The sequence below is a fragment of the Diadema antillarum genome, unplaced genomic scaffold (genome assembly GCF_040938485.1).
Source record: "Diadema antillarum isolate AM-2024a unplaced genomic scaffold, OU_Dant_1.0 seq00001465_RagTag, whole genome shotgun sequence".
Classification (NCBI taxonomy): domain Eukaryota; kingdom Metazoa; phylum Echinodermata; class Echinoidea; order Diadematoida; family Diadematidae; genus Diadema; species Diadema antillarum.
In genome coordinates, this window is record NW_027272205.1 from 160,093 (window position 1) to 283,308 (window position 123,216).

At 39.8% G+C, this 123,216-nt stretch overlaps 6 protein-coding genes across 6 annotated transcripts; 2 read left to right on the top strand and 4 right to left on the bottom strand.

The window, feature by feature from the left end:
- Positions 1-1,980: 1,980 nt before the first annotated feature.
- On the bottom strand, positions 1,981-10,324 carry LOC139709731 (lysophospholipid acyltransferase 7-like). Its single transcript, XM_071621687.1, has 7 exons — positions 10,055-10,324; positions 6,372-6,498; positions 5,784-5,961; positions 4,476-4,671; positions 4,058-4,219; positions 3,022-3,192; positions 1,981-2,375 (listed from the first exon to the last, which is right to left on the bottom strand). The coding sequence occupies exons 1-7, from the start codon at positions 10,264-10,266 to the stop codon at positions 1,991-1,993; spliced, it is 1,431 nt and encodes a 476-aa protein (XP_071477788.1). The 5' UTR covers positions 10,267-10,324; the 3' UTR covers positions 1,981-1,990.
- A 12,373-nt stretch (positions 10,325-22,697) lies between these two features.
- LOC139709722 (cerebellar degeneration-related protein 2-like) lies at positions 22,698-48,757 on the bottom strand. Its single transcript, XM_071621677.1, has 4 exons — positions 48,375-48,757; positions 29,180-29,292; positions 24,274-24,422; positions 22,698-23,697 (listed from the first exon to the last, which is right to left on the bottom strand). The coding sequence occupies exons 1-4, from the start codon at positions 48,460-48,462 to the stop codon at positions 22,698-22,700; spliced, it is 1,350 nt and encodes a 449-aa protein (XP_071477778.1). The 5' UTR covers positions 48,463-48,757.
- Positions 35,176-39,874, bottom strand: LOC139709718 (uncharacterized). Its single transcript, XM_071621673.1, has one exon. The coding sequence runs from the start codon at positions 39,841-39,843 to the stop codon at positions 35,176-35,178; it is 4,668 nt and encodes a 1,555-aa protein (XP_071477774.1). The 5' UTR covers positions 39,844-39,874.
- A 6,068-nt stretch (positions 48,758-54,825) lies between the features above and the next one.
- LOC139709732 (uncharacterized) lies at positions 54,826-63,453 on the top strand. The gene is made up of 5 exons (XM_071621688.1): positions 54,826-54,913; positions 56,339-56,546; positions 57,249-57,396; positions 58,164-58,275; positions 60,243-63,453. Exons 2-5 carry the CDS (start codon positions 56,384-56,386, stop codon positions 60,477-60,479), a joined length of 660 nt encoding a protein of 219 aa, XP_071477789.1. The 5' UTR covers positions 54,826-54,913; positions 56,339-56,383; the 3' UTR covers positions 60,480-63,453.
- A 4,267-nt stretch (positions 63,454-67,720) lies between these two features.
- On the bottom strand, positions 67,721-88,613 carry LOC139709723 (uncharacterized). Its single transcript, XM_071621678.1, has 17 exons — positions 88,547-88,613; positions 86,116-87,942; positions 85,526-85,865; positions 84,770-85,060; positions 83,828-83,970; positions 80,063-80,222; positions 79,153-79,473; positions 78,317-78,511; positions 77,372-77,547; positions 76,357-76,625; positions 75,741-75,909; positions 75,008-75,101; positions 74,030-74,094; positions 72,663-73,247; positions 71,791-72,407; positions 71,141-71,281; positions 67,721-68,271 (listed from the first exon to the last, which is right to left on the bottom strand). Exons 1-17 carry the CDS (start codon positions 88,592-88,594, stop codon positions 68,169-68,171), a joined length of 5,544 nt encoding a protein of 1,847 aa, XP_071477779.1. The 5' UTR covers positions 88,595-88,613; the 3' UTR covers positions 67,721-68,168.
- Positions 88,614-104,411: 15,798 nt separating this feature from the next.
- Positions 104,412-110,337, top strand: LOC139709725 (uncharacterized). The gene is made up of 3 exons (XM_071621679.1): positions 104,412-104,916; positions 106,152-107,970; positions 110,232-110,337. Exons 1-3 carry the CDS (start codon positions 104,412-104,414, stop codon positions 110,335-110,337), a joined length of 2,430 nt encoding a protein of 809 aa, XP_071477780.1.
- The last annotated feature ends 12,879 nt before the right edge of the window (positions 110,338-123,216 follow it).

Consider the following 123,216-nt stretch of genomic DNA (forward strand, 5'->3'; position numbering starts at 1 on the left):
TATTTCATCGCTCAGTAGAAACAGCTCGAGGAGTCATAAGATACGAGGTGATGGGGGGGGGGCAAAATTTGCGGTGATGCGAGGAGATGCGAGGTGCCCTCTGTAGAAACACGCTCAGTGAAGCAGGGGAGGAGACAGAGACAGAAGGCTGCTGCTGGTGCAGAAGAGAGGGCTCCATCTCCCACCCCTCCCCCTCAAGCGCCGCCTTGGGCTGTTGCCAGGTCTCCCACCCCACCTCCTAAAGCTACTGCTGTTGATGAGGTCCTGGAAGTCCTTTCTGGTCCTAATTGTGCCAGAGACACATCTGATGCACTTCCAACTGTTGGCAAGGGGAAGGGCAGGGGAAAGAAGAACAAGGGGAAAGCAACAGACCAGCAGCTAGAGAGCAAGCTAAGGAAGAACTTCACCCTCCCAGCAGGAACAAGAGGAGGCTGTGCTTAAGTGGCTGGAGGAAAATGAGCTACTGTGGAGAAGGGCACACAGGCTGTTCAAGGACAAGAACAGAAAGAAGGCCTTAAGGGAAATGGAAGAGGAAGAGAGGGAGCTGGATGTGCCCTCTGAACATCTGCAGGGCTAGTGGAGGGGGATGCATACCTGGTGCATGGGTATCATGCTATCAATCGTATCATTCCTGTAGCGGCACAAGAAGTATAAATAATGACAACACTGTATCCCTCAACAAGATAGAGTACAGCAACTCCCCCAAAATATTTGGCCTAACCCTGAATCCCCCAAATATTGTCTATCTGTCCGGTGGTTTAATTTGCATAGAGCACCCTCACCCCAAGAGAGTGTATCATATTGTATGTAGAGTGATTTGGAAGTGGGAAAGACAAGCAGTGTCTTCCAAGAGCCATGACGAATTTGATTGATTGGGACACGTAACAGTTGTGAACCATGTTAGCCACACACGTGAGCCATACTTGTGAGCCATACACTAAGCCATACATTTTCAACGAGAAACAATATAAGCATCGACTAGACATAGCATGAATGACGCTACCTGAATAAAGTCACTATCCAGTATAGAACACAAAGAACTGTGTCTGGTGTAAATGATTCAGACTGCGTGTGTATGGACATGTGCGTTTACGACGTTAGATTCTCAAATGTAGGAAAGGTCCTTCGGACAAAGCTATATTCCATCATGATAAAATTATCCAAAAAAAAAGAAAAAAAAATTCAACATAATTGCAATATACTGTACAAAGTCAGTCAATTTAATTATGACGAAACATTAGGAAAGGTAATATCATGATCACCTCAAGTTGTTTTTGGAGCACACATTTTTTGGTCATTTGCAATTTGGTAGCTGAGATTTTCTCTAGGCACAGAGGCACAACATATCCCTTAGTGCCCCTACCATCACCACCATCTATGGTAAAAATCAGCTCTCTTTCTTTGGGGATATAGCTCGAAGTTGAATCAGATTTATTCTTGGGTTTCCTTGAATTTTTGGAGACATGTTGATGCTTTCAAACATCTATTTATAAAATGATATTTTATTCTTTCCTTGTTTTTTGTTGTTGTTGTTGTTGTTTGTTTGTTTTTTTTTTTGGGGGGGGGGGGGGTTACTACCATACCATTTAAGTCACAGGGGAGATAGCACAAATTCACAAGAAGACACATAGTGCTTATTAAATCTTGAGCAATTTTTGGTATAAAGTCTTAAAACAAGGTGTGTTTGAAATTTGTCTTCCTCAGCCACAGAAGAATGTAGTACTTCACTGGCTGCAGATACATTTTGATACATAGAACTGATTCAATCGAAGAGTTTTATTACATACATTTACAAGTATAGAGATTTTTATTTTAACAAAAGACATCAAAGGTGTACCCAAATAAATACCAAAATATTTTGTCTCATAACTGATAGGGATACTGGATACACTGACTGTTGGTGGGATGGGCAAGCCCCAGGCATGTGTCGAGAACATCATAGCACCCTTGCTGGTGATGTATCTAACTAGCCAAGTACCATGGTAGTCCATCATTTGTTCTTGTCCTCAGTGGGACGATCGCTGGACACGACGGGCTGACTGTCTGCGTCCGTTTTCCTCTTCTTCTTTGGTTGAAATGCGAGACCTATACCAATGAATGCAAACGTTACCACATGAACGATGAAGAACGTCGACGCCCAGTAACGTGTGACCGCCTCCCAGCTGAGGAGAAGAAACCCGCAGGCGAGGTAGTCAAAGGCGCGCATGCGGAGGAACCAGTTGAGCCAGTCAAAAGCGGTCTTGTTCTGCTCGGTGCGGAAGGCTCGGATGAGGAGATCCTCGGCGTAGAGGATCATTGGTACTGTCATGAAGCTGAGGTAGTAACCAGGGTGGATTCCGTGCCAGAATGCACTGACAAGCATCGTGGCTGAAGTACTGTCAGCATGCAGAGATTAAGAAAGTGTCTTTACCATCAAATTTCATTGTAATGATTATCCTTAAGATGGATACAAGCACCTCAAAAATTAATAAAAAAAGACACCTACAAACTTGTCATGTAATGTAAAGTCAAGATTTTCATAGAATGTGTGGTTTCTCATAGCGATTACATTTCAACAATGTTACAGGTTTTCCATTGCTATTGTCATTTTTCTCAAAAACTATGAAGAAATAATTAAAAACTATAATGAATGTTACAGGTTTAGATTTGTGTGTATGTGTCTGTGCGTGCAGTACACAGCAACTTAACAAAACAATTTATTGCATGAAATGGAAAAATATTTTGTTTGCACTGGTCTTACAGACATAATGTTGCTCCTATAATAACGACACTTTGGCACAACACATCATACATAAAACCACATCACATCTTATTTGCACCACATATGAAGGCAAAATAAAAACAGTTGTCAGTTGTAAAATCTGGCACAAAATGGTGGCTGAATTTGAGCTCAATGTGATGCAAAAGAAATGGAGGAAAATTTTAAAGAAATCACTACAATTAGTCAATTTTGTAAGAGTATTTTTATTTTCATACCGCAACAAGTTTTCTCTGGACATTTCAAGGTCAAGCTAATCTCACCTCCATGCCCTGACTGGACACCTAAAATAGATGAAATTCTTGAGCCACCACTGGACAGACATGTTCCACCATCTCATCCCATCTCTGAATGTGGTGGTCATGTCACACATGTACCCACTGATGTTGTGCACAGCCTCGTAGTCATAATCTGAAGGATCGATATCTTTACCACTGTAGACAGTCAAGAGATAATTAATATTCTCTGAGTAATGTCATACACTAGGGGTATTGTGTTAGGTAAATCTGGAAGGACTGCGCACAAATCCAGAATGATTACAAAATGGATATATGAGCGTGAATTTAAGGCAGAAACAATCAATGAGGCCCTTATACCATACAGGAGAAAAATTCATTTTAGAAAAAAAGCAATGCAGCAAAAACTGTTTCACTCATTATTTAATCACAAGTGGCAGTCTATTTCAAGAGTTGAAAATTATAATTGATGCCTTAATACATCAGGTACTGTATACGCTATATATTCAGTGAGTCTAATTTTTCATGAATCAGGACTTCCCAACAATTTCTCAAGTGGTTGAATTCGCAACTGTGGAGTACAGTGTACTGAACGGAAAAATGTATGCGTGCACATCAGACTCATGTCGGGATCAGAATGACTATTTTTGTGTGTTTTTAAATTTGCGAACAGCACCCGACTTGCGAAATTCACAAATATAAAAACCTTGCAAAATATTCTGCGTATACAGTACCTCTTTCAATCATCCTTCCTTCAGAAATAGATGATCAGCATGGAATTTGTAAGTTATTTGTACACAAATATTCTGTAAATTCAGACCTGAAAAATGAAAACTCTGCAGAACTGAAATGTTCCCAGATGGAAAATTCCCTGGCAAAGTCACAACAGTTGTATGCACATGGATGATTGCAAAAAGTAACACTTAATCTCATGCACAACTTGTCATTTTCAAAGTGAAATTGAACCAGTCATTTAATAGGCCAGTTCAAATCTATGGGTATGCTTCTACTAGGAAACTAATAACACGTTCACTTCATTCAGATGTGCACCCATGGCACCCACCTGATTTCCTGTGGATCAATAGAAGGACCTTGGCCACACTTTGGTTTCAGAGCCTTCGGGTAAGCTCCCAGCGCTGCACTCATGCACACGCACTCAGACAGAAGCCAGGCCGAATACATCCGTGTCCGGAAGACAACAAAGATCGGGACCATGTAGAATGTCCTGCAGGGTTAAGGAGAAATTCATGTACTGAGCTACATTTATTTTTCTGCTAGATACAACAAAATTTCAACATGTCTGTTCAACTTGCCCAGAAATATCAAGTTTCATTATCTGGTGGACACAGTAGCAGAGAGTCTTTAGCAACAAACTAAATGTAGTGATGTATTAGATTTAGTATTACTGGCTGATCTGTTCATCTATTCCAATAAATCAAAAGAATGAATGAATAGGTGATAGCCCACTTAATAAAACTCACCTATACCAATAGCTGTTTTCATAGAATTCATCGGTCTTCATGTAGTCCACTGTAAAATAGTGTGAAAAGAGGAGGAAAGCGCCCCCTACTGGTATCAGCACCTTAATACGGTTCAGCAGCGGCTCTATGCTTGGCAGTGAGGCAGAGTGTGGGTGGTGAAGCATGTCATAGTAGGTCTTGTACTTGAAATAGGGTCCTACAGCGGAAGAGAACAAGGTAATTTCAAATCAAAAAGTGTTGAAGTAAAATAAAAAGTGAGAAGATAAATCATTGGAATACAGTTATTCAGTTGTTCAGTATTTGAAATGATTCAGTACCAGACCTTCAAATGAGATATTCGTAAGAATCTATTGACAGCAACTGCATTTCATTCTTTTTGATCATGAACTGATTCAAAGCAAGCTACATAGAGTTTAAGGCACATGGCAAAAATACAAGGTTAGTAGAAAGTATCTACATCTACTAATATATACCAAAATTATTTACTACATTTAAATATGCACTTACAGCTGAACTTTCTTTCATGTTAAATGTAAGCTTCACAGCTGAACTTTTCTTTCATTTCAAATGTAAGCTTTAACCCCAACACAAAATTAACAATATTGATCAAATATTGGTTCAAGCTAAATCAATAAATACAGCAGGGCTGCAAACTACCCCATTTTTTCTACTGGTCCAACAAGTTCCGTGGGAACAGTAGGCCCCCAGTTTTTACCATTTTGACTAGTCTGAACCTAAAACTTACAAGTCCGAAAAAAGAGGGAAACAAAATTTGTAAGCGTATGGTTTCCTTTTCCCTGTTCCCTGGGATGGGGCCTCATGCAATTTACAGGCGGTTTACGACCTGCTGGGGAGTGAAGGAATGCATATAAGCATTCCTTTTTCTGGCTGACAACACTTAATGATCGACTCTGCTTTCATGGAAATCTCCACAAGTTTGACCTTGGCTGGCATGGCATGGGTGTCAAGTTTCCCTCTCATCCAGCAGGATGCACTAAAAATGTGGAGTTAGATGCCGACGGGCCATATATGATTGCTACTGTATTCCAACAAAACCTGATACGATCACTTGTGTAAAACTTTGTGAACAATGTGATTGTCTTTGAATTTTATCTCCCCTTCATTACACTTGTTCTTCTTTTGACTGGCCCTAATAAAGATACTTTTTTTTTTTTCACTGGTCATGTCAGACCAGCATTGCTAAAAAGTGACTTGCCCGACAGTGATTTTTACTGGTCTGGACTGGCAGATCGTCACCAGTGTGCAGCCTTGAATAAAGTACTCTCATCATTTCTATTGAAGGTTTACCTGTTAAGATACCGATGAAACAGAATCCGTAGTGAAAGTGTTCAAGGATGGATGGATCTTCTATGGTTGGAACGTATCGTTGGACCTTCTTGTCCTTCTCCTCTCCCTCTGGAGAATTTGTTGATGCTGCCTGCTTGATTTTATGAGAGTCATGAACCTCAAAGGATACCCCAATAATCTGTTGATAGGATAGAAAAAAAAAAGTATGATCAGAGTCAGTGAGACTGGCGAGGATGGTGAGATCAATGAGATGCAGGTAACCTACACACTGACAGATTCATTCCAGATCAGACTTGGTACTTTAGTGCACCTCTGGGGTAAGGAGAAGCTACACAACATCAGAGGAAGAAGTCAGATGTTCAAAGCCAAAGTACCGGGTACTGTCAATACTGATACTGTCTCATCACTCAAGGGTGAATGCACAATTTTACACTCTTAAATGTTCTGATCATCTCTTACTTTGCTATCTTGTCATAAAGACATAATCTTTGAAGCTCTTTATCAACACTAAGCCTATGCAGGGGATCAGCTACAATCTTTAAGATTTCTCCAAAGCTACAGCTGTATATGATTGATGTGTTAATGTACCTTTAAAGTAAGGAGAAGCTGCACAACATTGGAGAAAGATGTTGGAGGATCAAAGCCGAAGTAACCTGCTGCCCGGAAGAAGGCAAGGTAGGAGAAACAGAAGATGAAGCTCCAGACATGACACTTCCTGTGAGAAAGAAAACATAAAGCTGCACATCACAAAAACTATGCCTAGAATAATGAAATTCACTTATTTCTCAATTCATTTCAATGATGGTTCACCAGTGCTGTTCAGCTTCATCTATACAGAATACAGTGTTGGTGGTAGGGCCTATAGATCATGGATGTAGCTATGGATGAGACATATCAACAGCCACATCAAGGTTCAACCTCCTGTGCCAAGGTTGGACCATGCGCAAAAGTCTATATAGGTTTCTACACGTAGCAGGTGGTTGAATTTTGGATGGTGTTGTGGTCGAATTATGGGCCAGGCACTTGCATTACACGCAAATTTTAATCTAACTACAGATCTACATCTAGACTGTCTACTTTCTCAACCCAAACGTAGAAACAGTCAGTAGGCCCAAATATTTACAAAATGCACTGATCTCATCTATAATGTACAGTATGGCCTAATTCTAATTGATTGGTGATGTCAATCCTGGGTTTTAGGGGGCCAAATCATTTTAGGCTTCCAACTTCAGCACAGCCATATGTAATTTACCTCTGCTAAAATTGGGGGAAAAAATTAAGTGATACCGTATGCATCAAAGTAATACGACTAACCTGTTCCTCCTGCAATTCTCCGAGTCCCTTCAATGCCCCAAAACAAGATTCTTTTTGCGGGGTGACAGAGAACGGACAGGTTGGTGATCCACAGTGGCGGATCCAGAGGGGGGCACACGGGGCGTGCACCCTCTCTTTGTTTTTTGTTAAAACAAAAGAAATAACAAGAAAAAAATGGGGGCGCATGCACCCCCATTTAATTTTGTAAAGACGCCTCCCCTTTATGGAATTCCTGGATCCGCCCCTGATCCACCTCTGCAAAAGCAGCCAAGTTGTACTTGTACTCCCTTTCCGACGTCAACTACATATGTGTCATTGAACAATAGAAATATTGATCGGGCGCAAGATGAATAGAGCATACACTGGAATGCCCACACAAACTCTTTTGTCATTTTTTTTTAAACTCTTTTGTTATACACAAAAGATGCACCTAAATCATAAAATGGGGTCAACAAAGTCAAATATCTACTGAGCTCAACCTTCATCGCTATGTACATTTTTAAACGAGTTAAACAGGAAAACAAGTACATGCTGCATTGAAAAAAAAGCAAATAATACTGTGATATACGAAATTTTCATACAGAGAGAAAACAGATATTGATAGAAGAAACTCTTATCTTTCTATTAGAACACTACATTACAGGCATTTTTGTGAGCAGCATTTATAATACTAAATAACATACGGATTTAGGACATGAAGAGTTGATATGATACAGATTTTTAAGATTGTGAATGGGATCGATGATATGAAGTCTTTGGAGTCTTTTGAGTTCTCATCTGGAGTAAGGACGTGTGGTCATAAATTCAAGATACTGAAGAAACATGTTAAGTCTAAAGTGAGACAGTGCTCTTTATCTCAAAGAGTTATTAGCAAGTGGAATAAGTTGCCACCATTTGTAGTTGACAGCCCATCTGTAAACAGTTTCAAGTCTAACCTAGAGAGGTTCTGGAGTCAAAACAAGAACAAATACAGCCCCAAAGGGATATTCCTTTGTCAACGTAATACAATTTCTGCACAGCGCCCAACAAAAAGTTATTAATGTCATATAATGACGACACAGAGGGGCAAATAAGTTGTGTTTTACTTTACGCCCACATCCAAGGACTAAGGTACCTTAGGTATGTTATCCAAGGTATGTTATGAATGCAGGCACTCCTGTATTTCCATAAAGGAACAGGTTAAATATAGGTGGCCTTAGCTTAATTTAGGGTTTAACAGGATTAAAGTTAAAGGGAAGATAAACCCCAAGAGCAATGTGGATTGAGTGAAAGCAGCAACATTAGTAGAACACATCAGTGAAAGTTTGAAGAAAATCGGACAATCGATGCAAAAGTTATGAATTTTTAAAGTTTTGGTGTTGGAACCGCTGGATGAGGAGACTACTAGAGGTTATGACGTATGAGTGGACAACAATACCAAGAAAATATAAAGAAAATTCTACAAAAATCCATTTTTCATGAAAATTACAAATTCCATCAACTTGATATTGACATATGTTAAGGGTAGCAATTATTCCCCCTGCTTTCTGAAAGAGGTTGGTCCATTGCTCTTTCATAACTCTAGAAAAGTGAACTTTTGTTGAATTTCCTTTATATTTTCTTTGTATTGTTGTCCACTCATACGTCATATCCTCTAGTAGTCTCCTCATCTAGCGGTTCCAACACCAAAACTTTAAAAATTCATAACTTTTGCATCGATTGTCCGATTTTCCTCAAACTTTCACTGATGTGTTCTACTAATGTTTCTGCTTTCACTCAATCCACATTGCTCTTTGGGTTTACCTTCCCTTTAATCATTTCTTTTTTTCACTGAAAGGGCTATCTGTGAAAACAATTGATGGACATGTTTATGCCAGTTGTATCACTAAACATTAGGCTACCATACAAACATTTTGCAATAAAGTCATAGATATATACTGTAAGGGGATATCACTACTCTACCCATGTGCCAAATATGAAAGCGATACATCAAATGATGAAGAAATTACAGAGGGGGCACATTGCTCCCCCCCCCCCCCCCCCTGGTCTAGATCTAAGTAATATTAGCTCCTAAAATCCAGGATAGCCTATTCAATTCAACATTCAATCCTGCCACGTACAATAGTCAATACTGCTACTGGTCATTCATGCATTAGACGAGCAAATGCATATATTATTATATTTTATAAAATGGGTTCAAGAATGTAGCCAATTGGAAGCGCTGAAATGAGTCACGTGTGCGTGCATTATTTTCTTACTAACATGCACGGTCGTGCAAAAAGCGTAAAGTCACTGACATCACAATGTTTACACTAGCTAGTGCACACTCAATCAGTTGTTACAAGTGCGACGCGCGCTACCATACGTGCCGTTAATCCTGTAAACAACTTCTAGTTCGGGCTGCCAGCCGGCCTTTCTTGTGCATAACATGTGGCGTATACCGCGTACGTATACTCTTATACGTACAGTACATGTACTTATATGTGCGGGATTTCCGAGTGCGACATGCGTAAATGTTTGGGACGAACATCTTCGGACATCTTGACTTTTGAGCGAGTGCTACATATAGCTGACTGATATTGACCCACAAAGGTACATGAAAAATGCTGTTAGTTTTCGACCCATTTTATAAATCAAATGATACACAGGTTTGAGTTCGTGACGTTAGTGGAGATGCAGCTCACTCTCAGGTATTTACAATGTAGTGGCTAGTGCAACATCTCGAGTGCGCTAAATTTACATCTCCACTAATGCACTCTCACCTGTGTATTATTTGTATAAAATCATGGTAAATCATTGCGATCAGTATCATTATTTCTATTTCTTCTTCTTCTTTCCTCCTCCTCCTCCTCCTCCTCCTCCTTCTTCTTCTTCTTCGTTAAGTTTATTGCACATTTCTTATCAGTGATATACTACAAAAATTCTTGTATATTTGTTTGTTTTTATTTGTTTTTCGATTGTTTGTCCTGTAATATTACCTTGGTCCAACAGCTTTGATGATGACTGCATTGACCAGCGTGGTAAACACAGAATGGAAGCTCTGCCATCGGCACAGGATGAGAACAAACGAGAGGCCCACTCCGGTACATAAAAGTTGTTTATTTCGAGCACCTTTGGTATGCTTCACAACATGACCAAGTGATATGGATAAAAGGAGCATGAAGAGGTAAATTAGCTCGTCTCGAGACATGACTAGACTCTGCTTTGATCTGCCACAAATCCAGAAGCTGAACAGTTCTTTGAGCTGATGTCCGATGAGCGCGGTGTTTTGGCCTTCGAATCGCTAGCTCGGGCTGCGCGAGTGTGACGAAGAAACTGTCCGTCGTATGTTATGTTCTGTTTCTGCTCGCCGCACTGCCCGCTACGCGGCCCCCGACGATGCAAGGCACAGAGGGCCCTACTAGGGATGCGGAGTCTCGGTTTTACGCTGTGGCAGCGATTTTCTCATAAGTATGCACAGCACAAAACTCAAGAGTTCTGTGATTACAGCATGCATGTGAGCAGCATGCCTTTGTTGACCTTTGACCTGAACTTTACAACGAACGGCAACACTGCTGGCTTCCAACCAATGATGAATAGCCTCGCATCTGTGACATTTACTATAAAATAGATGGAATTCGCATTTTTGTAAATAAAGATTGCAATTTTAGACAAGACGATGTCTGTATATTTCAGAGTATGTAAATGTTTTTAAAGGTAAAAAAAATTAGTCTAATTGCTTTCTTTTCCGCCTATATTTCCTCTTATTCATAATCTACTCATTATATTCATTTGTTTATTGTTATTGTATGAGTATGTCACAATTTCTTATAAAACAAAAGAGCTGAAATTCTCACTCTCTTAACTTTTTTTTTTTAGATTGTAACATGCTCTTTATCATAAGCAAAAGAATGTTGACAGAATGAGTGAATTGATTAGTGACTCTCTTAAAGGGATCATTTAGTTTTGGTTGAGACCTAACTACTGGTTTCTAACATTTTTTTTTGTGAGATACTGAGAAATCTCTTATGAAATGTGAAAAAGCAGAGACTCCAACTCTCCCGTTTTCGACGGGAGATCTCCCGCCGAAAACCCATTTTTGCAATATCTCCCGTTCTCCCGTTTGAGATTTAATTTCTCCCACCCTGGCTCTGTGTCTCCCGTTTTAAAGGATTTCTTACTTATTGCTATTGTATTTGAAAAAAATAAGCCGTAGATAGCACCAGAGAGCATCTAGAACCCTAGGAACTTCGCGCTTCGCACACATCAACTTGGAGTCTCCCGTTTGCTCAGGGTTTCAGGCGGGAGAATCTCCAGATCAGAAGGTGCTTTGGGTTGGAGTCTCTGAAAAAGCATGTAACTCCAAGAGGAACTCAATGTTTATTTGATGAAAAATTGGTTTTGAAATGGCTGAGACATCCAAAACAGAGTGCCTGATCCTAATGAAAGGTGGGACCCACCTTTCACTACAATATATCACTTTTTTTTTACATGTTTGTTTTTGGATCTCTCAGCCATTCCCAAACCAATTTTCATCAAATGAACTTTACATTCCTCTTAGAATGTGGTATACTTTATACTATTTCATAAGAGGTTTCTTGGTATCTTGCAAAATGTTAAAAGCCCAATCCTCACCTCCACCAATACTATCCAAATATCCCTTTAATAACTTTAAATTGGAAGATTCAATCAGGCTCCATCAACAGTATGAGCACAGCAATTATCCAAATCTATTGACATCCCTGGCCTAATTATTTTGGGATTATAGCTGTTCACTGTGCTTGTTTTTCTCTAGCTTGGGTAAATATGACTGGATTCTTAACTGGAATACCTCAGTCATTGCCAGCCCATGTGGTATGCCTTAGGATTGCTGTGGATATTATGAAGATGTAAACAAAATCAAAACATCATATCAATAAACTAATGTACATGCATGCTTACATTGGGCCAACTTAAATTGTTGACATAATTATATTGATATCGATTTTGTGAGTAATTTCCTCATTACTGCAATTAACTTTCGGCCAAGATTGAAATATCATGCCAATTTAAGATCATGGGAGCAGTGGTGAAGTGGAAGAGAGTATTTTTTTTATTTCTGTTTTTATTGAAAACTATAACATTTGCCATGAAACAAAGGACATATCATAACTTATTTGTTTATTGAGTAGTACTGTGACTATGACTCATGTCATATACTGTCTCTCAAACTGTACCTTCTTCTTCTTTCTCTCTTTTCTTTCCTCTTCTTCCCTTTCTATTGTTTTCCCCGTAGCGCTTAGAGACATTTTATGTGATAACGCACTATATAAATGTTGTGAATTACTATTATTACCTATGAAAGTATAATGCTCAATGGAGCATAAATGAACACACAACCAAGACAACACAATGCAATACAATACAATACAACACAACACAACTCAACACAACACAACGAAAATGTCTCCCTGCATATGCAGTGGAGCCCCACCATAACAAGAGCTATGGAAATAAATTACGTTCTATAAAATAATAATTACATGTATTGAAATCACACAATAACTGGGAAAAGCATTCACAAAAATTTGAGAAAACGGCCGGGTGCCACTTTTGATGGAAAAAAGAATCAAGTACAGATTTGTCGACTAAGGTAAGCTCCCCACCAATCTCTCTAACATAATAACTCCAAAAACACTAAAACGACTCTGCCTAGGTGGGGCTCCACTGCATATTACCCATGTCTGCACAAAATTAGAATAAAGTAACATTAGAATAAATTACAGTAGGTGTCTATTATATCTTTAATCTTTGAGCTGGGAATTCACATGGACTAAGTTTATCTAAATTAAATTCTATTTATTTTATCAATTTATTACAGCCCTTGAAGGTCTGATTATTTACTTACATTTAGGCCTATCATCCATCTTGAGACATAATAGAGCACAAATGAATGCATATATGTATGCCTATTTGTGTGTGCGTGTGTGTGTGTGGGGGAGTATGATACTTTCAATCATCAAAATTTATATTCTTATATAATTCTAATCTGAAGTGTCTGTTCTTTTTTCTCATGTAACTGCATAACATACTCATATATATTTTTTTTTTTTGCATTTCTCACACAAGCTAGGGACATTACCTCTGGTAAAACATCACTGTAAATGATAACAGCACTGAGCTATAATAGGGTCATCCCTCCATTGAAGTGTCACTTTTTTATGTAATACATCTTTGTTTGTATATCTTTTTATGACACAAGATACAATACAATACAATACAATACAATACAATACAATACAATACAATACAATACAATACAATACAATACAATACAATACAATACAATACAATACAATACAATACAATACAATACAATACAATACAATACAATACAATACAATACAATACAATACAATACAATACAATACAACACAACACAACACAACACAATACAATACAATACAATACAATACAATAACCTTTCCCAACCAGGCCATTGCAGTGCCAGTCTCACATGCACTGAATCTATCTTATTCAATTCCGTTATGTTATTATTAAGGCTGTGTGTGTAGACTTGAAAACATGGTTTTTCCAGTATCAATTTTGCTTTGTTTTCATTCATGTCATTGTTTTGTTTAAAGAATCTTAAAAAGCCCCTTACTTGCTGAATTCAGATCTGACCATTAGTTCCTGGGCCCTTCTCAAATTGGCAAATCTTTTCAAATTTCTCTCTGATTTTGTACAGATTAATTATAACCATAGCCAGTTCCATTTAATCTCTGTCCAATATACGATTTGCTACAAAACTGAATAGAGCCGATTATAATTAATGATAAGATAATATTTGTGGCAAATTTTCCAAGTACGACGTAATGCATGGTTCGAGAGAAATGGACTCATACATTGTAAATGCACAAACATACCATACAGACACAAACAGAAACACACACACACACACACACACACACACACACACACACACACACACACACACACACACACACACACACACACACACACACACACACACACACACACACACACACATACACATACACAAACACTGCATTGTATTTACTTATTCCACACACAATTGCCATACACTTTCTCTCACTCTACTTATTTTCTTCCCCATAATTTACAGGGGAATTCATCCCAAATACATAAGAGGATTCAAGAAAGGCAAAATATCAACAGCACATGAGTTAAGTTTAATTTTTCTGGCACAATAAAAAAGCACTTGAGTTACCTCAGGCAGGGGTAGTGATTTTACCAATAAAATATGCCAGAAACAAGTTGAAAGAATATATGTAATTTTCATGAAAAATTAAATTAGATTTGGTACAATTCTCTTCACCATGGTGGTATTTTTTTTCTTTTCTGGATTGTGTGATATTTCTCAGAGTTCACTGAAGTGTACTACAAGTACAACTATATCTGCGTTCAATGAAACCAAATGTATGGTTGGAAAAATTACCCTTGATGTAAGAGCAACACAAATGAATGCATCTCTCTGGAATTTTGTTTACTTTTCTCCTCAGCAGCAAATTTAATAGAGAAGCCACCATGCAAAAGGATGTAAGTCATACATTTTGTATTCTGCATGCATATGTTAATGCAAAATGCAACATATGTCATAAAACAATTAAATGTCATACACTAATCCAGTATAACGATAGATATAAAATGTATGATGAATTTCAATAAATTAATTATTAACTTTGTATAACTTTTATAACATAATATTATGAAATGAGTGATGGCTGCAAGGCCATGTAATTGCATGAAGATTATCACAAAACAAGAGATTAACTGACAATGGTACACATTTTATCACATTACATTAAAAGTACAAATAAATTTTCAGCACCAATAAGAGAGGAACAATAGTCATTACCTGAACTAATCATATATGGCTACATCATTGCACTTACAATTTTACATTCTTGTATGTGCAGGGACTATATCATTATACAAAACTGCACAAATAATACAATGATTGGTGAGGTACACTGGAAGAGACCTTAGATAATCTGAAAGGAGAATTTATCCTCCAAGACGAAAAAAAATAACAATATTTGAATAAAAACACTGACAACATAGCAGCATACCATTTAAAGAACTGAGTGTAACATCTCGAAGGCAAAAAAAAAAATAAAATAAATAGAAATAGGAGAAATACTGTGAAAGTGGCAATTTTCATACATTTTGTGATACAAGAAACTAGTGCAAAAAATACATACCGGTACATGTATTTTTGCCTGTTACATACTGTATATATGTAACACTATTTAATGTTTGGATTCCATGGAATTGAAAACAAACGAAATTCATCTTACCCTGCTGAGTGCGAAAAATTACTCATGAGAAAATTTCCACTTTTACAGTATGGCTATTTGATTGGATGTAAAATTGGGTAGCATGGCAGCCCCATGTGTGATCTATGAAAGCAAAATGACAGTTATGTAAACGAAATCAATCTATCATGACTTCCGATAGACACAATATGTAAAATGCCTCCTTGACATTCAAACGGCCATAACTCCATATTCTTTAAATTCTTACTCAAACCACATTGATTATTCATCTTTCTTTCATTGTTATTTTCTTCTGAGGGATAAATTCTCCTTTGACAAGACACTTTCAATGACAATGAAAAAACACAATGATCACTAAATGGATATTGCTAAGATGACTTCACAAATCAAACATTTTCTATCCTATTTTCTTTTTACAATTACATCGGCATTACATAATATTTCATACTACAACCATCATAATTACTCTTCAGCTCAAAGTTTCAGGCATCCTTAAGATCAGTAATGTTACCATAAAATTGAACTTAAAAATAAGAATGTGACAGATTCAGTCTGCTTAAAATCACTGCTTGGTTTCAATTTTCTAAAAGGGCATTGGTGTTGGTGAACTTTCCAACATGAATCATCACCTGTTCAGATTCCAATATTCACCTGCACTACTCAAAGTATAATCATCCACCAACACTATATTCCCTTCCTCAGTCAATAAATTTTCCATCTACTGTTAAACATTTAAGTTCAGTCTCTCCATAATGCTATTGATCAAATCACTTTTCAGATTTCTGCTGGAGGTTATGCAAATGTACATAACTATTACTAAGTGACCTTCAGACAAATATATCTAATCAGTGTGAGCATAAAACATACCTATCAATTTTTGCTTTCTTTTCTGGAATTACATTTCAATTAGAATTTCTAACAATCTTACTTTACTATTCATCTTTGGTCAGTATTTCATACCATACAATTCTCTTTCCCTTTTATACTACCATGCAAAACACAAATATAAATCAAGTACAATTGTACAAAACTCATTCTTATGAAGTACAATTAAGTGTATGTGCCATGTGAAATACCACAGTTTCGGAGAGCAGTTGAATAGAATCTTATCATTGAAGTATATGCAGTATGCTACTACAGAACTTCATAATTTTGATGGTTCGTTATTCCTGAAGGTCCATTAATTTGAAAATGAAATAGGGTTCATTATTCCAAAGGTCCACACATGGAATATGAAAAAACAGAAGATTTGTTATTCCAGAGGGTTGTTAACCTCACAACAAGATAAGGTCTGTAATCCTGCAGATTTGATAGTATGCACCCTCAGTTCATTTTCGGAATTACAAACCTTCAGAATAATGAACCTCATTTCATTTTTGCAGTAACAAGCCTTCGGAATCATCCCATGATATTGCAAAGAAAGGAATCAATAGGATATTGTGTGGGAGACAAGTAAAGCATTATTTGGCAGGGAGGGAAATATCCCTTTCAAAAAAGAGAATTTCTGTCTGTTTCTCCTTTTTTTTTCTCACATTTTTGTCAGCCAGTTCAAGCTGATTCAAAACAGCCCTCGGCTACATGAAAACGAGACACCACACACACAAATAAATGGATATGACTGTCCTAAGCCCTGAAACCATCTTAATGGGAGCTTTCATGGTTACCTTTCAACAACCTGATATCATCATTTCTCAGTCTAGCACTAGGAGGGTGTCTTTTGTGCAAAAAGAATGTGTTGCTCCTTTGTCAGCAGTAAAAAAGAAATTGTTTCCCATGAATAAGACACAGGAAGTATCAAATCTATGTGATATTCAACACAGATTGTAGAGTTTCTAGTTTTCTTCTGAATCACTGCCCACTGCATGACCTGTCTTCGATTGTGGATGGATGTATACAGCAATATCAGACTAGTTTGAACAGCATATGAAGATCCTTTCCATGTTTTGGACATAGATTGAATTTTGTATTTATCAGTTTGGACATGATACAATATGCAAACAAGAGCATATAAGAGGTTCATGATAGAGTCCAAGAGAAAAATTCTGTTTGGTAGTCAGCAAACACTCGATGTGGTCTCTTTGTATTTTCCCCTCTTTTCGTCTAGGAGTTTAGAAAAAAAAATGGTTGTACATCTTTCCTTCCAAGCACAGCATGTCCTACACAATACAGTACGGTGCATGACAATTCTGAGCCCCATTTCATATAAAGTTGATAAGATGGCAACTCTTGCTGGAATGTTAATTGTCATGGTAATGACAAGAATCCAGCTTCCTGATTGGCTGTTGCTATGGAAAGTTGTCATTCCAGCAAGAGTTGCTATCCTAACATCTCTTTATGAAATGGGGCCCTAGGTGTTGCCCCTGTCTGTATAATCACTCGATGCATAGACCCTTTTTTAGATATGGATACACACTGGCCTATCACACTTGTCATCTTTGACACCCTATGCAATAATCACACAGTGACATTTGCTTCCTCCATTGTATAACTTCATACATGTTATCACACTGTATATAATATTGTTCATCGTTGTCTTACACATGCTTATTTATGTTCACTCTTGCAGGAAATGAACTGGGAGCCCAATTTCCATGTTTCCACGTGGACACAAAATTGCATCCAATCACATTCACGTCACTCCTGTTACAATACCTTCACTTCATTCTAATTAAATACACACCAGTCTCAAATCTGTTTCACAATACAAAACTCTGTTCATTTCTTTCTTGATTACACGAATCAGACCTTTCTAATATCCACCTATCATTATAATTTGGCCAGGTAACATTCTTATGCACATTATGGCAAGATAGCTTAAATAAAATATCTTCTTTAATGAAATAATACTAACAAAATATGACGAAATTATTTCAATCGTGTCCAACAATCAGCTTTTGGTAAAGTGAGAAAAATGTATACGGCAGTCATCCTACTATTATAGTGACAGAGAATGTATCAAAATCAAGGAAATAATAATGACAGAGAAAAATCAAACAACCAAACAGCACTATTGAGGACCAATTCAATGTTAGTAATCACCTGACAACACATGTCTCAGTCACATGGTTTGTATGTGTGCCTAATCTTTTGCCACTATGTTTCTCTCAGGGGCAAATCATCCTTTAAAAGGAAAGTTGTTACGAAATCGAGTTGCTACACATCACAAACAAGTATTACAGTTGTACTTTAATACTGTCACATTGTTTTCTTCATTAAGATAATGACTCTAAGACATGATTGTAATATATCTAAACATTAGAACTCACAGATAAATATCTATAAACGTGGTTTATTGCCATTAATTAAGATACTGCTGCCTTTACTTGGTGAGTCTTACTGTCAATCAGTCTAATGAGTTTACAACATCATCAAAAGATTAAGTAGAATTGAAATAAGAATAAGAATGTGAATGCCACAGTTACATATAACCATAGGCAAGTCTTTCTACACAAAATCCATCCAATTTTCCTCACTTCACTTACACAGCAAATTATTTCAGCACAGCCACTGTGCTTCTTCTCATTTGGGGAAAAATTGCCTGCAAGTTACTCACGTGAGCAAACAGTTCCACAGTGGTAAATCTTGAGGAAACACATCTCTCAATAGGTCAGAGACCTATCTCAAATGAGCTAAAAAGGGGGAATTACGTCTGCTGCATGTTGAATGCTCTGTGGTTTTCCGGAGGTCTGTACTGCCTGGAGGGTACATGTATTTATGAAAACTTCCGACCAATGATTGGTGCAGATGAACGAAAACATTAAGGGAAACTCCACACATTCTTGCACAGGGTTCTTTTCAACACTCTCAAAACTCCCCTTATCTTTCTCTTTCTTTTTCTCTCTCCTCGCCTTCTACCTTCTCTGCAGCTTCTAAATCACATTGGCACTAATTGCTTGGAACATATTTGATCACTACAATATAGCTGAGGATGAGAGGTTTGCAGTGTTATTTGCAGTCAGTGTTGTTTTCAAACAGCACATAGAATATTTTTTTCCTCTCGGTCTGTTTTTCCTAAGTATCTGTTCTCTTCCCTCCCAAAATATCTTTGAAGGACAACTTCAACATGGTGCAGACGACATGGTGAAAATTTTACAACATTATGAACATACCACAGACAGCTTAAGCACTCCTGTGAAAAGCAGCAGCAAGAACAAGATGATTCAAAACATGAAGTGAGATGTTCATTTTTTAAATGCAAAATTAATTGATGTTACAAATGAAGAGCATCCAACTTCCCCAATATACATTAACCTTTCACCTCTCGGAATTCATCGAGGCCTCTCCAAAGTACAGTCTATGGATGTTTAAGAATCTCAGAAAGAACAGGTTAGTAAAATGGGCTGTAAATGCAATTGTATGAAAATAATTTTTTATGATTGTATTTTTTACCAGTTGACCTGTTTGTCATTGAGAATGTTGTGAAATCTTCATACAAATGTAAATGCAATTGTATGAGAATATTTTTTTCTTCATTATTGTATTTTTCATCAGTTGACCTGTTTGTCATTGAGAATTTTGAGAAATCCTCACAGAGCATGATGATTCAATTGCATAAATGCAAATGAGGATACATATAAACCTAACCCGTGCTTTACAGTCAGTCAGTGTTGGAAGGCAGACCCAGTATAAAGACTGGTGGATCAACTTCACCATCCCCATAATGCAACACTGCATGGAAGAGCATTAATACTGAACAACATATGATGTTACAACTGTGTCCTGAACCTGTAGGAAAGCTGCATAATGCAAGAAAGTGTTTTAAGGGTTTCATTGTAGTACTCACAGAATATGCTCAAATATTGGATTGCTGTTGCTCTAGTGAATTTCTGAGCAAATTCATAGGAAGATATAAAATCCTCCATTTTTGACCACCTGCCTTTCCCTAAAAGTGTATTTATTTTTTCACCAGCATTACACTAACTTAGCTGGGCATTGCCACATAATAGTGCAGACACTAATGATGGCTACAATACAACCTTTCAGCCACACAAACCTCATCAGTGATGTCTAAAAAACATCAGGAAATAAGGTATAAAATCTGATCATCATCCTATTACCTTGAACAATTGACACGTGGATTATGCAAGAATTTCCTGAATTACCCCCTCATTGGTTGGCATTTCCTGTTTAACATGCTCAGACAAAGTCTTTATCTGCCAGTGTATGAGTTGTACATTGCATAGTTGTTGGGTTGGTTTTTTGTTTTTTGTTTTTTTTGTTAAATGAGAAACTGACCCTGTTTCAGACAAGAGTTGAAAATACACTCAATGCATGTGTCCTGAAGTATATTGTTTTCCATTCTTATCAGACGTTGCATTGTGACAAACCGGGTAGGACTGAAGCTGGGCAAATTTAGCTTGAATGAACATTCTGCCATCCCTGGTATGTCTCCTAGAGGGTGTATGATGCTAGAGCTTTAAACAGTGTCTTCCTTCAATATTTAATGATGAATCTACAAAGAAATGGTGACCACAATTGGCTTTAAATCATTATGCTTTCTGTCTCACTCACTTCAAGGAGGAGTATTAAAGCTTAAAGTCTTTCATCAAAATGTAGTAAAATGCAGTCACCTTAGGGGTCGTTCACATTTATCAACATTTTCACAAGTGTACAAACCAAAGACGCTTAACTAATAAGACGCGAAAGTGCGCGTTAATCCTGTACAAAACAAATGGACAGCGCGCCGTCTTCAAGCGTATTACGCACATCACCTGAGACCACAGTACCTAACTTCAAAGATAGCACGTCTCAGGTGATGTGCGTCTATGTCTTTGCCTGAGACGCGCTGTGTATGAAGATGTTGTTGTTTATCAAGCGTATTTGATTGTGAGATCATATTGTTGCCAAATTTTTACCTCTACGAAATAATCCTTATTACCGTACTTTAAAATCTCGTTCTTCAAAATATTCCCCTTAATCGATAAAAAGCTACGACTATAATTTTTAAATCTTTTTAAGATAATAAAGATACCACGACCTTTGGAAATGACTGATGTTCCTAGGTGTACTGAGTTTGTACTTAGCTCTCTTTTGCATCGTCATGTAGGGTAGCCATTTTGTGTCCATTTTTATCGTGCGCCTTCGTATCTTGTTATCTCTACTATCTTTTGTACAAACCATACACTTTTCAAGACCCCTCCCCCATTAAAGTGTACGAAAAAAAATGTTGATTTTTTTGTTCGCATTATTTCCACTGTGTTCAGTTCTTGCTTGGTCTGCCTTTTTTCAGTTTGTGTCCCTCCTCATCCTGGTGCTTCAGCAGTCGATACCGAGTGGGATAATTCTGGTCACACACTGGGCGTTTCCACGTGCATATTTGTGTTCTACTTCTTGCATTGTGGGCGCGCGGGCATACTTGCGCGCGCGAGCGAGACGAGAGGCTGTGATCAGACGGGATGGGTGTGAGAATATAGATCAACATTTTTCGAAATTGGAAAGCATACGCCGGGTGTTGACCCTCTTCCCCCCAGCGTGCGGTTTGCACGCTTGTGAAAATGTTGATAATTGTGAACGGCCACCTTACTTTACTTCATTTTCTTGTTTGTGCTATAAGTACTTGTGCTCTTTTTACTCTATGAAAAAAAGAATATGAAAAAAATAATACACAACAAAGCACATTGTGGTTTGCACAGAAATAATACAAACTTAGCTGAGCAAAATTCAAGTGCTCTGGCATCACTCTTTAGGAGTAACAAGGACAAAAATAAAAGGAGTAACACCATGTAAGAGTGACCAAGACCAAGACCACAGAAACACATAAAAGAACACCAAACTCACTGTGAACTCTTAAAACTTTTTCACTATTCAAGATGAAACACAGATCCACTTCAGAAGAAAGAAATAATACCATGTGTTGCAGTGATAAGTGAGAAGTGGAAACAAGCGCATTCCTTTCCCATAACTGTGGATATATAACCACAGCTGAGCTGCAATTGGTAGGTAATGTCTTGATCACACTTGAAAAATAAAGCAAAGTAACAAAAAATATTATCCTCTTATTCACAGTAGTAATCAAAAAGATGAAATATAAGTTCTTAAAGAAACAGCTGACATTCTATTCCTTTGAAAATGAAAACGGGAATGCAATTCTTGTTCTTTTTCAGCACACACCTAAAACTCATGCAATAAATCAACACAGAAATAACATTTCTGAATGGAAAAAGAGACACATACAGTGTAGATAGTGGTATTTACATCAACGTACCTTCAACCCTTCTAAACTTGCACATATTACAACTTTTTGCTTCCTTTTTGTTTTTTTCTCCTTATTCTTGGCAAGATAACTTAAACGAGATACAAGTTCAGTCAGCACTGTTTAAAATGTGGAAGAAAGTTCATCAAATCATTGATTCTTGTCATCCCCTGGGGGCTTTTTGTTCTTCTGATGGAGTTTGAGTGGTCTATGAAGCACCTCATAGATCTTCTTGAAGAGGATCTTGTACTCCGGTGGTCCCGACTCAAAGTGGACATCGACAGGACATGCCGACTCCTGATTTGAGGCACTCGACGTGACGGGGGAGGTGCTGAGTTTCCCCATGCTAGAAGACTTACTGAGACCGGGCGTGGCATCTTGGCCATCTGCCGTCTTGCGCCGGAGGCTGTTGGTCCTGGACCGGCCCCCAGATTCGTGGAAGGAAGTGCTGCGACTGCGCGTGAGCAACGTGTTGTACTTGTCCATGAGGTTGTGGTACTGAGCATCGATCTCGCCCAGGAGGGACACCCCATCCGATTTGGGGTTGATCAGGTCGTGATTCGGAAGAGGGCACTTCGTTTCCGGGTGGAGCTCCTCGGCAATGGGCTTGAGTTCCAAACTACCATGACGCCTCAGTTCACCATCCTGTTTGGGTGAAGCTTTCTCCTGCTCGGATACTTTGTCTTCATCTGCTAGATTGATCATGCTATCACAGTACTTACACACCGCTTCGTTCACGTTGTCCAGGGAGTGGAAGTCCCGCTTTATCTCCTCCATTCTTGACTTCACCTGAAGTTCTCGATTGTGATTTTCCAGAGCCTTGTTCTCCCGCACCAACACCGCCATTTCTGACTCCAGTTCGTTCTCCCTCTGCTCCTTCAGCGTGATGTCATGTTTCAGGTTCCGAATGCTCAGCTGGAGGTTGGTGATTTCGTCCTCGTAGAGGCTCTCCGCTGAGGGCTTGCCGAGGTCAAAGCTGTGGGCCCTCCTCAGAGGGAGCCCACCCCAGTTGTTGAGGTTCAGGGCCTCATGGGCTCGCTGCTGACGCCTGCCCTCTCTCAGACGCTCCTTTTCTGCTGCCCTCAGCTGGTCTATGACAGACTGCTGTTCATGGACTTGCGACTCTAGGTGATCTATGGATTCATTTATCCTGGGAACAGAAAATAAGGAAGTATATTTACAAAACATACAGCCTGCTTAACAAGTATGCTAGCACAATCTTGAAGTGTAGATCACAACACAAAAAACTGCGCTTTGTATTTTCATTCAAAGGAAATGTTTGGGATTAGCACAAACAGGTCTCTAGGTTTCTTAATAAAGTGTAAACATTTACATATTTTCTGTCAATTGACACTTCAAATTTGCACAATAACAATGAGTAAAACCCTGAGAGCTGGTAAATCCATGCAGCATGACACATTGCACTTTTCCCCAAAAACTAAGTCAATTCAAGGCCTGGACCTCAAAGCAAGATTTTTCTTTTGCTTTCTTCCTTTTTTTTTTTAAATTTGTTTACCAGTAAGTTTACTTCCTATACTAATTAATGAAAGCAAAAAAAAACAAAACAAAACACCAGGAAAGTAATGAGAAAGATCAGTATTGTACTGCTTGGTGGACGCTTTATTCAGCATGTCAACTAAAACCAAACTTTGGGAAACAAATAATTTTCGGACAATACATTTCACTGTTACTGAGACAAGTTTAGATTTACGCAACTGGCACTTACTTGAGGATCCTCTGCTGAGCTGTCTTGAGGTCATGTTTTAGTTGGGTATTTTCCTTTTCCAACTCCTGGGAGTTTAAGTCTAGCTGCTCATAGATCTGAGCCTTTGACTCAGTGACATCACGAAGCACATGAAGCTGTTTCTCCAGGTACTAAATATAGAAAAATATCAAATAAAACCTTGAAAGTATAAACAAGTAAAAAAGTTAACACCAATGTCAATTTATTAATCATTAAAAACTTCCTTTAGATAATTACTCATCTCCTGCTTATCTCTGGACATTTTCATTCCAAAGGCATCTTTATCTGGGGAAAACTTTGCATTATGGAAAAGTTTACTAGCACGTGATAGATTTCATGAGAGTATTACATTTCAAATCATGAAATGACCTAAAACTATGATTGCACATACCGGTAATAAGAATGAGCAAAATGTCATCATAGGTTTATTTGTTTGTATTTGTTTGTCATTTTGATTCATAAAAAGCACAATGTCACTATCTAGAGTAATATATTTGTATCCTAGAGATGATAGCTAGCCAAAGGAATGTCACAATGGGGCATGAGCAAATACTGTGACTGCTCGTTAAAGCGCCTGCCTGTATGTGGTTAGTTGTAATATGTAGCAAGCTTATCAGCATGTCTTCCATGAGTAGATTTGTAATCTATCCTGAATGCCATTGAATGTAATATACTTGCAAGGAAAAGAAGGAGTGGAAACTCCTTGTACTCTATGCAAACACCCATATGGGTTCCAAAGCAATATGGGATTTCAAACATTTCTCTACATTCTGATCCCATGCTCTGTTCCAATCTACCTCCAGGATAGAATTTAAAGACAGGGAAAAAGTTTCACATTTCATTACATTACAAGAGCATTATTCTTTTAACATAACATTTTGAATGTGCTGAAATATGTTGAGAACCATTTAGGAAAAAATCTGAAGTTAGCATCTGTTCTCATTATGCACTATCAAAATGATGAAAATCACACCCTCCTAAAAAATCCTCCCACTTGTCCATGGTCAGCACATTTGCACATATTAAAGATAATATAAAGTTTTGGTACCTCAAAAGTTTCCCTGAGTTTCCTTGTCTTAGTTTGTGTTTCAGGTTAAAGTACCTTTCATATAACTAACACTGTGAGACTTACTCGCCCCAAAGTGCTCTCATGTCTTAGTAATCATGCAATAATGGTTTCGTACAACTACCAGAGCAGAGCGGGCTCTGAAAAATTCGAACGAGCCGTTAGTTTGACTCGACGCGGTACCGCAACAATCAATATACACGTATTGTATGAAACCATTATTGCATGATTACTAAGACATGAGAGCACTTTGGGGCGAGTAAGTCTTACAGTGTTAGTTATATGAAAGGTACTTTAACCTGAAACACAAACTAAGACAAGGAAACTCAGGAAAACTTTTGAGGTACCAAAACTTTATATTATCTTTAATGTTACAATCTGCCATGTACATTCTTATCTGATCTTTCAAACAAAGTACACTCACTGTTGCTAGCACATTGAAAGAGAGAAAGAACTGCAGCAGAGAAGGTCTTTTCTGTGAGAGCGCAAGTACTTGATTAATACTGATGTGCTCTTTAATCAAAGCACCTGGGTACCACTTGTAGTTAGCCGTATTTCTCAGTGATGTCCAGCATGACATCGGTGCAGAGCAATTAGTTTCTCCTCCATTTATAACACTTTCCTGGATCTGGTACATTGAGGGCTTTGTGTACATCAACAGCAGATCTTCCCCCACGCAGAGACCATAATTTATATCCCAGAATCTGCAAGGACACTGCTTTCTACAAGGTTTAACTTACATCATATTTTTTATGAATTTCAATATTACAAACTTCCATCTTCTCTAAAACAATAGATTGTTTACCTGTAACAGGTATTTACATTAAATTATCATTCTTCTCCTAATATGCAAAAGAAGGCAGAGCTGCAATTTGCTGTGTATTTTCCGCTGGTTCATTCAGGAGTGACCTTTGCCATGTACACAAGCATGTTCCATTACAACCTGTGCAAAACGGCATGATATGTCCTGCCGTGTTTGCTTAGTGAGGATACCTTATCTCATGTGTGCTGGGCTTATACTGTCCAGAGGATAACATCTGACAAATGGAACCAAAGTGCATATGGTAATCTAGTAACAGATGACAGGCACTATTCAAGACATCCGTCCTATCAAGTTTCAAGAACCTTAATCCTATAAGATGTATAAATTGTGTAGCAAGATGAGAGCAAGTTGGCAAGCATACTTCTATGCAACTTTGATATAGCCCTAGTATATTCATCACTACAGCTAACATACTATTTGGGATGACTATTGAATGTGATTACACAACAGGGCAAACACTATTGAATGTGATTGTATCATGAATGGCAATCAAATGTTATCATATCTACACAATAAAAATAAAGAAAATATGTCAAGCAAATCTAGATTTTAAAAGTTTTTATATATACCATTAAAAGTCATAAAAAGTCTAACAATTCTATACTTTCAGTGGGCTTTTTTTTTTAATGCACAAATTTGACGCAGGTGTTATATGCAAGGTAAGACATTTGTAGCATTATGCATCTCATGAGTCAGTGATCTCTAAAACAGCAAGTACTGGCTGTCACAGAAAACTGGTCACTCCCTTCAGTCTGCTGATTGAAATTGAGGAAGATGTCCAAAATTTGGACAGTAACCTGTCAATTATCATTGTCTCAACTTAAGTTGTTTTGAATGTGATATGAGAACTTTCAATGTACAAACATTGTTGTACCAGAAATTGATTGCCTGCTCAGACACCCAAACATTTGATTGTTCTACAGCTTTAATCTGTTCATCAAGATGCACTATACCGGTACTATTTAAAAATGTACAGAATTTTATTACACGGCATTACAGCTGGGCAGATTTGAGGTTTCACTATTATATCCCTTTCGTGCCTTCTGCCACAGACTGCTGTTGCTTTATGACAGATTTGGCTTTGGATGTGAATAGAGTTAAACTGCAAGGTGTTATTGCCATCATGTATGGTAACAGCTGGGATTGGAGTATTCCAGGGTATTTGATAGCAGCTCCTGTCTACACAAATCCCAATAGGTATGACCTTTGACACTATGGGGACCGTGACCTTAGCTCTGATCTAGGGGCTAGACTTGTCATCTCCTTGTCTGGAACAAAACCCTGGTTCTTACATTACAGTTTGCCATAATTCCATGCTTCTGTGTTTGTGTGTGTGTGTGTGTGTGTGTGCATGTGCACATGTAAGATCATAGAAAAGGGTTAAATTTTGGTTTAGGAGTAAAATACCTTCAGATTGTAGGCAGTTGTTGTTTGTTTCATTGTTTGCATCTGCTTGCATTTTTTTTTAGTTGTATTTTTTTTTATTTCAAGGGAGCTATTATAACCTACAGCTCGATCATGTAGTCCACGTGGCTAAATTTCCATTATCAGCACTTCTTGCAAAATGCTATATGTTCTAAGTTGCAGAGTCAGAATGTACTATCAATCTCTCAATTCATTTAGACCCCAACAAAATTATCTTATGAATGACAACATTAAAAGACAAATATCAAGACATAAAAACAAACTCATGATAAAGTAAGTTACAACTTAACCATCTGTGTCCTTTGAGTGTCAATTGGCACAGAAAACTTATAGCACTGTACACATTCTCCAAAGTCTCAAAGGGTTGAGGAAAACAATATTCCTCTGATTGAAGGTTTTACTTCTACTTCTTTTTTTGTACTAGTATTGAATTAACAGATGTGCTTTGCCTATATGACAGGTCTTCATGAGACTATCTAAAAAGATGTAATGCCAGAAAGCATAGCAGAGAAAAATAACACTATTAAATCAGCTAAGAGTAAAGACTATGGTACGGAAACTGAAATGAACCCTGGTCAGGATCTATTTACAGAGAACATCTTGAGTGGCCTCTTGGAATGTTTGACAGCACTCGAGTATATCTTGCTCTTTGAATTGGAACCCCACACTATACACTGCATGTACGATGTGGATTTGCTATTACTAATGAGGGAATCGCAGAAGGCCCACAGTATAAACTGAATGGAAAAGATTACTGAACAAGTAAATAAACCAATTGCTAAAATATCATTTGGGGAAATGTGGACTGCTGAGGGAGATGATATTTACATTGCGTCAGTGAGGGGGGAGGGGATATATTGACAGATCTCTTGATGAATGAAGTAGGGATGGACGAATGACTAGGGCATGTGAAAATAAAGCACAGAGGCAAATGCTACATATGCTTCATAGCAGGGATGTACACAAACCCATTATTCATACCAAATGGAGGCTGTCATGACGTCTAACGTTGGACAGCTTCTCATATTCTTTTTTTCCTCTTTTGAGTACAGTTGCACGCTCTACCTAAGAGCCAGCCTTCATACATCTATAAAGTACTGTAAAAGTGGAAATTGCAGTGTTGAAATTTTCGTGCATTTCGCGCAACGAGAAACTAGCGCGAAAATATTTTTGCTTGCACTGTGTTCCAGTAGTTGATGTCTTGACTCTGTGCAATTAAAAACACGCGAAACTCTTCTTTACAGGCCGAGCACGAAAAATTAGTCATGCGAAGATATCCACTTTTACAGTACTAGACAATGAGCTTTTAAACCATATCACAAGTTTTGAAGAGAATAAGAGAGGAGCTCTGAATTGAGGTGGGGTTTCCTTTTTTACCACAGAGCTTTATGTTGATCTACGTTATAATGATGCACACTGACACCTATTCCATCTTAAGATTCTTACAGACTTCTACAGCAACTTATTTACCTTGCCTTTTAAAAAGCAAGAAGAGTTCAAATTCACATCAAGATAGAATGTGCACAAGTCATACTACAGACTTACGACAATGATTTTTTAAAAAGACACCATACCACAATCTGCATGGCTTGCTCCTCATTGTGCTGTTGAGACTCCAAGAGACTTGCTTCCAGCTCCTTGTTCCGCTCTAGGAGGGTCTTGCCTAGCTCCGCTGCCAGGTGCAGGTCTGTGGGGATGCACAATGGACAGAAGCAAAAAAAATCATCATCCTCTTGATCATTTTCATCATTATCATAATTATCATCATCACCATCATCACATAATTACCACAATTATAAGAACCAACAACATTACAACCACAATACTTATTCTCCTCCAACTCCTCCACCTCATTAATGGTCATAAATCATCACTAACACCATTGTTATCACTACCGTCATTGCTGCTATCAATTTTGTCATCATCATTGCTATCAGTATAACAACCATTCTCATCATTGCCATCATTTTTACCATGAAAAACATTTCATCAGCATCAGCATTGTCAACATCAACATCATAATCAACATCAAAATACCATCTGACCATCACTATCACTACCATCAGGCATCAAAACATCTTATCATTGCCATCATCATTATCACCACCAAACATCTAACAACATGGTCATCACCATTGAAACATCATCTCGCAATCATCCATCACCATCAACACATCATTTCACCATCAATCATTATCAAAACATCATCTCATCAGCAACAGCATCATCAGCATCATCAAACCTCATCTCATAATCATCAAAACCATCATCATCACCAAAACATCATCTAATCATCACCATCATAATCCCCATCAAAACATAATCTGATCATCACCATCACCATCAAAACAAGAATTCATTATCATCATCGTCATAATCACCATCAAAACATCATCTCATCACCATCAACATATCCTCATCACCATCAAAACGATCATTATCGTTATCATCATCACTGTATATCACTAACACCAGTTACCATCATCACCATCAAATATCTCATCACCAAATCATCATCACTAACCCATCATTTCATCATCATAATATCATCTAACCCTTGCCGTCATCATCACTTCTATCATCATTACTGTCAAAATTACACGATGACCACTGTAAATCCTTTTAGCTTCTATTCAACCACACCTCCCAGCCAGTAATAACCTCAAATCCGTATGAGCCAGTTGCATCTGGCAAGTCTGGACCGCATTTCAGAGACCAGTTTCATTACCCAGCTGTTGTCAGTCTAGACATGTATGACAAAGGCTTTATGTATAATAAAAATGTCATTAATTAATATGGTTTCATGCCATAGCAAAGACTGCCAAAGGTGTATTAAACATGATTCAAAATGGTCTTAACCAGATCCCTTAATAGTCCATTCTTTTCCACGCATATAGGTCAACATTTATTCCCTATTCTAAAAGCAAAAGTCGAGTCAAGATAATTTGCTTACTCACTGTGTACAAAATCCATTCTTTATGCACAAACTCTGCATCTATCCCCACAAACAGTTTGACCTTCCCTCCCTGGTTTTGCAAGGAAATACTGTTCCCAATAAACAGCAAAATGACCTTTCAAAAAGCTACAAACAAACAAATTGATGTTTCACTGAAACATCAACAGGAAAACTACATCAGGGGGTACAACATAGTTCACTCTACAAATAATCTTTGTTCATTGCCGTCATTTATTTCCTAAGCCTTGCACATTAACTAATCCAAAGTTATGGTAAATAAACAACTCATAACTTTTATATGACCCATCTACATGCATGATATGCTTTGTCAAAATGATACAGGTACATGAAAAGCATTTTAAGCTATAAGACTTGAGAACAAAAAATATGTCAGAAATGAAAATTGAAAGACAAGGCATAGCATTTGAGCTAAGGTCTGAAAATACAGAATAGCCTAGATACTATAGTTAGAAGGTTTGCAAAATTAATATTGAGAGAGAGAAAAAAGTATTATTTAGAACTGTTATGTCAATACACCCCACATGAATAATAAAAAAAAAGAATTGACTTGCATGCCATCTGTGTTTGCAATGCAATCAATATCAAGTATGGAAGAGCAAAGCACTGTTGTATCGATATCACACAGTAGTTTCAACGAAACATATCATAGTCAACATATGGGCAAGAGCATGTAGTACTGTCATACTGTGACTATTAAGTATTTTAGTAACATTGGTAGCCATTGATTTGCTCATATAATCACTGAACTTTTTTTTTTTTTTTTTGTAGCTAGCCAATGGCAAATGAAATGTGATTCACTCTCAATAATAATTTTGGATAATAATTTTGATTCATTCGGTAATGAAAGTATCTGAAATGTAGCACAGCCTATATCTGCACATTGGGGGACTGAGTGGATGATCAATTTGATATTTGAAAAGTACACATGTATTTCAGGTTCTGTGAGATGTACGTTGTAGGGCTCCTTCTTTGTAATGCATACGAGCTAGTGGACTTTGTCTATTTTTTCATATTGGTATCCATTAAAGCAGTGTGGACAAATTATTTTTTTAATACTTTTTTTAAATCTCAGTAGCTAGTTTCTACTCTCCCTTTTTCCCTATGCACTAGGTTGGTTGCAGGCCAAATGAATCTCATTAGACAACACACTTTACAGTACAAGGACAGTACACAGAATGGAATGTAGGTTGTACAAACAATACTTTTAAGTTCATGTTTAGAAGGTGGGAAAGGTGCTTTAACCGCAAACCAATGTGAATTTCACAGCTCATCAAATACAAAAAGATTACTGTAAGTAGTTATCAGAAAATTTTGACAATGAGTCTGTTTGCCCAGGATTTAAGACAAATAATCAAAATCTTTCTTGCATGAATAGCTAGGACCTTTTTCACTTCTTCGAGCTCACTCATCTCCATGAAACATCAATCCCACACAACGGAGTAATGCTCTGCCCACAAATCTTTGCAAATTTACACAGTGAAATAGAAAAATCCAAATCTGTAAAACATATTTGCTGAGATTCGAGGCCATGACCATATTTTCCATTGCATATTGTTCCTGATCACTTCCTTGAATAAAGACGAGGCTATGAACATTTTCAAACTTAAACTTGTGACCTCCTTCGAAGAACCTTGTCATCTACCAATTTCTTAAAAATTTGCATAACGTCAGGTTCTCATACCACTATAGAGGTGAAACTCTTTCAACAGCCACATTATATTTGATAGTATCTCCTACAAAGGAAATGTTGATGCAAAGTGCAAATTTTTTTCTTTAAAAAATTGCCTTGGATCAAATGAACACCGAGGTTTGTGCAACCTTGTGCTCAGTGCTGAAGAAACAGTGAGATTTGTAGTCCAGCTATGGGAACTACAGTGCAGACAATTTGTTAGTTTGCTAGTCAAGTAAGTACTAAAAGGCGAAATCATCAAGACATTTGATGTCATTTCGAATTCGATGTCATTTCGAATGTCTGCAATTTAGAACAAATTGCAGACATGCATTCCTCATCGCCTTTAGCACACAATGATGCACAACTTCCTTGAACTGGACAGTGTTTCCCTAGTCAGGCCACATGGTAACTTCCTGGAGAATTAAGAATGCCGACGGATTTCACTGGAATGCAGGATGTCCCAATTCAAATCGGACACTTTCAATTTCTGTAATTTCTATCTTAGATGCACAAAGTGAGCAGCACGAACTGATGACCAGTCAGAGTTGCAGCCACACTTACAGTGGGGCTTTTCACGTCATGGCTTTACCACGTAACAGCGTTTAACCCACACATAACACATGTTTCACTCACAACTGTCACTAATTATCATGCTGCGCCAAGAGATAATTGAAAATTTCCCTGAACATTCTAGTTAGGTAACCTCAGTAGACAATTACTAGCAACAAATTACCCAGATCATATTTCATACTTCATCATCATAATACAAATTACCTATCGATGCAAATGGACATGAATTGCCATACACGTACATAAAGTATGCCATCACAGATTTGGATAAATTTCTGTAAAGCATATTTTGAGTTGTCAAATTTCCAAATGAGAACCAAAGTGTGGGAGTGAGTAGTGAGAATGATGATAGGTATCATCCCTTTTCGTGAGAAAACTTAGTGTGTGGCTGCCTCAGCTCACGAAGACCTCGTTTGCTGAGGAGTTTCGTTCTCTGTTATACGCCCTGTATTATTATTCGCCATAAGATTCAACAGACGACACTGGAAACACAGATATACGACTAAATCCTGTTTAATCCTTGATTCCAACTTGTCATCGACCTTGAGTGGAGATAATAATCTGAAATAGATGTGATACAGACTCGCATATTCATACTTGTTTACCCTCTTGTAACAAGGTAATAAAACTGTAATACTAAAATCTGCACATATCAGTCTATATTAAATGTTAACTTCATCATGTGTGAACGTACACTGATAATTCAAATTTAACTCTATATTTCCATGAAATAATAACCAAAATAAACTATCAAATAATTTCTCTTATTTATGTCACAGCTTTCTGGCTTTGTTATCATAAACAGCATTATTACCATGAATTTAACTTCACTGTACTTATTGAACATTATAACAACATGTGGATATATGCTATCAAATAACCATCTGAATGCACCCTAATCAAAATAACTCTGACTCTCCCAACTAATTTACTGAGATATAATATAATCATCCAAACTGTTTTGATTTCCCATTGGGATTTGAATACCCACTAATGCTGATGTATTATACATATATGTATATATTCCTCTCATTTCTTGAACTAACTTCCTTCATCTGTTTGTGAGATTAATGTGTTTATTTGTATATCAAATAATATCATTATATCACTTGTAAATACAGAATGTTACACCTTTCATCACATTAGGTTTGTCACTCTCATTAACTAATAACCTGACTACACAGAGTGCATGTAACTATAATTACTCTCTCACATGCCACAAAAGATGAGTAAACTCTATTATTACAGGCATGAAAGTGACTGAGGATATTGAACATCACCTGTTTATCCCAGTGTTATTTCACTCTAAAATCTGTGATTATAAACGATGCTAAATCATGTGCATAATAATCACTGACATCTATGCTAATTACTGACAGAAAGTTTGAGCACTACAATTAACACAGCAACAGCACTCACCTGATCTCGCCACCCATTACTCATATGCATGCACTACTCATATACAAACAAAGACAAGCACTCATGGGAGCATATACATCCACCTGAATCACAACTCCTTTGTCTACCAATATCTTACATAGTTTGCATCATCTAACTAACTTTCTTACAACATAGAAAGCACACATGGAGTATACAGTGACTACAAAGTGCATGTACTGTGTAACAATAAAGGCATTAAATGTCAGTTCTTACCGAATTCGGGCTTTGAAACACAGAGATCATCAAGTGAATGCTGTATAGAACTTTCTTATACGGTTTCCTCTGCTGCAATGCCTTTCTCTATACAGAAGTGCACAGAAAAGGGGCTCCTCCCCATTATACCAACCACCTTCACTGAGTTAAAACAAGGGGGTTATTATGGAATGTTTACATTAGCTGGGGACGGAGGGCTTTATCTCCTCCTTGGGTTTGCCTAGACTGACCATTTCAGACCTGTTTACGATAGTTAGTCTTGGCCTGTAACTTCACACAAAAACAATAAAATTGCTAAGACCTCACTACACATAGCTGTAGTGACATGGCTCCTTTAAATGATGTTGTCATTTACTAGCACTCTTGATTTGCAACATGACATTCTACATCACTTATGATATTGTACAAGGCTACTTCGAAAAACCATAGGACAGCAAACATGCCAATATTTCTAATTCTAACACATGTATAACTTTTATCAAGTGCAATTAGCGATATAAACTCTTTGTTTGGTCACAGTAGAAGGTCTTCTCTTTTACTCAAACAAACATCTGTCATACATTGATACTATCGTTTTCAATCTGTGGCTTAATATTGAGGCTGTGTTGGCTCCTTGATGGGGATTCTTTTGTGTCTTTCGCATGACACTTACACCATGTACTACCAAGGAAGTGAAGACCACAGAGCAAATTGTTCGACTAGAGGGGGGCAGAGAGAAGTCGCACTAGCTTATTTACAGGTCTATCGAGTTCTGTAGCAGGACTTGTGCGTCTACCTTTGTGATCTAACAGTCCATCAGACATCAGAAGCTTCACCTTTCTCACTCTCCCATCGGCACTTGGGTAGACACTGATGACTCGAGCCAAGGGCCACTGGTAGCGGTGTCCATCATTCTCCTTGGAGATGACGATGTCGCCGATCTGAAGATCTTCGCCAGAGCGTTGCCACTTCTGCCGCATCTGCAGCCCTTGGAGATACTCCTTCCTCCATCGCATCCAGAATTCATTGGAGATGTGTTGCACACGTCTCCACCACTTCCGTGAGTAGATGTCCTCCCGCTGGAAGACTCCTGGGGGTGGGAGAATTATTTTTGGCTTGGCTGTCAGCAGATGGTGTGGCGTTAACGGCTCTGGAGCTTCGCTGTCGCACAAGTTACTGGTTGTCAAAGGCCGAGAGTTGATGATAGCTTCAGCTTCCGTCATGAAGGTCCTGAATGCTTCGTCATCCAGTTGACTACCAGCTGACTTCAGCAAGGGTTCAAGTGCTCTACGTACTGACTGAATCTGTCTTTCCCATACTCCTCCCATATTGGAAGCATGGGGCACATTCATCTTAAATGGTACCCAGTCACATCCGTTTTCCAACAGATACTCTCGCACCCTCTCCTGGTCCATCTCTGACAAGGCTTCCCTCAGCTCGTTACGTGCCCCAACAAAGGTTGTAGCCTGGTCAGACCGCAACACCCTCACAGATCCACGCCTGTTCATAAAGCGTCGCAACGCGTTGATGAAGGCACTGCTGCTGAGGCTATTTGCTGTCTCCAGGTGGACACTCCTGGACGACATGCATGTGAACAGCACCCCATACCTCTTTACTTCACTGCGTCGTTCCTTGATCAGGAATGGCCCAAAGTAATCAACTGCACAGTAGGAGAATGGTGGTGAGGGTTCTACCCTTTCCTCTGGCAGCTCTGCCATCTTCTGCTGGGACAGCTGACCTCGAAGCCTTCTACAGATCACACAAGAGGAAATGCATTGTGACACTGCTGATGTGCCTCCTATCACCCAATATCCCTTCTGGCGCAGCTCATTGTGGGTGATTCCTCTGCCCATGTGCTGGGTTCTCTGGTGACAGTCACGAATCAACAGCGTGCTAATGTGACACTTACGAGGAAGGATGATGGGATGTCTGACGTCCTTGGACATGTTGGCGCGATCTATCCGACCACCAACTCTGATGATTCCCTCACTGTCTAGGAATGGGTCTAGCCTGAACAAGGCACTGGTTTTCTTGATTGCTGCATTTCTTGTGCGGACTTGGCCTCTGTCCACCACTTCACCAGTGTTCTCTAGACCTCTCAGTACCTGCAGTTCTTCATGGAAGTGCTCATGCTGTACACTCCTTAGGATAACTCTTTCCGCTTCTTGCATCTCAGCCACTGTTATGGGTGGAATTCTCGTTTCCCTTGTTCCAGTGGTCATCTTTCGATCGTGTCTCCCTTTCAACTTCTCCTTCAACTGCAGGCAGTGTCCGATTGCTCGCTTGGCTGAGTGCCAAGTAGAGAAGCACTCAAGGCGACTTGACTCCAAGTGGCCCATCCTCTCTTCCAGCTGTGTTTTCAGGGCAGTTGCACGTTTCACTTCGGGGTCATCATCATCGATGGTGCAGGAATCTTCTGCGGTCGGCTGGAACACTCCATCCTTCCACAAGAAGTCGGGCCCTTTGAACCAGATGTCGTTGGAAGTGAGTTGCTGAGCTGTCATGCCTCGAGATGCCTTGTCTGCAGGATTCTGAGTAGTGTCTACGTAGAACCATGAGTCAGGATTGGTATGGTCCCTGATGAGCTGTACCCTGTTGGCCACGTAAACGTGAAACCGCCTGGCTTCATTCTTGATATAGCCGAGTACAACCTGGCTGTCTGTCCAGAAGAATTCCTTCATGTCAACATATTTCAACTCGGATCTTAGGAATGAGCTTGTCTTTGCAGAAACTGTTGCTGCTGCCAACTCCAGCCTTGGAATTGTAATGGGTCTCAAAGGGGTCACTCTGGACTTGCCAAGCACTAGTGTACAGTGTGTCTTTTCATGATTGTCCACAAGACGGATGTATGAGCACTGCCCATATCCTGTTTGACTCGCATCGGAGAAATGATGAAGTTCCACAGCCTGGATCTCCCCGAAACCGCTTGGTTTGAAACACCTGGGTATCCTGAGCTTCTCTAGCTCATGTACATCGGTCAGCCACCTTTCCCAGCACGGTTGAAGGTCATCTGGCATCGGGCAATCCCAGTCTAGATTCCTTCGGCAGAGCTCTTGTAGAATCTGCTTCCCCTTCAACATGACAGGGCTCAGGAAGCCACACGGGTCATAAATTGAGCTGACCACTGAAAGAACGCCACGCCTGGTGAAGGGGCGTTCCTTGAGCTCAATCTTGAAGCCAAAGATGTCATTCGCGATGCACCATACAATTCCAAGGACTCTCTCTATTGTCTGGGGGCCTTTGTCAAGGTTAAGGCTCTCAGTGTCGATGGCTCTGTCCTCTAGTGGAAAGCTCTCCAACACTTCCTGGCTGTTTGAGGCTATCTTGTGAAGACGTAACCCTGCCTTCTCACAAAGTCCCTGGCTGCTTTTCAGGAGCTGGATCGCTGAAGGAACATCTGGCTCAGATCTAAGGCCATCGTCTACATAGAAGTCTGTCCTGATGTAGTCGGCTGCTGAGAATCCGAATTCTCCTTCACCATCATCTGCCGCACGTCGCAACCCAAATGTCGCTACTCCTGGGGAACTTGCTGCGCCAAAAAGATGAACTTTCATGCGGTACTCTACCACAGGCCGCTCTGGGTTCCCATCTTCCCACCAGAGAAATCGCAACAGGTCTCTGTCTTCAGGAGTGACGTAGAACTGGTGAAACATGCTTTTCACGTCTGCAGTCACAGCGATGTAGTCTTTGCGGAACCTGCAAAGCACACCCAGAAGGCTATTCATCATATTTGGTCCCTGCAGCAAATTGTCGTTCAAGGACACACCTTGATATTTCGCAGAGCAGTCGAAAACCACACGGATTTTGTTCTTTCTAGGATGATACACACCTGTGTGTGGTATGTAGTTCACTCTCTTCTGGACTCCTAGACCCTCTGTCGGCACTCTCTCTGCATAGTTTTGGATGACATCATCCATGAATGCTCGGTAATCATCGCAGAACTGTTGGTTCTTCCTCAGTCTGGCTGACAACTGGTTCCATCTCTTGATTGCGAGGGGCTTGTTGACTGGGAGATTTGGCTCCTGAGCCTTGAGTGGCAATGGCATTTCGTAGTGCCCGTCCTCACATCTTTGAACACCCTTCTCCAGGATCTCCATGAACTTGGTCTCTTCCACTGAGTAGGGCTCTCCCTTAGAGTCTGTCTCCTTGAAGTCTTGTTCAAGGACCTGGAGGACCTTCTCAGCACTGAAAACCTCTTTTACCTTGCTGGAAAAGGTGAACCTAGGATGTTTCTCTGTCACTGTCATCCTATTACAGACTCCTTCATCACTGGTTGCTGTCAGACAGACACTCCCAACAACTCCCCAGCCAAGGAGAGATCTCTGCGCATAGGGGTCGTCCTCTCCACCACAGATGATCTCCCTTGGCCTGATGGCTCTGGGACAATTGTTTCCAATGAGTAGAGACACCTCCACTGCAGGGTTATATGGCATCAGGTGGTTTGCTATGGGTGCAAGATGAGTCCAACGTCTCAGCACTTGGCCCTTTGGGATCTGGGAGCGCCTTGCAGGGACTTCGTCCCTGGTGAAGCAGTCTGGTAGCTTGATGGTGTGCTCTTTATTGAAGTCCAGGACCTCGAGACCATTGATTTTCTTACTTCTCACTTGTGCACTGTGGTGCATAGTGGTCAGTTGGAGTGTTGTGTCTGGTCCTTCAATGTCGAGCTTTTGCCGCAGTCCCTCAGAAATGAACCCGATATTTGATTGATCGTCCAAGATGGCGTACTGTAGCACTTCCCTTCCAGGATTACTTCTGTGCCTCACCCAGACCGGAACTATCATACAGTGCTCCCGACCATCCTGGTCTGGCAAGGAACACACAGTTGTGCAATTGGTTGAGCCCTGTGGTTTCACATCCCGATGGAGACAGGCTAGGTGGGTTCCCTCACACACCTTGCATTTCCTTCTCTCTGTGCAATCTTTCACTCGATGGGCATCTGTTTTTGCACATCCCATGCACAATCCCTTTTGAAAGAAGAAGGCCTTCTTGGACTTGTATGAAACCTTCTGAAATTCTTGACATTCATCCAAGTGATGTGCCTGTTCGCAGTATGGGCATGAGGAATATTGCCCGTGCTTTGTGTTTGGTCGGCTTGTTGTTCCAGATGTGGAGAATGTTCGCCCAGAGTTGCTGCTTGTGGTTCTACCAGATGCAGGTTTTGCCTGCACATCATGTCTCGGGCTCTCTAGCTCAGGCATGTTGGCCTTCTCAGCTGCCTCTCTCACAAAATTTGCAAACTCTGTGAATGTTGGATAGCAGCATTTTCCACCTTGTGATTTTTTCTTCAGCACTACGTCCCGCCACTTCGAATCCAAATAGTGCGGCAACTTAGCCAAGAGCTTGGCGTTCTCTTGTGGGTAGTCCAGAATGCCTAGGTTGGGTACCATGACCTTGGCTGCAGTGACCTTGTCCAGAAAATCAGAGAACTCTCTCAAAGCTCTACCATCCCTGGCATTAAGTTTGGGCCACTTCTCCAGACGGTTCATGTACGAACAGCTTACTAGTGTGCTATCTCCATACCGCTCCTTCAGCACAGATCTGGCCCTCTGGTATGCATCATCAGTTCCAAGGAGAAGGTAATGGTCGACCACATCCTTTGGTTCTCCCCTCACATATTGTCCAAGGTAATTTAACTTCGTTGTGGGATCTACCGGTTTCGAATCGATCAGCGCATCAAATGCATTATTCCACATCGGAAATTGGAGAGGATCTCCCGCAAAAACTGGAACTGTTATTTTTGGCAATTGACCAGATGCAGCCAGCTGAAGACTGATGGCACCTTGTTGCCTGCTTGCATCAGCCATGTGCAACATACATCTTTCCATTGTACTGGAGATTCGATCCAACGCAGTCGCTGTTTGCTCTGATTCGGGTTGCTTCTCTGCGTAAATATGCGCTGTTTCCACTCGAACATGTGAAGGCGGGTTCTGCTGAGATGGCGCTTGATTCTGTTCTGACTGTGCATGATCCAAGAACTTTCTCAGATCATTTTCTTTCCCAGATTGCTGCTCTCCTGGCAACTCAGGCTGATCCATCCCAAGCATATCACCCATCTCATTAACCACTCTCTGCACTGCTTCATTTTCTGCAATTTCTCTCTCCAATTGCAACTTCTGCAGCATTTCCTCCCCTTTCAGTCTCAGCATTTCTGCCTGCATTTCCTCATTCATTTTCCTCCTTTTTTCTTCCAATTGTTGAAGCTTGACTTGTCTTTCCTTTTCTGCAAAAGCCAACCTGGCCTTCAGGGCTGCTTCTTTCTTTTTGAGCTCAAACTTTTCGCTCTTGATTGAAGCTTTCGAAACGGAACTGACGCAGCTAATGTCACTCATCGCTGCTTCACTTCTATCTGAGGGTGATGCAGACATTTTGTTGCAATGGATAGCAACACAAGTTTGACACGAACAGAGGAAGTGCAGACTTCTGCACTGTATTGCAATTACTGTTCTTGCTTCGATAGATCGCCTTTCGATTATTATTGTGGCTGCCTCAGCTCACGAAGACCTCGTTTGCTGAGGAGTTTCGTTCTCTGTTATACGCCCTGTATTATTATTCGCCATAAGATTCAACAGACGACACTGGAAACACAGATATACGACTAAATCCTGTTTAATCCTTGATTCCAACTTGTCATCGACCTTGAGTGGAGATAATAATCTGAAATAGATGTGATACAGACTCGCATATTCATACTTGTTTACCCTCTTGTAACAAGGTAATAAAACTGTAATACTAAAATCTGCACATATCAGTCTATATTAAATGTTAACTTCATCATGTGTGAACGTACACTGATAATTCAAATTTAACTCTATATTTCCATGAAATAATAACCAAAATAAACTATCAAATAATTTCTCTTATTTATGTCACAGCTTTCTGGCTTTGTTATCATAAACAGCATTATTACCATGAATTTAACTTCACTGTACTTATTGAACATTATAACAACATGTGGATATATGCTATCAAATAACCATCTGAATGCACCCTAATCAAAATAACTCTGACTCTCCCAACTAATTTACTGAGATATAATATAATCATCCAAACTGTTTTGATTTCCCATTGGGATTTGAATACCCACTAATGCTGATGTATTATACATATATGTATATATTCCTCTCATTTCTTGAACTAACTTCCTTCATCTGTTTGTGAGATTAATGTGTTTATTTGTATATCAAATAATATCATTATATCACTTGTAAATACAGAATGTTACACCTTTCATCACATTAGGTTTGTCACTCTCATTAACTAATAACCTGACTACACAGAGTGCATGTAACTATAATTACTCTCTCACATGCCACAAAAGATGAGTAAACTCTATTATTACAGGCATGAAAGTGACTGAGGATATTGAACATCACCTGTTTATCCCAGTGTTATTTCACTCTAAAATCTGTGATTATAAACGATGCTAAATCATGTGCATAATAATCACTGACATCTATGCTAATTACTGACAGAAAGTTTGAGCACTACAATTAACACAGCAACAGCACTCACCTGATCTCGCCACCCATTACTCATATGCATGCACTACTCATATACAAACAAAGACAAGCACTCATGGGAGCATATACATCCACCTGAATCACAACTCCTTTGTCTACCAATATCTTACATAGTTTGCATCATCTAACTAACTTTCTTACAACATAGAAAGCACACATGGAGTATACAGTGACTACAAAGTGCATGTACTGTGTAACAATAAAGGCATTAAATGTCAGTTCTTACCGAATTCGGGCTTTGAAACACAGAGATCATCAAGTGAATGCTGTATAGAACTTTCTTATACGGTTTCCTCTGCTGCAATGCCTTTCTCTATACAGAAGTGCACAGAAAAGGGGCTCCTCCCCATTATACCAACCACCTTCACTGAGTTAAAACAAGGGGGTTATTATGGAATGTTTACATTAGCTGGGGACGGAGGGCTTTATCTCCTCCTTGGGTTTGCCTAGACTGACCATTTCAGACCTGTTTACGATAGTTAGTCTTGGCCTGTAACTTCACACAAAAACAATAAAATTGCTAAGACCTCACTACACATAGCTGTAGTGACATAGTGAGTTCCCATTCTGGAGACAATGTACAGCGCATTGTGTTGTGGGAGGCAATAATTAAAATAAATATCAATCTTGCTGATACCAGTCCACTAAAAATTTGCAGAAACAGAGAAGCACTGCAAAATATAGAGCATAATAAAACAGAAATTTTGAATAACATTGAATGGTAATAATATATGTGATATTCTAAATAAAGAATCAATATTCTGTCTCTGTACAATATACATTGCAGGATATAATATCCCACATTGTTTTAAAGATGTGCTACACATTAGAATTAACAAACCATACATCTAGCCATCTTATGCTCATTTTTGTTACAAATTGTATGGCAAATACACTACATTTGCAATTTAATAACGAGTCAAGAGATCTTGTGCTATGCTGTTTGTACCTAAGCGACATGTAGAGAGAGTACACATTTGGGAGACCAAAGACTTCATATTCTCAGCTAATTTTTCCCTTCAAAGATCTCAAATTCCCCCTTTCCAGGATTCATTTGACTATAAAAATGAGCAAACATAATGTATGAATCATCGTTCAGCTGGTTTTCACAAACACCACAGGAGTCATTCCCACAAGTGTGACTGGATTAGCACTAGACTTGGTGAAACAGAAGGAACCCTTCATTAATTCCATCAACATGTCTCAGATCCTCCTTAGGAAAGATAAATGTGCTATAGTATTTGGCTCAAGAGCAACTCAGTGCAAGCCCACCATTGGTTTAATGATCAATATCCAAAGAATGCCATTCACTATAATAGCACCTTACACAGTACCGGTATAACATCTTGCTCTTATAATTCAAGTCTCAATACAGTGTTACAGTATTTCTTCAGCTCTAAATACAAGTGTACATAACACTCTGATAATCATAATAAAGAAACTATTAATCATTTGTTTAATGACACTTTCTCTACACTTCCAAACAAGCTATTAAGAAGCATCTTTCACTTTCTACAGATCTTTTAGTGTCATCATCTATCAGATTTCAAGTTTACTTGTTTCAATTTCATTTCCACGGATGAAATACAGCCCATGTATCTAAGTCTCGGTACATAACAGAATTTATACAACTGAAACACTATGCTTCACCTTTCCAGTGAGTGTAAGACAGGATAATATTATCATGAACCCTACACTTGTGACATTTGATATGTATGTAGTTCATGTGGTTTAGCTGTGTGGAGACATAATGCCCCCATGCATGTACCAGTTGATTTCGGCCATATCTAAATATCTGGGTTTGTTTTTAATCAGGTTTTAAGGTTATATGATCGAAAACTGGATAGTACAGACTTTTACTTATTTATTTACTTTTATTTGCTCCCAACATACACTGTAAGTGGGTTACAGAGGGACAGTGTCAACTGAGATATCATGCAAGAAGCAATAGAATTACGGAGATTATACTGTTCAAGCTATGTGTTCTGGCACACAAACTCTCACAATTTGGGGGGGGGGGGATGAGAATGATTTTCAAGGATCTGGATTCAAGGTACATGTACTTTATTGTCTGTTATCAAAAATAAATATGCAGAAATTTGCCTTACACTGCACAATTTAATGTGCAATGTACAGTGTAGCTGTTGCTCTATACATCACTTCAGCCACTAAAACAGTGTGTCATAGATGTACACTGTAACCATTGAAGTCTGAACACTCGGCCGATAGTGGGAAGAGGGATGACGCAAACCTCTACGGCTAGAATGGTTCTACGTAGCAGGTGGATGCCTTCAAAGTGGTCATCGAACAGTGTGGAACAGGTGCGATAGAAATGCAATCATATGCTCCAATTCTTTCTGCAAACAATATTTCCTACCATGAATAAATTCATACACACACACACACACACATACAAGTGTACAGTGTATGAGTGCAATAAAGATATAAGATATCTGAGGCAAGCAGTCTGCAAACACATTATGCGATGACTCAGTACATAAAGTTCAAGTGGCTGGGTGCTTTTATGGTATTCTTGCAGGATGGATAATGAATGATTGATTGCAGCATTTATAAGATTGTCCCCAAATGACATCGTCATCAATGTGAAGCTATGTGGAAGGCTCCTCAAGACGATTCGCTGCCGAGAAAATGAACAAACTGGTGGCTATATTGATAGTTCAGCGGCTTTTTTACAGTGATCAGTTTGGGGCACTGACTGTGGGGAATTGATGGAAAAGAAAGAGTTTTTTCAATCATTCATACACATCTTACAGCTTATGAACATCTTGATTGAAAAACCTAGCATTACTGACATTCAAGCTCAGTGAAGTCAATTTACCAGATGAGTCACACTTTAGTTGATAGAAGAACAAAAGGAGTAACAACAAATTGTCAATTTATTAATTTTTAACACTTAATCTACATACACCTCAACATAAATTTTGCAGGTGCCTGCTTATATTTCTTGAAGTGAACTCATCATCTGACAAAGCTCAGCACAAGACCAAGTCAAATGTAGCAATATGTAACTTTGAGAAAGAAACTCTGGCTTGAAAATCATTCTTTCTTTATAACTCAACAGCTCACAATAGTATACCATCATGATATCTAACAATCAAGTTCCATAACTCCGCTCTGCCACTGTGGTTGTTTTACTTCGGGCTCTCATTACGTGAGAGCTCTACATTTTTTGGATACCAATATTACTAAGAAAAGTACACGCAAGGGGAATACCTACATGCATCACAGCATGTGTACCTCCATCAATGGATGTGCTTGCTGACATGGTGTGACAACCATCTCCATAATAAAATTCCATTAAATACCAGCAAAGGATTGCTATAAATCACAGCATCATCATGATAAAGGGGCCCCTTCCTGAAATGCAATGATAACTCTCCGCCTAGGGGCCTTTAACGGGATGCCATGACTAGAATGCCTTCCTGTCCTCAACCTTTAACAGGATGTATTCTAAAACTGTTCACAAAGATGGTTTAGATGGACCTTAAAGCTACGGTTGTACTACATAGTACTCGGACAGGCTCAAAATTCACCTTCCACCATTTGGAATTTGCTTGCAATATATCAGAAAGCTTTACCAAGAAACTTGTCAGGCTAATGTGATTTGCCAGGATAATGAATTGTTTTGTAGTATTTTGAGATTAAAGGTGACAGATGCAATACTGATTTCATAGCAATGAATGTTGGTGTAAGATACAAAACAGGCTAAAACTCATGTCTTTAAAAACAAAATGAACGTCAACCCCACAGCAAAACCTTGATTTCCTCATACATGTACAAGCCAAACTTCAAGGACACTGTCAAAACAGCATCATAAACAGTTCATATAAAACACGAATTTTCTTTTACCACTCATTCTTTATCAATCCTGACACTCTACAAAATGTGTTGAAGTTATGTTTGAATCATAAGGAGTTGGGAATACATGTATGTGTTAAAGGTACCGGTACTGTTTACCATTGGGAGCAGTGATTTTAAAAAATGTTTGAGATATCACATTTGAATTGATGCACATGTGACATGTCAGTTGTATCACAAAACATCCTACCATATAAAAAAAAAATCATAATAAAGCCTAAAGTATAACAAGATATCATTGTTTTTCCCACTAAACCATAAATGTAGATGGTTTTGTCTATAACCATTTTTACTATAACTATTGTTAACACTTTGCATTTTTATCAATATTTAACATTGATTATCAAATTTTTAGATCATTGGTTGTTTCTATTCCTAACTCACATTTTAGAACTATTCTGAAGCACTAAAGCTGGGTTTTTGTTTCATCTGCAAATGGTAAATAATGCCTTTAAACAATATGTGAGTTGCCAGTGTGGATCCATGGACACAAAACTGACTACATCACATGTAGGATTTTAATTCATGAGTCAGTGCAGTGTACAGCTGTTAGATGGCTCATGCGAGACGTAAATCCCTCGACATGATGTGCAAATTCAGCAACCTTCTCCAGTACAGTTGTGCGGTGTCAACATCCCGTCTCACACACACTCTCTCTCTCTCTCTCTCTCATCCTAAAAACCTATCATTGGTATCGTCCTCAAAATCCCTCCACAGTTTTGATCTTGGCAACTCATAAATAAACAAAAAAATGATTTTTTTTTTCTCTAAAATCAGTACAACAGCAAGGAGTAAATGCACCCTGGCCATCACCAACAACTGGAGGAAATTCTATTTTGGTCAGACAAGTCAAAGTCTTTATAGCTTCAATCATGTAGGCCTACAGCTGTACGTGTACATGTATAAATCTCAGATTAGATACATTGTATAATCCTTGAATAAGATCAAAATGAAGTTCTAACTGCAGAAGGCCCTGCAAAAAAATATATATATTACCCAAAAATCATGATGTCAATCTTTTCACAGGTGTTGCACTTACAATGAATCTGATTAATTGTAGTTTGGCTACCTAATTATTTGTATTGGAAATTTCAATTCAATACATTAAACTGTTTTAGAAATCTGAAGAAAAGCATTTTGAAGTAAAATTCTGAACAACCATTCATAACTCATCTCACGTGGCAACTTAAATTGAAAATCTCAAAATATAAATCATGATCTGTTAAAGGGGCATTCCAGACAATTTTCATAATTTCACATCAAGTAGTACATAAACCGACAGCTCCATGTACAGATTCGTGGAATTTATTGTCGTCCTTGAGCAGATAAACCAATAAATTGAAAATCTCAAACAAATTACACTGAACAGTGTTGATGACATCAGAGCCTCACATATTTCAGAAATGTCAGTGTAATTCCATTACAATACCGCCTGCTCAACAAGTTCACCTGTGAAGAATCTATGCATGCCTTCTTCTTTTGTTCTGCTTCCTTGAGCCCCAACTCATGCATTCTTATGGCAAGGCTGCCATGTCATCATCCTTATTCATTGCAATTTATTATAAATTTTGAAAACACTCTCATTCCTCATCCCATTCACTATAAATTCTGAAACTCCATACTCAGTTTAACTAATTTACAGTGGTTCAAATGTAAAAGTCTGAAAATCATGCGGAGGTCCCTTTAACCACTAGATATCATTCATAAGGACTACCCCCTTTTCTTCACGGCAAAAATAATAATTAAAAAAAATAACTGTATGATATATGTAGATCCTTCTTACACATCTACTATACTGTGACATATTCAGAATACCCTGGTATCAAAATGTTTATGTTTTATAATTGTTTTGTGGATTTTATATTGTTTTCCTGTTGGAACTATGATAGTGCTTAAATTAAATGAATTAAAATGAAATGTACGTCTGTTGAAGGATCAATCAATGGAGTTAGATAATACACTTTAACGGCAACATCAACATCAATTCCATTGTAAAACGTTGCACTTCAAAATACCGCAACTAAACTTGAAAAATAAAAACTCGAAACAGTGAAATTCATAGATCATGCATATCTGAAAGACTGAATTGAAGTAAACACAGAGAAGTTTGTACCATCATATCATTAGAATCTGCATTATCAAATCCCAGTCAAGTGTATCCCCTATTTTATGGACTGCAAGGCCGTCCAACGGGTTGGTACAGGGCCAGGGAACACGATATTGTCGTAAACATGTGAAGACAATAGCATAGTCTCGGCCGTATTTACAAATCTTTAGTCTATCTCTGTCGGAAGCATATACCCCCCCCCCCCCCCCCCCCCATCATACATGTGATATACAGACGCCTATTCAAACAGTGACACTCCTCTGCCTGGCCTCTTTGGAGTATACATACTACGCTGTATGCAGCCAGCAGGATCATAGAGTCATTTCACGGCCTTCTTGGCCACGATACACGCATAATATCTTACCAGTATTACTGCCTATTATGCTACTTACACTATATGGTGTTGTCTTACCGTTTTCATACCAGCCGTCCGGTGCGTCCTCCTCCTCTACCATCGTATAGTCGTCCATCCCAAAAGGCATCTTGGATCTTGCAAACATTGCCTTGCCAAATACATCCACAGCAGAACCTAGTTACTGGACACCAGTCACCCTCTTTCTTCGACGTTGTCTGCGTTGCGTCAGTTCTGTATTCGATTTCACTTTATACGCCGCAAAATTGTGTCTGCATCATCATCACCTTGTCCTTAGCTTCATGTCTTTTTTTACAGCCAACACTACTTACGGGCAACACTACAACTAGCGATAGCAAATTCTCTCTTGCCGCATTTGCGATCACTGTTGTCGGGCCCATACGGTAACATCCTCCGGAGCGGCCAGGGGAACTCCGTGTCACAACAACGTCCTTCTCCAACCCGACCCACACATCACACTCACCGGATTGTCGGCGCGTAGAGAGTGGATCCTGATGTACACACACACACACACAGCATACAATCCTGTATCAAGTTATTCTCGACGATAAACGTCGTAAGCACTCATTCATTCCACGGCCACGTTGGATGACGCATACCGTCTTTAGTTGTTGTTGTTGTTTTTTTTTCTGCGCCACGCACAGGAGGGGGCGTGGTCCATCCAGTTTTTAGTGAGGCGTTGGAGTGTTGTATGAGCAGGGAGCGGAGGTGGAAAGCGTCTCCCTGGTATGAGAAAAATCTCTACCAACGTGTTCGTATACTAGTAACGAGGTTTAGTAAATGTTGTAGTGATTAGTGATTTACCATTTTGCCGGGGGGGGGGGGGGGGGGGAATAGTCTGAAATTGGTACTTTTCGCGGAAATCAACTGTACAAAGAATAAACTAGAACCAAGCTTACACAATTGGTCTAGCTAGCATGACCGTCATTTCATTCCGAGACCCAAACGAAAGTAGAAGAAATTTTGAGAGGTAAAGTTAGAGGGAGAGTTATACTTAGTAGTTGGGGAGCGCATCAAAGAATTAGAGCACGTATGTGTGTGTGTGTGTGTGTGTGTGTGTGTGTGTGTGTGTGTGTGTGTGTGTGTGTGTGTGTGTGTGTGTGATTTTATACATACATTTTCTTTGTATGTTAAAAATGTGATTCAGCAGCACAAGTGAGAAGAATACAGATGTGTAAAATTGTTCATACTTATTCTGTTGTGAAAATGATGCTAATATTGAATGGAGAATATTATTAAATAGTTTGTGTCTTTATGTGATTGAAGGTGAAAGATGCTCATCAAGAGATGAATGTAAATCATGAGAAGCAAGGATATTTTTCTTGAATTAAAAGAAGATAAATAAAAGATCGTTATTGTACACTTTATAGCTATCAAGAGTATACCATCATAAAATCCCCAAGCTTCAAATTTCTCACACTGATGAAATGCTCCTACCAGTAATTCAAAGTAAGTGGAGCTACATTTAAAGTATGTATAGTCAGTGAGTTGCAGGATTATATCATTCGATATACTCTGCACATATTTAAGCCATGAATAATGATTCTCTAGCAACATGATAATAGATATTGTTGTGGCTTTGAAGGGAAAAGACTGCACGGACAAGCAATGCGTTCAACTCACGCTGTCTTAATGAGTTTCACAACGGACTTGTTCCTTTCCTTTGTCTTGATAAATCAGCGTCTTTACCATAAAACACGATGACAAACAACAGAATGAATTAGATCCATATGCAGAATAATATCTCAACAGGACTACATTAGGCTCTACAAATTAGTCAATCATTGAAATTTCTGGCAAGTGGTCAGATATTGCAGTAGATTTTAGTTTCAGGAAATTGTGCTCAATATGGCTTGCAACTACTACCAGTTTTCCCATTTCCCACATGTTGCTTAACTTATGGCCACAATGCAGTCCAAGTGCAGAGCTACCAAGTCTCACGCAGAATGCGTGAGACTCAAGCATTTAGGGGCCATCTCACGATCTCACGCATGACACCCATTTTTCTCACGCATCGGGCGAAGTCTGCAACTTGGGCCTATTATAATGAGCATATATGGATAGCTCAAAAGATTAAAGTGATAGTTGCAATTGAAGGTATATTTCCCTTTTGTCTTTCAAAATATCAAGAGCTAAAAATATTAAGAGCTAAAAATATTAAGAGCTAAAAATATTAAGAGCTAAAAATTGAAAAAGCTCCCTACCGTGGGAGGCCACGGGGGAGGGGGGGGGGGGGGGGGTGGGGGGGGGACCCCTCCCACACCCTCGCTCGCGTCACTGGCGTAGCCAGGGGGGGGGCGATGGGGGCGATCGCCCCCCCTAAGATTTGGACCGGGGATTTGGGAGGCGGAAAAAAAAATGCGTGTATACTGTATGCATGCACATGAAGCGGGTCTCCTTTGCAACCTTTCATCAAATAAGATATTTTTTGAATATTTCACTCAAAGTGTGCACCAGATCGTTGAATTTCAATTCAAAATATGCAAAATCTCTCGTGCTTGGGAGGGGGTATCCCCCTCCCAAACCCTCCCCCTCTGTGCCTCTTTCCCTAGCTTAGTACACTTTTTAGATTTACAAAAAAATTATGAATAAGTCTGAGTGCACAAGACTTATCACATACCTTCAAAAAACTCAAGGTTCCCTCATGTATAAGGGGAATTTCCCCTTTTAATCGACCCTTTCCTCCCTCAGTCCCCTCCCCCATCAGTTTTTTTTTTTTTTTTTTTTTTGATTTCCCAAATGTTGATTCCATCAAATATGCGTATACGAGATATCTCAATTTCAACCTTAAAAAGGCAAAAGCTCCATCGGAAGGGAAAGGTGGAGATAACACTCGTCCACGCCTTCTCCCTGCTCACCCGCCCCTCCCCCCCCCCCCCCCCCCCCCCCCCTCCGCCATGCATAGAAGTAGACTGTGGCTATACACAGATCGCTTTATTTCAATTCTAAAAACGCAAAAGCTCCGCGAGCGGGAGGCGGAATTCCCCTTCCCCTAAGCTCTACCTCACTAGACTTTATACACTGACACACAGATGGTGCACATTCGGAATAAGAGCTAAATTCCGTGATTTTAACACTTCGATGAAAAAGTATTGCACCAAAAATTTGCACCAGATCGCTGAATTTCAGGTCTGAAAACGCAAAATCCCCTTCGTGTGGGAGGGGATATGCCCCTATCTACAACCTCGTGTGCATGCTTTTTCTGTTTGATTGCTGAACAGACAGCGTTCATGATATTCAGTGTAAGAATTAATACAAGAAGTGTATTTAAATATAGGCAAATTGTTCAATGATAATCTACATCAAAATATACTGCAACCTTAAACAAGTGGGACTGTTTCAACTCGTTAAAACACGCAAAAGCATGCATCAAGTTGCACCATTTGCAACATCAAAATGCAAAAAGTTCTCACCGTGGGAGGGGGTACACCCCCTCCCACACCCTCCCCCTCCTCCTTCGCTCGCTCCGCTCGCTCGGGTTCAGTCGCGTTCATGATATTCAGTGAAAAGAATTAATACAAGAAGATTATTTTAATGATACCATTTTATAGGCAAATTGTTCAATGATAATCTACATCAAAATAAACTGCTACCTTACACTAATGTTACTGTTTCACGTCGATAAAACGCGCAAAAACATGCATCAAACTGCATCATTTGCAACATCAAAATGCAAAAAGTTCTCACCGTGGGAGGGGGGACACCCCCTCCCACACCCTCCCCTCTCCCTTCGCTCGCTCCGCTTGCTCGGGTTCAGTCGCGTTCATGATTTTCAGTGAAAAGAATTAATACAAGAAGTGTATTTAAATCATACCATATTATAGGCAAATTGTTCAATGATAATCTACATCAAAATATACTGCTGCCTTACACTAATGTTACTGTTTCACGTCGATAAAACGCGAAAAAACATGCATCAAATTGCACCATTGCAACATCAAAATGCAAAAAGTTCTCACCGTGGGAGGGGGGACACCCCCTCCCACACCCTCCCCCTCCCCCTTCGCTCGCTCCGCTCGCTCGGGTTCAGTCGCGTTCATGATATTCAGTGAAAAGAATTAATACAAGAAGATTATTCAAATTGATACCATTTTATATGCAAATTGTTCAATAATAATCTACATCAAAATATACTGCTACCTTACACTAATGTTACTGTTTCACGTCGATAAAACGCGCAAAAACATGCATCAAACTGCATCATTTGCAACATCAAAATGCAAAAAGTTCTCACCGTGGGAGGGGGGGACACCCCTCCCACACCCTCCCCTCTCCCTTCGCTCACTCCGCTTGCTCGGGTTCAGTCGCGTTCATGATATTCAGTGAAAAGAATTAATACAAGAAGTGTATTTAAATCATACCATACTATAGGCAAATTGTTCAATGATAATCTACATCAAAATATACTGCTGCCTTACACTAATGTTACTGTTTCACGTCGATAAAACGCGCAAAAACATGCATCAAATTGCATCATTTGCAACATCAAAATGCTAAAAGTTCTCACCGTGGGAGGGGGGACACCCCCTCCCACACCCTCCCCTCTCCCTTCGCTCGCTCCGCTTGCTCGGGTTCAGTCGCGTTCATGATATTCAGTGAAAAGAATTAATACAAGAAGTGTATTTAAATCATACCATATTATAGGCAAATTGTTCAATGATAATCTACATCAAAATATACTGCAACCTTAAACAAGTGGGACTGTTTCAACTCGTTAAAACACGCAAAAACATGCATCAAGTTGCACCATTTGCAACATCAAAATGCAAAAAGTTCTCACCGTGGGAGGGGGTACACCCCCTCCCACACCCTCCCCCTCCTCCTTCGCTCGCTCCGCTCGCTCGGGTTCAGTCGCGTTCATGATATTCAGTGAAAAGAATTAATACAAGAAGATTATTTTAATGATACCATTGTATAGGCAAATTGTTCAATAATAATCTACATCAAAATAAACTGCTACCTTACACTAATGTTACTGTTTCACGTCGATAAAACGCGCAAAAACATGCATCAAACTGCATCATTTGCAACATCAAAATGCAAAAAGTTCTCACCGTGGGAGGGGGACACCCCCTCCCACACCCTCCCCTCCCCCCCTCGCTCGCTCCGCTTGCTCGGGTTCAGTCGCGTTCATGATATTCAGTGAAAAGAATTAATACAAAAAGTGTATTTGAATTATACCATTTTATAGGCAAATTGTTCAATAATAATCTACATCAAAATAAACTGCTACCTTAAACAAGTGGGACTGTTTCACGTCGATAAAACGCGCAAAAGCATGCATCAAATTGCACCATTTACAACATCAAAATGCAAAAAGTTCTCACCGTGGGAGGGGGGGACACCCCCCTCCCACACCCTCCCCCCCTCGCTCGCTCCGCTCGCTCGGGCTCGGTCGCTTCGCTCCCTCGCAGACTAACCGCCCCCCCTAAGATGAAATCCTGGCTACGCCGTTGGCTCGCGTGCACATATGCATGCCGAGATGCCGAGTCATGAAAATCTCACTCATAATTTTTTTTTTGAACTTGGCATCCCTGCAAGTGCAGTAAGAAAAAGATGTGGAAATGCATCGATTTTGTATACTCTGTGCAATTCTTTAACAAAAGATTGAACTATGATGGCAGATTTAATGAAACTTTATGCTGTGCTTTGCTTCACTACAAAATAATTATAAAGACAGCATAGATCATGGTCTATGAACACAGCACACATCATGGTCTAAGATAGTGTATGTGACAACATTTTAAACATGTGAAGAGTTTGTTTGCAAAAACCGATAAGTCCATTTTTGAAGATTTTGAAGTACGGTCTCTGTCATTAAGTACAAAATAATACCTTTTAAATGATATATTGGTCACTACATGTAAAGGTACATTTTTGAAGTTATAGTCAAAAGAAGCATTTTTTTTTAATTATTCTCTTTATTTTTCGTGACCTACGAAATATGGACTTATCGGTTTTTGTGAACAAACTCTTCATATAAGTACATAATTTGTATTTGAAGCATGCGTTTTGTGTTATGCATGTGTTTTTATTTTCAATTGTCAAACAATATGAATTGTCATATTCATTCTTTGCATTATGTATTGTTTTTGTTGAAATGAAATAAAGTATGCTATACTTGAATTGAAGACCTGAATATAAGAACGACCCAAGTCCAATTTTTGGCCAAATGAAGAGTTTGTTCACAAAAACCGATAAGTCCATTTTTGAAGATTTTGAAGTACGGTTTCTGTCATAAAGTACAAAATAATACCTTTTAAATGATATATTGGTCACTACATAATATAAAGGTACATTTTTGAAATTATGGTCAAATGAAGCAAAAAAAATTCTTATTATTCTCCTTACTTTTCTTGCTACCCGACGTGACGCGCGCACGGCCTACTGCACATCACACGGGCTGTTGTAGCTCCCAGAACTCCTATCCGTGATGTGCATAATTATATGTGGCATACAAAAGAGGTTTACATTAGATTCTGTTTTAGGTGGCACAGCTACGCAATCCGGTCGAGGCAGTGGTGACTATTTGATGACACAAAACTGAATTTCCTGAATTCAACCGACCTGGAACGCAGGTAGGTGACAAACCGTCTAGTATAAGTAGATCTAGCTGCTGTTTGCGTCGCTGATAGAAAGATTGATATATTAATCCATGCCCATGCTGTTTACGAACCGAAATAACCCGGCTTTTAGCTTTTTTTAGTTTTATGCGTTTCATTCGTGTAGTCCCAAATATATATAATTTCGTTAGTCATGATTCAACTTCACCGATTCGGCAACAAGCACGGCACACAATTTTCTTTGTGAAGCGATAGAGTGAGTTTCCAAAGAACACTTGGGTCAAAGAATACTAGGAAAGAGTTGAATACTAGGGTATGTAGAAACTTGTATGATTATGCGGCGTTTGCTAATTAATAGACCATCCATACATGATGAAATTGGTAGATTCCACTTTCCAATTGGTTGGACTTTGAACATGGACTTGAAGTGAGTTGAACTTAAGAAGATAAACACCAAACTGTAGTAGCCTAGTGTAGTGTAGTGTGCAAGTGTAACCGCACCAGCGACCCTAACCCCAGGGCGCTCTTTCTACACGGTGTGTGTTGGGGCTGGTGGCAGTTACAGCGACCCCAACACACGCTAGTTACAGCCACAGCGCCCCGCGCCGGGGTTAAATGAATTGCTGATGTGATAGTGCTGTGTTACATGTAGATTGTAGTTTTGTTTTGTTTTGTTCTTTTTTTTGGGCGGTCACTTCAACGGCTTGGCACCCTCCTCTTTGTCATGTCATGAATGAATGAAGCAGGATTTTTTACATGCATGAGTTGTGACTCCCTCACACATACAAATAGGACCTCAATTCTGTGCTAGCCGTTGCGATATGAGGGACAGAGTGGTTTTGCCCCTTTATGTATGTAGCATGTTGACAATATTGACAATAGAAACGTTGAGGGGACTGGGGACAGGATGATAACACACAATTGCTCAGTGAGACTCGGGAATTGAACCTGGGTCTTTTGGGTCTGGAGGCAGACGTACAGACGCGCTGTCGACTGAGCCAAGTCACTGTCCTTACTCTTGCTCTAATTCTGAACATGAAAATCATATAGGTGTGTGTTTTTGTTTAAAAGTGGGATCCAGACTTTCAGACTTGGTATATTTCTCATTATTGTCTTTACCAAGTCAGAGTGTGAAATTTTAAGGGGATCATTGGTCATGTATTCACATGGATTATAAAGCAGAATTCAGAAAATCACTTGAGACAATGCTACTAAATTGTTACTAGCTACTACTAGTAGTAGCACTACATGTATAATTATGTACAGCCCTTTTACTGTACACAATGTGCTTTGCACGGCATCTGGTCAGGCTGCTACTATTACTACTACTAGAAACTGTCTAGTACTTAGTAGTAGTAGTACTAACCTTACAGCAAGATTTGCTAAAAATACTCCCCAAAAGAGTATTTAACATTTCATGTACATTGTATTTTCATTCAGGCTTTGATTCTACAACCAGCTGCTTGTGCTCTGACCAAAACAATCATGGCACAGCTCATAAACAGTGTGGTGGTTTCGATCATCTCCACTCTCCTCTTTTGGAATGTGGCATCAGAATCATGGACATCAAGCAAATACATTGCAGAGTGTGGTTACTCGCTTCCTCCTTCTTTTCTCTGTGACCCTGACAATATTTTGGATGACCCAAGTGAGTGCATAAGTTTAATCTTTTAAGTTATCATTTGCAGGTACTTCTAAGAAAATTTTTATGTTTTTCTTTGCTAATTATAAATGTTTTCCTTTTCATTGCTCAATAAATGATTATGGTAATGTCTACAACAATTTAAAAAAAAAATTCATCTACTTTTAAGCTCATTTTCCTCACAGTTGTGTCATATACTGTACGTCATGATGCTCTCATTTTCTTATCCAGTTAGCTTCCAGCTGGGAAGAGACAATATATTGCATTTATGTTATAGTGTCCAACTTTTTTTTTTACATCTAATCATTGGTCTTGTCATGGACACAACTATATTCTACTTCGGTGTATTTAATCCCAATGTTAATGGCTACAGCCAGAACATGCATTGTTTGCTTTTAGTTTCAGTATGAGTAATGATGTGATGATATGGTGTTATTGTCCCAGGGTAGCTAGCCTCTTCAATGTTAGCGCTGTTCTTTCAGAGGTTTCTGCAATCATCATTACTCACACATTGCCAGGAACTCTTTTTAGCACCTGGATTGGGATGGACATGATGGATAAAGACATCCTGTTTAAGAAATTGGCACTTGGCAAGACTTGAACTCAGGGCCTCCATGTCAAAGTCAAGAGCCATATGTAATTCATCAGGCTTTGGTTTACCTAAAACTCGAATGAAATTGATTAGATATTCCATCATATAACCTGCAGCCAGTGAAACCGCAAGTCAGCTAGCAGAAATCAACAGCAACAACACGGAGGGCGTTATTTACTGGAAGGAGGGGCAGTATGTCGAATTCTTCTATGGCTACACAATTGCAGCCACCGTTGTGGGCAGCATCGAACCAGAAGAGAATGAGTAAGACACAGCATTATATTAATATTCTATATCAGGTGTTTGCCTCTGTCCTCTGGAATTCATGCATCTCAGACTTTCCATTGCCTTTACTGTGAGTACTTTAATGGGGGTACTTTACCCAAAATAGTGTATGCAGACAGATTCTGTGAAGGCAGAAATAGTAGCAGTACATGCAAGTTAAATTTGGGGAAATCTGCCAGTCTGCTCAAACATTGTATGAATTTTTAAGTTTTGGTTAGATCCATGTGGCGTTGTCCATGGAAAAGAAGATTGCAATAATTTGTGATGTCACAGTAAAACAAGGATAAAATGAGTATACAAAGAGAATTCGACATAATATGATTTTTTTGACAAGCACAATGAGAGAGCACCTTTCTCTTTCAGTAGCCAAAGGAACAATATTACCCGTAATATGTCCGAAACAAGTCACAGAAATGTGTAGTTTTTACAAAAATGTAAATTTTGATAATTTTCTATATGTTTTCTTTATAATAGCTCTGCATATGAATGCACACATGTATATGGGTTAGATTCCCCTTGAACAACACTTTGTTTCAAATTCAGCAACAGGATAGAGTACTATTTGCAAAGTTTAATGCAAAAAAAATCAAGATTCAGTCAATGGAATGCAATGGCTTGAAGTAATATGTCATGGCATATCAAAAGCGAGTGTTGCGAGTATCTAGATAAAACAATGAAACAAACACAAGTAACTCCTGTAGGTGGCTAGTCAGTCTTATGACATTGTTTCTTTGTTTTGCCCACAGAACTCCTGACCAGAGTATAAAAAGATTTGGGGAGGCAGTGCAGAAAGATTGGTTTGGTCACCGAAAATGTGATAACTCCACTCTTGTGCTACTCACTCTGAATTCCTCAAAGGTAAGACTCAAGTTGAAATCAGTCGAGATGGCATGTCAGATTTCCTTATGATTCTGATTGCATAACGATGTATTTGGTCGGCAGTGAAGAGGGTAGGTTTGATGTAGGTCTGGTGAGAAGAGAGTTCTGAATCCGGTTGTCCCGCTTCATCCTGATAATAGATTCATGTGTAAATGTATTTTAGGTTGCCATGTGATTTTATAGGTATCTAATTGGCCATGATCTTGCAAAACTATGTACATTATCTCATTTGTGACAATTTGGAGATATTAAAAGTTTATATGCTTGCTGATTTTCATATAGCAGTTTATATAAATTGGGATTGTGTTCTGTACCAAAAAGTGAAAGTATATTTTTTATGTAATTCAAAATATGAATTCCTCATCAAATCTTTAGAGATATTTTACTTTTATTTTGTTAAGATGATGGGCAATTCCGCGGTTAATAATGTTACATTTGAACAAATTTAGATATTTGTTTTTACTACAAAATTACCATTTATTCATTTCAAGTCAAAATTATGTCAAAAACATATTCATCCTTCCCATGTTTATGATACAGAAAAGAATGAATACAATCCAAGAAATATTAGAATTGCTATGGCAACTTAAAGGGCTGGTTAGTAACGTTACGAAAAAAGGACATGACAAAAAAATCAATGTCTTGTAACAAAAAGTGTGCAAAAATTCAAGTTACTTCAAACAAAGTGTTGCAGTAATTTCAATTATTGCATCATGACAAATGTTCATGCAAATTTTTTTAGCAGTTCGACCGATAATTTTTTAGCTAGACCCCCAAAAGCATGGTTAGTAACGTTACGGTTAGTAACGTTACATTTGTCCAGAGTAATTCCGCAGGTCATTTCACCCTTTTGTAATTGACAAAATGTCACATGACTTCTGGAGTATTTAAATGTATTCATCTTTTACCCTTTAGCAAAGCTTTGAGGAAAAAATTTCAAAGGAACCCACTGTAATTTGCATTTAAGTGAATTTCAGCATCCCCAGTCCCACATGTACAGTTTAGATGATGGTTTTAGATCTTGCAAAATCAATGAATACAAAAAATAAAATCTACTGAATTTGAAAGACCTTAATGATTGATGAACATCCATGGCATTAGTTGATACCTAAATCAAGGAGTAAGATAAAGAGGCACATTTCTTTTATCCATGTCATGTCCACCTAACTGCGGAATTGCCCTGATACATACTTCTGCTGTATCGCTGTAGTAATATGGGTAACACCGTACACTACACCTGTGCAGAAAGGTAGAAACCAGAAAAATGTTCAATCTATCGTTTTATAAACAGCTTGCTGGATTTATACTGTTTGCATACATGTGACTGTCTTCTCAAGCAAACCACAAGAGCCTGTCTACCTGTGTGTGTGTGTGTGTGTGTCTGTCTGTCTGTCTGTCTGTCTGTCTAGCTGGCTGGCTGACAGTCTGTTTGTGTGTCCGTGTGTGTTCACTTTGTGAACACATTTAAAGTGACTGTGTATATTTCATTAGTATCATAATCAAATGGAAACTACTAAAAATTGCTGAGGAATGTGTATTTGTGTTTTATAGGCCACTTAACCAGGGTTTTATTGTTATTTTCTTTGTCTGTTGGGAAAAGTGAAGTAGATGACTCTGTAACCTGCAATTGGGGCTTATTTGTCGCTGTCTTTAGTAGTATGCACAATCATGTAGCAACCTATGGGCATTTCTGTGTTAATGAGATTTTGCTACAACGAGTAATTGAAGAACAAGTGATGACAGACAGTAAGAACTGATAGCTTCGAGTATCTCATCATGACAGGGGTTTACCTGTAAGTGCCATAATCCCCTGAACGTTGACAGGATTATCATTGCCAACTGTTGGCAGAGGAAAAGTCAGGGTAGATGTTATTGCCTGTGCTATTGTCTCCTCGAACAAATCTGAGAACCATGACCCCCTTGATGACTACTGTATGCACCCATAGATCTCCCTCTTCCCCGGCGATGGCTCGTTAAAGAGGATGCGCGCCCGTCACTTGACGGTCTGCGATCACCTACAGGTGGAGGAAGGGAACATCACCGACACCCTGATGGCTTGCCTTGCTGACCTGGACGCTGCCATGGAGGATGCCTTCAGACCGATGACCAACACGGGCTGGGGGTATGGTGGGGTGATCGCCATCCTAGCCATGCTCTTCTTTCATTACTGGATCAAGTATTGAGCAGGTCACCCATGCCTTCCCTCCTCCTCCAGATTTTTTGCTCAAACACCAACTCAACCCCAGAGTTAGAGAAAAGAGAAAAATAGACACTGGACTGATATAGGAAGATACAAAATGGAAAACTATAAACAAGAGAGTGTCTTAGTGCAGATGAAATGAATGCATGTACATCTTTAGAATCACAACTTACAAAAACTTAAAAAAGAGAAATTCAATATTTTCATGTTTTTATGGGTGACTGGATGGAGTATGACGATTCCAACCAAGAAAGGTAATACTGCCCCCCCCCCCCCAAAAAAAAAAGGGAGATATCTGGTGCTGTTTCACAGGCAGCCATTGGAGGTTATGAAGAATTCAGATGATACGAGATTACATGTATCTCGTTTTTGTTACCAGGTGGGGAGTGGCATTAAAACGCCGTGTGGCATCTACAATTGCCACTTTGGGATATTATACAGAGCATCATTAAAGTTCATGTGCTCAGTCATGCATGACATTTGTCAACATAATGCAGCATCAATGGAAAGAGGAAGAGTTCTTCTTTCCTCACAACCGAAATTACACTCTCTATAGATGACAATTATGAAATGGTAGCCCTCCAAAATTGGATTACCTTTTTTTTTTGATACACTCTGTAGAATGATGAGTTTCCAACAGTCAATCCTTGATGTGGTATGTGTTAGTTGCCCAGCAGCCCTCACAAACAAATTTGATGCCATGTAAGAGAATGCAGTGGTTGTGGAAGGTATGAGTCAACCAACTTGAAATATTGGATTGCCGTTTTGTTGGCATCAACTTCTTTCTCTGTAGCTATTCTGAGGGGATAAACATATTTGACAAATGTTTATGTCTCAATTTTGGACTTCTTTAGAATTCTTTCATCAATCACCTTTTCATTTCTTTTTAACTTGTCATGCTATTAGTATTTTTCTGTCTTTTTCCCAAACTTACCCCACCATCTTCATTCTTGGTAGAGATCAAAGACGCTTAACCAAGACAGGAAATTGCGCGCTAATCCTGTACAAAACAAATGGACAGCGCGCGGTCCTCATGCGTATTACGCACATCACCTGAGACCACTAAAAGATGCTTGATAAACAACAACAACAACTTCAAAGACAGCACGTCTCAGGTGATGTGCATCTTTGCCTGAGATGCGCTGTCTTTGAAGTTGTTTATCAAGCGTCTTTGATTGTTTTTAGATCATGTTGTTGCCAAATTTTTACCTCCACGAAATAATCCTTATTACTTTAAAATCTAGTTCTTCAAAATAATCCCCTTAATCAGAAAAAAAGCTACGACTATAAGATTTAAATCTTTTTAAGATAATAAAAATACCACTACCTTTGGAAATGAATGATGTTTCTAGGTGTACTGAGTTTGTACTTAGCTCTCTTTTGTATAGTCATGTAAGGTAGCCATTTTGTTTCCATTATTATCACGCGCCTTCCTAGCTTCCTCTACTCTCTATTATCTTTGGTAGAGGGCTTCTTGCCGCTAACCTTCAGTATTTAGAGCACAATGAAGCCACTCATGTAACCAAACTCAACGTATACATGTACATAGTCAATGCTGTGAAAGCTTCATTGATTTATAAAGGTGCATTGTGGCATACATGTCTGTGTGATAGAATTAAAAGGACAAGTGCAATCATGAAAACTTCTAGATAAAAGTACAACAATAAAAAGAAATAATGCATGAAGATATGTGTGACAAGAGATTTCTATCATTATAAACCTGAATTATTCTTAGGTTTTAAGAACAAAGAGGGTAGTTGAGCTTTAACATGTTCACAATTAGCAAAAGTTTAAGTCTATCTGTATGCATATACAGTCAATTTCACCTAATGTCAATCTTTCCCAGGTTGAAAAATTGGCTAATTTGAATTAAAATTATACTGGGATGGATATAAACATGTGTATGTAAGTCGAAGTTCATGTAAGTCAAAAGATTTCCTAGGGTCTGTTGGATTCGACTTAGTTGAGGTCGACTGTATTTGAATCTACATATTTTTCTGCCTTCTATGAATTCTCTGTGTATCTCCATGATGAAATTTGAAATTTCTAGAGTTTCTGATGATTTGCAGGAAACATTTAAGGTGCAAAATTTTGTTTTCCAATTCTGGTGCCCAAGCTCTGATGCACCATTGAATGTGAACAAGAAGATACTATTTTTGTATGAAATGATTTTGATATAATACATAAATGTAATGGTAAATACCTTGTCTGCTCAGATGGTCATCTGCCATGGACAAAAATTATGACAGTCATTGATAATTGCAGAAATAATGGGGCTAGTCTGCAGTGGTATGTAATTGAAGTCATTCAGCTATGATTGATCAAGATTTTTGTTGTCTGTTGAAGTAGTCTGTGAAGAGAAGGCAAAGTACATGTATGAATCACATTTCAGTCATGTTATCAACCACACTACATGATATACAATGTATTTTGATTATTTAGATTTAAAAAATGACATGAAATGAATGCAGCTGTACTTAGCTAGAGAAATGTCTTTAGGGTTCTTCACATGTCTGTGGTGATATCTTTTCATGAAATACCATTTGGGATGTGGTTTCCTTCCTCTTTTTTTCTTCACATGTTCTGAAATATACTCTAGTCTTGTTTTTGTGTCAAATGTAAAGTAAAGGTATTTATCAATCATGTTGCACAGTTAGTGGATGATGATGTTCTAGTCTTGTGATGGGGAGATTTTCACATTTACAGTCTTAAACTGTAAACCAAATTAAGTATTTTGTCTTTCCTAGGTGAATTTCCATCCAATCCTCACTTTATAGTGCCTTGTTTTCTAAACAAAGAAAAATAAATGCTCTGCATCATAATTGATATTTAGAAAATGTATAACCAATTTCTGACCAAGATGGCGGAACAGATTTGAGCATTGCTGACCTAATTGAAAGAAAAGAAACCTAACCGATTACAACTATTAAATATATAATTTTATGTTATTAGGTACATGTGGTCTTGAACATGCTGTTATTACATTTTATAATGATGTTTTTATTTGCTCATTGTTGTTTTATAAAAACTTTACCTTTCTGGGAGCATATTCCTATTTCCTCTCATTCATTCACTCATTTTGAAAACTTTCTTTGTTTTGAAGTAATTATGTTGTTGGAAAGGTCCCCAAGAATATTGGGTGGATGCATGCCTGCAGATGAAATTGATACCCAAACATTGTTGTTAGTCATAGATTGTTTGTTCATTTGTTTTGGTTTTTTTAATGAAAGTATTTGATGATTACAAGAATAATCAGATTGTACCTTGTTTATTGCTTCATTTTTTAATGATCAATATTCTATTATAAGAATTTCTATATTGTCAGTCAATAATCTAATACTGAACTGCTGTCATCATCATTATGCCATTATCAAAATTATTATATCATCATTTTTGAAAAGGTGAAGTTATTCATCCATTTATTTTATGGCTTACCACCCTTTTTTGCTCTCATTTTAAAAGCATGCATGTGAGTACATAGCTAACTTACTGCCATTGAGTATGCATGGATTTTGTTGTGTGTAGCATAGATATATGGCTTTCATCTGCCGAAGGAATATTTAGTCAGAAAAGCTGTTATTACTCGAGAAATGTGGTGTCTGCATGATACATGGTGTTCAAAGTTCTACAGTGTAGTTTAGTTATAACCATCCTTTTGCAAAATGCAAAGGGCTTGTTGACTACTTTCATTTTCAGAGTGGCTTACTAGTAGTGTCTGTTTTGAAAGTATCCACCAACAACCTCAATTCCAACTCCTGGTTCTAACTTTTAAATTCCCAATTTTTACTAAATCTCTTCATATGCAAGATGGTAAAGAGTGTTGTCATACATTATTGACATGTGTAAAGTATCAGATCAAACTGTTGACCGAATGAACGGTCTGTATCGTGTCGTTGGGGATATGTTCTGCAGAGACTACATATGGCTTCACATAATCCCCTCCTATACGGAGGAGGGCCGTAAGGTAAATAAAACAAACAACAAAACTAAACAAAAAAGTTAAAAAAACTCCTCCATACAGACAGATTTTTCCGTCTAATCAGACTGCTACTGAATCATAAAAGGAAGAGAAAATACAAAGAGACTTTTGCATGTTTAAAATCTGATTTATTTGTCATATTTACTTTTGTACAGGCCTATGTCGAAGGTCTTCCAGTCACAAAGGAAAATACTGTAAAACAAGGAATTTTCGCGTGCATTTTAATTTCGCGAATTTTGCGAGCGCCAAGATTCGCGAAATTAAAATGCACGCGAAAGTTCTTGTCTACACTATATGCATTGAATGCCAGTGGCAGTTCGCGAAAATTTCATGCCGCAAAAAAGGCCGTCGGCTCCAATTCGCGAAAAATTCATGCCGCGAATATATCATGTTTTACAGTATTCGTTTTTCCCCTCATGACAGAATTTGAAGTTTGGCAAACCACTATCATCTGTTTACAGGTTTCCTTGTCTCAAGGTTCTGTGTATACAAAATTCAGAAAGGTATGCTACCAAATGTTATGCATAGGCTCCTGCTGCATTGGAGAGACCTCGATGTGAATTTATATTAGTTCGTTTCACCAGTGTGACTATGATGATATCTTTGTTCAAAATTTTGGCCATGTTTATCTACCAAGATATTTGAAAACTAAATTTATTTTTCCTTGAGCACACACATGATAAGTGTACAAGCGGACTTCCGGTTCAGCTCCAAACTGAGAATTGATGTTTTGTCATTCCTTGAATATTTTGTGTCATTAACTTTGTCAGTATTTGTTTCATTCCATTGCAATATTGAATGAGAGGTTTATAAAATTCACATGTGGCCATTATAGATATTTACCCGATATGGAAGAAAATACATTTATTTCAAAGTTACTCTGTATTTGGCGCTTTGTGTTGTCATTGTGAGCATGTGTATTGCCCATTGCTTTGTATGAAGGATTTTGAATAGTGTGTATGTGTGTGTATTTATATATATATATACTTTTGTATATATATACAGGGCTGGACATAAGCTTTTTAACCATTTTGGTACACTGTCAGAATGAGGCAAGACACCAAGCCGTGCAGACACATCTACGGCTGTGAACAAGGCCTAAGGCTGAAAGCTCGGAAATAAAGTGCGGTTGGCTAAAGCTACGTCACTGGATGATCATTCCTTGATTCGTACACACAAATATAAATATACAATACATACATATACATATTATATATATATATATATATATATATATATATATATATATATATGTATATATATATATGTGTGTGTTTTACACTAAAGAGAGAAAGAGAGACCTAAAACAGACCAGAGCTATGTGAAAATATGATATATATACATTGCACAAGTACATGTACAATGTTATCATGCTACATCTTTTACCGATTTAAATAGTTGCCATTCAGGGAAGAAATGAACATAACCAAGCAAACGTCAAAATTGAGTAAATTTATTCAAGAAAAATACACTTACATTAGTGTACAAATGTGAACTATGACAAGAAGATACGTATACTGTACAGAAATTTCACACATCTCTCATTCCTTTTTTGCTTTGAGCAAAAATAGATTTTGTACAAACATGACAGCAATTATAATTCAAAATTTCATAGTTAATACATCTAGGCCTACACAATATAATTCCAGATTACAAGTGCCACAATCTACACACCGGGTTGCTAAATTTCCTTTTCTCTCCTATTTTTGCCCACTCTTTGAATGTGGACAGATAAGACACAATCCATTTACACTGCACTCCATTTTTTAATTCGCCTTCTATCATTTTTTAAGTTTCATGTTTTTCAGTTTCCTGTTTTTTTCCCCAAAGATAGACCACAGTCACAATCAGACTAAGCTAAACTATGCCGGAATATTTCTTGATAACTTCTTGTAGATTGAGTGTGCAGTCACTCTACTAGCAAAAACTATGCTTAGTTCGAGCGACAAGAAACTACCCATTGTTTTTGTGTCTAACCCCCATGCTCCACATGGGCAAACATTGCAGGCCCTCCTCAAATATAACAAATGCAAACATGCAACAGCTTGCAAAAAAAAAAAACAAAAAAAATGTGTAATGTAAGGAAACAACATGGAATGGATCTAATCACACACTAACTTTTTTTTAAAGTTTCAGCTACAGTTGTATGCTTGGTCACACTACAATTTTGCGAGAAGAAGAAACTTCCCAAGGAAGTGCATGCGGAAGTGTCTCTGCTTAAACATAACTTCCTGAGAAGTCTGCTGTCACACTGCTCAAACTACGCAAAGCAAAATACTGGGGAGTGAAACTATACAAAATCTTAGTTTCACATAGTCTGCACTGGCCTATTATTGTCAAGTATACTTGTACACACACACTACCGTAAACATGTTTCCCTACAAGAACGCTGCACAGTACACATTCAGAATACTGATAATCCTCCACACAGTCTTGCAAGAAATGACATCACTTTTTCAAGCTCGCACGGCTGATCTAACAGTTTTTGCCGACAAACATCTGAAGGCTTTTTAATTTTCATGGTAGCATAACGGGATTAATTGCAAGTACTCCATATGCTCATTATTACATTGCCAGGAAACTCTTGTATTCTTTTTTTTTTTTTTTCATGATCAAGTTGGGCAAGTCTAACACTCACATTCTCTTATTGAGACACCCAGGCAAACAACATCCACAAACATGACAAGAAGATAGAACGTAATCATTGAATACTGAACTTGGAGGAAAGAAATTCACCTTCAGGAATGCAGCATTTTGTCTGCCTTCTAAATACATGCTACCGTAACACTGTGCATGATGATGTGTGGGGACATGCGCGAATAATCCAGGAAATATAAACTTTGCCATCATATTTCGTTCCATGACGTACTTGTGTTTACACTTTCAAAATGTTTGCTGTGGTTTCAGTCTGGTGCATTACTGAAAAGCTACCAATCTACATACTCCTCCAATATTCACTAGTGGGAACAGTATGTCCCAGTAAATCATGACAAATGTTGGGCCTTCATTGTCTAATAATAGGACAGCCAACCTTGAGGCAACGAAGTCAGGGAGGTTTGAAAGGGGAATCAAGAGATAACTGTTTGTTACACATTCAATTATTATGCATAAGGCAGCTATGACTCCCATACTAGAAGGCTCCTATATTCCTCTTGAAGAAATTGTCTACTTTGCTGCCAACAAAGTTAGGATGACTTGGCAAGTCTGCTAAATACTGATCATAGTGAATGAGGCATGATGGCTTAGAAACCTCACAACCATGCCAGTAAAGACTGGACCAGGATGACGAATGGACGTAAAGTCCACTTGACCAAATGCTCTCAGAACTTCAAAGAAATCCAACATTACCCTAGTCTGAAGTTAGCAGAATATGAGGAGTTTACTTGCAAAAGGGGTTAGATCCACTTTTAGTACTTTAGAGAAAAACTGGTTTGTTTGTAAGAATTTGTACACAAGTGTATGGAAGATCAAAATTTAATTTTGCTATAATTTCTATTCAAATGTTTGTCTGGATTTGAAATTTTCACTGTAGCTAACTCAAATGCAATTCTGTGCAAAGATGCTAATAACTCAATTTTCGTCAAAAAGGGATCTAACCCCTTTTGCACATGAGCTCTTCATATATTGAAAGTGTAATGCCATACAAGTATGCCTGCTGACTTATGAGAAGAGAGGTGGTGCGGCAAGAACAAATCAAGACGATGGGGGACAACCGTCTGTGGAGAAAGTGCTGGCTAGGCCGAGGTAGGTTGCCGGTCTCAGGCCCAAAGAGATGGCGTCCAGGTAGTGGAAGAATCTGTGCGCAGGTCAGGAAGGAAAAAGAAAATGCAATAAAATGTGGCAGCTATACAGGCATACCGATTCAGAGAATGCATTGGCGATACAGAAGTTCATGTATAAATGCCATATTTTCCTGCCAGACTCTCTTTCATCATTTCATCATATGAACATACTTTCTTATGTCAAATATAATTTGAAGATGTCAGATTTCAGTAGGAAACGATGGACAACTGAAAAAAATGCATCTTACTTACAGGATTAAGATGGGTCACTAAAACTTTAATTCACGTTCAAATTTGATCAAAGACTAAATAAAAACCCCATCAAATTGTTATCTAAATCTTGAATTTCTATACTTCTGCCGGGGGGGTAGACTGACTTGTGAGATTAAATTGCCACTAGCATTTGGGTAATGCCAGTAAAGAGCTCTTTGCTTGATGTAGAGCACATTGCAGGTTTCTGTATCCATGGACCAGCCTGGTCCGAAGCCTGTGGAATGGGTACAGGTGCAACCCTCCCCACCCTCCCAATACTCGTACTCTGCTGGTCTCTCGAAGATTAAATAATTGCGCTGAAATTAAAGTGACTATTCACCGAGCTTGAGTGATTTTCTTCAAAATTCGGTCGATGACGTCTCATCAAAGAAGTTACCTCAGTATATATTTATTCATACTGTAGTGGCTCGATTAGCCGCTCATTATTTTATGTGTAGCAACCCTGTGTAATGGCTAGTTTGATTTGTCACTGTTTCACTATTGAATATAAGATTTCCCCAGCCTTTCATAGCTAGTGGAAATTTCCATGCATGTAGCTCCATGACCTTGCAATCTAGTTCAGACCGGTTCACTGTCATGCCGTGTCGCAATAATGTAGCACACGTTACGTAGATTTAATATTCATGATATAGTGTTAATCCAATCACTGTAGATTTTTAGTGCGTATTAAGTGCGTAATTATTATCATTAACGCTACTTTTGACCAATCACGACTTCTATTCGCGCGTCACCCATCGCACGTGTGAGATGTCACACGATCCTTCGCGGCATCCACACTCCCGCTTCAACCACCGTTGAGGAACGACCTCCGGATCTGTCCTGCGGTAGAGTCACCCTCCACCTTAGAACTGTGTTTTATGGGCCCGCTGGCTGTTTAAAGTTTCTATCCGGCCGCTGTCCTCTCTGCGCACCGTACCAGAGATCCGGGGATGGAGCTTCGCAGTTTTGTTGCCTCCGACACAGAACTTTTATTAGTCGTCCTCCGACACGTTTCATTTGATATTGTCGAGTGACCGCACACCAGACATCGCTCCCGCCATGGACGACCCGCTGTCCGGCTGAGCACCATCATCTATGTCTACATCGTTCCAGGCGACTCACTGTCCTGTCGAACTGTTTTCTTTAGCCTCCTGCCGACGCCCGACTCACCGCCCTGGTAGAGAGCTGCACTCCATCTCAACCTCCGTTTGGCTCTTCAGCCCCGTACGACGGAGTGTCGCACCAAGTCTCCGAACGATCCCCGCATCGAGCTCTTCATCGCATCGCGTCCGCTCAGCTCCGCAGGATCCCGTTCGTCGAGCCCCCTTTTCTGTCACCGTTCCAGTTCTTCATTTTGGTCTTCTGCTACAGCGATTCGCTTACCTTCACCAGTCGGCACGATAAAATCGCTCAGTTAAATGGACCATGGACTGTGGACACTAATCCGCCAAACACTTGTTTGTATCTGGACTTCATGTGTGTACGCTGACTTTCATTTAGTTGGTATGTCCCCATTTTTATATTGATTGTGTATTGTACTCTGTAGCGCTACATAATACTACATTCTACATCATGCATGTCGTACGTGTGAACTTTCACATTTCTCGATTTTGAGTGTTTTACGATGTCAAATTACACTCTTCTGACTGGTGCAATATTTTGTTTTGAACATACCTACCAGAGCTATATATTTTGTAATAAAAACAGAAAAGGGAATACTTGACTCATTTCAATCATTTGTGTGAACTGCTCTCCAGGTGGATCATAAAGTTAAAAAAGGGAGATTGATTGAGCACGCCTTTTGATTTGTTCGTGTGAATGAAACTGTAATGTTATGTTAACCTTTTGACCTTCATTATTACAACACACACTCTATTACTTAAGGGTTACACATAAAACCCTTAATCTTATAAATCAATTTTCCCCACATTGGTGACCCCGACGTGATCTACCTGGAGGGAAGGCTTAGTCTAAATTCCCTTATCATTTGAGTCTTATGATGGTACCTTGGTTTAACTCTTTTTATCGTTTCTCATACGTAATTTTATTACGGATTCGAATCTGGTGGGGGACTGCTGTAGTGGCTCGATTAGCCGCTCAGTATTTTATGTGTAGCAACCCTGTGTAATGGCTAGTTTGATTTGTCACTGTTTCACTATTGAATATAAGATTTCCCCAGCCTTTCATAGCTAGTGGAAATTTCCATGCATGTAGCTCCATGACCTTGCAATCTAGTTCAGACCGGTTCACTGTCATGCCGTGTCGCAATAATGTAGCACACGTTACGTAGATTTAATATTCATGATATAGTGTTAATCCAATCACTGTAGATTTTTAGTGCGTATTAAGTGCGTAATTATTATCATTAATGCTACTTTTGACCAATCACGACTTCTATTCGCGCGTCACCCATCGCACGTGTGAGATGTCACACGATCCTTCGCGGCATCTACACTCTATTACTTAAGGGTTACACATAAAACCCTTAATCTTATAAATCAATTTTCCCCACAATACCATTAAAATATCAAACTCGAGGAGATTTTTACTTTCAGATATGAAATGGAAGAAATGACCACATTTGCAGACAGCCTCTAGAAGAGAGAGAGATAAATGACCCTGACCACAAACCTTCTCTTCAGGTTAGCCTCTCGTCTCCTTTCCTCAAAGCGGCATAATCCCCTGAGGGTGGGGAGATAGTCCAGCGCCAGGGCGGGGTGGTTAGGGTAGACATGAAGTGGTAGGTGATCAACGGCCGCCTTGTGAAGATCTCTGTGATACAAGAGTGAAAAAAAAATTCATCTCAGTGACTATGGTATCCTTTGGAATGAACTTTTCGGGATGGACAATAGGAAGAGTATTTTCATAAAAACTACCATGGTAGTAGAGGTAAAATGTAGTTTTAATATGCCAGCTGAAAATGTTGACCTTTGCCTAAAATGTACACATAATAAGCATAAGAAATGAGTGAAAGAACGCTCTGATAACATGATTTCAATTGGGAAAATGCAAAATATTACCGGGAAGCACCATAGCGCAATCTCAGAGCATTCCTGATCGTGGTTGCTACAAGATTTTAAAAATGAATTAGAACAATATATTGGGTCATAGCAGTATTCACTATGAGAGACTGAATCGCATTGGCAGTTCGTTACCGGCATGCAAATCAATACTATTGTGGGGGACCGTTTCGATCATCATTTACTAGCAGCATCATACATACCCACCACTAAAACATTCTACCACCATGGAAACATTACGGAAAATATATTCCAACTCACCCGACTGTGGACTGCAAGTCTTTTCTTTGTAACCGAAGTGCACTGTTGCTCTCCGTCGGCGAGATATTTTGTAATATCCGACAACTGTCCTCATGCGAGAAACCACCAAGAATCCGCTCACTGCAATGCCTCCATTTTCTGCGACAGCACACCAGACTCGTTGCTTCCAGATGACAGTCGATCTCTCTCACCATGGACTCGCTTTCCTCGGAGTAAGGTCTGACATCCATGGAATTGATGTCTGTACTTCCTCCATCTTGACTGTCATCCAGCCCCGGAAACATCAGGGGTTGCCACCAGTCCTGGTTGCCATAGCGACCGAGTCTGCATCCCTGTCTCTGCTCCTGGGGCAGCATGGTGTCGAGGACGGACATCCTGTCTGTGTGATCTGCTAGGACTTTCATCAGTCCACTTTCCAACTTAACAGATGCCTTCTTCTGGTCGGCTGACAGAACGTCTCGGCCAGATTGGGAGGGACAAGTTCTAAGAGGATTCTGACCATCCGTCCATGAGGCTAGGAGTTGAGGTAGATTGATGTGACACAGATCCAGTCCATGCCTGCAGAATGAGTCTATAACTGATGCTCTTCGACTTGAATCATCTATGTGCTCCAAGTTCTGGAAAGACAAACAAAAATTCAGTATGACTCTCTGTCTATCTTTTAGCAACAGCCATATTCACGGCACCCTCCTCCACAATGAGAAAAGGCTGATAATAATTTATGATGAGCACAAGGGCTGCTGCTTAACTTACGGGTTATTAACTTGTGAAACTTTTGGCAGAATAGCCCAGAGGAATGCTATATGAAGGTGACTGGATATCTACGGAAAGAGGTACTAACCCTCTCACCTCTGACAACAATGCCAACATACCTTCAGCAACAGTAGTGTGTCTGCCACTGGTCCTGCAGCATTACCGAGTCCTAAGACACTCTCCAACAACCCACGATGCTTTGCACACAGTTTTTCGGAGTCCACGGGGGCCGCACTTTCACTCGCTCCATCTCCTTGCTGTTCCTCATGTCTGCCATTGAGCTCCACCAAGTTACAGGTCTTCTTCACAACCTCCCCTGAGCTGTCTCCCTGTGTGGCTTTATCCTTACTTGGCAGGTCTGCTCTCGACTCAGTGTTTAGTATCTCTCCATCTGAGACATTCTGAGGTTTTTCAGCATCAAAGCTAACCCCATCACCACTTGGTAAATATTTTACATCAAATTCAGAGCTCTCCTTGCAGTCCTGTTTCAGTGCATCAGCATCTTCCCTGCATGACGAACCCTCCACATTCCAGACTGCCTGGACGTTTGTTGGCATGGCAGCCGAGAGGACCCAGAACTGGAGGTTCTGCAGGCAGCGTCTCACATCGCAGTTGAAGAAGTTCACCAGAGAGGTTATATCGGACTCACTGACACACACATTTTCTGCCAGACACAGTAGCTGAAGGTGCTTTGTGAGTGAACTCTGTTCAAAGAATGCAGTGAGGAAAAAAGGTGAAGGGTAGCAGCTCAATGACAAATGCACGGTTCTATTAACACAAAAGCTGATAGATTGCAAACTCTTTGACACGACTAATTCCAAGATGTCTAAAGTAAATAATGGTGAACAAAGATTGTCCATGAGATGGTTGGAGAAAAATCTGCCATACAGTATATACTACTAAAACTGTCTGATCAAGCATTGCACCATTGACATGTAGCCCATTTCTACATGTAAGTGCAATTACCAGCATGTGCAACAAACAGTATCAGTCATATTTCAGAAGTCTTGAAAAATCCACTTATAAAAACTGAAAGGTTGCCAATTTAGTAGATGGTCAAAGGTGACTGAAACCATTTCACGGTTGTTTACATTTATGTCCTTCATTCATTTCTATCTAAATTGGTTTCCTCAATCATAATGCAAAAAACACAAGGCTGTCTTGCAAAAAATCAAAAAAGTACATACAAGAGCATGTGGACACATGCATGCAAGTGTTAATTTGCAAACATGCATATCTGTACTCAACTACTTGTACACTAATATGCAAATGCCAGATGGGTGTTGAAATGTTACACACTGTTGACACATCACAATCCATCTGCAAAGCAAAAAGCTATTTCAGTCTGTCAAACAATAACTTTCAAAAAAATTGAAGCTCAGAGATGGATTCTCCATGAAATTTTGAGAAAGATTTCTTTCAAAACACAACCTAGGCACATTTCACATGACCTGGCTTTCCCTATATCCCAACTTGGCACTCTTACCACTGGTGGCTTTTTGAACTTCAGTTCTTCAAATCTCCCAGGCAGTGTGTATGCAAACCGTGGATCTGTGCAAAGTGACATAAATAGAATCAAACGATTTCAGCAACAACATTCAACATACCGTATTTCCCCGAGACTGAAAAAGAAAAACCAAAAGCCATTGACAATGATTCAGGAACTTTCAGCAGAAGAACCTGCAGCAAATTTCCCCCAACTTCAGCGACTGATTGCAAGCACACAAAGGAAATGCAACTTGCAACATGTTAACGGAATGGTACAGTTTCGGTTGAGATTGGGATTGAGGTTTCCAACGCTTTTTTGACGATGATTTTTCTTTAGATAATGAGAAACTTTTTATGAAATATGAAAGAGCATATAATTCTAAGAAGAATTCAATGTTTGTTTGATGAAAATTGGTTTTGAAATGGCTGAGATATTCAAAACAAAGCGATCGTAATACAAGGTGGAACCCACCTTTTATTAAGAGGCTTTGTTTTACTTTGTTTTTGGATATCTCAGCCATTTCAAAACCGATTTTCGTAAAATAAACTTTGAATTCCTCTTAGAAGTTCATGCTTTTTAACTTTTCCTAAAGTGGTTTTTAAGTATTTTGCAAAAAGTTAAAAGCTGAATTCTCACCTCAACCAATACTTTTCCATCCCTTTAACTAAACAATCTAATAAAGACTTGCTTCAAAATACCAAAGTATGTGTATCTTCCCGCTTTGCTATTCAAAATACCAATTTGAAAGTATGTGTATCTCCCCCCCCCCCCCCCCCCCCCCCCCCCCCCCCCCGCTTGTTAAATATCTGTATGCCCTTATGTCTGAGGTTTGAAAGGCATGGACAGCAAAAGCAAGACATCTAATTAATTAATAATTCAAAGACCGACATCACACAACTTGAACAATACAACTACATGTAGAAAGCTGTATGGAATTGGAAGCTCTGCTTGAGGTGATGGTGACATTTCAGTTACCTGAGGTAGTTAGGACAATTGGTCTCTTGGTGGTCTCCATGAGTGATGTGATGGCCGATAGAAAACCTTTGTCTTCATCGAATATAATATCAACCTATAGGAGAAAGACAAGAAAAGGAAGATGTGGCATTCAACCACAAATTTTCAGACCATCTGCATTTTAAAACAGGAATGCTTAATACCACATATATACCAGTAGCTTTTCTACTCCTTATCTGAGGGACAAAAAAACCCCAGAACTTTCACTATAATTTCGAAACAAGCCAAGAAATGTTTTGCTCTCTCTTCTGCTCGACCTCAAAAGAAAAAAAGAAGAAGAAATATCTCATCTCTTACTTCCCTATTATTCATCTAATTCCTTAAAATCAAAGTGACTAGGATTTAACTTCACAAAATAGTATGTGAGAGCATCCCACGAGTTGAAATATTTGTAGATCAAGCTACTCTTTTCATGTTGTAGCCTTCATTTCTCGAAAGCTAATGCACATAAGAATTCTGTACTTTTCTACAACAAAATCTCAAAACATTCTTTAGCCTACAGATACATAATATGATAGGTGATTACCAAACATAGCTATTTATCATGACAGGTGTGGAAATAAAAGTTCCCTATCAAATTCACAAGGTTGAGTGCTATCAACTAATAGCACGCACAAATTGCCTACCTGATTTTTTTTTTTCATTTGACCAAATGCTAAGAAAAAACAATTGAAAAATAAGAAAAAGATATTACCTCATCAAAGAGTATCAGAGATGTGGCAGTGGTCTTTGGTTTGTGGCCGAGGTCAGACGTTGGCTTGGGGCCACATAGTGTCCGCTGCTTGCTGGCCTTGGTCTGAGAGGTCAAAGGTCTCTTGGCCGGAGACTTCTTGACCAGTTTTTGGGGAGATTTCTTGACTGTCCTGTTACAATCATATTAGAATGAAGAGAAAGGAATTATATCTTGTCAGACCAATTTATACACATGTATACGTGAGCTGAAAGCCCCATAACAGTATGCTAATTCAAATACACTTCGAAAGCACCAGACCGAATTTCTAATTGACTATACAGGGAAAATATAAATCTTTGTGAGCAATAGATTTGAAAGCCAGTTGCATGAATATTCAATGCAACAGTCTACGAAGACAGAGCACTCTCAAAATTATCAAAACTGAACAGAGATATACCTGAAGTATATATCAAGCACTCATGGTGTTGACCTCATTTTATGTCAAAAATGTATTTTTTCCTTTTCCACATCAACACTCATTCATTTCCACAATGGCAGAATACAGCAGAAATATAATACACACATGTTTCGGATACAGAAATGTGAGACACAAATCCATCGAACGCAAAGCACATACCCCAGCTTTTTGACTGGAGATCTCTTGCTGACTTTATCCCCTTTGTTGCCTGCCTTGAAGAATGCGGCAAAGGCTTTTGGGATGGCCGGTTTCTTGTTGGCAGGGACTTTCCGGTCCTGGGAGGACAGAGACTTGCTTGGTGACGACTTGAAGAGGTTGGTAGAGGAGATGCCTGGTTGCCTAGCAACCTGATGAGACTGGGTGACCTCCCCTAGCTCCATAAGGATCTGCCGTCCACTTCGACGAGAAGATGCGTTTACCTCAAACACCTGATGTGAGGAAAGATTGATACCATGTCTTTCTACTTCATACCCCCATTCCATAGAGACTTTTTCTCACCAGTCACTCATCGGAAGCAAAGTCTTTTGCTTCCAGCCACCCATCATACTGTATTGGAGCACAGTCCGATGAATCCCACTTGTGATAGTCAACAATCAGGTCAATGTCAGACATGTCTGACGTGATCCTCATAGACGATCTCGCCTCATTGGATCATATCCAACATGTCTGACACTGACCTGATAGTTGACCAACACAAGTTGGATTCATCAGACTGCGATCCGATACATGTTGGCTGGTGGCTGGAAGCAAAAAAAAATTGCTTCCGAGGAGTGACCAATGAGAAGAAAAATCTCTGTGAAACTGGGGTGTCAAGTCAGAAGATTCTGCTAGGATCGAAAGCTCAGGCCCCTTTAGACTCCAAGCCATGAAGGACATGGGTGATGTCACAATATATTCACAACTTAGCCAGGTGATAAATTACAAAAAACAACATTCAATAAAGAAGACAACATAAGTTTGTACAAGAGACAAATCAGGAAAAAAAAAAAACTACCTCTACTCATCTAGAACTACAGCAGCTTTGTGAAAAAAAAGGAAGAACTAAATAAAGATTACTATGACACAGTTCTCTCCCGTAAGAACATTAGCCCCTTACAACGGGGTTATTCTATGCTTGCTACATTTTTACTTCACCTACTTCAAGTTGTCATGAATCAAAAGCCAGTGTCCTCACCTCAAAGCCCTGCTCCTGTGCACAGGCATAAACAAGCGACGTCTTGCCGACTCCGTGCGGTCCCACGAGGAGAGTCGTGTTGCACAGACCGTCCTCATCGTCACTGTCGTCACTGTCATCGCAGCAGAAATCCTCGTCACTGTCATCCTCCTCATCACTATCGAGTCTCTTGGATTCTGTGATAGGAAAGAGAAATGATTAGTGAGGCATATATAGATGGTAGAAGATTTTTGTCAATGGAAAATAAACCTGTGAAATGTAAATTTTCCTAAATTTTCCTCAATCCAAAGCATTTCTATGGTGACACAGTCATATCAGGGGAGCATATTCTCAAGTTATCAAATGTTAAATGATGTTGAGGGTCTTATTTATTGTTTTTTGCTTGTTTAAAGGGATCGTATAGTTTTGGCTGAGACCTAACTTCTCATTTCTGACATTTTGTAATAATGAAATACTTCTCATGAAATATGAAAGAGCATGTAATTCCAAGAGGAATTCAATGTTTCTTTGATGGAAATTGGTTTTGACACGGCTGAGATATTCAAAACAGAGCGATCAAATAAAAGGTGGGACCCACCTTTTATCATGATCGCTTTGTTTTACTTTGTTTTTGGATGTCTCAGCCATTCCAATACTGAATTTCATCAAATAAACTTTGAATTCCTTTAAGAATGATATGCTCTGCATTATTTTGTAAGTGGTTTCTTGGTATCTCGCAAAAAGTTAAAAGCCCAATCCTCATCTCCACCAATACTACACCATCCCTTTAATCAATCTATTGTTGCAAGAAAAAAAAAACACTTCACAATGTTTGACAAACATCTTGGCAAGCAATAAAGGCAGGACTCGGCACAATGCTGGCATGGCTCAAATATAAGATACTAAGCAGATCAAACATACAATCCTTTGCAATCAGAATGCAAACAATGCCACAAATCAACTGACTTGTTTGTTTCTTCTTGGCCTTGCTTCCCATCCTGGACGTTTTCTCCTTCATCCTCTGGGTCTTTTTCTTCCATTCCGACAGCCAGGAGCTGAACTTCTTGCAGGCGACAGCATTGCCAATTATAGCGGATGCCGAGGTTGGCTGGTATTTGTCTGTCCACGCCATGCTGGCAAGTCTTTTGTCTGCCTGAGCTTCTGTGCAGTGAGTACAGAGTTGTCAAGGTGCAACGGTGTCATGGCAACAGATCGTCATGGTGATACTATGTCATAGTAACATATTGTCAGGGCTATAGACTGTAACCGCAGCTACCAGTATATTGCTACGGCAGATACATTGTGAATTCTTTTGTGTGTAATTTATGCTCCAAGTTGAAGAAGAAAATGTGCTTAATCCAGAAACCAGATATATATTCAAATGAATTATTTTTGTTTCTAGTATAAGATTGCAAAATTGGGTGACGTCTGCCTTTGTGAGTTTGCGGTGAGAAAAAGGCGTTCATCCTCATGTGGCTTGCGGCTTCAGTAGATCATTTTTTGAATTACATAAATGGTACTGTTCCCGAGATGTTGAAAGTTTCAAATGTAGTGCATTCCTAGCAGAATGATCAAAATAATTTGTGATCATCATTAGATCTTGACATGAGAGAGAAAAAAACATGCTTTAACATTTCCAATACCATACAATCATAACATTGATATGTCACTCATTACTCAAGTGATGTGTTATTGACTGTACAAATGATGTCTTGACAAAGCAAATGCAACTATGTCAGCTCTCAAATATCGGAGAGATGCCAACACCTCTCAACACATAGCAGTTGGAGTGTATTTGCTACCTTCAGAGCTGACTTCTTTGCCATCCTCCTTTGTTGGGTCAGCATCCTGGGGGCAGGATGTAACTTTATCTTTGCTTTCATCATCTACGGCAGTCTCCATGGCAACCAGCCTCCTGCTGCTCCTCCTTGATGACCTCCGTAGACTCCGACCGCTGTCTGTCTCCCCGCTCTCATCCGTGGTCTGCGTCGCAGCAGAGTCTGCTGACACGTCTAACGATCTTCGTGCCATTTTCCGCTTGCCACTGGCACCCTCTGTACCATCCTCTGCCTTTCGCTTCCCCCTCACAGTCCTGGCTTCTTTAGTCTCTTGTCCATCTTGCGCTGTTTATTATGCCAATGAAAAAGACAAAAAGAACATATGATCTCATGAATTTACGTCAGCAATGTACCAAATCTGTGTTTTTTTAATTTCTTACAAAATAAGCAATATGACGTGCGACAAAAGAAACACTCAGTGTACATGTGTACACCACAACACATGAAACTGAGTGAACAATAAAATAACATACCGTATTCTGCGGCGATAAGGCCACACTAATTTTCACAGAAAAGAAGCAATACACTTGGGCTGCGGCCTATTTGCCAGCACAACCATATCATGGCCAGTTCAACCTAGAGAATAGAATGCTGAATCAACACACAGGGACTATGCAATGTGCTAATGAGCAAATCGATATCATACAATGAATCAATCTGTCATATAGACAGCGCTATGTTTCGCAATCAAATGACAACTTTTTATGGTCATCACCTACTGTCTGCGGTTGTTTCCGTGCCAAATTTTGGGTAGCATGAACATGTTGCTTAACAGAGCCGTCCTGGCCACAGCATTACAATAACCTGTCTTGCATGCACCACAACATTACACAATGATCACAGCTCTACCTCAAAAATTCTTTTTCAGACTTACCATGTTTGTCCTCTTGTGTATTTTTCAGCTTCTCACCAGACTTCTTGGCCTGGTACATCTTAAATATCCTCTGAACTGGAAACTTGGGGTTGGTCTTGAGGATGTCATCCAGAAAAGCCTTCTTTTCTGCCTCCCCCAGTGGAGGGTGTCCATGGAAACCCTACAATGGAGACGATATTTGGAAAGAGCAGAAACAGAAAAAAGTGTGTAGAATAAGTACCAATGACAAAAGTTAAAGTAAGTCTGAGAATGCATCAAAATAGAAAGTAAAGAGCAGCACATGCACATGCTAATTGACCAGCAGTACCTAAATGTCATATCAAGCTCCACCATGTATGGGTACCTTCACAAATATACAGAAATCCTACATATCAATTTGTTTTGGAATAATGCCACTGCTAGATGTTCTTTACGTGGCAAAGAGATAGTCAATGCGACTTAAAAGAACTTAAGGTCTTGTTGAAGACATGTAGCTGAATACAGTCAACTTCGGATACCTCAAATTCGTCGGGACTGAAGAAAATGGTTCGAGGTACGTGAAATTCGAGGTACGCGAAATTCGAGGTACGCGTGCGTTGGTCAAATTTTCTTCGACTTATCCGACGTTTATCGATGTTCAACATGGTATCTGTTATAGTGCCTACCGATTGTTTGCATGCTTGTCAATTGGAATTGAATTGACTTTTATATGAATGAATTGAATGAAAATCGGAATTGAAATCAAAATTTCAGAAATGAAGATTTTGGTGGCCCTATTGCGCCACCAAAAAAAGTCGGATGTTTACCTTTACTTTTGAAAATGAACAGCGGTAACAATCCGCTCTGTAAGATACTGAAATAAATGTCGGATGTTTGCTCATACTTTTGGAAATGAAAAACGATAAGACTCAGCTCCGTATGGTGCTAAAACTAATGTCAGATATTTGATTTTGCGTTCGGAAATGAACAAGGATAACATTCGGCTCCGGAAGACGCTGAAATAAATGTCGAATATTTGCTTTGACGTTTGGAAATGAAAAACAATATTCAACTCCGTACGATGGGTAGATAAGTGTCGGATGTTTCCTTATACTTTCGAAAGGAAATAGCAATAACATTCGGCTTCGGAAGATGCTAAAATAAATGTCAGATGATCGCTTTTATGTTTGATTAATGTTTGATGTTTGCTTTGACGTTCGGAAATGTGTAACAATAACATTAAACTCCTTACGATGATAAAATAAATGCTGGATGTTTGCTTTTACGTTCGAAAGTAAATGGCAATAACATTCAGCTCCGGAAGATGCTAAAATACATCTCGAATGATTGCTTTTACGGTTGGCATGTTTGGAAGTGAATAGCAGTAACATTCTGCCCCATATGATGCTAAAAAAATAATGGATATTTGCTATTACATTTCAAAATGAATAACAGTAACATTCAGCTACGTTTGATGGTAAAATAAACGTCTGATGTCAGCTTCGACGTTCAAAAATGAAAAACAGCAACATTCAGCTCCGTACGATGATAAAATAATTGTCAGATGATTCATTTCACTTTCGGAAGTGGACAGCAGTAACTTCGTTACATTCGGCTCCGTATACGATGATAAAATAAATGTATGTTTGAAATGAATAACGGTAATATTCTGCTTCGTACGATGCAAAAATAAATGACAGATTGTTGCTTTCACATTGGGAATGATTAACGGTATCAATCCGCTTAGTTAGATGCTGAAACAAATAGCGGATGTTTGCTTTCACGTTTGGAAATGGATAAGGATAGCATTCAGCTCCGTAAGATGCTAAAATGAATGTCGGTTGTTTGCTTTTACATTTAAAAATGATTAATGGTAATATTCGGCTCCGTAAGGTGCTAACAGACTAATAAATGTCGGATGATTGCTTTTACAATAACAAATGAATAACGGTAACTTTCGGCTCTTTACAATGCTAAAACAAATGTCGGCAAATGCTCCCACTTTTTCATTTCAAACGTAAGTTTTGACCTCCTAAATATATAGGCATCAATTTTTATAATAATCTATACGCCTATTTGCTAAATCTTAAAACACAGAATAAGATGATTGGATTTTCTATTCATTTGTTTTAGACATGGGCATCTGTATCACTTTAATGATGCTTAATATTCACTTTTCTTTGTTTAGTAGGACCGATTTGGTTTTTCTAATGTTTTTCTCCATTTTTTTTGTGTGTGTGTGTGTGTGTGTCGCCAGATTTTAATTTGGAGTAAATACGACCACCAAGAAATACAAATCAGTGATACTGGTGGATAGTGTGGAGCCCTGTCTATTCTATATTTTATTATGCTCGGCCTATACTTCCACATCATATTCCACAATATTTTCATAATCTCATTAAAAAAAAATCAGTGCTTGCGTTTTCGGGGAAGAATACATGAAACATACTTCATGAAAGGCAAAAAAAAAAAAAGTTAACCCGTTCCTTACGGGAACCTGGTTCCCGTGGGAGCAACTGATATACGGGAACCTGGTTTACCAGGTTCCCAAAATGAAGACAAGGGTGCCTGCTTCAGTGGCCTAAATTCATGTTTCTTTGTGTTAAAATGCTCAGAAAAGTGGGTTTGATAAAAAGATCAGAGTTTATTCTATCAGGATTTGTTCTCCTGCTGTTTAAAAAAAAGGGGGTTTTACAGTATTATGTACCTTTTCCTGATTTAGTTGTTTGCTTGTTCTGCTGTAAACTCGTACGAACATGTACATAATGATCAAGGCTGAGATCAGTTAGAAATGCAGGTTCGCTGACCCCAGTCACCTCATTCAGGTACCTGGTTTTGTGTAGAACAAAAGATTCTGAGAGCTCATCAGCGCACGCTCTATTCATACCTCGCACCCGATCGATATTTCCATTCTTCACGGGCACATGTAGTTGACTGTAGAAAGGGGGACACAATGAACCGCTTGACTGCCTTCACACAGCTGGATTACCAACCTGTGTGCCTCTCTGTCAACGGGCGAAAAGAATCTCGTTTGGGGGCATTAAAGGCACTCAGAGAATTGCGGAAGGAACGGGTTAAAAAAGGTGCTACGCAGGAGATTGATGTTTGGACAGTGGACAGTGATTAATGCAAAGAGATTTTCCCAAGTGGTGGGGAGGAGAAAAATCTCTTTGGATTAATGCCAAAGATGTAACTGTCAACACCTTCGCAGGCGCGCCACGACGGTTAAGAAATCTACACGCACGGCATGACTATCATGATCAAGAATTAAAACACAGTGGTTAAAGAAAAGAAGATGATGGGGCAGAGCGTAGTGCTATCGTAAGCACTCCATTGGCAAGGGTGATATGTGCATACCGTATACGTGTGTAGATAGGTGTTGGGGATTTTTCTTGCCAGCTGTGTACCGGGTATTTCTTTGGAGCGCGATTGTTTTGGTCGGGAATATTTACTGTCGAGTGTGAAAAGATTTTTGACATGTCTTCTTCGCATTCCATGCGCGCTTAATCGGAGATGCTGAGTGATGTTTGCAATTTCGATTCGAGCTACATGCTGGGAAAAACAATAAGTTAAATAAGATCAGGACAGTAGATTTCACTTCGAGGTAACCGAACTTCGAGTTATTTTCTTCGAGCTACGCAAATTTTAATACACGGAAACTCCATAGGAACAATCGGGACTTTCATTTTGCCCCCGAGGTAAGTGATATTTGGCTTATCCGACGTCGAGGTATCCGAAGTTGACTGTATGTCCTCCCAATGTAAACTTGCTCTTAGGCTGTCAGGCATGCCTACCTTGAAATCAAACGAGGGCGCTGCAGTCATCTTGCTGAATGTAAGGCTTCCCAGATGTATCCCATCCTTGGGTTGCATGGGTTTGGGTCATTGACAGGATGAATTCTCCATTGCCCGTCGTTTGGGGAGGAAGATTCCAGAATATATCAGAAGAATCTGTACATGGGAGAAAAATATACAATGTAGATCACTGAAGAGAGATTAAGTAAAAGTTCCTATGATATCAGCAGAATTCTCTGGAAGACAGAAAGTAATAATAATGAGATGAAGTATCAGAAAATCAAAGGTATAAGTCTTTATTTGTTTACTTTCACTTGGTTTTCAAACTTCTTCTTTAACATCTTTGATCACAGATGGAAACTAACTATTCTCCTAAAAATTTACCTTGTATCATCTGAAAATGGCAGTTGCATGTACTTTGTATCAGGCAAAAATCTGCAAAATACACAGTACACTAATGACCAGAAAAGTACATACCAGGGAGGACCGCAACCGGCGCACGCCCCCCTTTATTTTTTGTTGAAACAAAAGAAATAAAAAGAAAAAAATGGGGAGGGGTGCGTGCGCCCCCCTTTAATTTTGTAAACGTGCCCCCTCTTTACGGAATTCCTGGATCCGCCCCTGCATACATACATATAGGTAAAATCAAGTGTCTGACATAAAGCAAATAAATCTTATCCACCCCTTACTAGACTGTACTAACAGACTGAAATAGACAAGGTTCCAATGACATCATCAAGCCAAAAACTGGGTATGGGGGTCCTCATGCGCGTGGGCAAGCGCATAAGCGTTACATCCCATGTCCCATGATAGGCAGGCGGGTATGCTGTACGTGTACTGCACGCTAGAGCTATGCGCTTAATACACACATGACTTATTTTTACCCCTCAGGCACAGGCCCTTGACATCACAGAATCTCGTCTAAAAGAAAAGGAAGATATATATCCAACAATACCTTTCTGCAACACGTGCACAACTTTCTGAAGTGGCAAAACTTCCACTTCTTCCACAGACCCAGCTGGCGCCTTCAGCTGTTCAAGCATGTTGAAACCCAGTGTTGCCGGCCCTGGAGTGTTGACAGGGGGTGGGGCTAACTTCCCTTCAATGAGGCTGTCCCTGCTAGCCTCGTCCATTAGGAGGCAGTCTCCGCTGGTCGCCATGGCAGCGGCGAGGCTGTCCTGCTTGAACTTCTTTGCAGCTGCAAGCTGGCCTTGTTTGGTAAAGATTGGAGCTAGTTTGGCAGCAGCTGGGGGGGGGGGAGGAACATACAATCTGTGGTAATTTTGGCATTATTGAGCAGTGTTAATCTACTTGCAAATAATGTACAATGAGCATAGACTAGTTATGCCACATATCCAAGACCTATGTCTGACACTCAAACATCTTTTAGAAATACTTACATCAGAGGCACATACTTTAAGACATGGTGCATTAACATGCCCCAATTTGACATAGTATGGAAAATATCTTCACACCTTTTAGAAGCAGATTGTTATGCTAAGTAGTCAAGTATTTTTACTGTGACTGCCTTCAAATCATTTCCCAAAACTTAGTACTGCTGCTAGACTAACAAGATAACATGAGCTCATAGTGAACATGTGTACAGTATTACAGGCATGGTGTCAGCGAGGACTAAAAATCATATGAAGCAAGGCCTTGCAAGATCACAAGACTGAACAGAAGAGTGCGAATTGCTGGCCAAAATACTCACGTTTACGTGGCGTCTTTGGTTTGTTCCTGGAACTAGACCTTCTCCTGTTGGGCGAGACCTGCTTCTGTGTACTCTCTCCATGCTCCTTTGTGAATATCTCATTTCTTTTCCTCCCCAGGATCATTTGCTCCCCAGCTTTACCCTTCTGCTTTCCCAGCCCCTGTGTGAGGCCACTTCTACTGTTGGTGTTGGAAGATGAAGCTGGGAAGCTCTTCGCAAGTGTCTTCTTAGCAGTCCTTGAGAGTTTCTTTGCATTTTGGAGTTTGGTTGCTGTGGCAACCTGTTGACCCTTCTTTGCTCTTTGCAAAAGCTGCTGTGCCTTGGTTACCTTGGTACTCTTCTACAAGGTATGACAAACATATTAGAAGGATACAAAATTAGGCTTACATCAGTATCAATTCAGTAGTTAAGATCTGTACACGATAAGACATCAAACAAGACTGTATCTCTCAATCTCCAATATCTGAACAAAAGTTACAATGAAATGAAAAGACAGATAAAATCCAGTGTGCTAAAACTTAAAGATGGCAGAAGGGCTTTGGCAAGTGAAGGACATATAACAGGGGAAAAGTGAAGAGGCGGAGTCTTACCTTTGGAGAAGACTTGATGGCTGTCAGTTTCATTTTAAGTGACCCTTCACCTTTACTTCCTGTTAGTATAGAAGCCTTGAACTTTCTGTTGCTATTGGTGACAGGATTTTCAACTTTTTTTGCTCCTGGTGCAACAGCTTTTTCCTGCTTGCTGGCACCTTTGGGTTGTTTCTTTTTGCGTGACTTTGAGGGTATAGAATCTTCGAATTCTTCCACACTCTTGTTGAGGTCAGCTGTGAGGTTCTTGGCTGCCCTGGCTCTCAGCACTCGTCTGGTTGGTTTGGGAGACTTTGCACTTGATGTCGCAAGATCTGAAGTACTGCCCTCCTGCATTTCCTTCATTTCCTGCTTGACATGATCAACATTCATTTTGGTCTCAGTCTCTCCCTCCTTGCTGTCTACAGTATCCTTACTATCGTGCCTTGATGTTGTTTTCTCTTGTATGCTAGATGCACACTTTGAGACTTCTTCACACTTTTGATCTTTCGTTTGCTCAGCAAGTGCTGGCTTTGTGTCATCAAGACGTTTCACACTGTCTGTGCTTTCTTTTTTACGACCCCCCTTCTCATTTTTGTCCTTCAGTGGGTCTTTGACATTTTGCGGGCCCACCTGTTGCACTTCTCCTTTCACAGATTTTGATTCTACTGGAGTCTCTTTTTTCAAACTTGCTGGTTTCTTTTGGAAGATGCTGTAAACTGGTCCAACTTTCTTCACCTCCTTCTCCTCCACAAAGATTACCGACAGTTCGGGGTTTGTGTCTGGTACACTAACATTTGACATCAGTCTCCGGGGACAGAACCCTCCCTCTTTCGATGAGGCACTTTCTTGATCCTGACTTGGAGACTCACTCTGAGGGGACAACTCTTTGTCCCCTTTGGCCTTGCTGCATCCCTCGAATGGACTGTGGACCTGGGCTCGGACTGTGATGACCTTACGTGGAGGGGGATCATCCTTGCCTTCTCCATCTTTTCCTGCTTTCTCCTGCCCAGGACTTGACTTTGGTGGTGTTGAGACTGATTGCTTGGCAGCACTGGGGTCAGCATCTTTGACTCCCTGCGAGCGATGAAAATTTGGAGGAGTCTGTATGACATTGTCTGGGACCTCCTGGGAATGTGGAGGCAGGCAATCTTGAGAGGCACCCTCTCCTTCTAAAGCGTTCTGGTCGGTGTGTGCTGAGTCCTCAACATCCTTGTCAACATCTTCCCCAAAAGAATTGAGGAAGTCCATGTAAGACACATGAGTACAGGTTTTAAGCTCACCACCATCTTCCCCCTGATTGGGGACTGTCGCATCAATGGAATTGGAAAGTTCTTCAGTTACATTTTGATGTTCCTCAGCTGACTGTTTACCCTGAACATCGGGAGCGGCTTCCGTCTGCTGCCCTTGGATTTCACCAAAAGCCTCATCCAGCGAGGCAGAGTCCAGGCGAGACTTCCGCTTCCTTCTACTCGGTGGCGCAGGCTCAAAGTCCTCTTCACTTCCATTGCTCGCTCTGTCTTCTGCCTTCTTGCGTTTTTTCGACCCCTGGCTGGAGACTTCCTTGCTTTGTTTCGTTTCCACCCTCTTCTTCTCCCTCTTGACTGTGCTATCACTTTGAGAGTCTGCAGTTGAGGATTTCCCATTGTCAGTAGCATTACTGGTAGTAACAGGTAAAATTTCCTTCTGCGTCTTCTTCGAAATTGGGAAATAATTCCTGAGATCAGATGGCTTGTTTTCTGTCACCACAGGACTGGGCTTAGGCGTCGCCTTGAAGAATGTTGCGATGGAAGGTGTGCTAGTTTTGACATCTGCCTTCTTCTTACCTTGTCCTGGAGTTTGAATCACCTCCTACCGATGGAGAATGACAAGGAAACACATGAAGAACAATGTTTGTTGACATTACAGCAGGACATATATGGAAAATAGGAAGCACGCACTGGGTAGCTTGTAACACTATTTTCTTACTGTCACTTTAACAGTCAGTGAGTGTGGAATATGGTGAAATTGGTAAAACTGCATATAAAGTTCAGGAGTTTTATGGTGATATTTCTGGGGGAGGAATGTTCTAATGGCTAATTCACTGACAAAACCATGATTTATGTTATTTTTCCCCTAAAAGCATAAATACAAGGGAGAGTTGAGAGATGATGACATCATGGCCTCATTCTTTTAATAATCCAAGGTGGTGACATGATTGTGCCCAATATCACTATTGAAAATCTGTACAAATTTACATACACACACAAAAAAAAAGCAACCATAATTTCCCAAGCAAGTTTATTAAAATTTTCACTGACATGTTCAAATGGTGTGAATCTTTTTTAAGTGAATCATTTGAACATACAGTTATGCATCTTTTTACCAATTAGAATGGTGCAACTAATAAGTTCTTGTGATGCAATATGAAAACAAAGAAGACATAAAAAGGACTCCTGCATCGATCTAGTCTTACGTTTTCAGAGGGTGACTCGCCCTCCTTGTGATTCATCATTCCAATCATGAAGAACTGGCAGTATGGATTTTCCTTGACATTTGTTGGTTGAAAGGTGCTGTTTGTAACATCTGTGGGCCAAACTAACATGCAAAGATAGAACCATACAATATTCAACATTCACTGTGTGTAAGACAGTGTATTCAAATACATACATGGGGCATTAACCATGGGAATTCTGCACTTGTCCTAGGTACTCCACAATTTTACCACAAACTTTATTCAACCAGTTTTTTCTCTTTTTTTGAACAAAAGTTGTGCTCCTTGTACCCATCCTAATGTAGGAACCACTTTATGTAGTCACACACAAATGTAGCAATTGATTGCGACCTGCATCTTTGTATTAAACCTCTGAGAGATCCAACAAAACATGCACAAACAGATTTCAAATTAATAACAACTCATTTGTGACCCGCTACAACATAAGGATCCGAAAGTTGGGGAAGGACAATTTTCTGAAAATGGCATGACGTTATTCCCTTACTCTTCTACTTTGATTTCATATATAGCACGACTCATAAAAGTACTCGGTTGCGGAGATATCGATCATTTTCTTCATAGCGCATGTCAAGTAGTTGAGGAAATCGAAGTTTCGAGAAAAACGCCTTCAAAGTTTTCCTTCCGTCGCTATCATGATCAGGGGAGGCGAGACAGTTTTCACCGCTTGACAATATAGAAAGCATGCTCCTAGCGACCTCCGCGATGTTCATTCAAGCTTAGCGCCAGCAGTCTATGCACGACCAATCAGTAATCAGGATGCCACGCACTGACCAATAAGACCACTCCCTCGTTGCTAGGGGCGGAGTCTAGCTGCGGCGCTAAATCCAAATCTTCGGACACGATTCTGTTACGTTGAAAATCAGAATATCATGGCCCAGAAAAACGCTGACTTCTTGCTTTTCCTTTGATCATTTAGCTTCGAAATTTCGGCAGATGATAGACAAAACATTAGACTACAAAATAATGCCACAAACAGAAATCTGATTGTTTTGACCAATTTTGACGATGTGACTTCAAACTCGATTTTCTCACGGCAGCCGTCAGCGACTTTAGGATCCTTTTGTTAGTGGGTCACATTTTTTTTTGGGGGGGGGGGGGGAAGGGAGCAATTCTAAATTAATGTCGTATTTAAGTTTTACTGTGCTCCTTATCAAATTAAAATTGGCTGCTTGTGCTGTTTGATCTCTATTCCTTCTAAACCAAAATGGAAATTAATTTGTCTTCCAGCAAGTAATTCATACAAATTATATGTACATAGTTAACATACATGTATGTTCAACGTTCAAAAAAAAAAAAGACAACTTCTTTTGTTACAATGGCACTTCAAATTACTGTACATGTTTCCAACACACCAATTGGGAAATCTCTAGAGAGATTTTGAGAGAGCGGGATTGGAACCTGAGCCCGTTTGTAGAAATACAAGGAAATAACAAAGGGAAAAATCAGGACTTTTCTACCGTGTTGACTTACGTGAGTTGTCAACTTACGCGATGTTGACTTAAGCGAGGTTTATGACTGTATTGCCATTGGCATAACCTTTGGCTTGACAAGACCCTGTCGCTGAAGTGTAGACAAGTCATCAAGGCTCTTAGTCTTAGCTCTTGTTCTGCGAGTGCGTCCTCGATCCTCCCTACTGTAAAAGTTTATGTGCAAAGACTTAAAGTCAATGGATATGCTACATCCATGGCCATTTGGTGTATATGGAGGTGGATAACACTGTCAGTAGGTCAGTGCTCACTGTTAGCAGTCACCGGCAATGACAATCAAAATGAATGGCGGTGAATGGAGTGGTGACCGATATCAGGATAATGCCATAAACTGTAAATTACTTACCAGACAATTCACAAAGTCTCGCGCTTCATTTTCCGATCCTGGCTCTTCACCTCGACAGCATAAATAGACATCTGCAGTGCAGTGCATCCATGAAGCAGAACAAGCTCCAGCTCCGTATACAGGTATACTCCGTACGGACAGTACGTGTAAACGTACTAGTAGTAGTACTGAGATCCGATCCTACACTGCAAGCACTGTGTGTAGTTGATTGCCTTTTCCTATAAATCTCCCGCGAAATCCAAATGCGCGAGATTTTGTCGACTAGCGCATAGACTTTCTTCAAGTCACTTACTAGTATTTTGAAATAATGACAAAACCAGCACATAGGCCCTATACCGTCATTAAAATCAGAGCTCCATAAAAAATAACAAAACAAATTAAAATCTCACGAAAAAACAACAACAATGTACCACCGTTAAAGAGAAGTAAATCAAATCTCAAATTATCTGTAAAATGCGAATAGATCTATGTTGATATTATTGACGTCGACTACAGTATTCAGAGACATGTATTGCCGATTTACAGGTTCTCGAGTTATCTCCACTTAGTACTAAGTACTGGTCACGAGAAAAAAAGCTTGCTATTCATAGATAAAGTGAATTATAAATTTTTTGAAAACTTAAGTCTCTGGGAATACGAACAATTAAAGGACAAGTTCACCTTCATAAACATAAGGATTGAGAGAATGTAGCAATATTAGTAGAACACATCATTGAAAGTTTGAGGAAAATCAGACAATCCGTTCAAAAGTTATGAATTTTTGAAGTTTTTGTGCAGTAACCGCTGGATGAGAAGACTACTGCAGTGTATGAATAACTTAGATGTCACATGCGTTCAACAATATAAGGAAAATATAAAGAGAATTTCACAAAATGCCATCTTTTGAAAAAAGTACACATTCCCCTGACTCGTTACCGACAAATGTTATGGGCAATATTATTCCCCCTGCCTTTAGAAAGAGGCAAGTCAAGAGCTCTTTTATTATGCGAAAAAAGTGAAAATATGTTGAATTTTCTTTTACATTTTCTTTATACTGTTGTACGCATATGACTCACAAGCTGTAGTAGTCTCCTCATCCAGCGGTTCCAACACAAAAATTTTAAAAATTCATAACTTTTGCATCGATTGTCCAATTTTCCTCAAACTTTCACTGATGTGTTCTACTAATATTGTTGCATTCTCTCAATCCTTATGTTTATGAAGGTGAACTTGTCCTTTAAGTTTCAGGACTTGAAAACTTCTCTAGTACGATGGAGCGGTGGTGTTTTGACACCCTTTTCTGACCGCCACTATATGAACCCGATCTGGCCGGCGACGGACCCAAATTAATATGACGTCACGCAAGGAGCGAATCATCAGCCCTGGGGCCTTGGTGGAGATGAGGATTGGGCTTTTAACTTTCTGCGAGATGCCAAGAAACCATGGAATATCATACACATAGGCATACAGAGCATACCATTCTACAAGGAATTAAAAGTTTATTTGATGAAAAGCATTTTTGGAATGGCTGAGACATCCAAAAACAAAGAAGAGAAAGCGATCCTAATAAAAGGTGGGTCCCACCTAGGTTGCTCTGTTTTATCAAGGAGGTGCTAGTATCTCCTTGGTTTTATCTCAGCCATTTCAAAACCAATTTTCATCAAATAAAATAAATGTTGAGTCCCTTTTGGATTTACATGCTCTTTCCCATGTCAGAAGAGGTTTCTCATTAATAAACTTAATAAGTTATGTCTCAACCAAAACCATACTGTCCACTTAATCCGAAAAAAAAAGTTTTTTGGAGGTTTTTTTTTTTTTTTCACTTCAAATAACAAACAATTTTCAAAAACTAACAATAGGAGGCGCAATTTTCCTAGGGCGGGGTGATTGTAAGAGGGTCGATTGTTTGGGGCCTTAAAGGCAGTGGCGTATCTAGGGGGGGGGGGGGGGGCAAGGGGGGCACGTGCCCCGGGCGCCACTCCTTGGGGGCGCCGAAAACGAAAAAACGAAAAAAATCGAAGAAGAAAAAAAAAGAAAAAAAAAAGAAGAAGAAGGAAAAAAAAAAAAAAAAAAAAAAAAAAAAAAAAACCTCGCCCGGACCGGGAGAGGGGGGGGGGGGGGGGGGGGGGGGGGGGAAGAGAAAACTTAATCAAACAAAATAAAAAACAAAAATGACATCAGAATTCCATGTTTTGAAAGCTGAAATGTCGGCTCGCTCGCTGCGCTAGCTAACTGCTCGCAAAAATCTATATATACAAAAAAGAAGATAAAGAACAAAACGTGATGATGACGTGGACAAAATGACAATGTATATTTGGTTCACACATGCCAACGTTAGAAGGATTTACTACACGGAGATGCGCAGCAGCAGCGGCTGCAATTTTTTTTTTCTTTCGTTCTGAAGCGATCGCCTATTGAATCAAACGAGGGCGCCAAAGGTGTCGAACATACGGGGGGGGGGGGGCGCAAAAAAAACCAAATCAAACAAGATAAGAACAAAACGTAATGATGACGCGGATATAAACAAATTTCGGCTCACTCACGCGTTCTAATTTAGAGTATTTTTTTTCAAGTCCTCAGTTTGTTGGTATAAATCGTTATCTGTAAGGCCGTCACTATATCTTGATTAGAATTGTAAGATTTGATAGGCAAAAAATGACAAGAATTCCATGTTTTGTAAGCTGAAATACAGCAATTTTCGGCTCGCTCGCTGCGCTCGCTCGCCAAAATTTATCCCCCCAAAAAGAAGATAAGAACAAAACGTGATGATGGCGCGGAAATATACAAATTTCGGCTCACTCGTGCGTACTAATTTAGAGTATTTTTTAAGTCCTCATTTTGTTGGTACAAATCGTTATCTATAAGGCCGTCACTATATCTTGATTAGAATTGTAGGATTTAATAGGCAAAAAATGACAAGAATTCCATATTTTGTAAGCTGAAATACAGCAATTTTCGGCTCCCTCGCTGCGCTCGCTCGCCAAAATAATATTATAGCACACACAAAAAAAGATAACAAAACGTGATGATGACGCGGAAACATACAAAAAATTTCGGCTCGCTCGCTTCGCTCGCTCGTCAAAATCTATCTAAATTTATTACATTTAAATCACCCTCGAAAGACCCCTTTTAAGTGCTTGAAAAAGCATATCATGTGGACTTTTTTGTAAGTCCCTATATGGATACCGGGATGGGGTTGGGGTTGAACACTTTTTCAGAAATTAGGGGCGCAATTCTCGCGCTTGCCCCGGGCGCCGTTTTCCCTAGATACGCCACTGCTTAAAGGGGAAATCCAGTCCAAATATAAGTTATAGTCGGATAAGAAAGAGTAAACAACGAGTTCAACGGTAAAATTTTGATTGAAATCTGGTGAAAAATAAGGAAGTGATGACATTTTGAAGTTTTGCTAATTTTTCAGGAAACAGTTCTTGAACGGTCAACATGAAAATGCAAATGGTAAAGTGAGCATGTCATTCCCTCACAACTTGCCATTATAGTTTGTACATAAAACATTGAAATTTCCAGTTTTTCATAAAATGCAATTATGCCCGAGGCTCACATCCTGGTATATCTAACTGATCACTATTCTGAAGTTATTAAACCAGGAATAACATCATGTTTCAGACTTCAATGACAGGAACGATGAATTTTCATTATTTTTTGTACACGATCAATGGAAAATTATTGTGAGGTTATGACATGGTTAGCTCACTCATTTGCATATTCATATCCACTGTACAAGAACTGTTGGCAGAAATTAGCAAAACTTCAAAATTTCATAACTTCCTTATTTTTCATCCAATTGCAGTCAAATTTTTACTGTTGAACTCGTAAGATTTTACTCTTTTTTCGGTCAGACTATTTTGGACTGGATTTCCCTTTTAAGGGGTAAGAGCCTAACAGTACTCTTACTAGTAACCCAATTATGCAGCAGGGCAATTTCAAACAGTAAAATCTCATCGAAGAAACACGAATTTGTGGCAGTGATAGGCATTGTCGAAATAGATACAGTATTTATTCAATGAGTTATAAAATAAGTTAAGATATTATGGGCGATATCACTACGGTTACTCCGTGACCTTTTTTTTCCCCCTAGCAGAACTTAACCTGAGTACATTGTATACTTGTCTGGGGGAGGGGGATTGTCCTTTATTGGGGATTGTCCTGCATGGGGGAATGATGACACTAATGGCCTAAACTATCATTATCATAATCACTCATTGTATTGTCCTACAATTAACGCCAATGGTTCGACAATATTACAAGCATCATATCATACAAATGTGTGTGTGTGCTGTGTGTGCGTATGTGTGTGAGTGTGTGAATATTTTACACATAAGATTTTCTTTATAAAATGTGATATATCTATATGGACCGTGAGAGAAAGTTACATTACTGTATGATATAAAAAAGAAAATAAGAAAATCTGTGATTTCTATTTTATCATGACTTTGAATACTGAGGATATCGGATAGGCCTATAGGTCCTAACTGCCCTAAGAGGTTTGTTATCCAGGAGTAGTTGTATAAACTGGGGCCTAACTAGCCCTAGTTTATACGGGGGGGGGGGGGGGGTAATCAGCCCGGGTGGCAACATCCAGGGGTTTATTGATGTGGAGGAATCCTGGGGGTAATTTTCCTCGTGGTAGTTATGGGGGCCGGGGGGGGGGGGTATATTGTCGGGGGGGGGGGGGGGTTATCCGGGTGGTAGTTATCTGGAGTGGTTTTCAAGTGGGCAGCTGTCCTATAGACCTTGTGACATTGTATGGCCTATCACAAATTGTTGTGGTCCCTTCATCCAGCAATTTAATGTCTGATGGGCCGATGATAACCATTAAAGAGATGCCCATCATGGTGTACATAGTTTTGGTTGAGGCGGGAATTCAAGTTTCCAACTGTTTTTGTGAAATGATGAGAAACAGTAATATACGAATGGTCATATATCTGAAGAAGAATTTAAAGTTTATTTGATGAAAATTGGTTTTAAATAGCCGAGATAATATGCAAAGAAAAAGGGATCCTAATAAAAGAAAAAAGAAGGTGGGACCCACCTTTTATTAGGATCGCTTTGTTTTACTTTATTTTTGAATATCTTAGCCATTTAAAAACCAATTCTCGTCTAATAAACTTTGAATTCCTCTTAGAATTGGGGAGGTACTCCTTAAACATTTCATAAAGTGGTTTCTATAAGTACATTCATACATCTCGCGCAAGCTGAATCCTCACCTCAAACAATACTGTCGGGGTGGGGTGATCGATGAAGTGGGAAAAATTGTGATTATTGATGACTTTTCTGGTATAACTTTTCTGATATTTAGAATGGGGCACTCATGTCTCGGACCCAGGGACATACAGTATATTTAGGCCACATGATGGTTAGTTAGGCCCTACTATTCCTACAAAGTCTCATATTTTTTAGTTCTTTGGTAGTACAGTGCGTAAATCGTCGATCCCAGATTGCGCGCATGTTCCACATCGATGACACTGGGATAGGGGTAGGGTTCTAAGTATTCGCCGCAGATGGCTCGTCTGCAACACTTTACACGCAGTGCCGTGCGTCGCGTGTTGTGGTGCGTGTTTGGTGTATACAGCTCAGCAGTGATGATTTGGTGAAGGATCATCGGTGTAGCAAGAGTGTGACGGTGCGATGCTCGCCTAACATTGCCGGCCTATGCGTTGGTACATGGGCCGTACACAGACATGGCCGTACATAGACGATATAGACGTTCATCGACAGTGATGGTGATGGTGAGATTGATGTCGAGCTGCTAGCTGCTCTGCTACTCGTATGCTGTGAGACGAGCTGATAAAATAACATTGAGGCGAGTTAGAAAGAAACACTTGACGTCTGGGCAGTCCCAGATTTACTTATTTGTTAATCGAATGTTCAATTTCAAGTTCAAGTAATTTACCGGCTTTTTCTTGAGCCTCGGCCTCGCGATCGAACTTGCCAAGTTGTTGTAGACAAGCACTAACCTTACAGGGCAAATGCCTATCATGGCTATGATAAGATAAGGGCAACGTTAACGTTTCATAGAGTGTGAGTGTTCTGACATTGGTTATGTTTGCCAGTTTGGCTGACGACGTTTGCAATTTGTAACGTTAGATTTAACGTTACATCTTGACACGTAGAGTAAAATCAGTTCGGGAAACCCACTCACAAGGGGGGCCCCTCCTTATAAGTAACCCGTCCCCCTTATAAGTAACCCCGTCCCCCTTATAAGTAACCCCCGGGGCACCCCTTATAAGGAGTCTCCACGCTTTTTTGCAATGTAACGCGAAAGTGAAAGGACTGCGGCAATTCGCTTGATTATGTCCATAAAGCTTCACAAGTTTCCTAGTTACTCACGAAATTTGAGCAAAATCGGTTTGAGGCATCATATCTAAAATCATGGATTTAAATGCGATGTCAAACGACCCATGCGAATGCTGAAATGCGAGCGACTACTGGCGTGAGTGTCGCCAGGCGCGGTGGCGCGGCAATGCTTGAGTGCAGACGTGGCGACTGAGTACACGCCACGTCTGCACTCAAGCATTGCCGCGCCGCCGCGCCTGGCGACACTCACGCCAGTAATCGCTCGCATTTCAGCATTCGCATGGGTCGTTTGACATCGCATTTAAATCCATGATTTTAGATATGATGCCTCAAACCGATTTTGCTCAAATTTTGTGAGTAACTAGGAAACTTGTGAAGCTTTATGGACATAATCAAGCGAATTGCCGCAGTCCTTTCATTTTCGCGTTGCATTGCAAAAAAGCGTGGAGACTCCTTATAAGGGGTGCCCCGGGGGTTACTTATAAGGGGGACGGGGTTACTTATAAGGGGGACGGGTTACTTATAAGGAGGGGCCCCCCTTGTGAGTGGGTTTCCCGAACTGAAATTGCAGGGGGGGGGGGGGGGGGGGGGGGGGGTTGCGTTGGTGAGAGCGCTCCCCCCCCCCACCCTGAAAAAAGAAAGTTTTACTTATGAAGTATGCACACAATTTAAATGCACATACAGCACAATTTAAATGTCCACGGGATGGTCTCCATACTCTCGGAGTTGGGACACCACCCTCCCCCGCTCACTTACACGGGCTCGGTCACTTCGCGCCCTCGCGTGTAAACTCGGCCTAGCGCCTAGCGGGTAAAGTCGGCCGCCAGCGCGCACAGTACAATTTTAATGTACTGTGCGCGCTGGTGGCCGACTTTACCCGCTAGGCCGAGTTTACCCATAACTACGGTACTGTAAAACGAGGAATTTTCGCGTGCATTTTAATTTCGCGAATTTCGCGAGCGCCAAAATTCGCGAAATTAAAATGCACGCGAAAGCTTTTGTCTACACTACATGCATTGAATGCCAGTAGCAATTCGCGAAAATTTCATGCCACGAAAAAGGCTGTCGGCTCCAATTCGCGAAAATTTCATGCCACGAATATATCATGTTTTACAGTAATACCGGTCTAATGTAACTCAGTTCGGGAAACCCACTCACAAGGGGGACCCCTCCTTATAAGTAACCCGCCCCCCTCATAAGTAACCCCGTCCCCCTTATAAGTAACCCCAAGGGCACCCCTTATAAGGAGTCTCCACGCTTTTTTGCAATGCAACGCGAAAATGAAAGGACTGCGGCAATTCGCTTAATTATGTCCATAAAGCTTCACAAGTTTCCTAGTTACTCACGAAATTTGAGCAAAATCGGTTTGAGGCATCATATCTAAAATCATGGATTTAAATGCGATGTCAAACGACCCACGCGAATGCTGAAATGCGAGCGATTACTGGCGTGAGTGTCGCCAGGCGCGGCGGCGCGGCAAATGCTTGAGTGCAGACGTGGCGACTGTGTACATGTACTCAGTCGCCACGTCTGCACTCAAGCATTGCCGCGCCGCCGCGCCTGGCGACACTCGCGCCAGTAATCGCTCGCATTTCAGCATTCGCATGGGTCGTTTGACATCGCATTTAAATCCATGATTTTAGATATAATGCCTCAAACCGATTTTGCTCAAATTTCGTGAGTAACTAGGAAACTTGTGAAGCTTTATGGACATAATCAAGCGAATTGCCGCAGTCCTTTCATTTTCGCGTTGCATTGCAAAAAAGCGTGGAGACTCCTTATAAGGGGTGCCCCGGGGGTTACTTATAAGGGGGACGGGGTTACTTATAAGGGGGGCGGGTTACTTATAAGGAGGGGCCCCCCTTGTGAGTGGGTTTCCCGAACTGAACTAAGGCCCAGGGAGCTGAAATCAGATTCTCACGACGGGGATGTTCAGAGGGGAAAAACCCTGACCTGTTCTGAATCTGAGTATGTGCAGAATTGCATATCAAAGTCAGTCTATTTATAGCTTGCGTCATCTGAGTACCACTACGCGTTCTGTGCTATTTTTACATCTGCTCAATTCACGACGCAGAGAGCTACTTCCTGCACCGATCATGGGCAGCATTTTTTATTTTTTATAGGTTATGTCTCTGCGTAATCTAAAGCTACTTTTCAGTACGATGTAGGGAGAGAGGAGAACGTCCAACACACTCGACTTCTCAAACATCAGTGCCGCAAATCTAAAGCTCCCTAAAAATAGATGAGGCGTTTTTTTGTTTGTTTGTTTTTTTTTTGCTTGTCAGCTGAACAAACCTGGAAGTGTAATCAGAAAGTTGTGCTGAGGGCCCTTTTTTTTTCTTGTTTTCTTTTTTTTTGCTTGTTAGCTGGTGAATCCCAGAAGTGGAACCAGAAATATATAAATGCACCCCCCCCCCCTTGATATCGAATATATCTAGATCGGAGATGAGTAGAATAGAGAGAGTGTTCTACTTCTAGACCTCTAACGTAAATTTCTGGCCCTGGCCCTGGGCATCCATAAAATCACTTCATGAAGGAGTGGGGTTCAGCGAACCAAAGCAAACTGAACCAACACATGTCCTACTGTACTGCGCCAGATTTGGAGTGTTCAAGCACTGTTGTCTTGAGAAAGTGTAGGGCCTTCCTCTTGAATTATTTTTAGAAGGGCTCACACATTTTGAAGCAAGAGGGTCATTCACCTGGCGTGCTTGAACTAGACCTACCGTTAGTGCACCAGTTTTCGACAGGACCCAGATTTCGACACCCAGCAGATAATTCTTATTAAATTTTATACTCAATACAAACGTCTGACTTCAACAATCAACCAAGTTATCGATCACATTTCTAGTCTTATGTAAACACCATTTGTCACTTGTCATCATAATCCGACGGTAGAATATTTAGGAGAAAAGCAACGCAGTGTCAGCAGAAATTTTGATGTGGGCCATTTTTAGGGGTTCAAACAATATGACGCATTTTGTAAACATCGCCGTAAAATGAAATTCACCCATGCCGGTTATCTTACTTTAGTATCAGTTTGTTTGCCAAATCCTGATGTTTGATTTCATAATCGTCTTTAGTAATTTCATGGCTGAATTCGTGATAAATGAGCAAACTTGTAGAAAGAGTTGGCTTTGAGAACGTGGCACCAGATTTCGACATTCCCATATCAAGACACGTTATAGAGGAAACAACAAGTTCTTGCGCCGGTACTTTGCTGGTTTGCGTCCACAATGCAGTGTACGCGTACTGTACACGCCATGTGATTTATACGTGATGCGCGCTGTGATTGTGTCGAAAAATGATGCTGGGTGTCGAAATCTGATGCCAGCGACGACGTGACGGAAATCGCTAAAATTGAACACGAGTGCATTCAAATTGGAATTCGTTCAAGGCATATTATTATTGGCCTTTGTAGCTCAACTTCATATCGAAATTCCGAGGTAAAACGGTGCAGTATTGATGGTAAACAAGGAAATGTGCTAAAGTGTCGAAAACCGGTACCCTAACTGTACTTACAGCTGTCCCGAACAAAGAGAATGAACTCTTTGCATTTGATATGATGTATACAGTACATGTTACGTGCATTGTTTTGGAGTACATCGGCAAGTGGTCCACTTCATAGCTCAGTTCAGTGCCGTACAGTACACTTTAGGAGTGTTCGAGCGCTCCTCTGGTGTGGGTATGGTATGGTACAGTTCGCATTAATAGAGTGCTCGAATGCATCCTGATTCTGAACATGTGGTGGTTTAGGTTTGATAGATCTGAAATTATGAATTATTAGAATAGAAATCATTCTCGTTCATGAATTACTATGGTATTTCTGGCCCAAAAGTACACCTCTCTGACTGAGGTACAAACTGTGCATATGGATCTCGTGACGTTAAAGGAGAGAAGACGAAGTGACACACACCTGCACAGACCTCTAGACCCTCAAGTGTGTGTAGGGTCATATGAGAGATAGGGTTTACACCCAGTCACAGCACAGACACAGTGGGATTGAGGGTATTTCATGACATGATTTGCTCTCAAAAAGCTCACACACATATTGCACAAAGTTTGAATGACCTCACCAGCATAAATATCTGGTATTTCACAAGGTATCTTGCTCCGTAGTTACTGTTGTGTTCACAATACAGAATATGGTGCAAAATATTGCTGTCCTAGTCTAACTCAGTGTGAATGGGCCAATTGGTGAGATGGTAGACTGTCTCTGTTGCTGTTGGTGTTTAGGAGCATGGAATGTTGTGGCCTTGTACAGGGCTGTAGATGTTTAAATCCATATACATGTAGACCTGTTGGATTGAATGAATTCTTGAAAAGGAACTGGGTGGTTACAAGTGTTCTGGTCAGTGATGTTCGTTGTCTGTAGTGCTCGTCCATGTATACATACAGTTGTATATATGAGAAATCTGGCTCAATGTGCAATCTGCACCTAGCAATCTCGAAAGATTTTGCAGGCGGGGATGATCTGCAAACCATGGAAAAGTTGCGTAATGGGCACCCAATGATCACACCCATTTGCTGTAACTCGCATCTGCAAAATTTGCTGGAATTGTAGGCGGTCGCAAAGTTTAGGACATGTTTAAAAATTTGGCGACTTCCAACTTCGATCGGGACATTTGCATGCAGAATCGGATAGTGAGCACCCCCGGATCGACCTCAATCGCATGCCGGGCTGGATCCCACAAGTGTGTTGGTTGATGTTGTCTGTGTACTGGACAACATATATAATCATGATCAGCAAGAGTTGGGTAAAGTGATTGAAAGTTGGTTACAGGGACTGTTCATTGAAACAAAAAAAATGTTGATAATGCCTCAGTAATGGATTTGAGAAACAATATCTGTAAGGAATTCTTGTGTAGATGGTAAATTACAGTTTGACTTTCTCATGAAGGTGGAAAATAGATCTTTTAGGAAGGCTTTTCTTCAGGAGGTCCATGCAATGACTGGAGAAAAAAATCACTGTATGTAGACATGAGGGGAAAAAAAAATACCGATAAGTAAATATATTTCTAATGGTCTCAGTTTTTAACATAAGCTCGGATTTGATGTAAATTGCTTGGAAACATGGCCGTATGCGGTGAGGGTCTTGTGCGTGAACATTCTCCTCTCCCCTTTTCTTTGAACTTAGGTTTAAAGGGAAATGAAACCCAAACATACATGTGGTTTGAGTGAATGCAGCAATATTAGTAGAACACATCAGTGAAAGTTCTAGGAAAATCTGGCATTTATCGAAAGTTGTGCAGGAGCATTCTCCCTTCTCCCCCCCCCCCCCCCCCTAAGATTTAAAGGACAATGAAATCCAAACATGATGTGGATTGAGTGAATGCACAATATTAGCAGAACACATCAGTGAAAGTTAGAGGAAAATCTGGCAGTCCGTTCAAAAGTTATGGATGTACATGTATTGATATTTTGGTGACAAGAGTGCTGGATCAGAAGAATAGTACAGATCATGACATCCCTGTGCTTCTGAGTTATAAAGGAAATTTCACAAAATATCATTGCATATATGAAGAGTACACATTTCCCAGACTCATTACTGTTCATATTCCCCCTGCTTTCTGAAAGAGGTACGTAAGTGTAGTGTGTTGAATTTTCTTTATAGTGATGTGAGAGAGTTAAGTCCACCACGTCAGGACCACGATGTCATGATCTGTAGTAGTCTTATGATTCAGCAGTCTCGTCACCAGAACTTCAAAAAACACAATTTTAGAACGGATTGTCCGATTTTCCTTAAACTTTCACTAATGTTTTCTACTACTACTGCTGCATTTACTCAATCAATGTGTATTTTCGGGTTTCAATCTCCTTTAGGATTTCCAACTAATTTGATCCGTAGTGGAATCAGTAATTCAGTAAATCACACAAGAGAATATGATGATATGAACATAGCAAGAGTGACCGATTCCTGGCTGTATTCAGCAACCATAATGCATGTGTGGAAATAGAGTGAATACATTTCACAGGGGAAGTGACTGTGAGATCACAAAGAGATTGGAAAGGGATTGCATAGCATTCACAGAAAAGATAGGGTAGGCAGTAAAATCGAGGTGACTTTACAGCAAACTGGTGCGATTCACAAATTCTTGAACTATCAACTCGTGCTTATTTGCTGGTGCAAATTGCACAGTGAGCATGGGCCGTGGCTGTGCACTGCTTTTCATTCAAATGTGTCTGAATTGAGACTGAGTGGTTTGATTGTGATAGTGCATTCATACATGTACAACAGTATGCAGTTGCTGATTCCTATCAGAGGACATGTACAGTGTAAAGATGGTGCACTTACAGTATTGTACTAGGTATCCATCAGATGCGGCTTAAAGCAATGTGTATAATCTCCTTATACCCGTTTCATGGTACACATTCTCGTATTTTCCAGGTAGTGCTGTACAATGCAAAGTTTCTTACTGTAGGTTCCGACTCGCAAGAAAGATATCAATTAGGAATGAATTGGAAAAACAATATTTGTAAGGAATGCTGAAAGAGATCGTAAATTCAATACAGTTTAATTTTCTTAGTTGAAATCAATGGAAATTGTTACAATCAATAACCACTGCGGAAAATTTACATAATCTATGGTTGGTCAATGATATTACATTGTTTTGCCAATGAAGAAAATATCTAAAGGAAACCCAAACCCAAAGAGAAATGTGGATTGAGTGAAAGCAGCAACACTAGTAGAACATATCAGTGAAAGTTTGAGGACAATCGATGCAAAAGTTATGAATTTTTAAAGTTGTGGTATTGGAACCGCTGGATGAGGAGACTACTTGAGGTTATAGCGTCATCTGTGGACAACATTATGAAGAAAATATAAAGGGAATTCCACAAAAATTCCTTTTTCATGAAAATTACACATTCCATCAACTTGATACTGACATATGTTAAGGGTAGCAATTATTCCCCCAGCTTTCCGAAAGCAGTCAAGTGCTCTTTCATTATGCTAGAAAAGTAAATTTTTGTGGACTTTTCTTTTTATTTTTCTTATATTGTGATACGTCATAACCTCTAGTAGTCTCCTCATCCGGCAGTTCCAACACCAAAACTTTAAAGATTCATAACTTTTCCATCAATTGTCCGATTTTCTTCAAAGTTTCATTGATGTGTTCTACTAATGTTGCTACTTTCACTTTGGGTTCCCTTTGATCAAACTTTGTTCTTTGCAGCATGGTAATGCATGAATGTCAATAGATCAATCATATTTTGGGTATATGGCATGATACACTTCATCAATTGCTGTAGTTTATATGTCCTTGTGCCCCACATCATCTTTCTTTCTACTGTCCCCCTGGAGATTATTACAGAAAGCTGTGTTTGTGTGTGTGCGGGTGTTTGTGTTCATGATCCAGCAAGTGCATGTCTTTGTGTGCAACATGTAAGTGAGCTATCATTTTGGGCACACATTCATAAAAGAAGAAAGAAATACAATTATGTCCACAAGCTTCAAATTATGAAGACCTCTTAGAAATACCTAGATATATAGACAGAGATTTGAATTAAAATGGAAGTTTGGAACAGACCCCTGATTGTTACATGTCATACAGTGGCTACGTGGAACAACCATGTAAGTGAACGTAAGATTACTTGAAGTTTTACACACTCTAATTCTTTTTAATTGTTGTCGTTTATTGCTTTCTTCTGTTGTAGATCCCTCAATGTTGAACACCTTCATGTAATACCAACAGCTGTCAGCATGGCAAAGTATGATGTGGACCGCTTTGAGACTCCTCCTGATGAGGACCTCGTGTGCTGTATTTGCCAGTGTGTCTTGGACAATCCCCTGGAAAGCCCCTGCCGCCACGTCTTCTGCAAGGTGTGCATCGAGACCTGGCTGACCAACCGCAACAACTGCCCGAACTGTCGCAAGCGGCTGCGCGTCTCCAAGTTGAAGCCCGTGCTTCCCATCGTGCGCAACATGATCAACCGGCTCCTCATCAAGTGCGAGAATCGTGAGCACGGCTGTCTCAACGGCATCAAGCTCGAGATGTACGACAAGCACCAGCAGAACTGCGACTACGCCCCCATCAAGTGCCTGAACACCGGCTGCGGTGAGACGGTGCTGCGCATGAACATGCTGGCGCACGAGCAGAACTGCAAGTTCAGGCTGATCATGTGCAAGAAAGGCTGCGGCCTGCCCATCCCCATGGAGCAGTCTAAGAAACACAACTGTTTAGAGGAACTGAAGCATAGCATGGCAGGTAAAAACTTATTGCTACCACTATCACACAGCAATAATCCTCTTTGTTATGTTTCAGTGTATGGTATGCATGTTCAAGGCCTGGTAGTGTGGGGATTCATGGGTGGCCCGATTCATTCGCTTCCCACTGTGGTAGTCCGAAAACCATGAATACCACAGGTCAGTGAATGTGCACATCAAAGCGGATGCACATTGGTAGTGGTTGACTCCATTCGAGATTTATTGGCTGTGTGTGCACTTACAATGTACATGTATGCAAAGATCACTTGATAAAGTTGTACACAATTCATTACAGGGATTCTCGAATATAATATCCGAGCTGGGCCAGCCTCTCTACTCCATGGTGTTCCCATTCCACAGGGTCTCTAAATGCTATTGGGTCAATGTCAATTTCTAATCCCCCCCCTCATTTTTTTTTTTTTGTGGTAGTTTTATTATGAGATTTGATGGCATTCAATCATATTTATATGCGTGTGGTAGAGCAGTTCATTAGCTTTACTGTGTCTGAAGACAGATAAAGACAGAGGTGAATGGTGAAGGCCAAAGTCTAAACTTTTCAAATGAAATGAAAGTCCAAAATATGTCTTTCTGTGAATGTGTAGTATGACAATTCTGAGATGCATTATGGCATTTTTAAGTTAAACCTAACCCTGGATATTGTTGTACAATAAAAACTCCAAAACTCCAACTCCAAATTTTATTGTCCAAGAATGGAAATTCATTTCTGCCCAATTGATCGTGGGCCCGGCAGCCACTGAGCAGCGCCAGATCGACGTTGCTCTAACCTTTTAAACTGTTGAACGGCAAACAAGGTAGCAGCAACTCCCATCTTTTAACGTCTTTTGGTATGACGCGGTTGGGGTTTGAACCCACGACCTCCCGATTGTGAGGGCAGCCGCTCTACTCACTGAGCCAACACATCATCCAAATCATCCAATTTCATGATGGCATATGTGATGTCAAGTGATACAATGCTTGTACGTCTTTACTGTACATTTGCTTTTAAAACATGCTAGATGCATCATTGCCTGTATCTTCTTCAGTAATCGTTCTGAAGCTGGGCTTCACATTGTTAACGAAGTAACTTGCAGTCATGTTGAAAATTCATGTTGGCAGGGAATATGAAAAGCTGGTAGTCATATCAAATTTGATTTTGTGTTGTCTTCTGATCTTTGATTTGATGCAGATTTTCTTCTCACCCATTCTTGTTTTCTCATCCTTTCTCCGTCCTCCCAGCCATGGAAGAGCAGTATCAGCAGCGCCTGCGTGATCTGGAAAATAAGTTCAATGCCAAAATCCAAGTGCTTGAAGACCGCATCAAGGCCATGGAGGAGAACTGCCAGCAGGACTATAATTCTGGCTGGGGATCGGCCCGGGACTCGTACTCCTCCATGGCAGGCTTTGACGAGAGTGACACCCAGAGCAGAGACATGGAATACACGGACATCCAGGACTATGAGGAAAACAATGATGATGATGATGATGGAAGCAATTCATTCTATTACTCGGGGAATGAGGATGACCACTATGATAGCACCCCGGTCTACCAGGAGTCACAGGCACCTGAAGATGGGTACGACTCCTACACCCCTCAGGACCACAGTGACGAGAGGGGACAAGATGACGACAGGGACTCCGACAGTGCGTTTTATTTAAACACGGATGCGGATTCCAATAATGATGACTCAGATGGTGATCTTAATGATTCCTTGCTGGACAGCAGTGATGGTCAGTCAGATGGTGACGACAATGACCAGGATGACATTGACCCCGTCCAGGTCTACGAGGTGAGTCCAACCAGCCCAGGCTTGCGGGATGATGTAGGGGGCAGCAGAGGCTCTCGTGCTGTGGGCGGGGGAGAGGAGGTAGACTACGATGAAGTGATACATGTCGGGTCTGAAGCTTCACCGCACAGCAGCACACAAGCCGAGCATGGCAGCATCGAGAGGCAACATTCCGACGGGGATGATGCGTCCCCGGTGACCGTTTCTGCAGGAGAGCAAGGAAGCAGCAGGATGGAGGCTGCAGGTAGTGGCAGAATATCTCCCCATGGACTAGAGCACTCTTCCCTGTGCAGCCTTCATGTGGAGTATGGAAGCAGTGGTCGTAGTTCCCCTAGAGAAACTGTCAGTGCATACCTGTCAGATCATGACTCTGATGCAGCCACCATCAATGAAGACAGTGGTCATAGAGGTCGCAGGAATCGTAGCTCCGCGCAGCGCTCACAGGAACGCAATAGCGACAATAACAGAGAGAGAGAGTCATCTCGTGAGAGGAGACATAGAAGACCAAGGAGCCGGGAGAGGGGGAGTTCCAGGGAAAGGCGTAGGAAGTCTCGAGGTTCGCGAGATAGGAGGGATCACTCCTCGGATCATGCCGACACAAATGCCAATGAAAGGAGTCGATCATATGACTTGCGGAGCTTGAGGCCTGCTAGCCAAGCAGCGCCTACTACTGTGAGTGACAGTCATAGCAGCACAGAGGGTGCTCACCACCAAGGAAGTGCACATTCATCGTCACTCTTGTACGGCATCCCGGTGAGTGATTCGGATTCCAGTGTTGATCCCCCTTGGGAGAGGACCTCCCAAGATCATTCCTCTGATGTCACAATCAGTGAAGAGGCCTTATCACCTTATGACTCCATGGATGGAGCCAGCAGCCCAGACATCTATAACAAGTTCATCTCTTCTTTGCACAATGTCCCTTCTAGTGAGAGTGACAAAACCTGGACCCCAGGTGACCGCGATTCCAGTGATGGGTGGGAGTTGGGAGTGGACTACAGTGAGTATATCAGCTCCGACGACACACACCGGGACAGATACTACAGTGACCTCGATGACAGGGATGGGGATGATGAGCATGATGCTGAGCCGAGCATTTATTCCAGGCGGGAATCCAGCCATTCGTCTCGCCGCTCGAGCAAGAGGTCAAGCAGCAAGTCCAGTTCAAGCCGAGAGGACAGGAAAGAGGAGAGAGCAAGTGTCCGGTCAGCAGACCAATCCACCTCAGGTCAAGCTCCAAGTCACCCCACCTCAGACAGCGAGACTGTTTCTGTGTAAGTGTTGCATGTCAGATCGACTCATTGTCATCAGGTAGTGACCCTCATTCAAAGAGAGACTGTTTGACAAAACTCATGTCTGTGAATTATTTCCTGGTATCCCATTGCTATTTGTTATGCTTTTTTTGTACTACATGTACTGCTACACAAATTATCTTTTGTGGAGCATTTTTCTTCCATGGAAATGTACAGGGTACCATTTGAAATATCATTTATCGCCTAAAATTGCTGGTCAAATTTGAGTTGGAAATTAATGCCTGCATGTACGCATGGGGTTGGCAAAGCATGAAACAGAAACTGAGGCATTGACATCAGTGCTCTTCAGTCGTGGGGTGTATCATGAGTAGAGTATGTGTATGAAATGACCTTCCCAATTTCTACCGAGATGTTTATCAATTGAAATCATTTGTGTCCATAGATATCTGGAAAAAGGACGGAACTGGAGATTCAAGAACTGAGAGTACTGAAAAGTTGACTTCTAAATAATGACAGTAACTCCTGAACCCCCCCCCCCCCAAAAAAAAAAAAAAAAATGAATAAATAAATAAAGAAATAACCACTGAAAACAGAAACAGATATACAAACCAGGGAGTTTAGCGTTCATGAAACTGTGTGCAAGGTATGATGAAAATGAGTTAGGTAAAGTTAGTTACACATGTGTGTCTGGCAAAACATCACATACAATAGCAGGCCTCGAAATAGGATTTTGGAGGGGCAAGGCCATTTAGAAAAGGGCACTTTTTCCAAGAGGCCAGGGCACTTAGGTTAGTCAGAGGGGCACCAAGGCCACATTGGAAAGGGCATGTTGGGTGTTTATACGTGATGTGAATGCCCCATAGAGCTGTATGCTATCGACCGTGCTGCTACACTCCAGCAGCGCATGCACGCATAAGATCTCTCCGCAGCAGACGACGTTAGGCAGTAGGCCATACGCAATACGATGTAGGTTCTGTAATACAGTACGTTCTCAACGCGTACGCTGCACTCGCTTTGGAGCACTTCCAGCGCCATTTTGCTTTGAGCATGCGGGCATGAATGCAGAGCGAGAGAGCTGGCAATGCTCGCAGCCGTCCGACAAGCCTGGCATTTTTTAGCATGGCTTGCGACCACTTGCTCAGGCCCACCGCTGCCTAGCTAGTAACTCTATGGCCGCTGCGCTGCGGAGGCAGTCGGGACGGTAAAAGCCGGTCGGGCGTACATGTACGTAGACTTCTACACGTCCTCTCGTATCTCGGAAAGATACTTTGAGTTTGAATCAGATATATTGGGACGCGAGTGAACTGAAGGTATGATATTTGAGATCAGGAAAGTCGTTCAAGCTTATTAAAGTGTAGACTTTGAGAAAGGGCATATTATACGTCATAAATAATAACTTTCATTCTAAAAGGGCACCACGGCCACAAGAAAAAGGGCACATTTTTTTTGGCCGTAACTTTGATCAAGGAAAAAAAAGGCATTGCGGCCAACGAGAGGGGCACCGACGGCCATGGCCGTCGATGGCCATCGGTTAATTCGAGGCCTGCAATAGGGATGGAGGGATATGTATTTCAGTGAAAATTTACCTCAAACCAACACTGTTAGGTGGTGAAATGTGTGTACAAGATTTTTAAAGCACTATAAAGTAGAAAGGGGATTGAATTGATATTTCTGTTTTTATTGATACATATGTTTTTTGTTAGAACTTCAGACTTTTTTTGTTTAATGTAACTTACGTCATTTGCAACCTATTTTGATGTACATTGTTTCTGTTTTTTCCTGAAAACTGATGAGTGACTGAGCAGTTTCGAAATATCCTTATAGCAACCCCTACATTCAGCAGTGAGTAATAGTCACATCTGACTATCATTACTGTTTTGTGAGTGTTGAGGTGTACCTTTATCTCGTTCAATACTAAGGGTGCGTTTGAGCGCTCTAAAGCGAACCAAAGCGTACCGTTCCGAACTTTTGGTATGCTTTTGGAGCACATCAGGAAGTGGTCCACTTTTGACTCGGTACAGTACGGTATGGTACATTTGAGGAGCGTTCGAGCGCTCCTCTGGCGCGGGTACGGTACGGTACAGTTCGCCGTAGGAGAGCGCTTGAACGCACCCGGAGTGATGTACTTCATCATCAGTAACTACAAAAAAGCAGGCTTTAGATCATAAACGATTCTATTGAGAGTCATGACTGTATTTGGCTTGCGTTGGCAACATATTTCCTGTGGCTATTATTTAGTGAAGACCTCATTCCTCATTGTTGCTCTCCGCCTCTTTCCACAGAAGCAGAAGGCGCCCCCTGATTGAAAGCAGCTCCGAAAGCGATAATGGCGAGGATGGCGACCACCACCCGGCCTGGAAGAGGAGGAAGCATGATGAGACGCAATGACAGAGAGACTAGCCTTCAGCCCAGAATGGAATGAAACATTCATCCATCTTATAAAGTAGGTCGAGAGGAGGATGGGACAGTCACATCAAGTGTGAGATGGGCTGACTGATACAAGTCTAGTCAGCTCTTGTGCTTGTTATGCCGATGCCCTCTGCCGCTGGAGAGGTGTGGTCAGTGATGAACCACTTCTCTGCAATTAGTCATGCAAAGAGAGAAGGACATGCATTGACCTACCCTTATTCCAAGGCAAGAAGATATGGTGATGTATAATGTCTGGCAAACCAGTGTGTGGGGTAGCCCTGCATTGGGAAAAATGTGTTCATGCAAAATGTCCTGTACAATTACAAAAACAATAATTCTGTTCTGTATAAGCTGTCATTTTTCGCATAGAGATATTTTCACAAATGAGGTAATCACAGAAATTTTTACGAGATTTTTTCGCGAATTGACACCATATCTATTGTAAGTGCTATCACCTTGGCGCATGGCAACATTTTTGCATGTTAACTTCATGATCCAACAGTGATTTGTGAAATTCATAAAAATTAAGCCCTCGCAAAAATAACAGCTTATGCAGGAGATGAGTTGTCATGGAGGAGACTCCCATAACAATGTTGAATTGAGAAATGATCTGCATTTTTTGAGAGTTTTGAATATAATATGACTGAGCACAACATAACAACCCATATACCGGTAGTGTAGCTGCTGGGTGGGCAGATGTAATTCCTGCTCCAGAGCTGTCCTTTACCTTTTCATGGGTCTGTGGCTGTACCTGTTTGGCCTATGGCACAAGTACTGATTTGTTTCTCAAAACCAACCAAATAGGTATTATGTAATCCGTTGACATCCTGTTCTCTTGGTATTGTGGGATTTTGGTAGTGTTACACTTCAGCAAGTTTATGCATCAAAGCTGCCTATTCTCTGTTAGTTTGAGATTGGTGTGGTGTTACACTTCAGTAGGTTTGTGTATCAGTACTGCAAAGTGTGGAGCATGTGGTAATGAAATAGCGTGCCTGGGCCCTGTTTTATGAAGAGTTGAAATTGATTATATAGTTGATTTCAACTGTAAGTCTATGGCAGCCTGTGTGAAAAGGGAATTTAAAATCGATTTTATCTTTCGATAAAATGGGGCCCAGGTTACAGCTTCGTGCACTGGGATATATCAAAGGTAAACCACTTGCCAATCTGTGCACAGATCGTCTTTGTTAGTGATTAGGGATTAGCTAGTCATCATTACCCCAGCAAATTCCATTCCCTGTTGGGACTATAATGATAGGGCTTGTGTACACCTGAGTAGGTTTTCCTCACTAACATTAAATCCCTTTGCACCAGGAGATTTCCTGCAGTGTCAGTCTCTACCACTAAAGATAGCAATAAAGTTAACCTAGTTTTGCATCCAGTTACAAAAATTGACTGGGTATTGAATTGCAGAGAAGGATTATTCAGGCATAATATGAACCACAAAAAGAAATTCAGATTTTCAAGCCCTGCTCTCCACAAATGAATATAGAAGCACACACACAAATGTGCAAATGCATGGGTAAAAGGATAAATTCAAGTTCTTGCATGGACTAAAGCATCCAATGAAATAGTGAGGAAATGTAGCTAAGGCTAAATGTAGATGGACTTGAATTATTGATAAACCTTCTATTGATATGTTTGCCAGCAGCCGGCAAACGTATCAACCACGAGGGTACTGTATGCTTTGGAAATTGAATAGTTTATAGAATGTTAGAAAGGGTAATGATGTGTTTAAGAAAAGAAAAATGAATTCTGTATCATAGATGCCTTGCAAACCCTTCATTCAGCAACCTGCTCCATCTAAGTCCTTTATCAAATGACAAATGAAAAGCAAACTAGAACAGGTGTTGTATGAATGCATCATTATCTTAGATCAGAATGTGAACATAGGCAGATTTTTGTTTTCTTTTTCTGTGAAGCTAGGCATTAGAATGTTTGGGAGCAAATTGCATTAAGCCCTATCAAAATTAAAATTGCTAGACATACTGGTAATGATTACTGCATATGGGTCTATCCGCAGGCGCCTCATCAGGTTTTCCACACAGTGAAGTGATATCAAGTTATGCCATTATTCTTTAATAGAAACTTGCTTTTCCAAGTCTGTTCCTTCATTACATAGATCTCCATAAAATCATGTGTAGGTGTTTGAGTACTGTGTCATCTGCATGGACACAGCTGCTATGAAACTTTGCTGTACCCATAATAGCCCTGTATTAGCTAACTCAAGGTGATTTTCAAAAAGGCAAGATTAGTCACATCCTGTTACACTTTGGAGTATAGAATTCCAGATATGCCGTTACTGAGTAAATGAACACTTGATGTGAAGAAGTGAGTGCGCCCTCTTTTGACAGATACCACTTTTATCAGCAGTAGAATTTGGTGAGGCAGAGAAATTGTAGCTGTGTTGATGAGACCTTAGCTCTGACTGTTCATTGTTACACTGAGCTTATTCTTTGTCCCCTGTATTGATTGCCCAGAAAGCCTACAGGGATAGAGTGTTGCGTGGAATTTATATTTCTTCAGGTATTATTTGTTCATTTTTCTTCAAATGTTCCTTCATGGCAAGAGTGTGGCAACCATGATCACAGTTGATTGTCAGAAGAGAAGACACAAGAAATGTGTGAACAATAATCTAAATGTCAATAGCTTTAGGAAACCAAAAAGAGAGTCAGTAGGATTTTGAAGTCCCTTCTTGTATCTTTAAAAGACAAAAAAAAGTCTCCAAGACAGTCACGGTGTTTATTGATCCTCACATACACTTGTACTGAGAAAGGGGAATATCAAACCAGTTAAAAGTTTGTTTGAAAAGAAAGAGCAAAACTTTACAAGTGCAACAATGCAAATTTAATCAAAATTGAATGGAAGTAGTTTTTTTTTAATCTTGAAATTTCCAGGAGGGTTTTACAAATGCAGTCATGCCCCAGTCTTATCTGACTGATCCATTATTTGAAGTTATTCAGCCTGGAGTGAAATCATGGTTTACACTTTTATAGCAGAAGAATTTAAAGGGGATGGCGAATAACTGATCAGTGGGAATCAATGGGAATGCTGGGGGATGATTGTTCCAATCCTTGTGGGATTCATTTAAGAGTACATTATATATCTATTGTTGTGTGAAAATTATTTGCTTCAGAATGGTCTCATATTCAAGTAATGTGCAGTTTAATGTTTCCAGGTTAGCATGCTCAGGGTGGTCCACGAGGGGTTTTAGCATGTCGCTGCAACATGCTAAAATTCTTGTGCAACATCCAGAATTTTCAACAAGCTCAAAGTAAAAGTATTCAAAAATGTGCAAAACATGTGCATAACATAAGAAACATCAAACTACCAGGTACTTTAGATATTTGTGTGCAAAACATGAGAGAGAACAGTGAATGTAAGCAGCACAATGAGAGATAAGCAGCAAAATATTGCGTACTACGTACTCATCGTGTGCGCTCCGCGCATATTCAATTTCTGCAATATTCTCAGATTCTGAGCTTGCAACATGCTAAAATCTAAAGTTGTGGACCACCCTGCATGCTTGTACAGTGACAGGGCGATCATTAACGGCCTGTTAGAATAGAATCCTCCCATGGTTGTCGGGATAATGAAGATACATTTGATCCATTGAATACAGTAACATAAGAAGTCCTCTTTCCAAAGAGTTAATCATCAATTCAGATCGCATCACCATCCTCATGATATTGAATTACAAATGACAGTAACTTCAGTACAATGTCAGTACAAGAAGGCAGAGCCTTCTTGTATGTAACTGACACTATGTTCCAAATTTTACACCAAAATACCTTTTTGTTTGGCAGTCGAAACTTGAGTTATGTATACACTTACATAATATCTGTTTCATGGAACTGAATGTAGTATTTTCCAGTCACCCATAGATCAGCAATGGCCAATTTCTGTCATTTGTGATTTGTTTTGAAATGCATGAATCTAGTGCTATAAAGTGTTCCCTCACTTGAATTCAGTCTTTTAGTCATATGTAGCCAACTGCTTACATACTGCATTCTGTCCTTATGAACTCTGGAAAAGGGTAGTTACCTTCATGATTTGATGTTATAAATGTCTGGCTTGGCTTTTGTTTTTGTTTTTGTTTTTGTTTTTTTGTACACTTGGGATGGGGAGAACTTGATTTTTTTTTCTCGCTTTTGTAGTTTTGTTTTCTTTTAACAGTTTAACCCATAGTGTTGTACACAATGTCCAAAGACACTGGCACAGAAAGGGCTAAAAGACACTATGCATATGTGCATACCCATAATATGTTTTCTATTGGTTTAGGAATGGAGAAAATTTCATTTACTAGGTGTATGTATCAAATGTCGGGCATCAACGACAGATGGCAAATGTGATGCACAAGAAGTGTACCATGTCAGCAACAGTTTCCAGCAGAATGCGCACTCAACCACACTGTTTACCCCAGGGATGTCTGTAGGAACGGCTGTCAAATTTACAGCGTGGGTACACTTCCTCCATACCTAGCGACCCAGATTTTATGGCTTGGTGTTCTCCCTGCACTCCACTCCATCCTGCATGGCACCATCACTGTTCACGTCTGGCTCTAATTGAATGCATGAACAGCAAATTCAATATTTGAACAGGTTTCTTGGAGATGGACACTTGAATGCTCTCCTAGGGGTACTTGGCTCCATGTTCGGGTCTTTTCTTCCCCTTTTGTCACTAGAATTGTGTGTTTCTCATCCTTCTTTCTTGACTCAATATGTGTAAAGGTTTTGAAAAGTATTTATTGCTTGTTTGTTTTCTAGCAATGAGATCACATGTTTTACAAAGGCAGTACTACTGTAAAAGTGGATATTTTTGCGCGACTAATTTTTCGCGCTCGGCGGGGTTAGAAGAGTTTCATGTTTTTTTTATTCCGCGGAATCAAGACGTCAACTACTGGAACATATGGCAAGCAAAAATATTTGCGTGCTCTTGTTTTCGCGCTAGTTTCTGGTTGTGCGAAATGCGCGAAAATTTCCACTTTTACAGTATAGCAGGCCTTGCATTGGGCAATTGTTCGTACAATGCATAACCTATTTCTCCAGTCACCAATAATACTATGTTGGTTTGTTTTTGTCCTGTATTTTCTAGATGAATTTACTGTGCACAACAAACAGAGAGGATAATCATCCAATTTAGTAAACTTAAGATTTTCCATCAATTAAAAGAAATGAGCAAAGTATATTCAACTATTTTAAGAAAGTCTTGGCCAGCAGCATAGCACTTCATTATCTCCAAAACTCCTTTGTGACACCAAGTGAGGATCATCAACTTCTCAAGTGGGGACACTAGTTTAAACTGCTTCAAAATTAGGAATCACAGCCAACTCATTTCATTATAACACACTGTACCAATGGGGTCAAACATCTCACTGGTTTTACACTGACTAGATGCTTATTTTTTTTCCCCTGTAGTAGCCTACCACTTGTTGAGATAACTTTTATAGATTCAAAGCCCTGCTGATGTTGATTAAGTTTTAGCAGAATTTGTCTTTACAAGCCTGATGAGAGATATGAAGGATCTGCATTCCTCAAGCCTTCCGAAGTAATCAGTGGTGGTGCATGCAATAAGACACCTTGGGCCTGTTTCATGAAGAGTTGCGATAGATCTTACGCTCGATTTATGGAGCGTAACTCGTTGAATCGAGCGAAAGTTCAATATTGATTGTAAGTCCTGTTTCAAAAAGACACTTAAAGGACAAGTTCACCTTCATAGACATGTGGGTTGAGTGAATGCAGCAATATTAGTAGAACACATCAGTGAGAGTTTGAGCAAAATCGGACAATCCGTTAAAAAGTTATGAATTTTTGAAGTTTCTGCTCAGTCACGGCTGGATGAAAAGACTACTAAAGCTTGTGATGTCACATGAGTACAACGACATAAAGAAAGAATAAAGAAAATTCAACATATTTCCATTTTTCTTTCATAACAAAAGAACACTCGACTTCTCTCTTTCAGAAGGCAGGGGGAATAATATTACCCTTAACATACGTCAGTAGCAAGTCGAAGAAATGTGCACTTTATTCAAAAAGTAAAGTTTTGTGAAATTCTCTTTTTATTTTCCTTATATAGTTGTACGCATGTGACATCATACACTGTAGTAGTCTTCTCTTCCAGCAGTGACTGCACAGATACTTAAAATATTCGTAACTTTTGAACGGATTGTCCAATTTTCCTCAAACTTTCACTGATGTGTTCTACTAATATTGCTGCATTCTCTCAATCCTTAAGTATATGAAGGTGGACTTGTCCTTTAATGCTTGATTTCAAGAAAAATCAAGTGTAACTTTCAATAGATTGAGCGTTACTTGCTATCAATCGCAAAGTTTGTGAAATGCAATTTGCAATTGATTGCAACTTACGCTCAATCTTTATGAAACAGGCCCCTTGTCTGTAGGCAGGGCTCAACATAAATAATTGCCAGCGGCCACTCAAATTTGATGTTAGGTCACTATTAAATTTCCTACAGAATCTTTTGGTGGTAGTTGGTCTTATGATCAGGCAACTAAGATGCAAAATAGAGTGTTTCTTTATTTTTAGCCACCAAGATATCAAATTTAAAGATTTTTCCGTAATAGTGGCTTAAAGAGGCTACTACAGAGAAATGTTGGTGTGGAACCGTACTGTAGGTCATGGGATGGGAGAAGGGAGGAGGAGGGAGATATACATATCTACGCATTACCACAAGAGGGTGCTGAAGAAATATGTGTTTGTGTGTGTGTGTGATTGACTGACATGCTGAGAAAATTACAGTTCATTTCTTTTGTAGTGACACCTGTTTTGCTAGATACATACTACCCATTACATATGTATCTACTGAATGGAGACAAGTTTAGAGACAAGTTTGCATTTTGCGATATGTAGTTTTTAATGCCATTTTTTCTTAAATTCTAAGAAATGTACTAGATTATGTGGTAATTATTTCGTAAATGCTGTTTAAGACTTTTTTTTTTTTAGGTGTGACTTCTTGAGAGAAAGGATCATAACCTGTAATGGAAAACCAAGAGCCACTAGTTACGACTGCAACAGAAGCATGACAGCATTCCCCTGCAGTGTAATCCTCCAAAGTGTCTGTAGGTGTCATAGAATATTGGCGTCAAACTCAATGTGTATATAAGGTGTATAAAAACAAAGAGAAGCCTCTCAGTTGTGTTTGGAGGCTGCGCAAAGACGGTAGTATCAATTGAATGTAAATAATGTGTATTAATAACCACATGTATTGAATTTAGTTGTGTATATAAATGCCTTGTAAATGTTTTTAAACATGCAAAGTTGCTGAAATTAAAGCATAAAAACCATATGGAACTGTGTTGTGGTTCTCAGTGGACTTTTTGAATGGTAAGAAATGCTGGCACGTGTATTTGAAGGCAGAAGACCATACTGTATTTATAAGGTGACATTTACATGATGAAATTTTTGCGCTTTTTGTGTGACACAAAACTTGTATGAAAATATTAGCACACATTTTTTTGTTTGCTTTATATATATATGTTTGTATATATATATATATATATATATATATATATATACATATATATATATATACATACAGTGGAAACTCGATATAACGAGATGGTCGGGACCGAGTCATTTTCCTCGTTATAGCCGATATCTCGTTATATCAGTAGGCATAAAAGGAGGCATAAAATAATGACATTAATTTGCACATGTGGGACTACCCATCATATTTCAATCAATACTGAAAACTTGATATTGTGTGTGAGGGAATTACTCACCTTTATGGGTAAGAAGATGTTTTTGCCAAGGAAATCCAATATCAAGAATGTGTTTGTTATTAATTGTAGATGTTTGAATTTGTAAATTTATATAGCTTGCGATCATATCAAGATCGTCTGTGGATTGGTATGTGCATGGTTACTAGTATCGTATGGGTGTGTGTTGTGTGGAAAGCTTGAATATGGTCTGCACAATGCTGTGTGTGTATGTGACACATTCTGTATGTACATTATGACTGCGTGTGTGTGAAGACGGGGAATTCCCTAAGTGGAAGGCCAATCACAGCATCAGATTGCCTCACACCTGCTAAACGTCATGATGATGTCATGTATACACATGGCCGTCCCACCACATTTTCTGCAAGTATCAGTGTGCGTGCATACACACACTTCACACGTACAACATGCAGTGCTAGCTGGAGTGCATTGAAGAAAATGATTATGTGTGTACAAGACAGTTTTTGGCGCATCAAGCTTTACAATCTCGGAAGATGATAGCACAGGCGAAGTAAAGCTTTACCGACGGCATTTTGCTTTACCTCGCTATAGCAGGTTTGATTTACTATGTTTTTCTTTGTTTGAAAGTCACAAAATTTATCTCGTTATAGCAGTTATTTCGTTATAGCCGATCTCGCTATAAGAGTAGCATTTTACATAGACTTTTGTGGAAGGAAATTTGGGACCGAGAAAATTTCCTCGTTATAACCGATATCTCGTTATAGCAGTGTTCGTTATACCGAGTTTCCCCTGTATATATATATATATATATATATATATATATATATATATATATATATACATACATATATGTATATATATATATACTGCAGAATGAAAAGCACCTAAATTCATCTTACCTGGCTGAGTGCGAAACCATTACTCATGCAAAAAATTTCTTCTTCATGGTATTAAGGACTCCGGAGAAAAGAAGAATCATTATTGATCTACATAACACAGGAACCTGTGCATTGCTTTCTTTTGAATTGTTTGTTTGTTTGTTTGTTTGTTTGTTTGTTTGTTTGTCTGTTTGTTTGTGGCAGTACCATGCTAACACAATACTAGTTTTGCTCTAGATGGCAGTGAGACATCTTTGACCTGCTATGACCTGCAATTCAGTTTCATTTTATTTAATTTCAATTCTACAATGTAGTTCCATTTAAGGGATTTTTTTTTTCTAGCCCTGCTAACATGCACATTGATAAATACGCAGGGCGATAAATACGTAATTGTAGCAGGGGCGGATCTGGGAATTTTGTAAAGGGGAGGCGCACGCCCCCACCCCCATTTTTTTCTTTTTCTTTATTTTGTTTTAACAAAAAGATTCTCATATACTGCACTCATAGAATCCAATGTTTAGTGTGTGTACTTGTCAAAGATTGGGTTTATTTGCATGTGTGTGTGTGTGTGTGTGAGTGTGTGCCATTCGGTCTGGCCGTCTTCCCCAAACTTTTAGTTAATTTGCAAAAACCTATACTTTCAGGAAATATCACGTGCAATTTCAGCACAATTAGTTCTTTCAGTTTCCCACTGCCAAGCCCATCTGCAAATCCAGCTGAAAATTAACCCAAAGTGTGTTCAGCTCGAGTCAAGGCAAGTTTTTGTAGTGGCGTTGTTATCATATATGGCAGTGTATTGGCCATTTATTTAAAAAAAAAAAAAAAAAAACCTGCCGTTACCTTTCATAATCAATGAGAAGCCTCCAAGATGAAAGATTCTCGTTACAGCCACAACTTACTGGTATGTGAGAAATTTCACAAATTACTTGTGAAATGGTTTAAACTACTTTGTTGTGATAGCAGATTATGGAATTGAAGTGAAATTAAAGAAAAAATCTTTTCTCTCTGCCTGTCTTCTGGCTGTCTCTCTCTCTCTCTCTATCTCCTTGTCTCTCTCCCCTTTCTCCACCCCACCCATCCCCCCATTCTCTCCTCATATGAGAAATGTGAGCTAAATGTTGACATACGCTTTTCTAATGCCATGTGAGAGGTTCACCTGAAATATCCTAGGGCATGGAGTAGCTTGCCACAATGGACTTCTACCCTTATCACTTTACATGGTCCATGCTGATCACTCATGTTCAGTACATTCATGTAATAAGTTAGAGTAGAGTGCACTGGACTTTAAAAGCTGTACAATCCCTGCCCTTGATTAGCCTCCTGTCCAGATGTTCATAGCTCTTATCCCTGCTGAGTGGTTATTTGTCCCTGTGGGCAAGAGACTCCTGCTGACTTGAAAGTGGCTTGCCCGAGGCTACCACTTAGCCATCGCGTTTGTCGAGGTTCTTGCATTCGCAAAGGACAAAACACAGCGGAGGGAGGGGGGTGGAGCCGAGAGCGTCTTGATGAAACATGATTCTTCTCTGGGGGCTAACACTGCATGGATCACTGAAGAAATAAGGAAAACAGAGGAGGGAGGGACGGCCAAACACTTCACTCCCTTGTCTGGCAGCCCTCCTGGACTCTTGCTCCTATTGTGTGCGGAGAGCAGCATGTGGGCACAGCAGCTTTGCTCATGTATCGCGTTTCCGAGCAAGAGATTGAAGCGAGGAGACGACGACGTGACACCGAACCAAATCAAACCACAAGAGAAGGGAAATGTTTGTGGGAAGCAAGGGAGGAAGAGATGAGAGGAGTGCGGTGGTGGGAGAAAAGAACATGGGGGCGGACAGCAAGATGGGGGGGGGGGGGGGTTGAAGGGGGAAACATGGTGAAGTAGGGTGTGTTATTACATATCTAGGGCCTTGTTGAAAGGAAACTCAACAGCATTTCAGGTAACATGAGCAGAGGAGATGAAATTCACATAATTGACAGATGTAACAGATACACTATATATCGTGTATCTATATTTGACATATAGTTTCAGGCAACTCCCGTTCTATCAAAGTCTTCAGGAACGGTAGTCCCATTTTGACAAAGCCCTTGGGAATGGCAGTCTTCTTTCTGTGTATCAAACTTTTGTTATAACCGAACCATGAAGTATATAAAGATATACTGACAATAATTCTAGGACCTGAATTTTTACTTCATTGCAAAGAGAGTTTCGGTATAATCATGTTTGTTATAATGGGAATGCTCTGTAAGTACACATAAATTATCCAAGGTATACCAACTCGGGCATGCAGTCATTCATCACCAAAACATCATTCTTCAATATAGTTCTTAGGCGAAACACTTCAATAAATTTTAAAAAAAGTTCACGACACAGTTCTTCAATAGGCGAGTATGCAGCTGCTACAAATATATGTGTACATTAGACTTATCTGAGGAGCCTCGGAGGTCAGAGATTTATCCAGAGTATTTTATCATTCTGTGATTGGATTTGCCTACATACATACAAACACAAACACACATACACAAACTGGTAAACACTCCCTGAGGCTTTTCTGCTAACTTCACAGACCTAAATTCTGTGAAACTTTGTTTCATCACCCCATCATGCCTGCTTGCACTCCATTCTCACACACGACCACTTGCTACCCACATATGCATTTAGTTATGACAAAGTGTCTGAATATAGAAAGCATTTTAATAGATCTTATGTTTTCCATGCTCCATTGTCAACAGCAGCAACAACAGAATAATCACAATAGAAGGGGAAACAAAATCAATGTGCAAACGTGAAAGGGATGTTTAGCTGGTGATCCAGCTGTTGGGAGGAAGGAAGACCCTTCCATTTTCTGCAATCTTTGCACAGAGTGTCCTTGAGGTTAGCAAAAAAAAGAATGAAAGGTTGCCATGAGCAAAAAAAGAATGAAAGGTTGCCATGGTAACCGTCTCCATGCCTGTAAATTGGCTTTACTGAAGGACATGTAGATAGGTGCGGTTTTGAAGATGAATCTTTTCTGGTTTGTCAAGGAGATATATGTAAGCAGGCTTCTTGCTCTCCATGTCTTAGAGAGACACAATTCACTATTGTATGGGGGGGGGGGGGGAGGAGGAGGAGGGGGGGGGGGGTATGGCAGATGAAGTTTCGATGCAAGGATCCACACTATTGTTGTTTCACGTCCATTTCAAATTATCTCTACCCAATCTGATTAGCGATCCTTTCACCTTCTGAGAAAAACAAATATTCCATAGATGCTGGAAAGCAGAGAGAAAGAGGGAGAGAGAGAGAGCAGAAGAGAGAGGAAAGAGAGGGAGAGATGAGGAGAGAAGGGGAGAGAGAGCGAGAGGAGATAACATGACAGAATGTTGATCAATACAGTCTTCATGTGATGATATGTACAACCATGTTGTATCTCAATCTCAATACCTCGAGCAATCTCGAGGCCAATTATAAAATCAATCATTTATCATAATGCAATTACTATAATTTTACTGCATAATCATATAACAAAAATCAATATGAAAGACTAAAAAAACATGGAATGCATAAATATACCAATGTTTATTTACACTTCAAAGAGAAAATATGTGGCGAGACATCAATTCATAATACTTTGCTGCAATGAATCTAGACATACAGTATACTGTACAATGCTTTCAAAAACAATCTTAGTAAGCACTAAATGGTTCGCAAGTAAGAGGGTGATGTTACATATCTTTCTCAGTCTGTTTTTAATCAGGTTAGGACAGACTATAATCCATATACCAAGATTCCTACATCGCAGATATCAATATTTCTGACAGGCCACTGCTAGACAAAGCTAATCTTCAAATTAATGACATTATTGTGTTGAGTAGCCGTTGTCACAACTGATTGACAAATTGCCGTACATTGACGTATATAAGCACAAATTAATCAGTCACTGTGTTCAAAGCAGCAGCCATGATAAAAAAAAAAAAATAATGGGCATGATACATACTTGGGCAGAATTCGAACCTATGAAGGTCAATGTAGGGCAATTTGTCAATGAGTTGAAAAAAGCTATTCCTCTCATGAATCGAGCCAAAGCAGGGCTGCCAACGTTCCAACATCATTTTAGGGTAGTGCCAAAAGAGTTACCAGGAATATATATTGTGTTTGTTTGTGTTTATTTTGTTGTTGTTGTTTTTTTCATCTCAACTGACGAAAATAATGTCCATACTAGGGATGTCTTTTTAACTGCTCTTGCCAGAACATGAAGATATTTTCCCCAATCTTTCAAGGAGCTAGCCTCTTGAAGAATAAAGAGACTTGACAA

What these genes read in the sequence shown, in the direction of transcription:
- LOC139709723 (XM_071621678.1), bottom strand. Translation starts at nt 88,594, where the DNA reads ATGATTGGAATGATGAATCACAAGGAGGGCGAGTCACCCTCTGAAAAC. An exon ending in CCATCAAGTCTTCTCCAAAG is followed by an intron (nt 85,866 to 86,115) that starts GTAAGACTCCGC and finishes CATACCTTGTAG; the next exon opens with AAGAGTACCAAGGTAACCAA. An exon ending in TGTGCACGTGTTGCAGAAAG is followed by an intron (nt 83,971 to 84,769) that starts GTATTGTTGGAT and finishes TCCCATGTACAG; the next exon opens with ATTCTTCTGATATATTCTGG.
- LOC139709731 (XM_071621687.1), bottom strand. Translation starts at nt 10,266, where the DNA reads ATGTCTCGAGACGAGCTAATTTACCTCTTCATGCTCCTTTTATCCATA. An exon ending in TTTCATCGGTATCTTAACAG is followed by an intron (nt 4,672 to 5,783) that starts GTAAACCTTCAA and finishes CTTCCGCTGTAG; the next exon opens with GACCCTATTTCAAGTACAAG. An exon ending in TGTCCAGTCAGGGCATGGAG is followed by an intron (nt 2,376 to 3,021) that starts GTGAGATTAGCT and finishes GCATGCTGACAG; the next exon opens with TACTTCAGCCACGATGCTTG.
- LOC139709718 (XM_071621673.1), bottom strand. Translation starts at nt 39,843, where the DNA reads ATGGTACCCAACCTAGGCATTCTGGACTACCCACAAGAGAACGCCAAG.
- LOC139709722 (XM_071621677.1), bottom strand. Translation starts at nt 48,462, where the DNA reads ATGTTTGCAAGATCCAAGATGCCTTTTGGGATGGACGACTATACGATG. An exon ending in GGACGGCTGGTATGAAAACG is followed by an intron (nt 29,293 to 48,374) that starts GTAAGACAACAC and finishes GCATCCCCACAG; the next exon opens with ACCTGCACCTGGCAGCGGAG. An exon ending in AGCAAGCCATGCAGATTGTG is followed by an intron (nt 24,423 to 29,179) that starts GTATGGTGTCTT and finishes TTCTATATTTAG; the next exon opens with TACCTGGAGAAACAGCTTCA.
- LOC139709732 (XM_071621688.1), top strand. Translation starts at nt 56,384, where the DNA reads ATGGCACAGCTCATAAACAGTGTGGTGGTTTCGATCATCTCCACTCTC. An exon ending in ATCGAACCAGAAGAGAATGA is followed by an intron (nt 57,397 to 58,163) that starts GTAAGACACAGC and finishes TTTTGCCCACAG; the next exon opens with AACTCCTGACCAGAGTATAA. An exon ending in TCACTCTGAATTCCTCAAAG is followed by an intron (nt 58,276 to 60,242) that starts GTAAGACTCAAG and finishes ATGCACCCATAG; the next exon opens with ATCTCCCTCTTCCCCGGCGA.
- LOC139709725 (XM_071621679.1), top strand. Translation starts at nt 104,412, where the DNA reads ATGGCAAAGTATGATGTGGACCGCTTTGAGACTCCTCCTGATGAGGAC. An exon ending in ACTGAAGCATAGCATGGCAG is followed by an intron (nt 104,917 to 106,151) that starts GTAAAAACTTAT and finishes CCGTCCTCCCAG; the next exon opens with CCATGGAAGAGCAGTATCAG. An exon ending in GACAGCGAGACTGTTTCTGT is followed by an intron (nt 107,971 to 110,231) that starts GTAAGTGTTGCA and finishes CTCTTTCCACAG; the next exon opens with AAGCAGAAGGCGCCCCCTGA.